The sequence below is a fragment of the Vombatus ursinus genome, unplaced genomic scaffold (genome assembly GCF_900497805.2).
Source record: "Vombatus ursinus unplaced genomic scaffold, bare-nosed wombat genome assembly UNPS02014830.1, whole genome shotgun sequence".
Classification (NCBI taxonomy): domain Eukaryota; kingdom Metazoa; phylum Chordata; class Mammalia; order Diprotodontia; family Vombatidae; genus Vombatus; species Vombatus ursinus.
The window spans coordinates 1476588-1615220 of NW_020954608.1; the positions used below are offsets into that span (position 1 = coordinate 1476588).

The 138633-nt window shown below is 36.3% G+C and overlaps 1 protein-coding gene across 1 annotated transcript; it reads left to right on the forward strand.

The window, feature by feature from the left end:
• Positions 1-50983: 50983 nt before the first annotated feature.
• On the forward strand, positions 50984-110533 carry PPP1R3A (protein phosphatase 1 regulatory subunit 3A). Its single transcript, XM_027838547.1, has 4 exons — positions 50984-51774; positions 105665-105720; positions 105826-105950; positions 107867-110533. The coding sequence occupies exons 1-4, from the start codon at positions 50984-50986 to the stop codon at positions 110531-110533; spliced, it is 3639 nt and encodes a 1212-aa protein (XP_027694348.1).
• Positions 110534-138633: the final 28100 nt, after the last annotated feature.

Below are 138633 nucleotides of genomic sequence, written 5' to 3' on the forward strand. Positions count from 1 at the left end.
TAGGAGCAATATGTAGAACTTGCAGAGAGAAAAATTTAGGCTTTAATATAATAGAGAACTTCCTAGCAATTAGAACTGTCCCCAAATAGAATGTGATTCCTTAGGCAGTAGTAGGCTCCCTGTTATTACAGAGGTACTTCAGTTTAAGGGTTTTCCTTTCAGCTGAGATGGTTATAATAATTTATCTGATGAAAGACAGCAAGGTGACACACTGGATAGGGTTTTGGATTTGAGAGTCAGGAACATTGGAGTTCAAATCCTACTTTTAGACATTTACTATTGTGTGACTCTGGGCAAGTCACTTAACCTCTGCCTAGTTCCTCATCTGTAATAAGGGGATAATAATAATAATAATAACACTTCTCAGTATTGATATAAGGATAAAATCAGTTAATATTTGTAAAGTACTTCACAAATCTAAATGCTAGCTATTATCTTAATGAAAATATTTCTAGGCCCCAGCCTATGAACCATAGTAATAGTGTTTTCACAATCTTAAAACAATAGAGATTTATATGCCACTATAATAATAACAACACTAGTAATAGGGAGCATTTACATAATAACATTAAGGAATTCAAAGTGCTTTATGAAAAATTCTTCATAATTTATTCTCCAACCTTCCTTTCTCCTCATCCCAGATAATAGACCTGGCTAAAGTAGGGAAAAGACTACATTTTCCAGAACGTGTGGGCCAAAAAAATAAAAAACAAACAAACCAAAAAACCAAGCCACTGGGAAAACAAGGGCTCTGATTCCTATGAGACTGCCTATAGCATAAGTGGGGACTGGTGCTATAAGTTGGAAGATGGAAGTGTCTGTGGGGTTGTGTGATCATGTAAATAAACTTAAGGTGTTTCTAGGACTGCAACGGTAATATGTGTGACCTTTAGACTCTCAGGGAAACTCTGAGCAACAAGAGTAGCTATCAGTACTATGACAGAGTTTCCAAGGCCAGCTGCCAATCCCAGTAGAGAGAGAAGCACTGCACATATGATTATGTCCTATCTATCCCTCATTTTTGCTAGAGAGAGATGTTCTTATAACTTGCTCTGTTGGAACCTTTGGCTATTTGGTAGAGATCATTTTTGAAAACTGCTCTTGTAACAAAGGAAGGAGAAAGAAACTGTACTTACTCAGAATCTGATTGAGATGGTTTTCAATTTTCTTGTTTTTGTGGAGATATTAATGTGGTGAGTCATTGAATACTTAGGTCTGTATTAGATTCAATGTGGTCAGTTTTAAACTTGATGGGGCAAATGAAACAGGAAGAATAAGATGATATTAAAAAATTCCCACATTTTGTACCTAATCTGAGAGGGTTAAGAACTAAGAAAGACCCAATCATCTTTTATGAGCTTGTCTATGTTCTACTTTGATATTCATACTACTCCAATTGGCAGTAGCAATTTACTAAAGGTAGACTCTGCTAGCAAATCAAGCAAACTTGGTTTTAGGAACCACCATATAATTAGGTGCCAGACTTGACGAGCCACATCACTACCCAATTTTTGATGAACTAGTACTCATTAATTGGTACAGACACTCATTAAAGACTGCTGATTTGGAGGAGATGATGGACTCTGATTAAACTGTCATTGAAAAAACATTACATATGACTTTGGACACTTGTAGATGGAGGGATTTATTTATTTAGAAGCATTTATTTTTAAGCAAATTTCAATTAAAAACACTGGGAAATGTATTCATAAAAGAAAACAAAAATGTTGCTTTTTGTGAGTTACTTGAAATAAGAGGGCTTTTCCATATCGTCAAAGAGACACCTGGTTAAGAAGGTAGTTGTGCCTGTGACTTGCTGAACAAGGTGAGCTCCAATCATTGAGAAGGAAGATCGATGATGAACAGGGTGAATACTGAATCATATTAAGGGATGAAACTCTTTTCTTTGAGCAGTCATCACGGCCAACAAAACCATAAGCTCAGATTGTGGGGCATGTTGTCATTCAAATATTATAGCTGGGTGGGGGAACCTTCCATTTAAAAATGAAATTTGTTCCCAGGGGGCATAGCTAATTACCTGGAGTGGAAGCCTTTGATACTTGGTTAGAACATGGTAGAAATGTGATACAAGAGTGGCATAAGATTGATTCAAGCAATTACAAGAGAGCCTTAGGGGGGCCAATCTTGACATTATACATACATTGAAGATGCAAAGCCTGAAGATCATGACACTGGAATATTTGTGAATGATGTGTATCCAATTTCAGGAGTGCTTAGAGCACCAAGAACACTTACATGAAATCACTATCTACCCTTAACTAAGAAAGAAAAAAGACTTACAGCTTTGTACCAAGATTAGAAAATCCTCTATGGAGTGTGGTGATCAGAGGGGTAATGACTACAGATAGATAGTAAGCACAAGATCATGGCCTGAATGGGAAGGATTGGGGTCAAGAGATGAATGAAAGTGGAGTTTTATATTTGTACACTCCTGGAGATTGGGGAAGTCTGCCAAAGCTGTTTCAGCCTGAGGAAAACTAGTTTGGGAGTGTCAGGAGAAAGAGGGTCACATCCAGAAGCCAGTTTTTTCCTGCATGACATTCAAGTAATGGAAGTCTCAAAAGAACGGATGCCGTTTATGAGATTTGATTCTTTGGGGTTTGGAGACATTATGAATCATTTAGCCCGGGCCTTCCACAGACTCAAAAATGGGACAGTATGTCAATGGGTCTGAGGATACAGAACCACTCAAAGGAGTAGCAGAGCTTGGGCAGTGGAGAAATGACACGAGGCAGTCATAAAAGCATAAGGACTATATGGCCAGTGACCATAATGACAAAGACTTTAATATACAAGAGCATAAACTGTATGAGCATGTGAATTTGTGTTCTAAATTCAACTCTAATATGAATATTGGGTACAATGAACTTCCAAGTGACCTATGAATCTGGGATAATTTGCCTGTAAGTACTCTATGTGTTCAATTCAATAGCCCAGGCTTCAGTTAATCCAAGAACATTAATTATTTAATGGATTACTTAATGAGTATCATGGGTACATACAGACTAAATATATGAACTTGGTATAGTCTGCAGTGACTGTAAATATTTTAGGGGGAAGAGATTTATTTGGTATGACTAACATATGAAATGGACTGCATCTCTTAGAATTCCAGTACCTGAATCGCAAACACTCATTGGAAAAAAACAAAACAAAACAGGGACTCCATTTTCCATGAGGCTGGCTATTTATGAGGCAGCTTGGCATTGGCATGAAAGAACTTCTGGGAATATGGAGGTTCAATGGACAACTCTGATGGTAGTTGTGACCACAAGACCAGACGAAAAGGTGTCAGAAATTGTAGTGTTGGTATACAGCAATCCAGGAGTTCTGGGGTGTCCTTAAAATCTCATGTAGCAAAGAGAAAATACATCTATGCTGCAGTGGGGTTTTCAAGCCTGGCTAATGATCCCAATAGGGATTCAGGTGTTGTGTTGGTGAAATTTCCTACCCCTAATTCCAGCTACAGAAAGACCCTGTCCATTTCTATGTCTTATTGAAGATATATGTTGTGGAAGAAATTGTTTCCCAAACTACTCTGAGGGGCAGAGGAAGGGAAATATATTATACAATGAGAAATGCACATGAAATTGTTTTCAACTATCTTTCTTTTTGTTTCTTGATTAGAATTTTTCTGTTGTAATGCCTTCTCTTGCCTGGATCTGGTACTATGGTGACTCATTGAATACCTAGCTCTGAGTTTCCTTCTGATGTTCCCAGTCTTTTAGCTGAGAAAAGTAAACTTCAGCTCAAGGACCACTTTCTTTATAAAGCTTTTCCTGATACTCACATCTGCTAGTTTTTACAGTCATCCTCTAACTAGCTCAGGTTTGTACCCAGAATTCTGTTTTGAGAAAACCAATCCATTATGATGATCTTTGCTGATAGGAAACTTAGTGATAGAGGGATGGGAGGTATGGTGAATTGGGAGGAAGGTAGAAGAAAGGAAATGATTTCTTCAGCAGAATCTCTTTGTTTTTGGTGTATGGATGCAATACAGCCTTAGAGGTAATAGCCCTGGCATGCTGAGAATGCACTATTTGACAATAATCATTACATTGAAATGACAATGTAATGGAAACATCTCTGTGGAAATACTGATGATAGATTTCACTCCTATTTTAAACCTGGAAAGCATAATCGTACTAGGGCCTCGTAGAAGAAATCAATCTGAGAAAGCCTGAAGCACATTGAAGTGGTTTCAGCAACTGTGAAACACCAGCAATTGTTTCACAGTGTATTTACTTTGGTCTTTTTTTGTACTTTGATCCTGTAAAAGCCTTAATGTTCTGTTGGTGGAGGAAAAGTCCATGAGAACATAAGTAAAGAATGGCTAATTCAAAGCTGTCAGTCAGTCTATAGATTAAGAGCTGGAGGAGAACCTAGAGCTGTTTCAGAATCATAGGTTTAGAGCTTGAAGCAACTTCTTAAGTCAACTAGTCCAACCCTCTCATTGTATAAATAAGGAAAATTAGCCCTAGGAAAGTAAAATGACTTGTTCAAGGTCACAGAAGTAGTAAAATCAGAGTCGGGATCTAAACCCAAGGCCTCTGGCTCCAGAGCTAGTGCTTTTTCTATTATACCCTGTTGCCGCCCAATTTTTTATTTTAGAGATAAGTAAAATGAGACCCAGAGGGGTAAAACAACTTACTCAAGACTACACAGGAAGACATGGGATTTGAACCCGGATCTTTTGGCTCCAAATCTGGTTCTCTCTCCAGAGTAGCAGGTTGCTCTCTTGTTGTATTAAAGAAATTTGCCAAACTCAGAAAGCACACAGTAAGTAGCACCATGAGGAAAAAGTCATGCATTGATAGGTATGTTCAAAATGCAAATATTCACAAAATAACCTCAGGCAAACTGAAGCCAAGGTAGAGGAGGACTCCCCCTCCAACCCAATTTTTGGGTGGATTTGTCATCCTTGACGTGCGAGGAAACTGTTCTTCTCTTTCCAGCTGACACTGAAGAAAATGTCAGTCAGGTAGGTTCATGCTCTGAAACTAACCACCATCCAACTGACTTCACCTCTATATTATCACCAATTATGTAGTTAAAACTCTGCCACTGACTTGTGTCTCCAAAGTACAATGGAGTTATAATAGAAGTTTCCAGGGCTGACAAGTTACCCAGCACTGGTCCTGTACACAGGAACACCTACAAATCTTGGACTGAGAAATAATTTGAGTAATGAAATCTAGAACTACAAAATGCAGTTTCTTGATACCGTAACAATAAGACAAATTAGAATGTTTCTCAATCTTTCATATTTCATTTCTTCTACTTAAACAAAGAGGGTTGCCATTATTTGTTAGCACATCCAGAAAACATTCTTTGGGATATTGTGGAAATGTCAAGTAACAGTACCCCACAGTTGCTGAGTAGCTACAGCTATGTGTCAGTTCTTATGACTGTTACATGAGATGTCAGTGAGCAAAAGGGCAAGGTGGTGAGGTTGAGGAAGCAGCTGGGCTTCCATCCCAAACCTGCCCTTTTGAAGAAGAGAATTTATATTCTGAAGTTATGAAATGTAAGACATTATGAGTTAGAGTTGATGACGACATTGTCAGTGATATGCACCAAATAAGATATGTCCAGCAGAGGTGTGGCTGGCCCCAGACAAAATTTATTTTTAACCGCTCTCCAATTATCTTTTTTTTTCTCTGCTGTCTATTCCCTTTTTTCAGCCACCTCCCTTCTCCCAGAAGCCATAATCCATCTGGTTTTTCACATTCACTCACTTCTATTATGGCACTTGGGTCTAATCTGTTGGTCAGCTGCCCATACACTGAACTCTTTCTGATCCTCTCTTTCCCATCTTAACATATCTATTCTTTTTTCAATGTAAGTAAATCGTTACTTACATCCCTAACCCATGGAAGGAAATGACTGACTCATCTGAAAAACTAATGTGAGTGCACTAATTTTGGCTCATAGCTTAATGTAATTTTCCCACGTATAATTTACCCTTGAACAGAGGCCTTCAGTACCCTAAACCAAAAATAGAAAATAATGTGAAAATACCTAATTTGTAAAATGTAATTGGTGGTCATCCTATTTACAGTAAATCTTAAAGGAATGATTTTATTCCATCTCACAGTAAACAGGAAGATTTTCCTTGCTAAGTATCACTAAACCAAAGGGATTTATTTATTCCTATGAGTAGTTAATTGTCTTTAAATTGAGTAATGCTGCAAGTTGACAAAGGAGGAAAGAAAGGCATGTTGGCATATTACTCTTTTCTTCACAACATGAGTTTATTCTCTTAATCTTCTGTCTAATTTGTATAACACTTTTCTTATGATACTAATAATTTTTCTAAGAAAATATCTTAATTATTATAACTGAATTTTATTCAATAAGATTAATGCCTATGACTTAGTTAAATTAATGAATGATAAGGCATTTGATAGAGCTTACTATGTGCTGAACACTATACCAAATGCTGGGGATACAAACAGAAAAGTGAGATAGTCTCTGGTCTTACAGAGCTCACGTTCTAATTGAGGAGATGACCCATAGGAAAGGATTATAATTGATTACTCCCTGCTTATTCAAATCCATGAATGGTCTTTATTCTCTAAAAAGACTAGAAAAGAAAGATTGTGGATTTCAGAATTTCTTCTTGGTGTCAGTTTTTTTTTAACTTGTTGACTTTAGCAAATAATTCTCCCATTATTTCATAACACAGTAAGTAGAGAAGTAATTAGGGAAAATCTAGGGTTGCCTTATATATATGACTGTTGCAGGTTTTAAATTTTGATGAGCACTATATTTTTTTCCATGGGAATTGTGAAATTCTTCCTGTCCCAAATATTAATTTTTTATATGAGAACTTGAAATGTTTGTGGAAAATATTAAAGTGTAGTATGGTTATTATTTTAATAGTTTAATTTGGGTCTATAAACAAATATATTTGCTCATATCTTGAGAACCTTGTAATGATGAAATGTGGTTTAATTTCTCTTTAGTTTTCCAGATGATATTCATCATTGTAAAAAAGTCACTTGAGGCATGACTTCTAGGTATGTAGGAAACTAATTTTGCTTGGATTTATGAGATCAGTAATTATTACATTTAGTCTACTGACTGTGGCTCTAGTATCTTTTAATTGATAGTCATTAACAAAATTCCCACATAACTTTATGTTGTGATAGGGCTTAGTAGAAGAAATGTAATTTTTCAACACAATGATTGCTAGTACTTTTGTTTGTTAAGGGGGAGAAAGAACGTTTGCATCCTTCTTCTCCATCCTCCCCATTCCATTTTGTCCTGCTTAATCAGTATTGATTGAGTAACTAAGGGAAATGGTTAAGTTGTGGGTGTGTGAGAGATTGAGAAGGGTGCTTTGAGTGGGAATGTGTTGCGGTTGCCAGAACGGGTCTAATTTTAGCAAGGTGAAGCAAACATATAGAAGCTGGGGGTAGGGAATATGTATCAGGAACTGGAGTGTCTCAGGAATTGTGAAAATGGAAGCCTAGAAATCAAGCTTGTGAGACAGTCAAGATGCTGTTTGTAGGTATCCAAAGAGATGGCCTTTACATGCGGGGTCAGCAGGAATAATTCTGTTATTTATAGGGACCTGGGCTACATAAACAATCAGTGCAGTATAACTAAGTGAAGAACTAGGGAGTTCGACTGCAATATCAGTGCTTTAGTTCCAGGCACCCAGAAACACAATAGATTTTCTTCTTTTCTTTCCATTACTTGTGGTGATGACTTCATTAAGATTGTAAATAGGGCAAAGGGCTATAAAACCAAGAATAGCTTTTGACTTAGCCATACTACTACTAGGTCTGTATCCAAAAAGGGATTAAAAAAAGGAAAAAACCTATATGTGCAAAATATTTATAGTAGCTTATTTCTGGGGACAAAGAATTAGAAAGTAAGGAGATGCCCACCAATTGGAGAATGGCTGAACAAGTTATGGCATGTGATTATGATGAAATTCTACTGTACTATATAAGAAATGATGAGCAGGATGCTCTCAGAAAAACTTGGAAAGACTTGCATGAGCTGATGCAAAGCGAAATATACTGGGTATAAAGTAATAGCAATATTGTAAGATGATCAGCTATGAATGACTCAGCTATTCTCAGCAATACAACGATCCAAGACAACTCTGAAGGACTTATGATTATAAATGCTATCCATCCCCAATGAAAGAACTGATGGTATCTGAATACAGACTGAAGCATACTGTTTTTTAGCTTTTTTTAACTTTTTAACTTTAACTTTCTTTTTAACCTTAACTAACATTTTAACTTTTTCAAGCTTTCTTTTTAACTTAACTAACTTTTAACTTTCTTTAACTTAACTTTTTTTTTGTCTTTGTTTTCTTAAGCAACATGACTATTATGGATGTGTTTGCATGACAACACATGTACAACTTAAATCAAACTATTTGCCTTCTCAATGGGAGGTGGGGTGGGGAGGGCAGAAGGGAGAGAATTTGGAACTCAGAGTTTTAAAAATGAATGTTAAAAATTGTTTTACATGTAACTGGGGAAAATTTTTAAAAATTTAAAAAAAATACTGTCAGCAGGGCAAGAGGAGAAATAGTATAAGAGGGTCACAGAATTACAGAATTTTGAAAGAAACTTCAATGACCATTTAGTCCAACCAATATCCAAAAAGAATCACCACCATACCTTATAGGATAAAAGTTCATCAATTTTTTGCTTGACGACCTCCAATGAGGGAGAATCCTTAGATATCCAAGCCAACTCATTCCTTTTTTGGACTTTTGTTAGGAAGTTTTGTGTTTTTTTTTTTTTGACATAAAATCTATATTTTCTCCTTCGCAACTTCTACCAATTCTTAGTCCTGCTCTCTGGGGCACCAAAGTGCAAATTTAGTCCCACTTCTACCTGCCAAACCCCTCAGATTCTTGACCACAGCCACCAGTGTTACTTTAGAGTCTCTGCTGCTCTAGGCTAATCTCCTTTCTTTGAAACATTCCTCACATAACATGGACTCAAGGTCCATGCCCTCTTCTGGATGCTCTCCAGCTTATTAATGTCTCCCCTAAACTATAGTACTCAGATCAGAACACAACACTCTAGATGTGGTTTGATCTAGAAAGAGAATGATGGACCTGTGACCTCCTTGCTCCTGGAAACTCTGATCTCTTAGCGTAGCCCAAGGTAGATTAGCTTTACTGGTTGTCACATCACATTGTTGACTCATCTTGAGTTTTCAGTCCTCTAAAGCACTGGGATCTTTTTCAGACAAACTAGTTTAATTTTGGGCTTAAGCTACTTTGTCAACAAGCCTTTAGTATATGCTTACTATGTTCCAAGCACCATGCAAAATAGTAGGGGACACCAAAAATAAATAAATAAAAGCATAAACAACATCCCCGGTCTCAGGGAGCATGTATTTTAATTACAGAGACAACATGGAAAATAGTATGCATATAGGTGAGTAGGCGGGTGAGTGGGCACTGGAAAAAGCCTCTTGAAGAAGAAAATTTGAGCTGAGTTTTGAAGGAATCCAGGGAAGCCAGGAAGTGGAGGTGAGGGGAGAGCATTCTAGCTATGGAGGACAGACAATAAAAAGCCACGGAGTTGAGAGATGGAGTGTTATGTGTGAGGAACAGCGAGGATTCTGTCATGGGACTAGATTGTAGAGTGTGTTGAGGGTGGTAACATGTAAGAAGAAAGGAAAAGTAGGAAGGGACCATGCTGTATAGGATTGAAAATACCTTGAAATAATAGTGAGGCACTAGAGTTTACTGAACAGAAGGGTGACATGGTCAGAACTGCAGGAAAATTATTTTGGCAGCTGAGTGGAGGATGAACTGCAGTGGGGAGAGACTTGAGGCAGGGAGAACAACCAGAAAGCTATTGAAATAGCCCAGGGATGAGCTCCTTTTCTATCATGGTTCATATTCCAGTACTCCACATGAGCCAATATTAAGGCCCCTAAAAGTGCAACTGCAACACATATGCATATATACATATATACATGCATATTGCATACACACATACCTATACCTACATACATGTATAATACATATCACACACATATATATGTATTGTGTAGGCAATATAACCAACATGTGACCCCAAAAGCATTTAAAGTGCATGTAAGAGAGTATACTTCCCTAGTGTTTAACATTGTGACTCTCTTATAGCAGGCTAAGATTGTAGTAGGTGTTTTGGATGTCATATTACACTGTTGGCTCATATTGAGCTTCCAGTCCATGAAAATACCTAGATCTTTTCAAATGAATTGCATTCTATCATTGTGAATTTGGTCAGAAAGATGTTGGGACTTCATCTGGTGTTTCCATGAACAGAAAAAAAATTGCAATAACTAATAGATGTATTTTTGTATTCAGTGTGACCACAAAAGAACATAATATGTATGTGTGTATGGCAGAGTATGCTTCCCTGCTCCTGCACTCTATGACTTTGTTCTCATTGTTGTTGTTGTTGAGTTGTTTCAGTCATGTCTGACTCTTCATGACACCATTTGGGGTTTTCTTGGCAAAGATACTGGAATAGTTTGCCATTTCCTTCTCCAGCCCATTTTACAGATGAGGAAACTGAGATGAACATGGTTAAGTGACTTACCCAGGGACACACAGCTAGTAATTGTCTGAGGCCAAATCTGAATTCAGCTCTTCCTGACCCCAGGTCTGACACTATGTACTGCACCACCTAGCTGCCCATGGCTCTCTTAAAGTACCTCTGACAGTTAGGTGGAACAGTGGGTAGAATGCTGGATCTAGAGTCAGGAAGGCCCGAGTTCATGTCCAGCACCACACAAACTTATTAGCAGTGGTTCTATGCTTAAGGAAAGTTATTTTGGCATCCTTAAAACTTGCAAAAAATAATGGGAAATTTTTGAAGTGAAATCACTCCTCATTGGCAAAGTCTAAAATTACATAGCATAAAGTACATGGTGCATGAGAAACCCATCATAAATGTAAGTGTTGATGTAACCACCGAAACAAGGGCAGATATCAAAATGTGTTTGAAACAATAATTTAAGTTGAAGCATTCTAGAACCATAGGTTGTGAAAAACAAAACAATTTTGCATGATCACAATATTCCTGTGAAGACCATTGATAAAGGTGGAGAATTAAATATTCAAGTATTTAGAACTAGTATCTTCTTTATTTCTAAGATTTTGTCATTTTCTGACTTGGCTGAAAAACAAAACAGCAGAGCAATCATAGAGAAGTCAATCTGCATGTCTGTAAATTTATGATTTTAAGGAATAAGGAAAATGAAAAGTGACTGAGAAACACTAGTATGTGGAAAGCTTTGGTATTACACAGAGTCCTCTGATATACTTGACCCCTTTTAGCTTGTTTTTAGTTCCATGATTTAGAAAAGCAGCCACAGAGACCCTCCAAGTACCCTCTGTGTTGAGTTCAATGGTCTGCTGTGATCCTAGGGATTCTTCCTGATACTTTTATAGGTGTTACCTAGGAGCCCATATTCTTTCTACATGATGAAAGTCACCTTGGAGACACAGGAATAACACTGATTTTTCCATTTATAATGCCCCTTGGTACAATGCAGCTTTTATTATTTTAGGTGCAAGCCAGAGCTAACATCATTTATTCCCATAAGAGTAAGTTATATCTCTCTTGCTTGAAATATTGCAGACTTGTAATGATTCTGGTGAGAGAAAAAGCATTTTTGATATATGGAAGCCCCAAGTTATATTCCTCAAAAAGTCCAAAAATAATTTTGCAACCTAGTGTATTTCTTCAATAGCTTATGGAATACCATTATTAGTAGTAAGGATTTTACACAGGTCAGGTATGGAACTAAATTTTGATTGTGGGTATAATGGTGACAATCATGGATTCTTATTTAGAGGCCAGATATTAACAGTATCCCTACTTTGTGAATCCTTTTTCATCAAATATGAAGTTACTGTGCATACTTAGAAAGCATTTATTATTAATTCCATTCCATTCCATTCCCCTTTCTCCCAACCCCCATTTCCTAGTAACTCTCTAAACATGTAGATAATGGCTGAAAAGCAGCTTGACGCAGATCCCCGTGCTTTTGCTGCACAGGGTCCTCATCAAGTTGACTGCTGAATTATTTCATGATAAGATAATTTACCTTCCAAACTTGATACTGTACAGGTCACATGTTCTGGCGATATTCAGAAGGGAATTGTCACTTTCAGACGTCTAATATCAGTCACTCTTCTATCTATATTTGGTTTATAGATTCAGGGAAGTGTGATAGCAGTTATTAGCTGCTCTTGGGAAACCCACTTGTGAGAACGATTTGTTTCCTGATTAATGATAGAGATGATCCAAATGTTAATTTCAATTTTTGAGAACAACAACTTGATGTTAATATCATTCTGGCTTTGTCTTTTAAAATTACTTTGCTTATTTTAATTATTCTAAACCATTATTTAATTTTTATTTCCACACTAATTGTAATCAGGGCTAACCTGCCATTTCAGACTAAATTTGAGAGTATGTGGTTGCATTGCAATTAACAAAAGATCTAGTTAGTATTTAAAAGATCAGTAAGTATTTATTAAGCTCTTACTACATGCCAGGAACTTGGTAGATACAAGTACAAAGAATGACAGAATCTCTACTTGCAATTAGCTTATATTCTAATGAAGGAAATCACAAGAACATATATGGCATCTTTACAAAGCATGAATATTAAATTAATAAATACAAAGTAGTTAAAAACAAGGTAGTTTGGGATAGGGTAAGGGGTACTAGCAGTTGAGGGAATGAGGAAAGGCTTCACATAGAAGATGGTGCTTGAGCTGCATCTTAAAGGAAGAGAGAGAATCTATAGCCAGAAGTAAGATCATTCCAGGCTTGGGATACTGCTGGTGCTAAAGTATCTAAACGGGAGAGGGAATGGTGTATATGAAGAAAAGAGCAGGCCAGATTGGCTGGCTCACAAAATGTAGGAGGGAGAAAAATGTCAAAGAAGGCTCGGAAGATATGCTAGGGTCAGGTTGTCAAAGGCTCTGAACTCTAAACAGAGAAATTTATAGGTAAGTTCATTGAGTCACATTTTCAAGTACGTGCTCAGGAAAATTACTTTGGCAGTACTGTGCAGGATGACGTGGAGTGGTGAGAGATAAGGCTGGGAGATGAATTAAGAAGCTGTTGCAATAATCTACATAAGAGGTGATTAGGGATTGAGCTAAGATGGCAGCTGAGGGAGAGGAGAAAAGGTGTTCGATACGAGAAATACTGTTGTTGGTCCTTTGTTTTTGAATGGGACCGATGACATCACGGGGATGATGTCTTGACTTGCAGGTGAATTGGAGTGAAGTGAGGCAGAATTGCACAAAATCGTCAGCCTCATTTCTCTTCCAGAGTCATCGGAGTCCACGGCAGGATAAAAGTCAAGACAACTGGCAGTAGCCCAGGAGGCAGTGGTTGACTTTGGGGTCTTAGATGTCTGAACAAGCTCCAAGTGCTCCATAGTGCCTGCTTCAGCTGTCTTCATGGCTGTTAAAACAAATTATTCTCATCTTCCCATTCCCTTGGGGAAGTCTCCACAGGCTTGGGGTAGACATCCCCCCAGCTCACCAACAGGTTTGAGGCCTCTCAGTTACACTCAACTTAATTTAGCCCATCTACCAGAGGTTTTACTAGAGTGTGGCCACTGCACATGCTATAGCTTCTTGGAACCACAGGTTGGGTGACAGGTGGACACCAAAGAGGAATAAGTAACCCTAAGAAGGGCTTGGCAGCCCTCACACCAGAGGGGCTAGTCCTCCCTGAACCCTGTACAAAACAAAAGATAATATCACAAGATTTGGCGACTGGCTTGATATATACGGTGAGAGATAGTGAAGAGTCCAGGATAATGTTGAGATTACAAACCTGAGACACGGGAAGGATGGGATTGCCTTCAATAGAAATAGGAAGTTTAGAAGTGGGGAAGGTTTAGAGAGAAAGACAAGGAATTCAGTTTAGATATACTGAATACGGGAAATGATGAGAGAGGTATCTCTACAACATCCAGTTGGAAATTTATAATAGGTAATTAGTGAAGTAGAATGGAAGCTCAAGGGAGATCCCGGGGCCAGATATATAGATCTTGGAATTATTTGCATAGTTCATAATTAAGCTAATGGAATTTGATGAAGAAGATGAAGAATGAGGAGGAGGAGGAGAAGAAGAAGGAGAAAAAGAAGGAAAAGAAGAAAAAAGGAGGAGGAGGAGAGACACAGAGGGAGACAGAGAAAGAGAGAGAGAGAATATAAAGGAAGAAGTATTTGGATAGAACCTTGGGTAACATTTACAGTTAGGCAATGATATGGATAATGAATCACAGAGGAGACTGAGGAGGAACAGTCAGATGGGTAGGAGGTGAATGAGAAGAGAGAGTAGTCATTAAAACCCAGAGAGGAGACAGTATCCAGAAGGAGATTTTAACAGTATCAAAAGCAGCAGAGTCTATGCAAATATGGTCTTTCAGGGGAATTTATCTTATTGCATTTCATAATTATTCTTTTATTTGGCATTTGACATCCTGAAATTTCATGTACTGCAGGAGTTTCTCCAGGAATTCATCACACTGTTTGATATTGCTCTTTCTGTTAAGCACAGTGCTTAGACTATAGTGTGTACTTAATAAATACTTGTTTATTGATTGATACAGCATTGGCTACCATAATTACTAAGAATAAGAACTCTTAATTGTGTCTTCAAGAGGATGCTTTTCAGTTATCTGTCCAATGGGAAAATTAGCCTCAAAACTCTTACTTTTTATAGTTACGATTCAATTCAACTCAATTCAATTCAATCAGCATTTAGGTGTCCAATATGTATCAAGCACTGTAGTAGATGACACAAAGATCAAAACAAATGTAGTCCCTGCCTTAAAGAGTTTATATTCAAGTTAAGTGATGAAATATTTCATCATAAATGCCAAAATATCACTGGCTTTTCAATCTTTATAACTGTCCCAGTATTCAAAATTTCACATATGTAAATAATTAGAGAGCACTATGTTAAGATTTTGCATTCTTTTCCAGGTTACATAAAAACATCCTATAATTTTTTTTCACACATGTTTATACCATTGAACTAACTGTCTTGTAAGGTCATGCATTTATAAATTGATTTTAAGATTTAATTTCATTATAGCTTACATTTTTCAATCCACACATTTATTTATTCATTAAAAATATACTCATTGAATACTACTGTTTTCTGGGCTAGGTGCTATGCTACTAGCAATTTTCTTTAGTAGTAGCATATCATAGACTCCTTTCATACAAAATTTCTCTTTTTTTATATAACTGGGAGAGAGAGAGAGAGAGAGAGAATGAAGCAATGTGGTGGAGCAGATACAGGGAGCAGCCTCAGATTGAGGAAGACCTGGGTTCAAATCCTGCATCTGACATATACTAGCTAGTCTCTCATCATTCCCAAAAACTCTCCAATATTTGTGGAATAATTGCGTATTTTCATTGATTTAGGCGTTTTTTCTCCCTGAAAATTTCCTATGATTACTGATTAAATCATAGGTCTAAAACATAAAAATCATGCCTGCCTCTTTTGGAAGGCAGTACAGTGTAATGGAATGAGGATGCCCAGAGCATGAGCCAAAGAGAAATCATGCGAGAAGCTTCCAAAATTGGACCCAATCGGTGTAAATTTAGACCTTCAGATTCTAGGCCATGGTTTAAGTGTGCATTATGAAAACATAAATTGTGAAGTCATAAAAGGTTAATTAATTTTAATTTTATTCTTTTTTTCTGAGGGTTGATGGAATTTTTATTTTTCCTCTTCTTGCAAGGAAGGAGAGGAAGGGACTGAAAGGGCATAAGAGAAGTGGAATAAAATATAACAAAGGAAACTGAATCTGAGAATCATAAAATGTTTTCTCCATGTTGAAGTTCATAAAGGGATTAGAACACGCCATAAAAATGCCAGAGGATGATGATTATTTTAAGTAATTGGAAGCAGAAATTTGTCTGAGAAAAAAAATCTACATGGTATGGAAAGGGTAATATAGTGATTCCTTTCCATCTTCAAGATTTATTGGAATCTAATTCAATGGATTGAAACAGTCCATTTCAATGCACAATAGTCATTTTTAGGAAAGTCAAAAATCTATCTCTGTCATAGTCTCCTCATTGGTGAATATGGAGACTGTTGCCCCATTACATACTTTAACTCTCTAAACTTGAAATTAATACTTTCTCCTTTCAATAGTACACGATTTTGTGGGGTTTAAAAATTGTGTCCCACATTATGTGGAATTGTTTTGAAATGAAAACTCTCATTTCAAGGACATTATAATTCTCATCCTTATATCTGCTTACCTGAAGCAAAGAACAAGATTAGGAAGCACATAGTATTTAGATATGTGTACAGGGAACATGATAGGGAATTGATGGTTTGAGGACATTTCTGCAAGGTAACAAATATGACATTAATAGTTATCACATATGTCAATCAATGGTGCCAGAATTAGTGGATGTCTAACTCTGAATTAATGTAGGTGGGTGTGGGCAGTTCTTTCTTATGGAATCTGGTACCCCCACTGGTCTATCGAAAAGCTCTGTTTCTGAATTATTTCCCCCTCTACTCACATAGATTGAAGGGTGTTTTCCACTCAAACTTGTCAGTAAGTAACTACTGACCAGGTTAACAATCTGCTTTATCTTTATTTTATTTTCTATTTTTAAACAGACCGACGATGAAGAAGAGAAAAATGTAATTCAGTATCTTTGTAAAAATGCTTATGGAATGCTAGAAATACCATCAGATTCATCAGTGATTTTAATCTTTAATGGCTTCAAAAAGCAATCTGGAAAAAAATATCCATGGCCTCATTGAATTGATATTCAATTGATTGAATTAGAAGTATAAATTCTAGGATCACTTCTCTGAGATGGATTAAAGAAGCATGTTACCTTGCCTTCCAACAAGACGACCTCTGTTGTTGTTTTCAGTCATGTCTGACACTTTGTGATCCGTTTTGGGGTTTTCTTATCAAAGATACTGAATGGTTTGCCTTTTCTTTCCCCAGCTCTGAGGCAAATAGGGTTCAATGACTTCCCCAAGGTCACACAGCTACTAAGTACCTGAGGCCAGATTTGAACTCAGGAAGATGAGTCTTCCTAACTCCAGGCCCAGCACTCTATCTACTGCACTACCTAGGTGCTTTATACCAACAAGACAAACTGTAAACCACCCCAAATGTAATAAATAATAATAATGCCTTCCAGAGCAGTTATTTCTAAAGTGTGGATTCAAAGGGTGTGTATTTCATGGGTGGGATGGAGCATGTAGCACAGGATGAGGAGACAAGGATGAGTTTTGATCTTTATCACAAATCTATACCCCCAAGTCACTCCTTTTCTGAACTTTTTCATTACTATTGGAGTCACTCCCATTTTTTCAGGTACTCAGGTTTACAACGTTATTATTATCCTTGTCTTCTCACTCTCTCTTACCCCACTTAAACAATCACTTGACAAATCTTTTCATTCAAACTTGTTCAAAAATCTTTCTTGATCTTTGAAATTATTATCATTTTAAACTCATTCTCGGGGGCAGCTAGGTGGCGCAATGGATAAGCTGTGTGACCCTGGGCAAGTCACTAAACCCTGACTGCCTCACCAAAAAGGCAAAAAAAAAAAACCCAAAAAACCCCCAAAACCTCATTCTCCTTTCTCTCTTATTCTTACCCAATAGGTCCTACTTCTGACCCTCTCTCATATTAAATTTGCTTCACATTTTTTTAAACTTATGTAGCCCAGGTGTCATGTTCTCTACTCATATCTTATGCAGACTTCAGCATAATATACACATCTCCCCTGCATAGGCACAAAATGCAATTGAGAAGTTCTTTTTGTATGAGTGCTATGTTGATGATTCAAGTTGTTCAAAAACATTTGTTTACCTTTCTTCACCCATCACTTGCTTAGCTTTGCTTCCCTGACTTTCCATGTGCCTTCAGCTAGAAATGTCTAGTTGTCTTCAGTTTAAACTTTGGGGAGAAATGACGTCTAACATTAGAAACTAGAAAATGATTGCTGTGGGCCCAGTGGACTAATCGCTCGTGAAAAGGCCTCTTCCTCCATTTTCTTAGTCCAGATTTCTCACCAATATGAAAAATTACCTACTCAGAGAAGTTTTCAGGATCAGTCTTATATTACTGTTCAATCCTAATTCTCTCAGCATCTGTTGGATTTAGGGGTGGGAAGATTTCCATTTAAATCCTGACTCAGATCCTTACTACCTTAAGTGACCACGTCTCAGTCACATAACTTCTCAGTCTCAATTGTCTCGTCTGAGAAGTGGAGGTAATGATACCTTTAGTGCCTTGTGTTTTTTTAAAAATGTATTTTCCACTTCTTTAGGTAGCTCAAGTATAAAGGGACTTCTTTACCACCTAGTTTGTAAACTCCTTCTGGATAGGAATTGTGTGTACTAACTCTTTCTCCTAGCACAATATGGTGCTTGGAACTAAAAAAAAAAAAAAAAGCTGCTAATGGACCAACTAATCCATGACAGTTATTCCCCAAATTCTACTGCTATTATCTGAAGTTGAAGCTGACTAGACATAAATGTACATTTCCAGATCTTGGTGGGCTGATACTGAGATAGGTGAGGAAGCTCTCTTCAAAAAACTAAGGAGAAAGAAATGTTTAAGTTCATGAATGCATAACAGAGAGGCCCATAAGTTGATGCAAAGGAATTAAAATCTGCGTTTTCTACTTAAAGTTCAGTTCTGTATTTAGAGGGCAGATTCTTTATGAGGGTGGGGAGAACACACATATATCACAAAAGCAGTTGTCATAATTTTCTGGGGATACCGTGATTTCCAGAGTAGATACACCGTGTCATTAGTGAAGTCATGGTAAAAGAAAAGAGGCAATTTGTGGTGTTAGTTGATAAGAGGCCACATGAACTTAGCCCTGGCTATTTACATCTGTCACACACAAGCTGTGGCATTTCATCTGGCAACTCCTGAAGTATGCCTGTGATTTCAAGATGACTCTTCTAATTTATAGGTGAAACAGAGGCAGGGTTTCCTCATCTTTTGCTCTCTTATTTTCACCAGGCTCAATAAAGTAGCTCACTTATTAAAAAAACAAAAACAAAAACAAAAAACAATGCTTGTCAGGAAGCAAGTTTTAAATATTGTGTAACTGACCATAAAATTTGTGATTTTTCAGTAAGATAGCTGTGGCTTCCTAAAGTTGCTTTAAAATAATCAGTAATCTGCCTGGCATTTTGTGTGTGTAATTAGCTTAGTTTTGTAGTTTTTAGTGACTTCATCAACTTTGTGTGATAAGAAAATAATCTCCCTGCTAAACATTTTATTCTCCCTAATTGAAGTTCAAATGACCATCATATGAAATGCCTTATGCTTCCCCATTTCAAGTATTGTTGACTTTTTACCCTTTTGAAAAATTAACTGGCTCACAGAAAGTATCTGGCATAAGCTAATTCATTTCAGGGTACAAATTTAGGATTGTTTATGGTATACTGTGGACATTCTAAAGAAATAATATAGTAACTATACTGTGTACTGACTTATCTGACCAATCACACATTAAGAGACTTTGAAAATAGTGGTACAGAAGGTGATGCAAACAAATAGAACAATTGTATCATTTGTTAAATTTAATTTATACTTAAAAATTGCATTTAACAGAAGTTCACATTTGGTTATACAATCTCTTTCTTTGCATATTAAAATGTTTGTTGATGATTGCTACATTCATAATAAAAAGAAAAATCTAAAATACAATACAAAAATTGGTAAAAATAAACACATTTTGAAAAATTGCATTCAAAGATTTAGAAAAATACTTAATTTTAACATCAAAATGAAAATCATTAAAAAGTTTAATTGATTATTTCCTATACCAATATTTTATCAACCTAATTTATTTGTTTTAAAGAACCAAATAATCAAAGATTTTATCTCTCAAAGCTGATATGTAAGCACACAGTAGAAAAAAGATAAAATAATAAAATGATTCTAACCTAAAACATATATTTACTGTAATTCATAGTCCATGTCAAAACAATTTTAGATTTTAAAAATATTCAACATGAGAGAAAGAATAAAAATCAGCATTTACTACTAATAAAATTAAATATATTTGTCCTATTTGAAAGTTCACCAATGAATATTATTGCCTCATCTCTTATCGTAGGATATTAGAGCAAAATAAGACTTTTCAAAGAATTATACATTTTATAGATCTCTATAAAACACATGTAGGGCTTTAAGGGATATTTTGCTGGTACTCACAAGCAGTCAAATTGACATTGAATGATCAAAGTTCTTACTAATTATGGAATAAAGAAATGAGCATTGCACTGGATATTTTGAAAAAAATATTTGGTAGTGCCACCAAAGATGAGCATGATTCATAGCACCAGTCTGAATAATTCCTCTTTGGCTTATTATTCTGTGCCAGTGAAAGTAACTTTGTTCCAAGAAGACTACAGTTGCTTTCCATTTGGATATTTGTTTTCAAAATCTCCTCCTTCTAAGTGCACAATCAACATAAAACACTTTCCACACAGGCTACAGAAAACATGGATGCATTTGAAGAAGTAAATATGTCACTGAGAAATAAGGAAAATTTTTCCCCATGGTTTGAGGTAACCTTTTTGAAGAAACTTCTCAAGGTCCCTCTGTCTTCCTTGCTTTTAGGATTTTCCATGTTGTCTGAAATCCCCTTGGAGAAAATCACTTTGTTCCAATAATTCCCTTCACATCTTCACATCTTCCCATTTTGATGAAATAGCTATTCAAGGAGAGGTTGTCTTATACTATTTCTCCATTCCTGGCCTTGGGTTGTGTAGAAATGAAAGTTGTTTCAGTATATTTGTAGACAGAAGCTAAATTCCACTTATTTGAAGGTGAGGAGAGAATGGCCTTTGCAATTAAGGCAATGTAAGATGAAGATGGCTTTTCCAAAAGTCTTTCTTCATTTGTGCTGTTGTATAGGTATTTGCCTGCACAGAAGTTAGAAACGGCATCTTTATATGGGACACCAGGAACCATTTGGAATTCTTTTTCATGATAGTTGGTTGTCTTTTCATACTTTATAGAAACATTTTCAGTCATTGTAATAGTCAGTAGCTCCCCGGTTTTGTTGAACTTGCCAATACTATTTTATAGGTGGCTTATGTAAATGATTGAACGACTCTATGATTCAGTAGAATTGAATATTTAGAATCAAAAGACCTACTTAATAATTCATATTCTTCTTTTATGGGTGAGTTGAATCACTGGACTAGTTCAGCTAGGTGGTGCAATGGATAGAGTGCCAGGCATGGAGTCAGGCAGACACATCTACATGATTTCAAATCTGGCCTCAGACACTTACTATCTGTCACTTAACCCTGTTTGCCTCCATTTCTCACCTGTAAAATGGGCTAGAGAAGGAAATGGCAAATCACTTTAATATCTTTGTCAAGAAAACCCCAAACGGGTTCAAGAAGACCTGGCCATGACTGAAAAACGACTGAACAACTGAGTCCCTGGACTCAACAAATGAAATAATGCCGCTATATTTATAGGAACCAGAATACCGATTAGCCACAAGAAAAAAATAAATTATAATAAACTAAAGTATGAAGATAAACAGACCTTTATGTCGGTCTTTCAGTTTGTCATAACCTTGGAAAACACCTTTCAGAGTTCCTCACTGAAATCTAATGATTAGTACAAAAATGATTGTGGTTAGATAACATTGTGAAAGGATTAAACCCTTCACTGATATGAAGAACAAATTGAAATTAGCATCTTAGTTTCTGTGTGCTGTATTTAGTCAAACATCTTGTATTTAGTACAATAAATGTTTACTTTGAACACCTAAGGAAAACAATGATGAAAATGAAAGACACTATAATTGTAAATTACTGGTGAAGCATGATAGAATCATTTGTAAGTTTTATTCTTAAAGAAGGTAAATGAAGGGGCCCATTTAAAAGACCAAACTACTGATCCTTTAAAAAAATTCTAGATTTTTATTTTATTTTTTATTTTTGTAAATGGAACAAACATCAGCATTTCATTAAAACAATGACAAGAGGATTATCCATAAAACTATGAACTTCTGTTACTTTTTAAAAAGTGTACATTAAATTTAATTTGTAGTAGCAAAACTACCTTGCTCTTCTATATCTCCTTCTGAACTTCCTTCTGCTATCTCCAGTATATTTGTTTTTAATGGTTCTTTGAACTCTTTCTTTTCTTTTTTTATTTCTTAATCTCTATTACTACTCATCAACTTCCTCCTCTCCCCAAATAGAAACTTTCCATTAAAAAATAAGTACAGTCAAGCAAAATAAAAGAACACGTTGACTCCATCTACAAGTGCATGTTTTGTTCTGCACCTGGAGTTTATCAACTCTCTGACATTTCTCATGGTGTAATAATATTTCATTGCCTTCATATAACATAATTTGTTCAGTCATTCTCTAGTAGGAGAACAACAAAAAGGTCCCTGAGTACCTACCATCCACCCTCCTAAAGGGTGAAAACACATATAAATGTGAGTACACTTTTTTTTACAACAAACTTTATCATCTATCCAATTTTACAACAAACTCTATCATCTATCCAAATTGCTTTGTATTTGAATTTGGATGAAATTACCTAGAAATTTCATTTGTTGAGATTCAGATGACCCAGGGCTTACACATAGACATCTTGCAGTGAATTACCAATCACAAGGAAAATCTATGAACCCTGTAGTGGAGGGAGAGAGTTATTATGCATACTCTTCATCTCCTTTCTTCTTCCACTTTCTAGCACCTGCCATTTAAAAAAAAATTTTTTTTTATAAATTATTTGAGAGTTTAGATCTTTTGCACTTGGAACAAAAAATCTTAAAGTGTACATGGGACAAGCAACTGACAGGAGTAGGCAGAGGGAAAAGTTCTCCTACCACCTTCCCATTTGAAAAGTTATTCTTATTAAGATAAGTGGCATGGTATAGTGACTAGAGAGCTAGTCTCAAAGTCAGTAACTCCTGGGTTCATTCTTCACCTCTGACATATATTAGTTATGTAATACTGGGTAAGCTGATTCACCTCTTGGTTCTCTAGGTAATGTTAAGACTAAAAGTTTGGAGAAAAGGTGCTGTCCTGTAATGATAGAAGTTTCCTCACCAGGAGCTCCATATACCAAATGAAATCACAAATCTAGTCCTTTTCCCTACACCTTTTCTTGCTAACCAGGTGATAAGCTCACTTGTTTCTAGCTGTAAGAACTTCCAGTGCCCTCTAAATTCAGTGCCCTAGGGTCAAGCTTCAATCACCTCACTCTAGTTATAGTTCCAAATCTACTTTATGTTGTTGGAACATTAGAAGTGGAGATAATTATAACTTAATCTCCCTGAAACTCAATTTCTTCACTTATTAAAATGGCCTCTTCAAGCTTTACATCCCAAAATCATATTTGTGAATTAATACTTGTGTCAGGACAAAATAAGTAGAAAGAACCCAGCAAAAACTAGCTCAGCCCAACAACAACGATGACAACAACAACAACATACAATCAAACTTGTATGTTGTAGGGAAGGAGCACAATAAAGAAGAAAGAGTACAATGTTTGGAGTCAGTGAGAGACCAGGCAGTGCTTTGGGACCACTTAAGTTTATCTATATGAAACTTATGCCAAGAGGGTGTAACCAGAGTTTGACTATGACTATGCTGAACTTATATGCTTAAAGGAGCTATTTTGCTCAGCCTGGTGGGAAGGTGGGAAATATGCCTTGCAGTTACATTCACATATAATATGGGGGCTCAGGGAATTTAATTAAGTTGTAGAAACCATCTGACAGGGAAATGTCCTCTGCTATACCAATTTCTCTGCTGTCCATTTTTGATAATAACTCTTTTTATGAGAGGGGGTCATAGGTTTTACATACTCCACCCCACTAACAATTTCTTTGTTACATACTTTGTATATATTTCAAATTTACTTGCCTTTGTACATATTGGGTTCTCTCCTTAAGTTGTAAGTAAAATTCCACTTTTTTCCTGTCATTAATTTTAGTGACTTTCCTCTGTTAATTATTTCCTAATTGTCTTGTTTGTATATATTTGTTTGCTGTCTCCACCATTAGATTATGAGCTCCTTGAGGGCAGGGGCTATCTTTTGTCTCTTTTTTATATCCCCAGGCCTTAACACAATGCCCCACACATAGTAGGCACTTAATAAATATTTGTTAACTGATCAATTGATTTTCTCAATAATCTCCTTGAGGACAAGACTTCTCCAATTTCAATTTTTATCCTTAGAGCTTAGAACCTGTCACATAGCAAATGCTTAAGAAATACTTGTTAAATGAACAAATGAATGAAAAAAAAAGCCCAGTAACATTACGTGATTTGGTAAAATACAAATTCCCATTGAATGTTACCCCAGTGAAGGGATTCCCTGTATTCTTGCTCAGAGTCCAGAGGAAATTCCTGATCAGGCAATTTCAAGGCTTGGGGGTTTATTTGTTAGTTTGGGAGACTTTAAAAGATCATTGATAATAGTACCGTATGAAAATGTAGCTCTTTGAATGCTCCTTAATGCTCCTTGAGAGAAGGGATCGTGCTTCATATAAACTTTGCATCATCCTCTCTTCATTGTCCTAGCCAAATGATCTATGTCTAGTAAATGCTGAACAAAAAATTGTTTAATTAACCTAGAAATGCAAATAAAATTTAGAGAGAATAGTAGTGAATTATTGCTGATGTTAATGTCCACAAAAGATGGAAACAATCTTATCCTGCAAAATGCTACCTTTCCCTTTCTTGAAAAGCAAAGAAAATCTAACACAAAAAGTCCTGGTTACTGTTCTAACTTAACCAGAATGGATGCCCCCACCACATTATGGAGACCAAGTACCAATTGTGAAGTAGAACTGGGAGAAGAATAGGGCAGAGAGGAAAGGGTTCAGGCAGAAGGTTAGGATTGGGAGGACAAATCTAGTGTAGGCATCCAGGTATGGTTAGTTGTACTTAGATGCTATTTTAAATGATGTCAATTGACACTATACTCATGTAGTTATTGAGAAGTGACATTTAATTAATGAGTGACAAGTAGAAAATAGCAAGGTGACATGGAACCGCTTAATAATGATGCCGTCAGCATGAAGTGTTTTCTTGCAGTTCATACTTGCAGAGTTTTGCATTGTCCTTTATTAAACCTTCACATTATTCCTGAGATAAAGGGATAACAAAAACCAGCTATTCTTTTTTTCACCATGGAACGAGGGAAGGAAATGTGTTTAAATAGTAGCAAAATGAAGACAACATGAATAAAAGGCCATGCCTACACTGAAAGTATTTTCTAAGTATTATAAAGATTTTGGCAAAAAGTTGTTTTAGTTTTTGGGTCTTTTCTTTGCTACACGTTAAGCACCAACATGTTCAGTGCTGACCTTTTCCTAGTCCTAAGACAAAATTTACACATTGGCAAAATTAGCATGGCCTATCCCATATAATCTGTGGGAAGACAATAAGTTTCTTAATCAAAAGTGTATTCCTATCATAGGACTGTCACTTTGGGTGAAATTTCAAAATTAGTCACCTTTGGGTTAAGGCATTAACCTATTAAATCACAAATGTTTTCAGGCAAGGAAAATACATTATAATGTTATGAGCTATGAGCAGCTTAGTTTAAATTAGTTTTTTTTTTTTAGATTGGTAATAATAACTCACAGCATAGGACAGAGAGCACTGGATTTGAAAAGGATCTGGGTTCAAATCCTAACTCTGTTATTTACTACTTCTCTGACCTTTGGCAAGTCATGTAACTTTCTTTGATCTCAGTTTTCTCATCTGTAAAATGAGGGAATTAGAACAAATGGACTTTGAGGTTCTTTGTGGCTTTAAATCTACAACTCTGACATTTATCTAAGAAATCTGAAGTTCACAAAATGCTTTATACTTTTTTTTATTTGAGCCTCATACCAACCCCATGACTTCAACACTATGGGTTTTATTACCCCCATTTTAAAACAGAGAAGTGAACTGATTTGCTCAGTCATACAGATAGCAAAGATCAGGTACAGGATTAGACCCTAGGTATTCTCAATTCGAGATCTAGCACTCTAACAACCATGCCATGCTCCCCCAGTTGACTATCCAGTCACCTGAGACTTGATGGAAAGGAACACAGGACAGATAAGTTTTGATAAGGAAAATGGAATCAAGGGAAGTCTGATGATGGGGACACTACTTGGAGCGAAGATCTCGGAGGAGTTCTCCAATAAGTGTTCTTTGATTTCAAAGTGCTGGGCATCAAAATGAGAAAAAGGGAATGCGGCAACTCAGGACAGTGAAAACAAACTACCTACTTCATAATTTTATCTCTAGCTAGTTCCTGTAAAGACCCTTTGAAGCACAAACCTTTAAGCAGTTTATGAAGTCCTGAGTTGTTTATGAACACTGAGTTCAAGGAAATTAAATGTAACATGTAGCCACATAACTGGTAATGGTCATAGCCCTAGGTCTTCCTGACTTCAAGTCCAGAGTGTTTTCCACATCAGTGCTTTACGTCTTGTGGCTTAACTGTCCTGATTCGCGGATGATTGAAAACTCTCTTAGTCAGCTATATCTAGACAGTCTAAGACCATGCTTCGCATCCAATCTAGATATGAACCAGAAAGACAAGGTTTATCCAGGCTTCTGCCCCTCTGCTCTCATTCTGCCAATTAATTTCCTCCCCACTACTTTTCACCTTTTTCTCTTGCTCAAGGTCTGAAGTCAACTATCCTATGGCTCTACTCATAATCCCTGTGACTTCCCAGACCAAAACCCCTTTCTTTATTTCTTGCCTATGTGTTGCCTCACCTTATTCAAACGTAAGTCATTTGAGCTCAGGGACTTTCTCAGCTTTGCATTTGTTTCCCCAGAACCTACAATAGTACCTGGCACATAGAAAATGCTTAGTAAATGTTTTTTCCTTTCTTCATTTACCACATTGCTTTGCATAGTTTCTTAATATACAATATTTCCTCATTACCCTTTAAAAAAATCAGCTTCCCTATCACATAGTAGCTTTTTATGCTTAGGTTATTTTTTGTTGCTGTTTGCTCTTCTCATCTCTTGTGGGTATAACTGGCCTGTTTCTATCTTTTATATCCTTCTGCTGCTTTCACAGCTCAGTCTTGGAGGCCTGTAAATTTTCAGTGCTTCTGTGATCTGAGGAGAAGTCTGTTCACTGGCCTCCTGATCTGTGCTCTACTCCTTCCATAGGTAGGCATTACTGCAGCCTTGACTACCATGCTACTCTGTCCTGGAACTGTGACCAAGTAATGGGTGACAGAGATGTCAAATGCCACTCAGTCATCTGCCCAATGCTAGTACACGGGTCTCACAACTTCTCTTTTTGCCCAAGTTTTCAGTCTTTTTACTGTCCCTGGGCTCTGTGTTGTTCCTCACAACTGCTGTCTCTGCTGAAGTCAGCTGCTGCTTCTACCTCTTGACACGCTACTACTGCTTTGCTGTGCTTCTGACTATCTCCAGACCAGCGTCTGCAGATCTTTCTTTCTGTCGTCCTAATATGCCCTGGGTTGGAAAAATTACTCACTGTGACTTGGTGCATTTCTTGAATTTTCTGTTCAGAATTGATTTTGGTGCATTTTGGGGGCTGTTGTAGAAGAGGTTTGGGGGTAGCTTTAGCAGTTATGACTGCTCACCCTTCCATCTTGGCTCTTCCCCCTAGCCCTGAGCTTTATTCTTACTTCTATTTTTAGATACTACTTCTGAGAATTACTAGATTTCTCTGATAATTTTCTTCCTATGTTGTACCTGCCATTCTTTATATCTGACTTTTCAGATATGTGTGGGCAGTCTTCTCCTTCTTTCATTTTCTGTTTCAAACTCTTTTGATCATATTTTTAAGACACTAAGCAAATATATATTTCACTAGACTTAATGTGTACACTTTACCCAAGGCCAAGAGTCCATCATTTTTATGTTTTATGTCTTGTGAGCAATCCAAATCCTGTTCCCTGTCACCATCTTAAATAATTTTCACTTTTGAAATCTCCCTTCCTCTTCTGAAACCCCTGAACAAAACCTACCATCTATGTCCTTAAGGTCTTCTGTTTTCACCCATTACTTTGTAAACCCTTTGTAAACTGCTTTCTTAGATCCCTCTGGTATTATCATTTGCACCTACATGAGTTACTAGGGGGAATGATGGTCACTAGGTTTGACCCCTAGTTTTGGTTTAAAAAATTTATGGTGGGGGAAGAAGGTTGCTGAAAGAAAAAGGCAGGAGATGAAAGCTGCAATCCAAGAGCTTCTACTTTAAAAAAAAGAATAACTAAAATATATAGATAAAATCTGGTTTTTTTTTAGCATTTATTTAAAAAAGATCTGAGTTCCAAATTCTTTCTTCCCTCTCTTCCACCCCTCTCCTACCCCTTGAGAAAGCAAGCTATATCATATCAATTATATATGTGAAGTCATGTAAAACATATTTTCATATTAGCCATGTTGCAAAAATAATAAAAAGCAAGAAACATAAAGAAAATGAAAAAAGTGTGCTTCAATCAGCACTCAGTCTTTATCAGTTCTCTCATTGGAAGTGGATAGCTTTTTTCATTGTGGGTCCTTTAGAATTATCTTGGATCATTGTCTTGATCAGAGTAGTCTTTCACTTGTGATCATCATTACAATATTTCGTGTGCAGAAAAAAAGAAAAGAAAATAAAAGAAAGTATCTTTAAAACAGCTTGGAGGGGTCTAATGATGACCATCATTATGGATAGAAATAGTTTTGAAATGGTTCCATAATGCCAGGTCAACAAACATTTATTAAGTACTTAGATATGTGCCAGGCACTGTATTAAGTACTTGGGGTACAAAGGCAAATATTATACAGTCTCTGTCCATTAAGAGATCATATGGGTAAGGATAGAATATATAGTGAATATATATAGCATACATGTGGATGGAATATATATATGTATATATATATATAGAGAGAGAGAGAGAGAGAGAGGATAGAAATAATTACAAAAGACAAAAACGGATAACTAAAAAATTAATGCACCTTGCTTAAGAAAAGAATCAGTTGAATGGGAAAAAAAGGTCTTTGTATAAAAATGCAACAAATATTTGTTAATCAACAACAAAAATAGAGCTTGAGTGACTTGCCCAGACTTACATAACAAGTAGGTATCTGGGGTTTAATTTTAACTTGTTTTCTTGACCTTAGGCCTAGGATTCTATCCATTGTGCCACCTAGTTGCGTTATTATAAATAAGATTTCCTTTGCCAGGAAACAAAAATAATGCTTGATCCCTATCCTCATGGAGTTTACATGCAATATTTGTTTTCCCAAGTAAATTGTAAATTTGAGGATGTTCTTATTCTCATTCTTGTTCTTCTTTATGTTATTCTTATAGCTCTTGCTCTCATTCTCATTCTTATTTTTCTACACATAGATAGGACCTAAATGTATAGTGCCAATTAAGAACAGAGCTGAATGGAAATATTTTGAGTTTTTGATGCCTAACTGTGCTTTCTCTGTTAGTTGATGGTGGACTCACTTTTAAAATCTCACCAAAGTCAAAGGGATCTTTGATTTTGTAGAATTTAACAACTAATTGACTGGCATGAACTTAGACTCAAGCAATTTAATCACATACAGTATCTGTAATTGGTATGAGACTATTAACATCCAACTTAGGTCTGTTACTTGTCTAGGAGCCATTATTATACCATATGTAGTATCTTTTTGTATTTTATAAGAATGGATTTGGCATAATATATTAGCATTATAACTTTCCTGAAAGGAAAAGAGACAAAGAAAATGGGCTGAGATGAGGGTCTTTATTACAAGGAATGTAACTTACAATGTCATAGGTTTCACATACTTCTTGGAGCTCTAAGAAAGTCATTGGTTATGTACCTTGAACTATATTTTGTGCAAAAGGTAAAAACACAAAATATCTTGATAAATATAATTTGAATAACAATATTTTAGGGGGTAAGAAATCCTTTGCTAATTTTATATTCCTTTGGGGCAGCTAGGTGGTACAGTGGATAGAACACTGGCCCTGAAGTCAGGAGGACCTGAGTTCAAATCTGGCCTCAGACCGAACACTTGACACTCACAAGCTGTGTGATCCTGGACAAGTCACTTAACCCCAATTGCCTAAAAATAAAAAAAAAATTATATTCCTTCTACACGCTATTTTGAACACATAATTAGGAATTGGTTGGAATCTTTCCTCAGAACGGAATGTAGACATGTTGCTTTCTATGAAACCGCTTTGACTTTCTAGCTAGAAGGAATGCTAATACAAGGATTAGCCCTAATATTGCCACAGCATGTCCAACTTTTAGAATTTGGGTAAAATACTTCAAACTCTGTCATGTGATTGTGAAACCACCCTCTGTTTTCTAAAACCTCTTGGTATACTATTCTAAGTGTGATATTGTAAGCATATTAACTTGAGAAAATTTTCCTATTGGCAAAGTCAAGTAGCTATAATATCTTGAAATGTGATGTGACACAATATATGATCTCAAGGTTGGCAGTCTTCCAATGAGGTAATAATGTTCCCAGTATTGAAGGGACTCTAGGCTGTGCATTATCATTTTTATCTGTGACCGAATACAGAGTAATTATCATCACTCTCCAAGGACAAGAATTTATACTTGTATTCTATCACATCTATGCCCTGAGATAACAAGCCATAGTGGATAGAGTGCTGGACTTGGAGTCAGGGAGACCTAGGTTCAAATCCTACCTCTGACACTAACTTTAAGATCAGGTGCAAGACACTTAAAACTTTCTATTGTATCAGGTAATTTTCTAAAACTGCAAGTGGTAGATGGATTGTTATTTGTGTTGGTGGAGGGAGTTCCTAAAATATGTGGACAAAAAAAATTACAGGTCTTTGATGTATTATTACTGATATCTCATTGTATTTTTGGGTTCAAAAAAAAGATATTGCAGACAAGCAGGGGGCTTGAAGTCAGGAAGATCTAGGTTTACATCTACTAGTTATGGGACTCTGGGTAAATCACTTAACTACTTTCAGGAAAGCAAGTGCTTCAGTTTTCTTCAACTGCAAATTGAGGAGGTGGTGGAGGGAAAAGAAGGGATTTAGACTCATTAAATCTCTAATATTCTTTCCAAGTTTGAATCCTATGAATTCTTGAAGGCTAAGCAGACAAAGTGTAAGCTAAAGTCTGCTCTTCCAATCTGGAAAAACATTGATCTCTGGTTCAGCAGAAGTTTGTGTGTTAGATTCAGTGAGGTTTATAACCACAGGATTATCCACAAGGAAATAATTTTTTTTCATCCCACATAATTCATAAAGATTGTCTACTTGAAATGTGGAGAGGTGGTCATCTATGTTGGTGAAGGGGTTATCGACCTTAAGTCAAATTATAGATCATTGAAGACTGAAATAACTTTATTTGAAACATTAAGGTGATAGAGCCCTTCTGATTTCTCATTCCTAATCACCCAATATAGGACTTATATCCAATAAAGCAATCTTCCTAGTACTATCTGCTCTCAAGCACTCACCTTTATTTAGAATAGTCCTTTCACTTTCCAGGTCCACTCTAGTCCCTTAGATACTGGAGAAGGGTCTCTTATATGAGTGATAGATTAGAAGGGGATAACCAATTCATTTCCTTCCAATTCTAGAATTCTAAGAATCTAGGAGAGAAAAAGGTCTTGCTATAACTTTCTTGGGATATAAGGTCATAGCATTTTAAGATTTAGCATAAGAATAAACCGCTGAGGTCACTTGATCTATCCTAGTCATTTTACAAACAGTTAACGGAGGTCAGAAGGTCACACAGGTAGCAAGTACTAAAGCCTTTGATTACATCCAGGTATCCTGACTTCAAATCAATGGAAATGGAAGGTAGGCAAGAAAATTAATATAGGTGGACATGTCTAGGGTACAGTTTCCATTGTCTTTTTGGGGAATGTGATTCCTTATTCGATTCATAGAACCATGGAGAGTATTTCCCTAGTCTTTAGTTGTCCTTCTCTCACGTTATAGGGAACTGTGGAAATCAAGGCCCCCAGGAATCCAGACTGTCGCAGCCAACCAAGTAATCAACCAAGCAGCTAGGACCTGAGGAGGTTCAGTCCTAGACTCTAGCCTAGCGGAAACCATACCTCTGGCTTTGGACTTGAACTTGGTGGGACTATTGTTATATAGGAACTGAACTAAGCTATGAGTCTAATCCTCCCACTTCCATTTTCTAGAGACCTAAGTGGTACAGAGAGAATTATGCCCCTAAGATGTTGGGGGTAATGTTTGCTCTTCCTATATCTTTCATATATTATCCCTTTGAAAACAGCTAATGAGACACTAAGTGGTTAAATAGAAGTGGGTTTCTAGTTACTAGGCCCCTAAAGAAAAGGAGGAACAAAACTAGAAAGCAGTTGGCAGACATTAGGTGTAGACCAACACCTTACACCATCTACCAAGATAAGATCAAAATGGGTACATGATTTAAAGGATGATACTATAAGCAAATTAGGGGAGCATAGAATAGTTTACCTGTCAGATCTATGGATAAGGGAAGAATTTATTACCAAACAACAGATAAAGAATATTACAAAATATAAAATGGATAATTATGAATACATTAAATTAAAAATATTTATCACAAATAAAATCAATATAGCCAAGATTATAAGGAAAGGAGAAAACTGGGGGGAAATTTTTTACAGCAAATTTCTCTGATAAAGGTCTCATTTCTCAAATATATAGTGAACTGAGCCAAATTAATATGAATATAAGTCATTCCCCCATTGATAAATAGTCAAAGCATATGAACAGGCAATTTTCAGATCAGGAAATCAAAACTATCTAGAGCCATATGAAAAAGTGCTCTAAATGACTATTGATTAGAGTAACACATTTTAAAACAACTCTGAGGGGCAGCTAGGTGGTTCAGTGGATAGAGCACCAGCCTTGGAGTCAGGAGGACCTGAGTTCAAATTTGGCTTCAGACACTTGTCACTTACTAGCTGTGTGACCCTGGGCAAGTCACTTAACCCCATTGCCTAGCTAAAACAAACGAACGAAGAACAAAAAACAAACAAACAAACAAACAAAAAAACAACTCTGAGGTACCTCCTTACATCTATCAGATTGGCTAATATGACAGAAAAAGAAAATGAAAAATGTTGGAGGAGATGTGGGAAAATTGGGACGATAATGAATTGCTGGTGGAGTTGTGAACTGATCCAACTATTCTGGAGAACAATTTGGAACTATGCTCAAAGGGCTATAAAACTGTATATACCCTATGATCCTGGAATACCTCTTCTAGGTCTGTACCCCAAAGAGATCTAAGAAAAAGAAGAAAGACTTTTATGCACAAAAATATTTATAGCCCCTCTTTTTTGGTGGAAAGAGTTGGAAATTGAGGGGATGCACATCAACTGGGGAATGGCTGAACCAGTTGTGGTATATGATTGTGATGGAATACTATTGTCCTATAAAAAATTATGAGCAAGATGGTTTCAGAAAAATCTGGAAAGACTTACATGAACTGATGCAAAGTGAAATGACCAGAACCTGGAGAACATTGACATAATAATAGCAATATTGTACAATAATCAAGGTTGAATGATTTAGCTATTCTCAGCATTATTAAGATCCAAGACAATTCTGAAGGACCTATGATGAAATATGCTATCCACCCCCAGAGAAAAAAACTGATGGAATCTGAATGCAGACTGAAGCATGCTTTTTTTTTTTTAAACTTTATTTTCTCTGGGTGTTTTTTGTCCATGTTTTCTTTCACAACATGACTAACATGGAAGTAGGTTTACTATGACTGTACAAGTATAACCTTGATCAAATTGCTTGCGTTCTCAATGAAAAACAAGGGGAAGCAGGGTGAGAGAGAATTTGGAAGTCAAAATTATAAAAATGTTAAAATTGTTTTTACATATGCTTGGAAAAATATAATTTTAAAATAAATAAAAAAAAGAAAAGGGACAACACAGTTGTTGGGGCTTTGAGCTGATCATAGAGGAAGAAGACATCCTTTGCTTCTTTTAGGGTACCAGAGAATCCTGAGGTAACTATAAAACATTCCTGGCCATGAGACAGTAAGGCCAGAACAACCACATTATACATAAATGTCTTATTTTACAAAGGATAGATACAACTAATAATATCATTTAAAGATACATATTCAGAAATAAAAATGAAAACCATCAGATTTTTTATGTACAACCAGCCAAAAGAAAGTTTTCACTTAATAAACTTCAAAATACTTTTATTGGCAAATATTTTCTCTTCATCTAAAGTCATTGACAAATTCCTCTATTTGTCAATTAAAAATGTCAATCAATAATAATTCTTCTGTTTCAACCTCCTCCATGTAAAATGAATGATTACATTTAAATTAAACATTTATTGAGGTTAAAAAATACAGTCAAGCTCGAAAAGGGCTGAAATGGAATCAATGACTACTGTATTGAAGGCCAAGATCTTGCTTTTTGCTCTGCTATATTTTTGATGAAGGAAGGAAACATTATCTTGTGACAACATTTCAGTCTGTGGCCCTGATCTCTTAATTAAATGTGAAATATTCCTATTAAATTAAATGCTTACTTCTGTACAGACTACCCAAAGACTGCCAACCTACTTACAAATGATAAATCCTTCAGTTAAGAAATCTGAAGTCTTCTGCATTTTTCTCAGTACATAGAAATAGTGTTGGATTGTTCTAACATAAGACAGCTTAAGTAAAAAAAAAAAGATTGACTGGTAAGAGTTCTGTTCAGTTCTTTTTTATACATTGAAAAGGAGAATATTTTTATATAGAAATATATTTTATACAGAGAGAAATGGAAGAAATTACTTTAAGGACATGTATTTCCTGGAGTGTCTGTAAAGTTGTCTAAGAGCTTTCTACTGTCTCTATCAATCCAAAATTGATACCACCGTTTACTAGATTAAAGCAATTTTCAATGGTGTGATGAAAATGCCATAATTTGCAAATGAAACTATTTGAACTATAGCTCAAAGTTCAAACAACTATGAAATAAATTCTAATAAGAATGATCCTCTCTCTCTCCACAAGACAACAAATAATAGTATTTATACACAGGCAACTTTATGCCTTAAGCCAAGAAATCACCAGAACACTTAGGCATCAATAGACAAGCAATTCACTTCTTTATTAAAATGTCAGTAAACCTGTTCTCCCACTTCCTCCCAGAAAAGGAATTTAGAACAATAACACGTGTGATAGTAGCATGTAACTTCTCAGCATTTTGTCCCTTCAACTATAAAAAGAAATTACCAATTTGCAAAACCTAACAAAGCCTCTATGTTGGGACATCTGGAGAAACCATATAAAAACCTTGAGTTTATCTTGTAATCTATAGGTATTTGTTACAAAGCCCTCTTATGATCTCCCAGGATTTGCCCCCCTTCCCTGAAAAAAGAAGTCCAGTTTTTAAACTTGGGGATCTTTTAAAACTGAGTATCTGCTATGCCTTTGTAGATTGCTCCTCACTTAGGCATAGATTTTTCTTGAATATAAGGGCATATACTTGTGAACAAATAGGATATAAATTCATGTTTATTATGCTAAGAAAAAATTAGCCTAACAAACAGAACATTAAATTAAATTAAAGAACATTCAAGAGGTGGAACCAAGATGGCAGAGTAAAGGCAGGGAATCACCTGAGCTCTCTCCTAAACCCATCCAAATGCCTTTAAATGATGACTCTAAACAACTTCTAGAGTGGCAGAATCCACAAAAAGATGGAGTGAAACAATTTTCCAGCCCAAGACAGCTTAGAAGGTTCCCAGGAAAGGTCTGTTACACCAGGATGAGAGAGGAGTGCAGTCCAGCACAGGACACACCAGCACAGACCAAGCCCCAGCAAACCAGGAGCAGGCCTCATGGTAACTGAATCAGTGACAGCAGGGGAGAATTCCAGATCTCTCAGCCTACAGACAGTAAGGGGATCAGACAATAGGTCAGGAAGTTTACAGGGGTTCCTTTGTTGGCACCTGGGGGAAGATTCTGTTGCATTGCCTCTATTTGGGTCTGGGTCACGGTCCTGGGTCTTAGTCCCAGTGTGAGGAGGAACATTAGAACAGCAAAGTTTGCAGCTGTAGGGCAGCAGAGGCCCTGGTCACAGTTCTAGGGCTGAAAAGAGTGCATATGGTGGCTCACAAACCCGCGCATATTACAGGATAGTAGTAAACACATCTCCCTAAGATCATAGCATTTTGGAATAGCCAAAAACTTACAGGTCCCAATAATTACCTTTGAAAAGATCTGCACAAAAATTCTGAAGCTTGGGACAGTATCCCCTCCATTTGGGAAGCAGAGCCCCACTTTAGCATAGAGTTAAAAGTCAAGAAAAAGACTGAAAAGTGAGCAAATAACAGAAAAAACTCTGACCATAGAAAGTTATTATGGTGACAAGGATGATCAAAACGCACTCTCAGAAGAAGACAACATAGTCAAAATTCCTACATCCGAAGCCTCAAAGAAAATTATGAATTGGTTTCAGGTCATGGAAGAGCTCAAAAAGAATTTTAAAAATCAAGTAAGAGAGGTAGAGGAAAAATTGGGAAGAGAAATGAGAGTGATGTGAGAAAATCATGAACAAAGAGTCAACAGCTTGGTAAAGGAGGCACAAAAAATACTGAAGAAAATAACACCTTAAAAAACAGAATAGGCCAAATGGTAAAAGAGGCATAAAAATCCAATGAAGAGAAGGATGCCTTGAAAAGTAGAATTGGTCAAATGGAAAAAGATATACAAAAATTCACTGAAGAGAAAAACTCCTTAAAAAGTATAATTGGCTAAATGGAAAAGGACGTACAAAAGCTCACTGAAGAAAATAATTCCTTAAAAGTTAGAATTGGACAAGTGGAAGCTAATGACTTTATGAGGCATCAAGAAACAATAAAACAAAGTCAAAATGGGGGAAATAGAACAAAATGTGAAATATCTCATTTGAAAAAACAACTAATCAGGAAAATAAATCCAGGAGAAATAAGAATTATTGGACTACCTGAAAGTCATGATCAAAGAAGAGCCTAGACATCATCTTTCAAGAAATTATCAAGGAAAACTGCCCTGATATTCTAGAACCAAAAGGTAAAATAGAAATGGAAAGAATCCACCAATCACCTCCTGAAAGAGATCCCAAAATGAAAACTCCCAGAAAAATATTATTACCAAATTCCAGACCTCCTAGATGAAGGAGAAATACTGCAAGCAGCCAAAAAGAAACAATTCAAATACCATGGAGCCACAATCAAGATAACACAAGATTTAGCAGCTTCTACATTAAAGAATTGGGGGGCGTGGAATATGATATTCTGGAGGGCAAAGGATCTAGCCTTACAACCAAGAATCACCTACCCAGCAAAACCGAGTATAATTTTTCACGGGGAGAAAATGGGTATTCAATGAAAAAGAGGAGCTTTCAGCATTCTTGATGAAAAGACCAGAACTGAATAGAAAATTTGACTTTCAGATATAAGACTCAAAAAAACCTAAGAAGGTAGACAGGAAAGGGAAATCATAAGGGACGTAGTGAGGTTAAACTGTTTACATTCATATGTGGGAAGATGATACTTGTAAATCATAATAACTCTCTCATTACTAGGGCAGTTAGAATAGACAGAAAATAGAGGTGTGAGTTGAATGTGATGATATGATTAAAGAAATAAAATTAAGGGATGAGAAAGAGAAAGGAGAAGGAGAAAGGGAGAGGTGGAATGGGATAAATTATCTAATATAAAAGTGGCCTGAAAGAGATTTTATACTGAAGGTGAAAATGGGGGAAGCAGGGAGAGGAGCACATGAACCTTACTCTATTCAGAATTGGTTCAAAGTAAGAATATACATACTCAGTTGGGTGTAGAAATCTATCTTACCATTCAGGAAAGTAGGAGGGGAATGGGATAAGAGAAGGGGAGGGGAGCTGATAGAAAGGAGGGAAGTTTGGGGGAAGTAAAGGTCAGAAGCAAAACACTTGAGAATGGACAGAGTAAAAGAGAGAGAGTAGGAAAAATGGGGAAATTAGAAGGGAGGAAAATGTATAGCTGGCAATTATTACTGTGAAAAAAAAATTACAGTGAGTTTCTCTGATAAAGACTTCATTTCTTTAACATATAGAAAATGGAGTCAAATTTATAGAAATAAGAGCCATTCCTCAATTGATAAATGGTCAAAGGATATGAACAGGCAGTTTTCAGACAAAGTGATCAAAGCTATCTATAATCATATTAAAAAATATTCTAAATCACTATTGATAAAAATCCAAATTAAAATAATTCTGACCTACTACCTGACACCTGTCAGATTAGCTAGTATGACAAAATAGGAAAATGACAAATGTTGGAAGGGATGTGAGAAAATTAAAAAAAAACACTAATGCACAATTGGTGAAGTCATATACTGATTCAACTATTCTGGAGAGCAATTTGGAACTATGCCCAAACAGCTATAAAAACATGTGTACCCTTTGACTAAGCAATACCACTACTAGGTCTGTATGCCAAAATGATAAAAAAAAAAGCAAAGAGGAAAAGGACCTATGTGTACAAAAATATTTATAGTAACTCTTTTAGTGGTGGCAGAGAATTGGAAATTGAGAAGATATCCATGAATTGGGGAATGACTAAACAAGTTGTTGCATATGATTGTGATGAAATACTATTGTGCTTTAAGAAATGATTAACAGGATGCTCTCAAAAGAACATGGAAAGACTTACACAAACTGATGCAAACTGAAATGAGCAGAACCAGAAGAACTTCATAGACAGTAACAGCAATATTGTGTGATGATCTACTGTGAATAACAGCTCTTCTCAGCAATACAATGAACCAAGACAATTCTGTAGGACTTATGAATAAAGTTGCTATCCATCTCCAGAGAAAGAACCGGCAGAGCCTGAATGCAGATCAAAGATACTTTTTCTTTATTTTCTTTATTTTTCTTTTTTCTTTTTTTTTGGTCTGTGTTTTCTTTCACAGAGTAACTTACATGAAAATATATTCTATATGACTACACATGCAAAACTTATGTCAAATTGCTTCCTTCTCAATGAGGGAGGAGAGGAAGAATTGAGAGAATTTGGAACTCAAAGTTTGAAAAAAAAAGAATGTTAAAATTGTTTTATATGCAATTGGGAAAATAGAATATTAAATAAGATTTTAAAAATAAAAAGAACATTCAAGTAATGAAATTATACATGTACATTATATATATGTATATGTATATATATATAAATGTGTGTGTCTGTGGGTATATATATAAACACTATTAGCTAGCGTTTAGATATCACTTTAAGATTTGCAAAGTGCTTTACAAATATTATCTTACTTTATCCTCACAACAACCCTGGGACATGGGTGCTATTACTATTCCCATTTTAGAGATGCAGAAATGGAGGCAGAGGTCAAGTGACTTGCCCAGGGTCACACATCTAATAAATATCTGAGGCTAGATTTGAACTTAGGTCCTCCTGACTTCTTTTTGTCTCAGTCTACACTCTGAACACATCACCCTTCTATCAGGAGATGGGTAGAATGTTTCATCATGAGTCTTCTGGCATCATGATTGGCATTTGAGATGATCAGTTCTTAGCTCTTTCAAAGAACTATCTTGAGGTCGCTGTTTACCTTTTGTAGTACAGACAGAAACTTTTGTGAAAGTATGAAAAAGTGTGTGAGTATGCAGTCAGAGACCATTATCAGATGTGATGTCCTCAAGAGTAAATAATTCTGGCAAGTCCACACATGGCAGGCTCATTGTTCCCTGCCCTCTTGGAACATTCTCTGGGTACTAGATTTTGAGGTCACTTCTTGATCTACCTAGATTTAACATACTTCACAATTTCTCAGGAATAGCTGATTTTGGTTTTGTTTCTGGCAACACTCTTTAGTCATTTACATTCTCTAGCTTATTCTACTGGCATTTTCTTGTGCCTAGGATCCTTTTGAAGATGATTCCAAATTAACCCCTGTAGACTTCTTCAACTTGCCTGTGAATCATTGTGGGCTTTAGACACTGGGCTTAGAGGTCCAACAGGGCCTGAGGAATCAAGCTATACATGAGGTTTAAGAGACTCATGATCACTCAGGATCAAAGATTTAAAGTGGGAAAGGACATTATTAGCCATTCAGTTCAATGTCTTTATTTTACAGAATTGGAAACTCATGCATTAAAAAATTAAATTAATTAATAATTAACTTATCCAGGGTCACACAACTAATATCTGAGGCAAACTAAAGTCTTCCCCAGGTTGAGCATTCTATCCACTACACCCAACATTTCGTAAGTACTAAGTGACAGAGACCTAGCTCCTTTGACTCCCAAACCTTTGCTGTTTTCACACTGGAAAAAAAAGGGTTAGAAAAACTGAATCCTCAGCTTCTAAAAGTGCTGCCCTCAGTAAGAATGGGCAACCTTATTCTCAAACACACGGAAGAACCTCCAGGCCAAATCTATAGCTCACTAGGAATCAATTTGTTGTTGTTGCTGAATAATTTCTATGCCAGTCTCCAAACAACGTGAAGAAATGAATGTTTTCAAGGGAGCTTCCTCAGATGAAAAATCCATTATCTGTGAAGTGTGCTGCCAGAGAATGAAGGTTCCACTTCCCTGCTAGTACTTCAAGAGCCACCATTCAGAAGGATTATTTCTGTTCTGTTTTGCTCCAGAAGGTAGAACCAAGAGCAAAAGGTATAGGTTTTAGTGTGGAAAATGTATGTTTAACATCAGGATTCCCAAGCAATTAGAGCTGTTAAAATTGGAATGAGCTACCTTGGCTGGTATTCAGCTCCCCATCATTGGATCTCTTCAGATGGAGGCTATATAACCCCTAATTGGGTATGTGGTAGTAGGGATCCTTTTCCAGACAGGCGTTGTATTAGCTAGCTGCTAAAGACTTTTATAATTTGTAAATTCTATTATTCTACAGTTTGGACTTTTCTACCAACTTTTGGTCTAGCAAGGTTACATTCATGGATGCCAGATTATGGCCTAGCTTTTTGTCTTCTGTCTTGCAGTGACACTACAGGTTTGTAGAACGATAAGTAGATATGGATGAAACATCTTTTTTTAAAAATTTTTTTCACCATTATTTCATGTCCCTTCTCCATGGATTACTGTTCTCAAGCTTTAACTTCAGAATGGGACATGTACTTGAAGTCTTTGTTTCTACTTCAGTATTACCACCTCATGGAAAAAGCCTTGATGAGATCACACAAAAACTTCACCAATGCAGTTTGTAGTTTCTGTCCCTACTTCAGTTTTTCCAATTAGAATTGGTGGTTGTAATGTATTCTTTTATGGAAAAATCCCAGATGAGATCAGAGAAAACCTTCTCAATTTTCCATCTATAATTATTTGTTTAACCCAATCACACTGCCTGAGTTCCTTTATCCTGAAACTTTCATTTTATATATGTTTAAACCTATCAGCACCATGTTCAGCAGCTGGATGTAAATAAATATTGTCAAGTAGTTCATTCATGGCCATATCAGAGTTCTAGGAGTCATTTAGCATGTATGTTCTATTCAGGGACTCCTTTTGAGGTCAACAGAACAATGCATATGGAAGGGGAGATACATCATGAGTGTGAGAGAGTGGAGCTAAAATCAAGATCTCTCTATCTCTGTTTCTATCATCTCTATTACCTATGTCTATCTCTGTCTCAGATCATAGGATTCCAGAACCTCAGTGATATGGTCCTCACATTTTTCTCTGCCTCAGGTCTTGCTTTTTGCCCCACTCCCAAGTCTCAGATCTCTCTCCACTTATTATCTATCTCTCTTTCCACGTGTAGAGTTACTGTTGACCTCACAGGGAGACCAGGCATAGAGCATGCATGCTACATGCTGGGAGGACAGAACGCATTGTAATTATCTCCATTTTCTAACAGATGAAACTGAGATGCAGAAAGGTTAAGCCATTTCTGCAAAACCACATATAAGTAAGCATTCTTTGAGATGGAGATAGAAACCTTTAATCAAGAAGAGGTTAAAATGTCATGATTCCAAATCAGAAATAGATGGCCTGAAATGGCAGATTCTTAAGAGAGAATAATTAAAGGAGTTGATGCCTCATTGTCTTTAACGATATTCCTTGCTGTTCCATCAAACCACTGAATAGATAAGAGGTGAGCAATAAGTCTCAAGCTGATCTTTTGTGTAGCCAGACAATTTAGACAAAGGCTCAGAGGGATTTGGTGGAAAGTGATTTCACCCACCTGGCTTCCAAACCCCAGAACCCTGAGCAGCAGATGACTGAGTTTGGACAAGAAGTTTTTTGGAGCAGAGCAAAATGACTCAATGGATTTCAGAAAATGTTTTTGAATTTGAGGAATCTGAGTACTGCCTATGCCAGCTGCAATAAGAGTAGTAGTAGGGAACTTGCAAAAGGAGACTGTTCAGAAACAATTGGGCCAATGCATTCTATTCATTTCCTGCTTTTATTCATCATAGAGTCTGCAGAATTTATAATTACACAGAGCAAGATTATTAATCACTGCTCTTCAGTGCAGTCATTATTATTTTCAGAGCTTAAATGCTTCACAAAAATGTCACCTCCCAGCCAGTCAAGGGAAAATTTTCTACTATATTCTCCCTGTGCCCACCTAAAAAAAAAAAGTACCAGATTTTAAATCCTATCGGACACCTTTCCCAGTTTATACCCTGATTAGTCTTCTGGGGAAAGGGAATAGTCCATTCCTAAATTTAAAATCTTTACAACCAGTTGGTAATAGTGACAGTATCTATTTATCATATCTCCTCTAAAGACTCTAATTCCCTAATATCTATTTTTAATGGGTTATTTCTTTCACATCTTCATTTTTTTACATAGAGCTGATTTTACAGAAATGATTTTACAGTAGTCTAAGCATTCTTGGATTACCAGTTCATCCACAACCTATAATTTTTTGTTAAGATGATTATTGTTATTTTTGGTGGCAGGGAGGTATCCAAACAGTAGATTACAAGTTGTGCCATGACATTAGGAAAATAAATATAGCAAGAATCTTCATAAACCATGGCACCTTATGGAAGTCTCTGAATATAGTTCAGTAAATGGTGTCTGGTTGACTCATCAGGAACTCTTAAGTCTCACTACTGAGAGGTCCCTAGTGTGACTGGAGAGTGCAGTGGAGGGAATCACTCATTTATAGCAATGAATGTGTGTTCTCTTGCCACTGAAGATGTGACAGGAGTGCCTTATCATGTGTGGAACCAGTTTCAAGTTCTCTATCAGCATTGGATCATCCTATGTTTGCAGGGGTAAAGAAGACTAATACCTTTTTCCTTTCATGACCTCACTTATCCGAAGTCTGACTCTGTGATTTGGGAGGGATGGAGAGTTAGGATCATTGATATAGCTCTGGGAGGGACCTCAGAGGCTATTAAAGTCAAGTTCACTCAGCTGTATCTTTTATGTATACTCTCTGGTGCCAATGCAACCACTTATAAACAACATTTCTATAATTAATAATAATAGGTAGCATTTACAGAGCACTTTAAGGATTGGAAAGTGTTTTACTTATCTCATATGATTAATTAATTTATTAATTAGTTAATTAATCAATCATTCATTTGGCAAATATTTATTAAATGCCAACTATATACAAGTGATTGTGTTGGTACCTTGAAAGGGATAAAGAGATATATAATGGGATTCTTGCCTATCAGTTAATTCCAATCTATATGGTCACTCATTTTATCACAAATGAGAGAGAGAGAGAGTGAGAGAGAGAGAGAGAGAGAGAGAGAGAGAGAGAGAGACAGAGAGAGAGACAGAGAGAGAGAGAGACAGAGAGAGACAGAGAGGGAGAAACAGAGACAGAGAGAGAGAAACACTGTAATTTTGCTATAGGTTTATATGCCATAGCACTATAATTCTGAGTAATGTGGATTCAATCTTGTCCCTTGAAATTTTTTCACAGGAAAGATTAAAAGGCTTTATTGTATTTCACTGTTGTATATCATGTAGTCTAGCAAAATGGATCTGAAGATGGACTACCCTTTAGCCATGATGACCATGAAGTGGCCAACTTCATTAAAAGAGTACAATGGATAGAAAGCCGTAGCATATAGAAAATTATAAACCATAGACAGAAAATCCACTGGAAGCAATTAATTCTTACTTCTCCCACTTGTTTTCTCTTAAGAATGACACCCCTGTAGCAACCCTCTTCAGTGATGTTTATTTCACTCTTCCTGACTCATAGCCGAGAAGAAGGAAATGGTATGTTCTCTTGTTCCCTAGTGAAGTTTCTAGACCTTCACTCTCACCATCAGTCAATTACTTTCCATATTTAGGAAGATAGCACAAACCATCTGATTATACCATCCCTTCCTCCTTTATATTATTGCTGTTATCTGCCAAAATCCAGGGCATTCTGACCTTCCTAAATTGTTTTAATGATTGGTTCAGAGCTTTTCTCTCCATCTTGGAAGACCTGCGTGGCACTCGTGATTTTTCTGATCTTCTGAACTCAGAGTTCCATATCGTCATGTCTTCATTAACTCTTACATTCCCCATCTTAACTATACTTTTATCTTCCCACCAGAATAGCCAAACTTCAGGCCTTAGTTTCCATCCCCCAAATCTTGACCTCTAATGTTTTCTTCTCTTACCACTATGTCTTTTTGATTCATCTCTCTTACCCTTTCAAAAGACAATATTTTGGATTTAATTAATTTTAGAGTTGAGAAGATTAGAGGTCATATAGCACACTACTGTCTCTTTCTCTCCCTAGGCCCTGCTCCCTCCCTTTAAAAAAAAAAAAGGATGAAGAAACTGAAACTTGAATAATTAAGTAACTTGCCTGTGATTATAGTTCAAAAATGTATTACAATTAGTAAAAGGATTCAAACCTAGGTCTTCTGACTCCAAATCTGGCACTCTTTCCATTAGAATTCCTCCTTCCTCTTTTTCCTTCATTCTGGCTTCAAGATCTTCCCAATTCTCTTTTTGTTTTGTCTTCAAAACCTTTGTTTTGTCTTCATTTGCCTTGTTACACTACTTTGAACACTGTGGTTTAGGCATTTCATAGAATCATAAAATCATCCATTTTAGAAGGGACATTGGATATCACTGAGTCCTACACCCTCACTTTACAGATGAGGAAACTTGGGCTTAGAGAGGTTAGGGGACTTTGCCAGAGTCACTCAGCTAGCAAAGGTGAGGTTTGAATCTTAGTCTTCCTGACTTTGGGTCCGCTGCTCTATCTACTATGCCACAGTGCATCATTTCAACTGTGCATTTGTCTTTAACCTTGAATCCTTTGCCCCTTTAACTTTCAAAACCATTTCTTTCTTGCTAGTTCCCAACTCTGAGTTATCCTGACCATCTGCTTTCCATATAACAAAGCCACAAAATGCTGTTGGATTGTTACAAAACTGTGATAATTGAGCAGAATAAAAATTCATGTTATCCAAAATTAGCTGGTTCTTTGATGTTACATGGTAATGCTATTTTTTTTTACAAACTTTAATTGATTACCTATTGAACCTTCAGTTTTACCTTGAACCTTTTTTTAGTATTTTAAATAATTTTATTTTATTTATAATAATTATTTTAATTAAATATTAAAATAATATTTATTTTACATAAAATTTGTATTTCACTTATTTTGTATTTCACTTAATTTGTTGAATTACTCATTTCCCTTGCTCTCAGCAGATGACATCCTACCTTGCTGAAGAGATCAAGGCACTATGAGCTCCCTCAGCTGCCCGTTCTATGCCCCAAAACCTTTGCCTGTGTTTAAGTATCTTTTCCTCCCTCCATTTAATCTTCAAAAATTAGGTAGTCCTTCTAAAGGTAACTTCTCCATCTGCAAAGCCTTCTCTGACACTTTGCTTCATCAATCCTCACAGATTCATCTTAGAATCCCTAGCTCAGCATAAGTACCATCTCCTACATAAAGCCTCTCCTCATCTCTGCAAAATTGACAGTGCCTCCCTTCCCCAAATTAACATTGTATTGACGTTATAGATAATATATATTATACAATACATAAATAATATGAATATAATAAATAATATAACAAATATAATATAACACACATAAATATAATGATATAATATAAAAACAAATGATAATAAATATAACAATATATACAAATAAATACAATATATATAAATAACATTATGTTAACCTTATAAATATTTTGTACCAACTTATGTGTGTACATGACGTTTTCCCCATAAGAGGCAAACTCCCTGAGGGCAGGGACTGGTTTTTGCTTGTTGTTTTTATCTTCATATTCCTAGTGCCTAACATATTGCTTGGAATGGTAGTTGGTTGAACTTCGTGCTCAAAGAGGACCAAAATGACATCACTATGTCGAGGTCAAAGTATAGTGTGTCTGACTATGGCTGATTAGATCAATATGAACTCAGAAGACTCTACCAACAGGCCGGGCATAAATAGTCCATATGAACATTTGGAGTGGAGATGTCTCTAAATTTGGGCGTCTTATTTCTTTTGAGCTACTGAAATTCCGCTTTGTTCATAGAGCAGAGTGCCTTCTTTGATGAGGACACACCACGCTGGGTGGTTCTGTGCCAGTGTCTCCCATGTCTCATCATCAATTCCAAAATTCCTCAGAGACCTGTAGAGTGTCCTTGTATCACTTCATTCGACTTCTATGCGAGTGCTTGCCTCGTGTGAGTTTTCTGTAGTCTTTTAAGCAAATGTACTTTTGGCATTGAACACTGCGACCAGCCTATTGGAGGTGCACTCTGTGCAGTAGAGTTGGAATACTTGGCAAGACCTCAGTGTCTGGTCCCTTATCTTGCCAGATTTTCAGCATCTTCCTAAGACAATTCAAATGGAAGTGATAGAGCTTCCTGGCACTGGTATATTGCATAGGTTTAAAAGGCATAAAACAGTGAAGTCAGCACAATGGCTATGTAGACCTTCAGTTTGGTATGGAATCCAATACCTCTTCTCTCCTACTTTTTTTCTTTGGAGCCTCCCAAACACTGAGGTAGTAGTAGTAGGGGGAGGAGGAGGAGGAGGAGGAGGAGGAGGAGGAGGAGGAAGCACTTAATAAATGCTTAACTGACTTATTGATTATCTGTTCTTTCTCTGGAATGTTTATCTATTTTCACTAACTCCTTCCCTTCCACCTACAAACATGATAAGATTTTCTCTATCCTTACCTTTTCTTTTCTTACCTTAGAATTTCTCCCCTCAAATCTGTTACCCTGTGACTCCAAAAGTCAAATTACATGACATGTAATGGTGAGTTTAATATAAACAGCTAATAATGGCTGTTGGTACATGAGATAATAAGGTGATTTATTTTAACTTATATACATGCCTAATGAGAACAGGAAGGCACTTACTAGATATATGACCTTGCACAAGCAACAACCTTTTTGGGTCCCAGTTTTCTCATGGAAATGAAACTATTGTCTTTCTAGCTTAAAAATGCTTTGACACTGTATTTTTAAATAATATCTTTTTTTTCAAAAGCTCTCAGAGTATTTTCAAACACCATATGATTAATCCTCAATATGAATGTGACATAAGTGGGTGGAGATATTTCATACATTAAGTGACTAAAAGTCCCTAATGCTTGAAAATAATCATTCCAATTGGTTTAAAGCTAAACAACATAATTTAGGAACACTGACTTTTTAAGGGAACTTTTAACCTGTAAAATCTCTTCCAATTTCAAAATTTTATGATTTCACGATTAAGGACAAAAAAGGAAAGATCTCTTTCTTAGCTGATAAATTCAGTCCTACCCAGGGTTTCAGTTGGTACATACTCGACTGATTTTAGTTCTTATAATTAAAAAAAAATGGTGAGCCTATGGAATGAAGGGGTTAGAGAAATTTATCTGTCATTTACAAGTAAGTATTTCTAGACATACATATGTAGGTAATATGTACTTGTACATTCATATGAGTATATATTTTATATTTAAATATTAAATCTTTTGTTTCATATGTTCCTTTGTATGAACCTTTAAGGGCCTCTGACTATTTCAAAAGATTTTTAAAAAACTGAATAGAATAAAACAAGGTGAGATTTAATCTCATAAAGTGGTTGACAATATAATGCAATATGTTAGTTGAAAAGGAAAAACCTAGGAAGGAATCATGTTTTGTTTTGTTTTGTTTTTAAAGCAGATGTGATAGTAGATACAAAGAAAAAATTGGATGTTATTCTCTTCTCTGTTGCTGAAAAGAAACAAGACAATGTGAATTTGGATGGCTCACAGAAAAACACCATGTCATGGGGCTGCGGATTGATCGTGCTTCTCTCCACAACCCCAGAGAGACTTATTCTATAATATTGCATTCATCTGCGGGCGCCTCATTAACAGAAAAAATATAGGCAAACTGGAAGGAGTTCAGAGAGGAGCAACAAAATGATAAAAAGCGCTGGAGGGATTGACGTGTGAGAAAAGATTAAAAAAGATGAAATCTCTGTGCTTTTGCTAAGTGGTGACTAAGGAGGAACATGACAACTGTCTACAATCAAGTGAAGGTTATAAACTCCAAAGAGAGACAGTGATTACCATGAATCAAGGGAGTGCTACTTTGTAAAGAGATAAAATTAAGAACAGAAAGTTTAGGGCAAATAGCAGGTGCATTTTTGAATGTTGAGATGTATTATGTTCTTTGTGGCAGCACTTTTATCCTTTGAAATGTTTAAAATGGAACAAATTGGAAGTGCTTATAAAGTACTGAGGTATGCCTTCAACAGTATGGCTCAGAGTGGACTCAGTGACCTAAGCAGACAGATTTCTCCAGCAGTCCTCATTATTTTATAATTTGTGAGCCATGAGAGTTGTAATCAATTGCTTCTGGACATTCTTTTCTAATTCCTTTACCTTCCTTCTATCACTATATACTTCAGATACCTTGGATAATAGCTGGTCATAGGCACTAAGGTTTCAGGAGAATGCCTCTCTATGGTGTGTTACATGTACGAGGTAGGGAGGAAATAAGCATTTGTATGGCACCATGACAACCTCTCGTCTAGTATTTTATTGGGTCACACAGAGTAATATCCCTAGTCTTGTGTGGGGGATACATGATACAGAACAGACGCTGCCTTCATGGAGTTTATATTCTACTGGGAGATACATCATTTGCACAAATAAATGAGATATTTTGAAGAAGAAAGAGTATTAACCACAAGAGTGATCAGAAAAGACTTCCGGTAGAAGGTGGCACCAGAATTGAGTCTTGAAAGACATTAAATATCTTAGGAAGCAGATGTAAGGAAGTAGTGCAATCTAGGCACAGAGATGGCAAGTTGCATGCTGAGTTCAGGGAATAACAACTAGATCGATTTGACCGGAATGTAGAGTAGTACGAGAGGAGTGTAATAAGAGAAGTAATGTAAAAGAAGCCTGGAAAGGCTGAAACCAGATTTCAGAGGGCTTTAAATGCCAAACTGAGGAGTTGGTATTTCTTCCATAGGCAGTTGGGAGCCATTGAAGATTATTTAACAGGGAGAGTGACACAGACCTACGCTGAAGGATGATTATTTTTTTTTCATGGCAGATGTGTGGAAGACAGAGTGGATGAAGGAGAAAATGGAAGTAGGGAAACCAGTTAAGAGGTAGTTGCCATAATTCAGATGTAAAGTGATGAGGGTTTGAATCAGAGTGGTGGCTGTGTTACTGGAGAGAAGAGGATGAGTACTAATGATGTAGCAGAGTTGGCATTGACAAGAGTTTTACTACTGACTGGACACTAAGAGTGAGAACAGAGAATGAAGGATTGAGGATGACTCTGGATGACTCTGGATGACTGGCAAGATGGCTGTGCAATCAGAAATCAGCTGAACATTTTGTATTCTTGATCCCTTTTGGGGTCAGGTTCATTTTACACACGAACTTCTTTAATATGTTGAAGCCAAGTAGTTTACGGCATTTTTTGTGCATTTTCCTACAGATTAATTAAAAGAAACCAAATAATTTCAAAAACAAAAAAAAAAGTAACAGATTCAAGCAGATTCTCCTCAGGCACAAGGTAGATATTCCCTGTTGAAAAATGCACTACTCTGCAAACTGCAGTGGCCCTTAGTAACTAACAATACCTATGTGTGTACCCCAAAAGACTTAATAGTAACTTCCAAATGTGGAAAGCCTTTTCTGACTCCCTTTCTTGTTAGTGTGCTTTCACTCCTCACGTATGTTCTTATTTGCATATCGCATTCTTTCAGTAAAATATAAGCTCTTTGAAAGAAGAGTCTTGGTACAGTGGAAAGAACACGGGGACTTGGTGTTCACGTACCACCTCTGATGCTTATTCCCTGTGTGACCTTGGGAAAATCTCTCTACTTTCCAGGGCCTCAGTTTCCATATCTATAAAATGAAGTATTTGGATTAGATGACTTTGGAGCTCCATTCAGCTCTAAATGGATAATCCTATGACTTTTTAAAAAATGTATTTGTAGCCCCAGTGCCTTGCGCATAACAGCAATTTAATAAAAGCTTATTGAATTGGTTTAGATTGGTGCCTAACTTACAGCAGGGTGTAGCAGAGGAAGGGGATCATCTGGCCCCTATGTATGCCAAAAAGGTGCACTGATTTCATCCAAGACACGAATGAGTATAGTAAGGAACAAAACTAAACATCAACAAACATGAAAAGCTTCATCTCTAATGGAAATTGGTTCAACTGACACATTTTCAAGCTTCTGACAAAGCAGACTCAGATTTCAAAATGCCACTTTGGGGGTTCGCCCATGGATGAATATATAATTTTTTAAAGTGAGGATTAAATGTGAAACTTACCCTGGACAGAGTAACATTGATGTGATCAAATTAAAGGCCTTTGGAAAGCTGGCCAGCATAGTTTACACGCCAGTGCTTCTATATTTAGGTCTGACTCCCTTCTGCAATGTCAACTGTAACATTATCCTTGTTTTAAATCTCAGTATCTCAAATATCAGTTGCTACTAGTTGTCCAGTTCTCCCTTGGTTTATATCAGAGAGCCCAATGGAGCCTTCTGAAGAAACTGTACAGATTAACCAGGATAACTTTTTAGAAGTTCCTACTTTATCTGATTCTCTTTCTGAAGATGAAGAAATTAAAGATGCCATCAAGCCCCCCTTCTCCCCTCTCCCAAGGCGACGAGGCTCTGATTCTTCTGGATCAGATTATCCATACCTGGATACTCCTTCAGGTTCGCGAAGAGTTTCATTTGCTGATACCTTTGGATTCAATCTTGTATCTGTTAAAGAATTTGACAGTTGGGAGTTACCAGGAGCATCATCACATTTTGACTTAAGGGATGATGTTTTCCACACAGAGGAATATATTTTATCTCCACTGTTTGATTTGCCTTCCTCAAAAGAAGTGCTGATGCAGGAGTTGCAGGTTCAGAAGGCAATCCTGGAGTCGATGGAGTTCCTCACTGGGGCTACAACTATGAAGGGCATTATCCGAGTTTTGAATGTTTCTTTTGAGAAGTTAGTATATGTTAGAATGTCCTTAGATAACTGGCAGTCACATTATGACATTTTAGCCAAGTATGTCCCTAATTCTTGTGATGGGGAAACTGATCAATTCTCCTTTAAGATTTCACTGGTTCCTCCTTATCAAAAAGATGGCACTAGGATTGAATTTTGTATACGCTATGAAACTTCTATTGGCACATTTTGGTCAAACAACAATGGCGAAAACTATACGTTGGTCTGTCAAAAGAAGGAAAGGGAGGAAGAGCCTGAAAAATCATGGGAAGTAATAACTAACAGACAGCTAAGAGGCTGCTTAAAGGTAAAATCAAGGTGAGGTTACATCTTATAGTTTTTAGTCTTGAGAAGCTTGAATATTTCATGTCATACCTATTTTGCTTGTAAAAAGAAATAGTCATTGTACTTGACACTGTACTGTATGATATGTATTTAAAACCCTACTTGACTTTAATGAGATTCATTTTATTTAAACAGTCTTGTTACTTTGTATACCTCTTCTAAATCATAGGGAAAAGTATATAGGTATATGATAGAGGATGGGCAGGAAGTTGAGCATGTGCACTGTTTGTTAATTGATACAGTTTTTTGAAGTAGTCTAAAGCAAGATAGAGCAGCAGATATTTTTAATCCCTTAACATCTCACAGTGCCACCAGTGACTAATTCAATGTAGACTGGGAAATTGTAGGTGCTCCCCTCTGCTCTCTAATACAAAGCTTAACTCCTTCACATGTAAAAATGATGGATGAAGTTATTAAGTCCGTTGATTTCCAGTCAATGTGCCTGAAAGTGTACTCTGAAACTTAAATGAATGAGAAAAGACTGCTTCAAAAAGTGAATATTACTTGATTTTCTAACTGGAAAAAAATTCTATTATTACCTCCTATGATCTTATAATATAGCTTATAATACTTGAAACTGATAAATTTTCTGACTGACTTTTTTTAGTTCATTTATAAGGAACTTTTGAGTGATGTCCCTGATTAATCATATTGTGAGAGCTAAGATTACAATAATAAAATGATAAAGACACAATGAGGTGATGAGTAGAAGTATCTAAGAATTTTGACTGTGATCAAGCAAGTCATTATAGTACTTACATACTAAAATGAAATGGATTATCATGGTAATTACATCCTTAAAGAAATTGTAAACAATGAGCTATGCATGGTAAAAAAAAAAAAATTTAACAGAGACCAAGCAATTCAGATATACTGGTCTATGTTTGGGAGCTGTTAACATCTTTGGTAGACTTGAAAACCCATTTATAATTTTAATAAAGAATGTTTGGTTTTTATTACCTCCATACCACAAATGAATTAAATTCTCATGGTATCAGGCTACCAGATCATCTTTTTTAAAGGCAAGGTTAGTCTACTGCCACTCCTCCTCAGTGCCTGCTAGAAAAGCCCCCACATAAAAAATAAAACTATTGTTCCATAAATCACTGCTCTGATTGTTTTCTGGGGTTGTCCATTCTGCCAGTTCCTAATGGGGGACAGGCAGAGGGGAGAGGAGAATGCCTTCAAACCATGCTGAAAATTGTGCTATGGAAAAAAGCATTGTACTTGGTTAAAAAAAATACAGGCTCCAGTTCCAGCTCTGTTACTAACATTGTGTTAACAGTGATGAATCACAACCTCTCTGTCATCTAGTTTTCCAGTTTTTGAAGATCCATTCACATAATGAAAGTGACACACTAAAAAGCAGAAAGTGCTATATGTATATATAATTCATTGCTATTAATTTTTACAAATTAATGGTCTATTATTTTAAAATAGCTGCAACAGTGAAGTATTAGTGTTTTCTCCCTTAAGTTTGTTAGGGCTTGCACTTTGTGCTCAGCTGTGTTGAGTCTGAATATAGTTCCCTGAAATCTGCATTGTAAAGTTATCTGTAAATATAAAAGTAGAGTTGTAACATCTATGTATGCTAAGATGATTATTTGTCTATTTGCCATAAGATTTGATTACCCACCCACTTAAGAAATCTTTGTTTATGGAATTCTTAGAATATAGATAATATCATTATTAAAAATTTATAATACATATCTTCAGCATTATAATTTTGCATATATTTGAGACAATGAGATTCTCATTGATTGATATTTATTTAGCATTTCACAGCTTTCTAATTTTCAGAAAAACAGGACTTTGGAAACAGTTCTGATGGCTAAAAACAAAGTACTATTTTACCAAGTGGATTATTATGTAAGATTAAAATGTAGTTTTGAAAGTGTATGCATTATATGCTGTAACCTGGTACAGATAGAAAATTCCCTATGCTCACCAAACTTGATGCCAAAAACAAAGAAAAGCCATGTCAGATTTAGCCTATTTATATTTTTTTCAATGAAGAAAAATATATAGTAATGGTACTAATTGAAGTTTTGCCTAAGAAATGAATAAGCATGCCTAGGATAAAAATAAATGCATGCACACACATACGTACATACACATAACACACACATGAATATATACATATGCATAAACATTCAGACATATATACATATGCATTTATATATGCATGTTGAGAGAGAGAGAAAGAAAGAGAGCAAGAGAAATTTTTCAGAAGAGCCATCACTGAATTATAGCAGACACCATTCAAGTCCTAATATCACTTTAGGGAAAAACCTGAGTCCTAAACCACAAAATGGTCTGAAGGCCTGTAAAGTTTCCTAATGAGTTATAAAAATGGGGAAAAAAAGCCCTTCCCCTCAAACCCACGAATACATTTTCTGCAGTTCTATAACTTAAAAATGACCAATATAATTCAAACCACATTTTGAAAAAAGCATTTGCCTCTGGAGGAGGCTTTCTGTGCTAAGTTTCAGTCCAACATGAATTTTTACATCTGATTTATATACCACTCAAAATGGAGTGTATAAAGGAAATCCTGACAGATCCTTAGAACAGCATGTGCCATAATAGAATATTTATACAGCTTTTCCATAATATAATTTATATGCAATGGGTTTCAAATATTCTTAAAACTCACACAAGAGAGCACTATCAAATTTCAAAATGAATATTATAGTTGCTTTCCAATGCAAGGGGCTTTGTCAGGAAAAAAAAAAGTCATTTTACCTTATTAGTGTGATATCACAAAACATAATATAGTTTCCTAAAATAAGGATGAGCTTGGACTTCTTTGATCAAATGAATTATTGTTTTTGACACATGGTTGTCGTTGTACTAGTGAATGTGACTTTACTGTTGTACTATGAAAGGCAGTCTGTTATTGTAGACAGAGTGCTGGTCTAGGAGTCAGGAAGATCTGAGTTCAGGTTTTCCCTCTGTTATATGGTTTGTTTGTTTTTTTGAGGCAATCAGGGTTAAGTAACTTGCCCAGGGTCAAACAGCTAGTAAGTATTTGAGGCTGAATTTAAATTCAGATTCTCCTGACTCCAAGGTTAGTGCTCTATCCACTGTACCATCTAGCTGCCTCTCTTACACACTTTCTATGTCACTTAAACTCTTAATGCCCAAGGGAACTCTGCACAACTATATGTTACTGATGAGTTACTGATCTGTGTCTGTGGAGTTCAATTTCCGCACTGGGAATTCTCTACACTGATGAAATTATGGATCCAGACCAAAACAAATAAATGATATATTTATGTAACACCTAAAGAGATCAATTTATTGGTCACTTCCTTCTAGAGGAGAAAAAAAGCACGTGAGATTTTCTTCCTGCATACATGTATGCATGGAGGCAAATAATCGATACTCTAGTCTAGAAACAGTAGCTGAAATCAAAATGAGGGGGCCCTGCCACAGGCAGTAATATCTGTTTGGATTCTAAAAGGAATGTCAATTCTTTTTAAACCAAAGTTATTTCCTTCTCTTCCTTTCTCTCAGATTGCACCTCATGAAAGTGTCAATAATCTCTACTTGCAACTATATAGTGAACTGGGACAACACATTGAGAAGAGTCTCTGTCATTCCAGTCACTCCCCTATGCACTATATTTCTTTTTATTTTTTTTAAATTTAATTTTATTTTTAATTTATGAAATTAAACAAGCATTTCCATAACACAGTAGAAAGAAAGGATGATTGTACATGAAACTCCAAATATATTATGTACAAATGTAGATTTTCTCAGGCCAAAACTTACACATCTCCACTTTGGCATGGATGGTCTTTATTTTTTAGAGCTTATTTTATTTCTGCTGTCCATCTACTTTGGATTGACTAAAAAATGCAAAAGGACAGGAAAATGCAGTTATTAAATCCTAGGCATGCTATAGGTAATTAATCAAGGATATTTAATTGCATTGAAATTAAATTGAATGTTTTTTTGCCTTTCTTTGTATCTCCAGAACTCAGAAGAGAATCTGGCACATAGTAAGTGCTTAATAAATGCTAACTGATAACTGGCATATATGTCATGAGCCAATTGAATACCTTCATAGACAGGGCTGTGCTAAATGAACAAGTCAAACAGACTTAGATGATGCTTTCAGGAAGTAGATACAAAAATATGTTATGAATTCAGATGTAAATAAAATGTATACAAACATACATGACAATCTGGAGGAGGCAGTGTGGTACAGTGAAAATAGAATTAGCTTTGGAGTCAGAGGACCTGGGTTCAAGTCCTGTCTCTGATACTCATTCGTGTGCAAATGACTCAAACTCACCATACCTCAATTCCAGTCCATAAAATCAACAGACTGAATTAGATTATTGCTGAGGTCACTTCCAACTTTAGGTTTATGATCCTATGATCTTTAAAAACAGGTTAAGTGTAATATTACCCATATGAGGGATGAAAACACCCCAAAAGACTCTACTCTGCTTCAAATATGTCACCCTTTGCTTTCCACAATGCCTATAGTGTCTCCAATTAAAGCTAACATTCCTTTTGGGCCTTGAAGGGCTTCTCATTCTTCAAGAGCCCTCTATTAAAATGCAAATATCCCTGAGAAGAGTAACACCTGAAGCAATTATGGGTAAAGCCATAGTAAAGAATTTAATTCATTGGAGCATTTCCAAATATGGTAGATAATTGAGAACAAAGCCCATTGGAAATGAAACTTGGCTTAGTTACTTGGGGGAAATTGGAGTCACAAAAAGGCATAGAGGAAAAGAAAAAATGCCAAAGAAAACTTCACCTATTTCAAGGTTGGCCTTGCTGATTTACAATGGAAATGAAGGAAGCTATTACAGACATAAAATAAATAAATTTAGAAGAAATATGTGTGTTACATTTTCTTTTAGTCAAGGCAGGTGTCATGGAATGCATTGTTATCAGTGGATTCGGACTTGGAGGGTGATCCAGGACAAGACATCACTTCAGCTAGGTGCCAAAAGCTTGCTTGTTCAAGTTCAGCCACCATGTTTTTTTTTTCTTAAGTGAACCAAATATAGAAATTTTCAAAGTAGAGAAATAATGTAGTATGAATACTCAGTAGGGTGTGATAGCATGGACAGAGAGAAATAAAGAAATCCTTGAGTGATACAGATGTCAAAGATAATGATCAGCATAAATCTGCAAAGCAGGGCATAGAAACAAGCAAAGTCAATGATAAAAAGAGAAAAAAATCTAACATAAAAACTATAGTTTTCCTACGTGGAGTGGTAAAATCACAACGAAACTGGAAAATGGAAGCAAAAGCATGTGGTCAAGCAGTATATTCTAATTATTGACTGGATTTAGTTACTGGGGATTTCTAAATACTCTGAGATTCCTATTGATGAGATTCCTATCCAAGGAGGTGTAGATAGGTAGACTCAAGGATTCATTCACTTTGGGATCAGACTATCCTAGTCTGAAGATTTATTTAAAGGGAAGAATAATTCCATCAGTCCATCAGCAAGCATTTATCAACCTTTTACTATGTGCCATGCACTGTGCTAAGTTCTGGGGATACAAAAAAAGGGGGACAGAAAACAATTCTCTATGAGAATGCGCTTAACGAGATTAAATTCTACTGGGAGACAATAAGTAAGGATTTAGAGTATGTGAAGGTGATCTTAGAGGGGGAGACACTGGTAACTGGGTGGGGGAGGGGTGACCTTTTGCAGAGGCTGGGATTTGATCTGAGTTTTTGTTGAAGCCAGGGAAACTAGGAAGAGAGATAAGGGGCAGAGCATTCCAGGCAAGTAGTAATACTCCACAAAAATTTAAGGATAATATCTTTGGTAGATATTTCCATGCCAAAAACTCAGAATCTCCAAGATATATGTAACAGAAAGTTTTCAAAATATAGAGACCCAGCAGAAGAGATCAGAAGCATGTGGAAAGAAGATGAGATTCCCACTAATCTCAATTGTCCTTTCTGCTATTGAGGTTGTATTCAGGATATTTTCAAAGAGTCTGCATAGGATGAACTTACATCTTGACACTTTCTCAATTACAAAAAGCAATTATTTTACCCACATTTGTAATAGTCTATATGACATTAAATATAAGTGAATAGTATCACAATTTTGCTTGGTTCATCAGGGGAGGTCTTTGTCCCAGGACTGTTTTTGACTGAATACTGCATGAGAACAAGATGATGATGATAATGATGATGATGATAGCTAATATTTATATAGCATTAAAAGACTTACAAAGTGTTTTACATACATTTTTCTCATTTGATTCCTAAAGTCCTGTGATCAAGTGCTACGGGTATTATTATTCCCATTTTATAGGTGCAGAAACTGACAGTGATAGTGTTTAAATGATTAGTCCATGTCCAATGATTATTAAGTATCAGAGGCAGGATAAGGAACCTAGATTTCTTCTGAATGCAACTCTGGCCGTTACACCTGAAAGTCACATTAGGCAGTAGAACAGAAAACAAGGTTGCAGAGAACGTGGCAATGGCAGGTGTCTTACTTGGGAGCTTCCAGCTGGCAGGCAAGGGATGGACCCATCCGTGGTGCTGAGGTGGCTGCCCACGAGTTTCTATTTTGATAGGGACCCATGAGTGCCCTAATACATTTCTGCTCACAGCTGGTCCACTCCAGATCTATAAACATTGGTATTCTCTTAAAGTTGATTAGAAACCCTAGAGGGAGAGAAGAGCCAAGAACAACTCCCCACTCTACTTTCCAAACTTCTAGCAACCATTAGCTTAAACTCTTTCATTCTGGGAGCAAAAAACTAAAGTCATTTCTGGGATCATACTCCCTAGAGTCTATGAAACTGATTTGGGATCTTGGGTCAGGACAATTCCAAGGAGAGAAATAAGCAAATTCATGAAGAAGTTATGTTTTGGGCATTTTTCTGCCTCCTTTCTATGCTGCCTTTTCCCTTCCTGCTCCCATCCCCAGGAACCTATTGTCTTCATGCTGCCTATTTTGGAATCCCACTCAAGCCTGTTCTTCCCCATAACCCACCCCCCCCACTCCTTTATCAAACCTAATTTCAGCTATTTGCCATGTGGCAGAATCTAATAAGCTAATGTATATTAAGGAGTTAATGACCGATAAAGTATTAATGTTACTAGTGGACAATGCTTTACCATAAATAAGTGAAACTCTAATGGTGGAATATCAGAGTCAGCTAGTAGTATACACACACACACACACACACACACACAAATACACACATTTATATATACATATGTACATCTATTTGTACATGCACACACATGCATGCATATCAACACACATACTCATATATATTAACATATTTATACACACGTGTATGTAGACACACACAGATATATGAAAACAGGGGTGCTTTTTTAGATTCTCACAAATTATCCAAAATAATTCTTAACCTAAGTGTGAATTCCATCTACATCAATACCTGCCTCTGTTTGCATCCAGCTATGGGGAATTCACTATCCTCCAAGGCAGTCTGTCCTATTTTGGGATAGCTCTAATTGTTAAGAAATTTTCCTTATTTTGAGCTAAAATGTTTCCTCATATAATTTCCTAGTTCTGACCTTTGGAGTTAAAGAGAACAAATCTCTTCCATATGACAATCCCTTAGATATCTGAATATAGCTATTATGTTCTACTTAAGTCTTGTCTTGTTCAGGTTAAATGGTATTAGAGATTCTCATAACAAGGTTTTGAGTTACTTTACTATCCTACTTGCTATGCTCTGGAGACTTAGTAGATTATCAACATTTCTAACATGTCTCTGAGAATGTGGCACAGAAAATTGGACAAAATTTTTTGGATGTGGTCTGTTTTAGGAAAAGTAAAGTGGGAACCCTCATTCTAGAGGAAGGGTTCTTAACTTGAGGTTTATGGACTTGTTTTAAAAAAAATTTGGTAATTATTTTTAATAGAATCTGCTTCCTTTGTAATCATATATGTGTGTGTGTGTATCTGTTTTATTTTCTACATTTAAAAACATTATTCTGAGAAGGGATAGTTCCAAATTGCTCTCCATAATGGGTGGATCAGTTCACAACTCCACCAACAGTGCATGTGTCCCCATTTTTCCATATCCCTTCAACATTTGTCATTTCACTTTTCTGCCATACTAACCAATCTGATAGGTGCGAGGTGATACTTCAGAGTTATTTTAATGTGCATTTCTCTTACCAATAGTGATTTAGAGCATTTTTATTTGACTCTAGATAGCTTTGATCTCTTCTGAAAACTGCCTGTTCATATCCTGAGACCATTTATCAATTGGAGAATGACTCATATTCTTATAAATTTGGCTCAGTTCTCTATATATGTGAGAAATGAGGCCTTTATTAGAGAAACTTGCTGTAAATTCCATCTTTCCCTCCCAAGTTTCTTGCTTCCCTTCTAATCTTGGCTGCATTGGTTTTGTTTGTGAAAAACCTTTTTAATTTGGTGTAATCAGAATTATCCATTTTACATCCTGTAATGCTTTCTCTTATTTGATCATAATATATATATATATATATCTGGAAACTGTCTTTTTGTTAATGATTTCCTTGGGTGTATGTCTAGCAGTGGGATCCCTGGACCAAAGGGAATATGTTATTTCAAATTGCTTTCCCAAATGTGGTACCAATCAAGAACTCTACCAATAATACATTAATGTCCTTGTATTTCTACAACACTCTTATGTTGACCATTCTCATCTTTTATCATCAATGGGACTTTTCTGAATGTGAGGTGAAAACTCATGGCTGTGATGATTTGCATTTCCCTTTATTATTAGTGATTTGGAACATTCTTTCATATGATTGTTAATAGTGTGCATTTTTCTTTTCAGAACTTTTTGTTTATATCCTTTGACCATGTATGCATTGGGAAATGTCTTTTGATGTTATATATTTATTAGTTGCATATATATTTTGGATACCCCAAATATTTTTTAAAATGTCATTTTTATGTGTTCAGCAATCACATTCATTAGCCTTGAGACAGAGTTTATCTGAGTCAGGGGATTTAAATTCATTTCAGGCAGCTAAATGATCTTGTACCATTTCACTTTGGTGGGGAGGGCCACAATTCATGGAATAATAGGTTCATATAAATTAGAGCTTGAAGAAAACTTAAAGAACATCTAGTCTTTCCCATGAAACACTTTTGTTTTATCATCCTCAGTCTAGAGACCATTTTCCTTGGATAGGAAAAAAACAGACATAAAATAAAAGTTATGGAATTCCTTTTTGTTCCTCAGTAATCATTTATTTCTTCCCCATTCATCCCAAGGAGGAAGTGTTATCCATTGCAATCCTCCTCTCTTTCCCAAAAGAGCTTTAAAAGAATGGACAACAACAAAAGACCTGTTTTCTTTAGTATTTATGAATTGCAAACATAAATTCTTTTAAATACACTCTTTTAAAGTATAAGAGGGAAGTGAGATTATGCCTAATGTGAGATCACCAAAAGTAATGGCAGGGTTTTGGAGTTAAGAGAAAGATTGCAAGCTAGTCTTCCTTCAGGAAGGTGGGATGATGACCTTGATAAGACTGGAGACAGGATGAAGCAATGACCTTATCTCAATAGCACAATAATTTAGATAATGTCACTGTGTGGGAATTTATTTTTTGAGCCCTCTGATTATTTACATTGTAGTTAATTTAAGATTCTAGATTTTCTACTTTGTGCTTTCTACTACCTTTTTTTCTCCTTAGTTACTCATCTGGAGGAGAGGTAAAATTAAAAGGAAAATATAGGGATTGGGATAGGGACTAGACCAGTAATTTTAATGATGTACAGAGCTCCCAATAAGGAACTTCATTTACCAGTGCATGGTGGCACATTCTCTGAAACTATTTGGCTCCTTATTAATGAACAATGCTGGTGAAATAAAAATGGAAAAATAAAGAAGTCCCAAGTTGAGGTTTCTAGGTTTCTTGTGGATTTCAATTGATCAGATTCAATTTCATTTTACATGGATACTTGAGATGTGGCTGCATATAATTTGATTGTAGTTATGCTTTTACTGGATTGAATTTATCCTTGAATTTAGGGTAAAGGAGTTGTGATTTCAGCAGTGTAGGGGGTGCCCACTGTGAGAACTCACTCCACTAACACATTTTAAAATTAGTCTTTGACTTAGTAAATGTTTCCTACGAAGTTGCCAGACTTGTCAGTTTCAGAAGTGGGATTTGAACCCAGGAAGAAGACTCTAGGTCTAGTATTTTATCCACCGTGTAACACTGCTTCTTGTTGAATTTAGATACAGAAAACAAACTCAGTTTTTTAAAAGCCTATATTGTTCTATCTAAATGCTGTCACATTCTGGTAATATTTTCAGTCTTCTTTGTTTAATGACTATATGAAGAAAAAAATCCTTAGGACGGAGTTCTCTAAGCCCTACCATTTTCGATTTCTTTGCTGCCACTCTAAAAGAATCACCCTGTTTAACAGACATAGTGGTGTTATTATCTATTATATAAATAATAACCAGTTTTGAAGCCTTAATCATGCCATCTTGCTGCTTAAAGATTTTATGACAAATAGAAATAAATTGCTAAATTGGACTTTTACACCCCATTGTTTAGTGACAGAGACCAATTGTACATTAAACAAACCTGTCATAGAGAATTTTAACATCCTCTTCCCACCACCCCCCTCCAGGTGATTCTGGAAATGGTCTGTCTGCGTGACACACCAGGGCTATTCAAATCACAATAAATAGAAATAGAATTCTAACAATAAAAGTGCTGTGACTGGCATATGTGCAGCTGTGGCTGTGATATTTTGATCCTTTTTCAAATTTTCACTAATACTAATGAACTAAAGGACCTCTTTCTTCCTTCTACTCTCAATGATCTACATGGCATGCATCTGTAATAATGAAACACTGTGCCTGAGCGTTATGTGGGACTCATTTCATTAGTAGATTTTATGCCAATAACATCCTGGGTGATTTTTTTTCTGATGATAAATCAGGCCACGATCCAAAAATAACCTTTTGACCCCGAAGTTTAAAAAAAAAAGCAGATTTGCATTGCTACAGAATTTTTGTTGGCATCCTGACCCAGTGGAACCCTCATAGAGCATTGCTTATCTATATCTTGGCATCATAATACGTAAGTTATCAGAACTGAAAATAGGTGAAATGTCCACATTTCACTCATTTCATTGTGTTGTAGTGGGAAGAGCACCACAGTTGGAGTCATTATTAGGTTCAGATCCCAAGTCAGCTTACTATGTGACCTTGCACAAATCATTTAGCCCTTGGGCCTTAGTTTTCTGATTGATAAGACGAGCAGGTTGTAGGTGACCTTTAAAGACCTTTCCAACTCATTATGTTTTCCAGTGATCTTCTGAAGATTAGGTCTAGTAGTTAGGACCATACTTGTGATTTTATTGATACAGGAATCTTTGGATAAGGAATTCCCTCCAATAATGCAAGTTGGCACTTTCTTTGAAATTTAATGCCTGAAGCACTGAGATGTTAAGTGACTTACTCAGAATCATATAGCCAGTACTTGTCAGAATTAGGCCTTAAATCCTCCTCCTAGTCTCAAGACCACTTGCTATATTCCCTTTGAAAAAAAATCTATAAAAAAATGCTACAAATATTTGTTGCTCTAATTTCATTAATAAATTCAATTAATTAATTTAATTAATTCAGCTTCAAGGGATTTGAATGTTGGATATACAGAATTTTTTTCTCATGTTCTGCCATAGGGAAAATAATCATGCTTTTGATTTAATATCCAGTGTAATTTCCTAAGATTTTGTTTTCTGGTTTAAATAAAGCTACAATAGTTAATATTGATATCAATAGAGTGCTTCATAATTTCTAAGAAATTTGCATTGAATTATATTGCCGGCTTTTAAGGGGCCATTGAATCACATGTTTGGAATCAAGCAGAATTATTGTTGAACTCATCCCAAAAGATTTTTTGTGTCCTTTTCAAATCCCTGGGAAGGCGAAATCCTTCCGAATTTGTTCCAGATTCTGATAACAGCTTCTATGAAGACATTATATCTTCCTGACTATTAACGTCTAACTCCTCTTGTAACTTAAATCCGTTTACTCTTTGGCTGTCACTGGAGATGGAGAATACAGGATCATCATCTTTATACTTGGATGCTTGCTGATAATTATGCTGTCTTCCTGAAGGATATCTGTTTTCCTGTGTTCGAGAATCCTCCACCCACTCAACCACATGACCTACATGCCAATCATTTAGATAAAACACTGTGCCTAAGAGTCATCCTTGCATATCCCCTTTGCTAAACTTTGAGATATCTTGACTAAATTCTTTTTGAAGCTTGCCATATTCTTCCCTCCATTCTTAAACTATGAAACCTCACTTGGAAGATAGAATTTCTAGGCTGGCAGCAAATATTGTTGTTGTTATTTAGTTGTTTTCAGTCATATTTGACCTGAGATGTGGTTACATATAATTTAATTGTAGCTATGCTGTCCTACTCTTCATGATCTCTTTTGGGGTTTTCTTGACAAAGAAATGGTTTGTCATTTCCTTCTGCAGCTCATTTTATAGATGATGAAACTGAGGCTAATGGGGTTGAGTAACTTGCCCAGGGTCAAAAAGCCAGAGGTCACAGTTGAACTCAGGACTTCTGACTCCAGGCCTGGTGCTCTATCTACCATGCCACCTACCTGTGAGTGGTAATTCTAGAATCTAGAATGCTCTAATTCTCCCTTTTCTCAGAAAGCAAACTTCATTTACAAGTCTGGCTCAGCTTGAGGTCTCTGAATATAGCCTTTTGGGGGATCAGATTTGAGCTGAGCCAAAGATCTCCATTGAACAAGTGGTAAATCTGGAGTCAGGAGACTTGGGTTCAAATCCTCACTCTGACGCGTATTAATTGTGTGAACTTATTCACCTCACTTCACTCTTCTAAGGTCCAATTTCCTCATTTGTAATTTTATTTAATTGTATCTATGAAGTGACTACTATGAGGACCTCAGAGGCAACTGAAGAGGAATAAAAAATGATGCACTTCATGATTTCAAGGAGTTTATATTCTATCAATATAACAATTACCCAGATAATAATAATATGGTTAAGAATGGGATGAGTTAAAGAAGAGATTTACATAGAGTACTCTAAGAGTTAAAGTTAAGTTAAAGAGTTAAGGAAGAGATTTATATAGACTTCTCTAAGTACTATTAACCTCATTTCACAGACAAGATGACTGAAGCTTAAATAAGTCAAGGAACTTGCTCATAGTCATGCAGCTAAGAATGTTAGAGGCAGGGGTAGAGGTCAGGTCTTTCTGAATCCAGGTCCAGTTCTCTATCCACTAAAAGGATGAGTAATGTGAAATCTATACACAATTCCCTTTTCCCTTTGGACACAATCATCCATAGAATCAATTCATGACTCTCTTTTTGAAGCAAGATGTCACACACTGTCCGAATATCCCTTCACTTAAGGGGTGAATGAGTCAGGATTAGTCACCTCTTTGGGTAGTAAAATGCTTTAGAATAAAAAGACAGGAACTACCCCTCACCCCCTTACTACACAAGTCAAAGAAGTGCAAGAGAATAGAATGATCAGACAAAAATAGATCCCAGGATGTCAGTTTATTCTCTCCTCTAACCACAGACCAGTATTCAAAACATGCTGGAAAGACAGCACGTTAATTAAATTAAGTAAATTTCTTTTGATTAATAAATGAGATTTAATTAATCTTAATTAAAAATTAAGAAATTTTCTCTTAGATGTCTAGGTCCAATAGCATAATTAATACACTAAACTATCCTGATCCTTGTTTGCTTTGTATTTGTGAAATTTGACCAAACAACTTAAATATCCTAGACAAGTGGAAATTGATATAATTTTACTCCCCTCTTTCTTCCATTTGAGCACATGGTAGGCATGATGATGCCACAATATTTTACAAAAGACAGCTTTAGTGTTTGGGAAATGAAATAAAAGACCTTCTCAAAGACATATAGGACCAGAAAAGGATTAGACCAGTCATGCAGTAAAAATGAAAGCTTGAATATGACGTGTATTGACAGAAAAAGAACAAGATGGAGGTCCACACTGCCATAGACTGATTCTTTAATTGAAGAGTTATGAGAAAACACAGACAAAAATTTCAGAGAATAAGACATAAAGAAATTGCAATCTGCCTTGTTGGAAGGAGTACACATAGAAATGGAATTAACAATGGAAGTACCAATTGAATAAATTGAATACTGTACTATACCAATATTCCTATCAAATTTTTAACATAGTTGCTATGGCTAGATTATACAATTTTTCTCAAAGAAAAGGGTATGATTTCCATTGCCTAGGTCTAGTGCCATTACTTCATAACAAAAGATATAAACTATTACATTAGGAATTTCTCTTCTCTAGAACAACTTTTTGGTCTGTAGAACGGAGAGAAAAGTTACTCTATTTTATTTTCCTGTAGTATAGATTCTCACTGCTAATGAGACACTACGTCTAATAAGAATTCATAATATAACTTCATAGCCTTCCCAAGCCCCATCGAGGGACTATTTTCCCAGAACTATATTCTTTTTAATTAAACTTTGGGAATCATTATATTTTAATGGTTTGTTTTTATTCCTTTGTGAAAACTGTAATAAGAAAGAATTTATTGCGAGCTACTTTTGGCTTACACCTTCCCACTGCAATTTCGGCTCTTTTCAGAGTAGGAATGTAAGTTGGTTGCTGGACTGTTTTTTTAATAGGCATGAAAATATATTTTAATGACCACAACCAAACTGTTACAGAGATGAAACATCTATCATTAATTCAAGTGATGATTAATATTTTCCTAATCACTGCCATCTTTACATAGGATCATAGATTTAGAGGTAGAAATCATCAAGTCAAAGCCCATCATTTTACAAATGAGAATGGTGGATACTGATGTTTAGACTCTCATTTACCTCCTCATAGAGCATTAGTTTTGTCCTGGACATAAAAAAATTTGAAGTGCTTGAAGTGTTAAATAGTATTATGGTCACTAGCTTTGGAGTCAGCATTGTCCTGGATTTGAATTCAAGCTCTAATGCTTATTAGTTGTATGCCACTAGCAAGCCATTTAACATCTCTAAGCCTCAATTTCCTTTTCAATTCTTGAATATGAAAGGATCACGGTGGAAGCTTGGCGTGAAAATACCCAATACCAACAAGAGATCAAATAGACCAATTAATTGTATTTGTCTTTCTGTTTCAGTGGCTCCTCCATCCTTTTCCTGACCTCTTAATATACTGCTGTTCAGTTGGTTTTCAGTCATGCCCAATTCATTGTGGACATGTGGAAAACCCATTTGAGGTTTTCTTGGCAAAGATACAGGAGTGGTTTGCCATTTCCTTCTCCAGCTCATTTTACAGATGAGGAAATTGAGGAAAACAGGGTTAAGTGACTTGCCCAAAGACACACAACTGGTAAGTGTCTGAGGATGAATTTGAACTCAGGAAGATGGGTCTTCCTGCTGTACCAACTAGTTGCTCAACTTCTTAATGAGTATTCTCCAAACTGAAAATTCTTTCCTCTCGCTAACTCATTCCCAAGGTTTCAGCAACTATCTCTATGCTTATGATTCCAAAATCTGTCTGTCTCCAGGTCCGATCTCTTTTCTGATGGCTCTAGACCTGTATGCCCATCTCCAAATAGGTATTCCTTTATCATCCTCAAACTCACTATGTCCTAAACTAAGCATATTAACTTTCCCCTATGTGGCTGCTGTCTCTGGCACCACTATTTATCCTGTTTTCTATATTTGCAACGTTGATGTTATCTTTAACTATTTCCTTTCTATGACCCTTTATCGTCAGTTACTGGGTGAGACCTTTTTATTACACCTCTGTGACATCTCCTATGTTTTCCCTTCTCTCTATTCCCATAGCCACAACTGTACTAAAAGTCTTCATTACCACTTGTCTTCCTGCCTCCAGTATCTCCAATCCATCTTTCATTCTGCTGTCAAAAATAGTATTTTCTTATATACATATCTGGCTATATAAATATTCTGATGGAAAAATTTTAGTGGCTTCCACACCCACTCATTTCTTTGGCATTCAAGGCCCTCCGTAATCTGATATAACCTTTCCTTTCCAAACTTATCTCATGTTACTCTTCATCATGGACTCTATGTTCTAGCCAAACTGGAATTTTCTGTGCTCTCTGAACATAGCCTGCACCATCACTTCCATCACTTTGCTTATGTTGTATCTTATGCCCGAAATTTTCTCCCTCCTCTTTTTTGGTTGTTTTATTCCTTTTAAAACCAAACTCAGATGCTACCTCCTCTCTAATGTCCCCTGTTAGTGATGACCTGTCTCCTTGAATGACCCATGCACTTTGTCTTGCAACTTCCTAATGCATTTATCATGTAATGTTGTGTGTTATGGTTATCTATGTGTATTATCCTTATTCTAGATTTCCAGTACTGTGAAGACCATATCTTATCTCAGCTTTGAACTTCTCTCAAGTAGCTAGGATTAGAGTATCACAAATTCAAGCCTAGAAGGGATCTGAGAGGCCATCTCGTCTATCCCCGTCACACCATCCCGTTCTATATGTAACTCCATTTCTTGCCCCCTCAAGCCTGTGGTGGTTTCTTGAAAGACAGCTCTGTGGTGTTGTGTGCTGCATATTCAGAGGTGGTAGGATGATGTGACTCCCTGGTAGCTGCAAGAAGACTGAGCCTATAACACTACATGCCTGCATAAGTGGAGAAGAGACTTCTTTAAATTCAGAGCAACAGAGAAAAGTAGAGTAGTTTGAGAAAGAACAAAGAGAGAGAGAAGGTGAACTTTTGAATGACAGATGAGAGATCTCTTTGGGGCTGAACACATGAAGGGAAACTGACCCTCAATATGTCTTCTGACTTCTAGTGCTTACAGTCCTAGAGACTGATAAGATCAGACCCAGCCGAGGAAGATTGTTTTTCTTCCTTGGTTGACCTGAGATACTGTCTTGTTCTCAAAGAGGTCATTTGCTCTTGTGAATTCATTTATCTTAGTTAATCTATATAACTTCTCTGATTTTAGTTTTCTATTTACTTTGACAACTAGTGGAGTTGTGATTGGAAAATGGTGAGAATATACTTCCCTTTAGAGTGACAATGGAAAATCTTTTCTTTCCTAACCCCTAAAAGAGAAAATATCATGTCCCTAGGGAGACAACAAATATTTGTAGTGTGGTAGATAGGAATAATTCTGGCCCAATACCCCTTTTGGAGGCAGGAGAGGGAAGGAATGTTTGCTTCATTATGTTTGGTCCAGATCCTGTTTGCCCCACCAGCTCAAGGCTACTGGTGGTATAGCCATGGCCTGCCTACTCTCCTCAAAGAAATCTTGATCTCCCTTTGGAGATATGGGATGGGGCTCCCCAGATCTCAGATTGGATTTCTAGCTATATCACACTCAGGTAAGGTGTTTATGTTGGATGTATCCATATCTATGTTATTACATGTTAGTTAGGAGAGTAAGACCAAACAGATTACATTCAGATAAGGAAACTGAGGCCCAGTGAAGCTAACATGTCATAGAGATAGTAACAGAATTGGGATTTAACCCAGGTCCTCCAAATTCAATTCTAATATTCTTTCCTCTCCGCTATTACCTCTTTAGCATAGAGTTCTATATACAGTAGGCACTTAACAAATATGTGCCAAATAAATGAATTAATTATTTGATGTATGTAGTTTAAGTATTATTTTCTCCTATTTGTCAATGAAGAAACTGAGGTTCAAGAGTTCAAATACACAAGAGTTAGGTTTTAAATGCTGAGCTTTTCATTCCAAGCCCAGTGCTCTTTCCACTACTACATGATACCCCCTCTCTCACTACTTAAAAATTCACATAATTTAGATAAATTAAAAGTCTAAAAGTTTGAGGCTTTGTATATACAACTGCAAAACGATGAAATTGACTGGTAGAAAATCGTCAATCAGGTGGTTATTCTATTAATGCAAAACCCACAAATCTGTTCAATGACATTTAAAAAATAGAATTAGTCAAATGGATTGGCTGCTTTGGCATCACACAGATACATCCTAAATTTAGACAGCTGGCTTCAGTTCCCAAGATAGAGGGACAAAGGTCAGCTTGAGTAAGAAACTGACAGTTGGTAAAATATATTATAAGCCCTTCAAACTACCAAACGATTTTTAATACCATTCTTGTTACCCCTACTAAACTGATCTCTTTCCTCACTGAGATTTTTGCTTTGTACAGACCTTTGATTTCAGTGGTGTGGGAAGTTTTTAGTGAAGAAATTTCCTCGACAAATGAAGATCAGCAATTTTTCTGCAACTTATAGTTGCAGATAGCTCCTGAGTCACTAGGATGTTAAGTGATTTGTCCAGGGTCAGAAAGGGAAGATATGTCAGAGAATGTACTGACTAGAACCCAGGGCTTCTTGCATTCAAGGTCATCTCTCTGTCCATCGGACAATGCTTCCTCTTAAAAATACTTTTCATGAATTAAGAGTTAATCATTATTTCACTGACCCAGTCAGAAACATGATTCATCTGCAAGTCTCTGACTTGGCTATGCTCAGTCTCTGTAAGTTGATGGAAGCCTATCTTGCGGACACAACATAAAAAAGACAGAGGGTATAACTTCTGTCCTTCGATATGAGTGTATAAATCTTGCTGGCTTATGCCATTTTTGCTCTTTAGACTATAACCCTCACTTAGTGCTGGGGCACCATTTTGCTGTACTCTGCTTTAGCTAATCACCCTGAATTTTGGCTCCTTATGTTCTATAACTTAGACTTCATCAGCTTTTCTGAGTGTTTGCTAATAGTTATCTCTTTAATTATCCCTATTCCACTGCCCGGGCAGCTAGGTGGCAAAGTGAATAGAGCACTGAGTCTAGAATCAGGAAGACCTGAGTTCAAATCTGGCCTCACACACTCACTAGCTGTGTGACCCCGGGAAGTCACTTAACTCTATCTGACTCTGTTTCTGTCTGAGTTGGAGAAGAAAAGGGCAAACCACTCTAGTATCTTTGCCAAGAAAACCGCAAAAGAGGTCTTGAAGAGTAAGACACAACTGAAAATGACTAAAACAATTCCACTGCCTCCATTTCTTGCTGTGAAGATTAGTCTAATCTATGTGAAAGCAAAATAACCCACTGAAAAGTGAAAAAAAAACCCAGTAGATGAACTAATATACTTGTCTTTCATGAAACTTCTTTCTTCAGGTTCTCCTCCTGTTTCACCACTGCTTATTCTCCTCTACTGTTTTCCACTAGTTCTCTCACCCCTTAAGCATAAGCTCTCATGAAGTCTCTATCCTAGTCTTTCTCTATACCTTCTCTTTTGAGGATATCTTTGATTCCCAGCTATACAGATTACTTTAATTTTAATCTCATATTTTTCAATTTCTTTATGGGCATTTTCTCTGGCTATTATCCATGCCTGGAATGCGCTCCCTCCTTGTCTTCCCCTACTGGATTCCCAATTTTCTTTAAGTCTCAACTAAAATCCTATTTTCTACAGGAAGACTTTACTAACCCTTCTTAATTCTAGGGCCCTCCTTCTTTTAATTGTTTCCTATTTAGCCAGCATATGCTTATTTGTACATATTTGTTTACTTCTTATCTCTCTCATTAGATTGTGAGCTCCTTGAGGGCAGGGACTGCCTTTGCCCCTTTTGTATCCACAGCATTTTACATGGTGCCTAGTACATAGTAGACACTTTTCAGTTGTTGTTCAGTTGTTTTTCAGTCGCGTTTGACTCTTTGTAACCCCATTTGGGGTTTTCTTGGCAAAGATATAGTAGTGGTTTGCCATTTCCTTCTCCAGCTCATTTTACAGATGAAGAAACTGAGGCAAACAAGGTTAAGTGACTTGCCTAGGGTCACACAGCTGGTAAGTGTCTGAGGCTGGATGTGAACTCAGGTTCTCTGGTACTTTATCCACCATGCCACCTAGCTGCCCCCAGTAGGCACTTAATAAATGTTAATTGACCATCTCTATCTGGTTATTATGCTGACACCTCAAACTCAGCATGTCTAAATTTGAGCTCACCAGGCTCTGTCTGCTGTCTTCTTCTCTTTACTCTGTACTAACTTGACCTTAGTACCTCCATGAGTTCAATACTACCTCTATGTAGATTATTTACAGCTCAATAAATCTAACCCTAATCTCTCTTGAGGCTCAGTCTCCCATCAAGAACTGTTTACTAGATATTTAGTCCTGGATGTCCTGTAAGCTTATATATGTACATATTAATTCCCCTATTTGAATGCAAGCTCCTTGAGGGTAGAAACTATTTCAAATTTGTTTTTGGGACCACAGCCCTTAGCTTAGTGAGTAGCACATAGTAAATGCTTGTTGATGAATTGAACCTTAAACTTATCCCTGATCAAAATTTCCCCATTTATGTTGATGCGACTACCTGTCTCCTTACTACTGAGATTCAAAATCTCAGTCATCCTAGACTCTTCTCTTTTCTGGCTTCCCAAGTCCCAAAGCCCATTGGAATGAGCCTCTCTTTTCATTAGTGGAGAACAATGCCCCATACCTGATCAAGAGACAGGATGGAGGTGGTGAGAGCAGCTCTAATCTCTTCAGTTTTCTTCAAGCACTTTGGGCTCCACAGTTACTTTGGGCACTTCTACATTCCAGCTTTGAGAGAGAAGATGGATAATGTCAAACCCACTTCAGATTGCTGAAGGGAAAACATGACTCTAGAAGAAGTGACATGAAAGGAGCTGGCTGTCTCTATCATGTCCCTAGCCCCAGCCTTTTACTCTAGAGGCTTTAGGGAATTTACCCTTGGGTAAGATATGAGATTTTGGGGATACCTTATATACAAAACCATCAAAGTGAAAAGCTGTTCTAAGACTTGGTGGGGGGGTCATCCTGTATGTATATGTTGTCTCCCTTCATAAAAGTATATTGCCTGAGAGGAGGGATTTTTCGTTTTTGTCTTTGTACCCCAAGTACCTAGGAGAGACTGGTACACAGTAGGCACTTAATAAACATTTATTGATTTATTCACTGCTTTCATAACCCTTGAGAACCCATGATCACTTCCATACCATAATAGGGCATTGTAGTAAGATTTCATTGTAGAACTTCATTGGATTCAGTACTTAGAGATGATTTTGCTATCTTGTGGATACAAGTATTCCCTCCAATAGTTCTGATCTCAAACTATCCACACTTTCTAATTTTATGAGACTTTTGTCTATGTCCTCTCATAAACCTATACAGGGGATCCATTCTAGTTACTGGGGACTTATTTGTTATACTGTAGAAGTACCAATGGAATACACAGGCTGTCCATAAGTTATTCCTAACTTTCCTGACATAATTGTAACTTCTTTTTCTAGTTATATATATATATATATGTATACATACATAGGAATAGCATCAGGGAGATATATATATATGTGTGTGTGTGTGTGTATATGTGTGTATATATATCTATATCTATATATATATCTATATCTATATATCTCCCTGATGCTATTCCTATGTACCACTGTTCCTTTACAGTTCTTTGTTGGTCCTATGTTCTAGTTTACTCACATCTATTCATGTCCTCCCTTGAAATATCTTGAGAATGAATTCCTCAATGCCCTTAAAATTATGTTCTTTCCAGCATGGGCTTCCTTTGCGTACACTTAGTATACTACAGCTTTTCTCCCGTCCTTGTTTTCTTTGGTGCCAGCTCTATTTCCTCTTGCAGAGCATTAGAGATTATGGTGTTAGAGTCCAACTATGGTATCCCCACAGTCATGTAGGAAAAAATTGTTATAAATATCTTACACCAATGTATCATGAACACTTCTTACAAGAAAAGAATTGGGAGAATTTGATTATATTTTAATGGATAGGAAATGACTTGTTAATGATTGTATGCATTCTTGAATTAGCTGTCTGTGCATATAGTCAGATACACAAATTTGTTAGAATAAAGAATAAAATAAATTTTACATTACAAGATACCCGGGACCTAGGCTACTCAGTTAGCTGTAACACATTTCAAGGAAGACAAAGAAATAGGTTCTGTCCCATGTTAGGACTGAGAAGGAGCAAAGAAGTTATGTGCTACTGTTGAGGAAGCATTGTGTATAAGTCACTGTGTGGGGCACCAAGGATATAAATATAAAATTAAAAACAGCCCTGGCCCTCAATTAGCTTGCATTCTGCTGGATGGAGGGGCAGACAGTATACAACATGAAAATAGGTAAGTATGTAGATGATGATTTGAGGAGGAAGAGAATATTAAGAAGTGGTGAGTTGAGGAGGGAACAGAAAGCATTTTTGGAACAAAGGGCATTTGAGGTAAGCAATCAGGCCTGGAGAAAACACCCATTGTGGTTAGGGCTTTAGGTAACCAAAGGCTAGCATGTGGGTGATCAGAAGAAAAAGGCTAAGGACAAACTTCATCTATTTTTAAATTTTCTTGAAATCAATTTATCTCCTTCCCTTCCTTCTAGACACCAGTTAAAAAAAATATTTCTTCCCAAAGAACCAACTGGAAAGTTAAATGGTACAATGTATAGAGCACTGGGCTTGGAATCTGGAAAACTCATTTTCATGAATTCAAATTTGGCCTCAAATACATACTAGCTGTGAGACCCTGGACAAGTCACTTAACCCTATTTTCCTCAGTTGGAAAAAAAAAAAAGAACCAACCCCAGAGAACTACCCACCCCGTTATATTAGCCTGGAAAGGCTCTGATGGCATTGAAAAATGAAAAGGACAATGTGGTTTCCACCTTATTCTACAGACCCAGGAATGAGTATCCTCCATGAAACCTTAAACCTTAATCCAGAGAGATCCTTCTCTTCTGAATGCTCACAACCTTCTAACTCTTCAGCACTATATCAACTAACGTATTGTACTATTTATTAATTTTTCATGTATCAATATCTATATCCCTATACATCACTTCTTATCTCTTGTCTAGGACTAATTTTTTTTGGAGAGGCAATTGTGGTGCAGTGACTTGCCCAGAGTCACACAGCTGGCAAGTGTTATGTATCTGAGGTAAGATTTGAACTCAGGTCCTCCTGACTCCAGGGCCGGTGCTCTATCGACTGGGGCAGCTAGGTGTCACAGTTATCTGTTTCTCTAGGACATAGCCCTGAAAAGTAATCACTAGCCAAATCACCCCTATCTGAAGTAGGAGTTATTTTTAGGTTGGACTATCAATATAGAAGATCTTACCTTTAAACTATTATCTAGACTTGGTGTGTTGCCTTTAGAGTTTTTTGTCCATATAACATGATTTTCTGCTTATGACCCATGATCATTAGCTCAATCACAGTTTCTTGTATATGCCTCTTTTTAAAAATTCTTTCTGTATTAAACCATTTGGGTTTATTGATGATTGTCAAGTTAACAGTAAAAAAAAGAAAATTAAAATAATTTGCAAGAACATTGATCATAACTAAGAAACAGTCCAGAAGATTATCCTAATTTGCTTTACATGTAAGATCAGTCATCAAAAGTTGTGTCTGTATAATGATATCTATCATTTTGATCTAGAGTTTTTCCCCTTCTGTCATCAGCTGCAGGTACCAGCAGGATATATTTCAAGGCCAAGAAAATGTATTTAAAAAAAGTTGTTAATTGTTTTTGGACAAACCCCATCCCATCTAAATATTGAAAATGTCTAACCAGTAGCATTGCCTCCCTGCACTCTGATAGTGGTGAACTTTACCCAACAAACCCATATTTAAAAAGTAATATTAGTATCAGGATCTCAAGTTTAGGAAAGGACATAAGTCATGATAAAGGAAGCTAGATGGTGAAATGGATAGTGCTGGGCCTGGAGTCAGGAAGACTCATCTTCCCAAGTTTGAATCTGGCCTCAGATACCCTGGGCAAGTCACTTACCTCTATTTGTCTCGGTTTCCTCGTGTATAAAATGAGCTAGAGAAGGAAATGGCAAACTGCTCCAGGATCTTTGCCAAGAAAACTCCAAATGAGGTCACAGAGAGTCAAGCATGACCAAAAACAACAAAAATGATAGGTCATCAAATTCAATCCTAGGCCAGGTGTATCAGTCCTCTTTAAAACAGGCTTGACAAGCAGTGAAATGAATCTTATTGGAAGAGGTCTATAAACTGTTTTTGGGGAATTGATTCTGAGACTCCTCTGGGGGTAAGCTACATGTCAGTAAGATATTGGCTAGTCCATCTGGAATTTGGGTACTCAGAGTTTGACTTTCTGGAGTTGGAACCTCTGAGTTGATGAGATAAATTCCTCATTTATCAATGTGCCTATGGTGAGACATTCAGGATATATTCAAAGGAGTTAGGTCCAAACTCAAACAGACATAATTGGTTGTTTTTGCAGCCAATGCCAGTATCAGTGAGTTGGCAGAAATAATTAAATGTAAAACTGAACAAATTGGGTATCTTCCAATATTTAATAATTTTATTTACCATTATTTATAGTCAAAATATGCTAAGGCTATTGTATAGTCAGAGATTGAGACTATGCTTTTAGATAAACATTTAATAATATATTTGAAGTTACCTGCATTGATGTTACTTATTAAACACCATTCTCCTTTATATGTTGTTTACCCCCATTGGAATATAGTTCTTTAAGGGCAGAAATTGTCTTGCTTTTGTAAGTTCTTGGTCCATAGTAAGTGTTTAATGACTGTTTTTCATTGATTCATTCGTATTTACATCAGAAGAAAATATTTTATTAAAACAGCATCAACTATATTCATGCACATATGTGTATGCCTATGTTTATACATACACGATCCATGTGGATTAGAATATATGATAGTGTATATTATACATATGTGTGTATATTTGTGGAGGGGAAAGAGCACTAGATATAGAGTGAAAGCGTCTGAGTTACGCTACTTACTACTTGTGTGACTCTGGACAAATCACTTAATTTTGGAGTAGCCTCAGTTTCCTCATCTGTAAAATTAGGGTGTTGGAATATAGTTTTTGACCAGGATCTCACTATGTCAGTGACACTATAAGTCCAGTCTCTATTTCCTATCACTATATTTAATCACGTTAGTGGTTCAAAAAAAAATAAGCGATTATTCAAAACATTGTCTATCTTGAATGTATTTTTGTAATTCCCTTCACTTGTTCATCAAATTTCAGAGAAAGACAAAAGCAAGCATAGCAGTAGTATTTTATATGAAATATATTCTCACACATGATAAACTCTAAACACATTAAACTATCAGCATTATCCACAAACCTGCATTTAAAGCATTAAATTGCACGTTCTGCCTTTTCAATAACTGTCACCTCATCTCTATTATTTTCACCTCAAGACTCTAATTGTTTCTTTTATGGGAGCTAACCTACTAGTGTCCTTGGCAGTACACTTTATGGCTCATGCATTTGCTGTAATTGTTTGGGCAATTTGCCATAGAATATAACAACTGGAAAACATTTTGCCAGCACAGGTCCAAATCTTCACAAACACTATCAGTTTGTATTATAAGCTGTATCATTGTGAAACATAAAAATGATGTATGTTACTTATAAGGAGCAAAGGGCATGTTGGATTTCTTTTGCTCAAAGGAAAACAAGTGTAAAGCCCTCCAAAGTATGGAAAAATAATCCCTATGTCAACTGAGAATTAATTCATTTAGAGGGATAACAAGAACATCAGTGCACTGGATAGAAAATATGCCTACCTAAATTAGTGCCAGGTAACTACTTGTGTTTCTACTATTACATATATAAAGGCCAGAATCCAGCTAAACAAAACCTTGAATCAAACCAATTCTTGAAAAGAGTTCATTTTCATACTAACTCTAAAGCCACATAATGAAGGACAACATAGTTTCCTGAAATAAATTAAAAACATGAACTCAAGCTCTTCGAGTTTTCATTTTGGGAACACCATAAATGCATTTTAAGAAATCATTTAATCTGCTTCAATACCCACGAAAAGGCCATTTGTCACATTTATGCCTCATGAGATTTTGAGTGATGAGTCAATACAAGTGTAATAACAGTACACAAATAATAGTCTGAAGGAGGCAGCTAGGTGATGCTATGGATAGAACGTTGGGTGCAGCATCAGGAAGACCCAGTTCAAAATTTATTTTAGACACTTACTAGCTGTGTGACTCTGGTCAGATTATTTAACCTCTGTCTGCTTCCATTTCCTTATCTTTAAAGTGGGGATAATAATTGCACCTGTGTCCTAGAGTTGTTGCAAGGATCAAATGAGATAATATTTATAGTGTTTAGCATAGTGCCTGCACTTAGTAGGTGCTTAATAAATGCTTATATCTCTCTGAGTAAGGGTACTGAAAGCCTGGCGGATATGATTATTGAGTTACCATAAGTGATATTTGACAGACCATGAAAAATGGGAGAGATATCAAGGAACTCAAAAAAGGGCAAATATTTTTCCAGTTGTCAAAAAAGTATAAAGGATAGAGTCTCCACACCATAAGTCAATGAGTATGACTTCAATTCTGGGGAAAATTCTAGGACAGATTAAAAAAGACATGGTTAATGAACAACTGAAAAAAAGAAGTGTATATATATGTATATATATATATATATATGTACCAGATTAACCTTATTCCTTTTTTTTAATGGTGTTACTAAACTGGTAGATAGAAGAAATACCACAAAATATAATTTACCTAGATTTTAGCAAAGTGCTTGCTATTCATGTGGGCTATAGTCAGGGGTGTGCTGGTAAATGTTTAGCAACTAGCATTTTCCCCTCCCCGCCCCCAATGTACACACAATACACTTTAGGTTTAATTTACATTATTAACATTTTCTCTATCACTTTCTCAAAATCTAGACAATCAACAAAGTAATAAGCCAAGCCCTGATTTGTGATTTTTGTCAATTTTTAAGGTGTATATGTTCACAGTGAAAATTTAACAATTGACTCTCTCACCCTGGCATACTACACTTAGATGGATTCAGCACTGGATGAATTGACAGATACAAAGTGTATTCATTAATTATTTGCCGTTAGCTTGAAAAGAAGTATTCATTGGAATGCCTCAAGGATCTCAACATGGGCCTATTCTGCTTATCTTTTTTGTTTTTTTTTTTGTTAATGTCTTGGATAAAGGCATGTTTATCAAATTTGTGGATGACAAGAACACTGAGCAAAGTTTGTTAAGGATTAAGTATAAAGTCTTATACTTGGATCCAAAAAGTCAACCTCACAAATATAGGCTGGGAGAAGTGGTAGGGAGGGGCAAGGTATGGTTAGACAGTCTGCATAATACCTGGAGATTTGAGAGCTTGTCTTAACTGTGTACTACAGCAGTCCAAAGAAAGCTAATGTGATCTTGTCCTTTATTAATATATTGCTCAATTCAGTAAAATGTTTATGTACTGCTACTATGTACTATGTACCTACCATGACCAGGCTCCTAGTATGTACCAAGCACTGTGCTAAGAACTAGGGATACAAAAAAAAGGTAAAAGACAGTCCCTGACCTCAGGAAGCTTACAGTCTAATGGGACAGATAACATGTAAATAAATACATATCTCTATCTCTATCTATCTATACATACATACATAGGTATATATGTATAAAAAATAGGAAATAATTAACAGAGGGAGGGCATTAGAATTAAGATGGATTGGGAAAGGCTTCCTGTAAAAGACGGGATTTTAGTTATGACTTGAAGGAAGCCAGGTAAGTCAGTAGGTAGAGCTAAGGAGGGGAGAGCATTACAGGCTTGGGGAACAGCCAAAAAAAATGCTTAGAGCTGAGGGATAGAGTGTTTTGTTCAGGGGATGGCTAGTGTCATTGGATTGCAGGAGTACATGCTGCAGAATAAGGTACAAGAAGACTGGAAAGGTGGAGGGGGTGGCAGGTCATTGAAAGGACTGTGAATGCCAAACAGAGGGTTTTGTATTTGATCCTGGAGGCTGTAAGGAGCCATTAAAGTTTATTGAGCAGGAGAGTGATATGGTTGGACCTATGCTATAACATAATCACTTTGGTGGCTGAATGGAGGTTGGAACAGATTGGGGAGATACTCAGGAAGGCAGACCCACTAGTAGGCTATTGCAGTAATCAAGGCATGAGGTGATGAAGGCTTGCACAAGAGTGATGGCAGCATCAGAGGAGAAAAGGGAATGCATTTGGAAGATGTTGCAAAGGTGAAATTGACAAGCCTCGGCGACTGCTTGGATATGAGAGGTAAGAAGTAATAAGACATAAAATAGACATAGTTGCCAGGAATGAGTTGATATGGTACTCTGCTCCGGTCTGGGTACCACAGTTTAGGAAGGATATTAAAAAGCCAGAGTAGCTAAAGTACCACCCAGGATGATGACAGGCCTTGAGTTTATGCCATATTAGGATGAATTGAAGGAACAGAGGATGTTTAGCCTGGAGAAGAGATTTGATGGTGGTCTGAGGTGGGGGTGAGGTGGGTAGAGTGGATCGGAGAGGAGGACTTCAGAGTTTCCAGCATATGAAAAGCTGTGGCAAGGAAAAGGAATTGGACATGTTCTCTTTGGCCCCAGAGCAATAGGTGGAAGTTGAAAAGAGACAAATGTAGGCTTGACATCAGAAACAACCTCCTCACCATAGGTGGTTTACAAAAGTGGAAGAGAACATTTGGGTAGTAGATTCTCCTTCATCAGACATCCTCAAACAGAGGCATGATGGCCACTCATCCACCTATTAGGTATGTTGTGGAGTGGCAGTGGATAGTTACTTGGGTATTGTTTGGGCTATGTGGCTGCTGAGCTCCCTTTCAAGTCTCAATGTCAGAAATCCCTCCATGAGCGCAGAAAACATCCCATTAGTGACTAAGTAGATAAGTCTTAAAAGAAGGTGCCTGGGGCAGAGAGATGTTAAGCCACTTGTCCAGGGTCACATAGCTAGTAAGTGTCAAAGGCAGAATTTGAACCCAGGTCTTCCTGATACCAACTTCAGCACTTTATTCGACATATGTTGATGGTCCTCCAAATAGGCTTCTCTTGCAAACACGAAGATATTATAAAAATTCTTTCCTTCAAGAGAGATTGTTAGGCATTTGCAATAATTTCTTGCTATTTTGGATTAGTGAAATGTGTTGGAGTTGTGAAATAATCTTCTGCTCCTTTTCTTCCACCTTCTTCCCTTCTTTAAATATACTTGTTAAGGATAAATTGAGGGCAGTCTTATGAAGATTGGGGATAGCTTTTCAAGGTCCCTTCTAGTTCTGCCATTGGGTCTTCTCTTAACATATGACAGAAAAAGATATGGTGTTATCAGTAGAAATGACCCTAAAGAAGATGGATTACCATCTGTTCTGCTACTCTACCCTAAGGACCTATGCGCCTTTCCATTTGACTTGCAACTGAAACCTCCCATATGTGTTATCTACTCCTTTAGAATGTGAGATTTGATAAGGATTATTTTATTTTTCCAGAGCTTATCTACTATGTGTTTTGTGCCTAGCAAGTGTTTAATAATTTTTTAAAATTCATAAATGCTTTTTCTTTCATCTATTAGAGGTCACAAAAGGAAGGCCATTTATTTCAAGTGTAAACAGTTTAATTTTTCATTGACCACAAAACTGAAAATATAGTCTCCTCTATATGTACTATCTGAACCAGGATGTAAGGTTAATGTAGAACATGAACCATTTTTGAATACCAATAACAACCACATAGACTCAAAAATGCTACTATAAAAGCTTTATTTTAAATAGCTTTTAATGAAAAAATATTCCAAAGATCTTTAAGTAGCCTTATAAGCAAAACACTGGTATTTCTAACAAGCAAAGTTAAGAAATCATTACAATTTTTAGAGAAATAAAATACAAATTTTGGAGCCTTATAAGCAAAACACTGGTATTTCTAACAAGCAAAATTGAGAAATCGTTATAATTTTTATGAATTCATACTTCCTACTCCAAGAAGCAAATGAAGGTCAACAGTTGTAAGCACCTTTACCTCTGTCTATCCCTGACATCCTGTACAGAGTAATTTGGAGTTTTTAAGTAAAGAACCACGGTGATGTTTCTTCACAAGTTAGCAACAGTTCTGCTATATACGTTAGCTTCCCCATTAAAATGTAATTTCTTTGAGGGCAGGAGCTTTTTTGCTTTTTCTTTGTATCTCCAATGCTTGGCACGTTATAAGTTCACAATAAATGCTTGTTGATTGATTGACTGATTGGTAATAAATACTCTTATTATATTGTAGTCTATGCTAGAATAATAAAGTAATATGAACAGGAATAATTAAAGTAAGCAGTTAATAGTTGGTACACCAGTCAGTAAGTCAATCAGTGAATAAACATTTAAGTGCTTACTATGCACCAGGCACTGTGCTAAGCACTGAGCATATAAAGAAAGGGAAAAGACAGTCCCTGCTCTCATGGAGCTCACTGTCCAACAAGGGAGATAATGTGCAAACAACTAACTACAAAAAAGCTATATATGCATATCCTTGTATATGTACACATACATATATGTATACACACATACATACCAATACATATGTGTACATAGTTCATATATATATATATATATATAAACTTTTTGTACCTAGTTGTTTGTTTGTGTGTGTGTGTGTGTGTGTGAAATAATAAATACAGGAAAGGCACTAGAATCAAGGGGGATTAAGCAAGGTTTCCTGTAGAAGGTGATATTTTAGCTGGGACTTATAGAAAACCAAGAAGTCTGGAAGTCTGAGATGAAGAGGGAGAGCATTCCAGGGGAATTCTTCACAGACCCATTCCAACCTATTTCCCCCTTCTTCATGGCAGCCTCCTCAGCAATTGCCTTAAGGTATCTTTGGGTCTCTGTCTCCTCATAGGGTGGCACCCCACTCCTCCCTCAAACGAATTGCCCTAAGCCCCATAATTGCTAATTATGGTTCTGAATATGGGTTTGATAATGGACTATGAGTAAAAGGAACAGTTTCTGAGTTTGGAGAGAATAATCATCATCATTTGGCGATTTTTTTTTGGTGGGGGGTGGGGAGGAGGATAGAACACAGCAACTCATAAAGATTTTCTACTAAGGTGTGGAAGGGGAGTGATTGGTGTAAATGGACAGTTCTCACATCGACAAAGTCGTGGATCTTCAGAAATATTTAAGTACAATTCCACTGCAGGAAACAAACAAAAAAGGGATCTTCATCTCTGTCCCTATTATGGAAACTCAAAGTGTGAGTATCATTTGATCACTCTTATGTGAAACTAGTTTCTTCAAATGCCAAACCTCTTGCTGATTCTATGGGGGATCAAATCATTACCCGAATCCTATGCCAAGCACAAAACATGAACCTCAGCATTATCTTTTCTCTAAACTTTCCCCTATTCTATTTGTTCAATTATATCCTTTTTTTAAAAAAAAAAATAGCTTCTCTCTAAAGTGTCTTTCTGTATCTTCTTTATAAATAATAGTTAGCATTTATGTAACAATTTCAGATTTAGGAAGCGCTTTACAAATATTATCTCATTTTATTCTCACAACAACTCTGAGAGGTGGGCACTATTATTATCTCCAGTTTACAGATAAGGAAATTGAGACAAACAGAAATTAAATGATGTGCTTAGGGTCACACAGTTAATATGTATTTGATGCTGAATCTGAACTTCGGTCTTTCTCACTCCAGGTCCAGGACTTTCAGTTGCACCACTTAGTTCCCTATCTCAATCAATCAATTAACATTTATTGTGCTGCTCTATGCTAGACACTATGCTAAGTGATAGTGATAGAAAAAGAGGCAGAAGAGAGTTCCTGCCCTCAAGGAGCTTATAAGCAGAGACAATATGTGAAAAAAATATATATAAAGCAAGCTATATGTAGGATAAGTAGAAAGCAATTAACATAGGGAAGGTACTAGAATTAAGAGGGAATGGGAAAGGCCTTCAGTAAAAGAAGGGATTTTAGATGGGGCTTAAATGAAGCTAGGCAGGTCAATAGAGCAGAGCTGTGGAGGGAGAGCATTCTAAGCATCAAGGAAAACCAGAGAGAAAGCACAGTGCTGAGACATGGAGCATCTTGCTCATTATACACACAGGGGGCCAATGTCATTGGATCAGAGAGTACATGTTGGAGAGTAAGGTGTAAATAGACTGGAAAGACAGGAAGGGGCTGGGTTATGAAGGGCTTTGAATGGCAAATAGAGCATTTTGTATTTGATCCAATGGGCAACATTGGGAGCTACTAGGGGTGGGGGATGACATGGTTAGATCTGTGGTTTAGGAAAATTGCTTTGGAGGCTGGGTGGGGGAGAGACTTGAGGCAGGCAGACCCAGCAGTGGGCTATTACATTAATCAAGACATGAGGTGATGGGGGGCCTGCATTAGAGTAGTACATTCTCAAGGGGCTTGTATTCTACTAGAGGACACAACATTGATAGGGAAATGAATGGTGACCGAGGAAGGAGTTTCGGTCGGAGTTATAGGAATATGAGTGAGTGAAGCCATTGTACAGCCTATTGTTATACTTTTCCTGAAGCAATAGTGATATTGATTTAATTGTGATTCCCAGGCTAAAGGTCAGACTATGTGGGGATGAGGCAGAGCACAAAAGTTGAAGTGACTCATGTGTATAGAAAGAACTTAAGCCTACTGGCTGACTTGGAGGAAAAGGTTTTATGTGAAATCTGCACCAGCCTGGAACTCATTTCCTGGTATTTGGTGACAGCAAGAGAGAAAAAGGAATATTTCAGAGGTATGGGTGAGGGGGCGGATGAGAGAATGTTCTGCAAAATGTGGACAATTTGAGAGCTATGCTTTAGTCTGTTGTGTTAATAATATGCATATTAAAAAGTCACGAATCTACACGTTAATGAATTCTTAACTAGTCTCTGACACAATAGACTGATATGTCCCTGGAGGAGTCATTATGGCCTATCATGTCAATGATCTGCATATTAATGAATCTCTTACATACTCTTCAACAGGTAGTCACATAGACTTCCATTGAGTTCTTTTTCATTTGATTTTTAAATGTGTTTCCTCCCAAACCCCCTTTCTCTTTTGTAATACTATTGTGAAGAAAAGACAAAAAGGTGCATTAGGATGATTTTAATATGTGACGTAAGTTCACAAAAGCATCAAATTTAGAGATAATGCTTTAAGATTTACTGGAGCTACTGCCTGGAAAACTTTGCAGCAGATTTTCTACAGAGCCAAGCTGAGACTTATTGGGATTTAGTACAAGGCCATCCATTTTTTTTTTCAAAATAACATCTTTTATTTTTCCAGATACACCCACGTAGGACTTGATTACAACCAACTAGAAGAACTGCTTTTGAAATCTGCTTATGTAGCTACATTATTTTAAAATGAAAATTCTTCACTGTAACTCTCAAAATCATGTTTTAGCTAAAACATGTATTTAAAAAATAACTTTGAAAAAAGAGTAATTGCTAGTAGAATAAAACTTTGAAAAGTATAAAAGATACACCAGCCATGTCTTTGATTGCATAGTGAATGGAAAAATGCACCATACCTCTTCAAAATGACTTTCTCACATATACTCCTTTTTACTTAGACACAGCCCCAGGAGGACTTTTAGCACCTTAACATTTCCACCTTCACTCCACATGCTTTGACTTTTGTTGGATCCAATTAGGACATGTAAGAAACTCAATGCACTTTGAAACATGGTTCTTTGGTCAGGAATACAAGCAGTGTCTTCTTTGTGTGAGGATGCAGAAGATTACACTTCCTGCATTTTTCTTGAATTACTCTTCAAAGATGAGAGGCACCTTTTCCCTGAATTGTTCTCTAGATTCTGGAAGGACTATTGATCAAGGATCTCAATCTAGCAGATGACCAGAATGCAAAGTTCCTTCCCAACAGAGATGCTCTTGGCCCCTGCTGGCACCCCTCAAAGGATGTTAAACTAGCATCATTCTGCCTGAGAGATTATAAGTGATATTGATGAAGTGCCTTCATGCTCATTGTGCTGTATTATAAAGCACAAGGGTTTTGATAAATACTTACTTTCTGGGAGGCAGGAGGACCAAAAGAGGGTCATCACTGCAATCAATATAAAGGGCAATGAGTACACATTAATTAATAGAAGCATGGTGTAATGAAAAGAATAGTGAACTAGAAATGAAGAGACCTGAGTTCTAATGCCAGCTCTACTACTTATATTCTGTGTGACCATGAGCAAATCCTTTAGCCTTTTTGAGCCTCAGGTCCTTAGTCTGTTAAATGGGAATGATCATATTTCCTTTGCTAGACTTACAGGGTTGGTATGAGAATCAAATGAGAGGAAGATCACAGGGTTCCAGGATTTAGATCTAGAAGGAACCTTAGAGATTCTTTAGTTAGTCCCCATTTTTTTTTTTTTTTGCAGAAGAGGTAATCAAAGATACAATTATGCTATATAAAGGAAATAATGGTGCAGTGGAAGAAATAGGAATTGAAACAGGACCTGTGATTTCATTTGGCATAGCGAACTTCCTGGTGAGAAAAGTCACTTTACCAAAGCAGGTTAGCACTTTCTCTTAGAGTTTAGGGAGGTGCCGAGAATACTGACACATCAAGTGACTTGCCCTGGGTCACACAGGCAGTATCTGTTAGAGATAGGACTTTAATCTGGGTCTCTCTGTGTCTGAGGACAGTTCTCCAGGGCACACCGCCTTTCAGTGGAGGGAAAAGAGCAGAATTTGAAATCGGAGGACCTTGGTTTGAATCCAAGACCTGGTACATGTTATCATTGTAATCTTCAGCAAGTTATTAATCTCTCTGTCTCACCATTTTCCTCTGTATAATGAATAAAGAAGTCAGTTCTCTTGTTTTAAATCTATGATCAAACTAATTCAACAAGCATTTCTTAAGTGCCTAATCTGTTCCAAGCAGTGTGCTTGGAGGGGGAGAGGAAGAAAGGCAAAAATAGTCCCTGTCCTCAAGATGCTTACAATTTTAATGGAGGAGACAACATGCAAACAACGGTGTGTGAGCAAGATATAGGCAGGATAAATTGGAGAGAATCATAGAGAGGAGGCACTCGCATTAAGTAGGACTGAATAAGGTGGAATTCATCTGATACTTAAAGTAATCTGGGTAAGCCAGGAGATGGAGAGGAGGAGGGAGAGCATTTCAAACGTGTGGAACAGCCAGTGAAAATGCATGCAAACGGATGATGGAGTGTCTTATCCGAGGAAAAGCAAGGAAGAAAGTGCTGTTGGATCAGACAGTGTGTGGTAGGGAATAAGTCATAAGAAGATAGTTTCAATGTAATATTTATTAAGCAACATTTATATACAGGTCGCTGGGCTTACAGCTACAAAGATAATATATCTGCCTCCAAAGAGGCTACAATCTAATAAGGGAATAACACACTAGCAAAGATAGCCGTAACACACAATATTACACAAATGTATTAGAGAGTTACAAAGTACTTTGTGTGGTATGAAAGAGGTCATTACCAAATTTTCTTAAGCAAGTGGCATTAGAGTTTTTGTTTTAAGGGATGGATCAGTAGGCAAAGATTAGGAACGAAGGCATTTCAGGTATAGAGAATAGCCTGATAAAGACACAACTAGAAAGCATGTACATCTGTGGGAAAAGATGGGAAAAGAATAGTTCATTTTGGTTAGTATGTGAAGTAAATGGAGAATAACCCAAAATAATGTGTGTTTGGTGGGGATATGCACATTGTGGAGGATCATGAATGCCACGCAGAGGAGTTTAAAATTTACTTGATAGCCAATAATAAAGATCTTTGAGCAAGAGAGTGATGTGATCAGATCTATTTGTAAGGAAGATTATTCTAACGTGGTGTGAAGGATGAATTGATTAGGGAGAGAATGGAGACAGGAGTGTCCAGCATTTAACGCAGGGCCTGGCACATAGTAGGCATTTAATAAATGTTAAATTGACTGACTGACTGATTGATATAAGGAGGATATTTTGATAGTATATAGTATCTAGGTGTTGATATATGGACCTTTCCTAAGGTGGTAACCGAAAAATAAAAAAAAGGGGATGGACTCAAGTGATGTATTGGAAGTTAGAATGGATAGGACCTGTGGACTGACTGAATATAAAATTGGAGTAGATGAAAAAATCAAAGACAAGCCTAAATCATGACAATGGGAGACTAAATGGTGTTACAGATAAAATAGTGAAGTAAGGAGGTATAAGTGGAAAGATAATGTGCTCTATTTGTGACATGTTGAGTTTGAAGTGCCAGAGGAATAGTGGCGGGTTTTCTATAATGAACTAGAAATTCAGTCTTGAGTTCAGAAAATATCAGGACTGGAGACATTAATTTGGGAGTCATTTGCATAGAGGCATTAATTGAAGCTGCTGAAATGTGTTCAAATCCCACCATCAAAACTTACTAGTTGTGTGACTCTGGGCAAGTCACAAAGTTTCTGTGCATCTCAGGTAACTTACTTGACCTTGAAACCTAAGTCAAATATGGGTTATGATCAGCAACGGGAAAGGCAATTCTCACACCAAAAATTCCCCATACTGACAAAAATTGGTACTTTTGTGGAAAATATTATTGTTTTGTGACTTTAAAAACACAGAAGTGGTTTAGGTACAGTATCAGCAAATTTGTAAAGTTTGGTCAGTCATGAATGATTGGCCTAGGAGAAAGAAAGTAGAGAATAATTCTGTAGAGTTTGGGTATTTTTTGGTTCTAAAAAAGTGCTTTCTTTTAGGAACTTAGATAATAAAATAACTTCATGCAAGTTATACATTCTCAGTTTTTTAACCCAGTATCTCAATGCATTCCTATTGTTTCACAGTTCCAATATCATACCTGCATAGCCATCATTTGGGGAGGCAGCTCCTGTGGAGAAGGAGCTCGCCATCACCAGTGACTGTCAAACAACTCACACACACTGAGCAGTCAATCCAACCTAGCTGAATTAGTAAGGCACCCTGAGGGAAAGACAAGAGGTATCATGTGCCAGGCAAGTCAAACCACTCCACCACCTTGACTGCCATCTTCCCTTAGATGCAAATGTAGACAGCCCAGGACCCCAAACATAAAAGTCTTGGGATTATAACAATGCTTCCAGACCAATGCCCTTAAACATCCTTCTCAAAAACAAACTCTATGGAGATGGAGCTTGGCATTTGCTTCTGCAGATGCTACAGCCACAGATACTGAAGACCTAGAAAGGAAAGTTCTTATCACCAAAATCTTTGGCACTGTCAAATAATTCATCAGGATTATGATTCAATCATATTTTATGAAAGAAAATGACATTAAAGAAGTATTAACATCCACTTTGCAGCTGTACCCCAAGGACATGAGACTTTTCTATCTGACTTGCTGCTGAAGCCTTCCAAATGTGTCTCCCCATTAGAATGTGAGCTTCTTAAGACCACAAACCATCTTACTTTTCTGTTTGTATCCCTAGCTTTTTGATGAGGCAGCTGGGATTAAGTGACTTGCCCAAGGTCACACAGCTGGTAAGTATTAAGTGTCTGAGGCCAGATTTGAACTCAGATCCTCCTGACTCCAGGGCCTGTAATCTAGCTACTGCACCACCTAGCTGCTCCCAAATTAACTTTTAAAAATGTTTCCATCAATGTTATTTTATTCATTTAGTAAAAAGTATAAATCATACATATACCAGTAAAGAAGAAGATATAGATGAATTGAGATCATCCTGGCTAATGCGATGGTGCACATAGGGAAATCATGAATTCACCAAAATATGAGTAGAATTTTAAAGTAGGACAATGTTTTAGAGCAAAAATTTCTTCCAAAATACGTATTTAAAGCTAACAGAAATAACGTTAACAAGACACCAGTTTGGAAAGGTCAACAATGGTTTCTCTATAGATGCTACTTTCAGACTCTGAAAGATCTGTGATCTCTTTGATGTGTTTATTAATGCTAATGACAGAACATAACCCACCTATGCAGATTGACATCTGCACAATTCTCATTTGTATCCTCTGTAAGTCTTCCACAAGATTATACCCAGTCTGGTGGAGGCCTTCCTCCAGACCTCTTGAGATTACTCAGATATGAGTGGAGCATGTGATGTAGGCTACCCATCAGTTCTTCTCTACTCTTGCTCCATGATCGACCCATCTCTTTTTCCATCCATCCCTTTTTTGATGCTATCCTTTATGCTATTTCTTCCATGTGATTCTTGATTGGTAATGCACTGTAGCCTACTCATGGCCCCATTATACCTCTCCATTGGCCTTTAGGTGACCTATAATTTCCATTCTTCAGAGATTAAGATACTTCATCACTTACACATAAATAGCGTTACTGGAAGAACACTTTAGTAAAAACATAGGCTTGTATTTTATGGAGAAATATCGAGTCATTAAGAGCATTGTGCAGTCTTCTAAGGGCAAATCGGTCTGCCCTTCTCTACGTATTCAATTCTGGCCCTAGTTCATTATTCATCCATAGGGTCTATTCAAAAGCTATGTACAGAAGCAGCCTGGTGGCATAGTGGATAGAACGCTGGACCTGAAGTCATGAAGACCTGAATTCAAATTCTGCCTTAGACACTTACCAGCTATATGACCCTTGGCAAGTCACTTAACCTCTGTCTGTCTCAGTTTTATCCACTGTAAAATGGAGAAAATGAAAGCATCTGCCTCCCCAGATTGTTAAAAAAGATAAGAGGAGATAATATTTATTAAATGCTTTGTGAACTTTAACGCACTAAATCCTAGCTACTACTATTGGACCATATCTAGGGGTTGCCAATTCAACTATATATCATAGTCTATGTTAGAGATATGAAACACATAGCCACATGGAGTTTACAACACTCCCAAGCATAGCCCAAAATAGATTAAATGTGATGTGAAATATTTAAGAAAATAACTAAAAATATAACAAAACATAAAAAGCATTACATTTTACAACTAATCAGTATGCAACCCAGAGGGATCCTTATGTATGGATTAATTGCACCTGTTTCTATTTGAGTTTGATACCACTTCTCTATATAATAAGCGTCTTTCATCCATTTGATTTTTCCAGGGTGGATAGTTACATTGAACTCCTTGGGATTCTAAATAAATAATAATCAATGATAGTGATAATAAAAAAAAGATTTAATGGGGGAAATAGTTCATTCTTTGTATAATTACAACTACTATTCGCCCTTTGTTGACATTACTTAACAATAGGCTTTGAATGATTTCCTTGATAAAACTCTCAATTGACCAATTGCTAAGGGATATCATCAAAGAAATGTATGATTGAAAAAGATGAGCTGGATATATGGTGAGGTGAGGGGATAACAAATAGATATCTCAAGTATTCTGCTGTCCTTGCAACATCAGGAGAAAGCAAGGAAGACTGCCAGCATATTAGGCAGACAGTCTATGGTGAATTTGGGGGAGAACATATATAGGAATCATAAATTATGGGTAATCATGGATGGGTTGTGAAAGAAAATTTCAGTATTGCTACTTATTTCAATCCCTACTTAATAATGTAAAACTCCGTGACAAGTTCTCCCCTTTCATGGCTTCTCCATTAAAAGTCCAGACATCTTTACAAATCATACCCCAGAAATGCACCTAGATTTTAGTGTTTTTTAATCTACCATAGCAGTCTTTAAAGAACGTTTCCCTGTTGCCATTGACCCTTATAAGAGGAGCTATAAACTCCACTTCACTGGCATCAACAGGTCATTTAGTATAGTCGATATAGTTCTGGTCTTGGCACCAGGGAGACCTGGGTTTGAATCCCTCCTTTGTTATTAGGTGACCTTGAGTAAATTGCTTATCTGCTCTGAACCTCAATTTCCTCACCTGAAAAATAGGTTTGATAATATTATAGCGTCTACCTCACAGTATTATTGTAGGGGACTATATATATATATATATATATATATATACACATATACACACACACACACACATACATATATATATACACACACACATACATATATATACACACATACATATATATACACATACATATATATACACACACACATACACATATATGTATATGTATTTGTGTGAGTGTGTGTGTATACATCTATGTATATATTTTTAAAACATAAAGTTATATCTATATGTAACTTCAAAAATTTATTGATGTGTTTTTTTATAAGTGAAGATTACTCCTGGTTTGTGAGAGGTCTCTTGTGACAAAGTAAAACAATTAAGTAAAAAGTAATCATAGTGACTTTATTTTAAAGTACCTGTGGCATTCTTCATCTGTAGCACTTTTAACTCTTTACAAATAAGTAAATATAGATACCACATATACACACACACAACAGAAATCTATTTTATCTCCTCACTTCATACCCCACTAAAAAAAAAGAAAAGAAAAACAAGTTTAATGTAATACATATGTACAGTCAAGTAAAACAACTTCCCTCCCTCAGTCTCTGTGTGTATATACACATGCATGTGTATGTGCATATGTGTATATATGTATGTATATGTTATATACACATTATATAACATACATGTATGTCAAACATATATTTTTCTGCACCCAAAAATTTATCATGGATAACATGTTTCATCACAAGACCTTTGGAGTCATGGGTGGTCATTGTATTGATCATAATTCTTACAGTCTTCAAAGTTGTTTGTTTTTACAGTATTATTTTTATGTAAATTATTCTCCTGATCCTGCTCACTTCATTCTTAATCAGTTTACAAAAGTCTTCAAAGTTGTTCATTTTTATAATGTTGAGTTTATAGTAAAAATTGTTTTTTTTTTTAATTTGGCTCACTTTCCTCTGCATCAGTTCATGTAAGTCCAAAACTTTTAAAATTCGTCCATGTCTTCATTTGTTATAGCATAATAATACTTCAGCACATTTATATCAATTTATTTAGCTATTCTAAAATTGATGGGCATCCTTTAAGTTTCCAGATTTTTGTTTTTGCTACCACAAAATGAACTGCTACAAATGTTTTTGTATGAATAAGCTCTTTTCTTCTTTCTCAGATCTCTTCTGGGTATAGGCTTACCAGTGGTATAGCTAGGTCAAAGGGCACGTACTTTTAGTAACTTTTTGCACATAATTCCAAACTCCTTTCAGTTTGCAATATCCTTTACATGTGAAATATGGCATTATTATTCTAACATTTCTAACAAAGAGGTCAAAGCCGAATCTGGAAAAAAAAAGTCATACTGGTGTGGTAGATAAAAATGCTGCTCCTGGAATCAAGAGAGCACTGAGTTCAAATGTACTTTTGACACTTATTAGCTGTGTGACTATTAGCAAGTCACTTAGCCTTCTAAGCCTTAGTCTTATCATCTGTTAAAAGGACATAATTTTACCTGTAGTACTTACCTAAAAAGGTAATTGTAAAGATTAAATAATATATTATATGGACTATATATAATTATATATATATAACAAATATGTTATGAGCTATAAATTAATACATTAGATATTATTATACCATATGTAAAGAGCTGTGCAAAACTTTAAGAGATATGTAAATTTTAATTATCTACCATTAGTAAAACTTCATTTCATGAATGAAAAAGATTCATATAACTGTATTCCACAAAAAAGTCTTTTCAACATAACTTTAAATAGGCTCTTATAACATAGTTTCACAACCAAGTTAAATTATATTGTTCTTAAATTTTGTTCATGTCTAAAATGACCTTCATTTTATTTTGGTCTTTAGTGGGAAAAATTAGATGAGATCACAAGGCTTGGAGACAGTTGATTGGACTCAACTTCTCGAAATGTTTAACATGTAGTTATTCACTGTTTTCATGGAGCATGAGTGCTTTGCCAAACAACTCTGCGTTTTGTTCTGTTCGGGCTGTGCTAAGTGCTCTCAAGATTAGTTTTAAAGAAACACAAACACAACATTCATGAATCATTTGGAAATAATCCTTTTTATGCCAAATTCCTTATTCTGCTTGGGATAGAGTTGTGCTTTTGCTGCCTAAAATCTAAGCCTGTCATCCACCTTGACTGAAACAGATTTAGATAATTCCATCACATCAGATTTGGGTGCTTTTTGCATATGCATCTGTAGAGTAAGCTTATTTTTTATCTTGAGGGAGAAGAGAACTAGAGAGGTCTCAGTGCAGCACAGGACAGTATAGGAGCTATATGAAAGAAACCTACTATGTGACCAACAGGCTGTTTGCTTTTCATTCAATAAGTATTGACTGATAGCGCTGTGTGAGTCTATTCTAATGGTAAAAATTACTTTTGATTGGAACCGAAACAGACTATATAATTATTGGCAGAAATGATAGAAAATACTTTATTATTAATATAGTATAGTAGAATATGTGTGTTATCTAAATATAGAGATGCAGCTTATAGATAGCATGGATAACTATGATCTGAAGTCTGACCCACCTTTGTGGAAAATAAGAGGAGGGCTTTGCCTGCACTGCATGTTTTCTGGCTGCAGGAAGGGTTCAGTAAGGTCAAGACCCCCAAGACTAGGAGATTTCTCCTCTAGTTTTTAAGAAGGGTTTTAGAGTAGAATTCTTACTGCCACCCCTCTAATATCTCAAGTCATGGATATAGGTCTAGGTTCAGAAGGAAATCAGCTTCTCTGATCACTCTTAAGAGGGAAGGTAGCCCTTAGCTCATACTTACCAACTTATACTTACCCTATTCACTAAACATTAGTTAGACAGAAGACCATCAAAAATATCAAGTAAGCATACGTATCCAAGCAAAATAGCAAACAACAGATTGGAATCCTATTGCTTTAAACATATTAACAAATATACAATAATATCTGAGCCCTTCACTTGAGTGATATAAGAGCTCAGCTGAGGGAATGACATCAGGCGAGGGAATGATGTCACCCTAGGGAGGTCCCCTCTCAACAGTCTCTAGAATTGTGAGCTTTGGACATCAATATATGGCTCTCATACATGGTATGGCTCCAAGGGCTCAAATCCAGAATTCAAAACTTCATTTCTTTTGGCTCTTTCCTTGGAGTTCCTCTGCCCACAGATCAATCAGTTAATAAACCTTTGTTAGGTATCTACTATGTGCCAAGCACTATGTCTCTAAAGTCTCTGCTATACACTTAAACTAAGCTCTCAGCATCCTCTCAGATAATACGGAAGACACGTCTTCCTCTACACTGTAGCACACGATACATGGCTTTCACACCACAGAAACAACCCATGCTTGGAGGAAAGCAGGGTTACACAGCCATATCTTCATGAAGAATAGTCATCATCATCATCACATCAATCAATAAACATTTATTGAGCACCAATTCTGTGTCAGGTACTGTGGTTGACACTGGAAATAAGGAGAGTGATTAGACCTGTGACTTTATTGGTATAGAGGAAGTCCCATGTAATAAATTGTCTTTATCAATGCTGGTCAGCACCTCTTCTGAAATTTATAATCTTAGAGAGTTGCCCAGAGCACTGGAAGATTAAATGACTCATCCAATGACAAATAGTCAGTATATTTCAGAAGTGGGACTTGAACTCAGGTTTTCTTAGCTTCAAGTTTATTTCTCTATTCACTACATAATATTATTTTTCAATGAGCAATAAAATTTACCAGTCACCTTCTTTGCTTAAATGCCACCCGTTTTGTGATTGATTTGTATAGTACAGTTCTACGCACAAAGAAGAATTCAATAACTACTTGTTGATAAGTTATATGGGAACTTTCCCAATTTCCTCAGTTGTTAACACTCTCTCCCTTCTGAAATTACTTTTTCTATACTTGCATTTATTTACTAATGTTCGTGTTGGATTCTGTCTGGTTCAAGGTAAACTCCTTGAGGGCAGGGATTGTTTTGTTTGTGTCTCTGTATTCCCAGAGCCTGGTACAGTAAATGGCTGTGCAGACCATCAGTGCTTAATAAATTTTTGTTATTGAAGTGAATTCAGCAATGCACTATTGAGTAGCTGTATGGATATCTGGATGTATCATGCAAGAAAAAATGTGAATGTGTAAATGGACTGCTTTAGAAATATTGTTGTTGGTGATTCAGTTTTGACAATAATTTATCTTTTTGGTTTTTTGTTTGTTTTGTTTACTTTTGGTTAGGGGATGGGGTTAAGTGACTTGCTCAGAGTCACACAGTTAATGAGTATCATGTGTTGGGGGCTGGATTTGAACTCAGATCCTCCTGACTTTAGGACCGGTGCTCTATCTACTGTGCCATCTAGCTGCCCCCTGACAATAATGTGTCATAACTGTTAGCAAGGAAACTTTAGGAAGCAGGTTATGACATTCATGATAGGACCAAGTCTTATGTCCAAGAGGAAGACAGGATATAAGTTGTTCAACAGATCTTTAGTTTAATTTGAAGTCTAATATCATGTTGCAGCCATATTCTATCTGCAAGCTTCCTAAAAGATATACTGACCTTTAGGGTTCCATTTTCTACTTCTCTTTCTATCACTGTACCATTGTTTAAAAGTATATCTTTGTCTGGCACAAAGCCTTCCACAAAGTAGGTGCTTAATAAGTGCTTGGTTTTTTTTAATTATTATCAGGATATAGACTCTACTGTGTTTGAATTCACCAAAAATAATTACAGAAGAAAGTCAGAGCTGCTCAATTTTTATTTATTTTGTTTCTGTTTTCTCTGCCAAGGAGAATGACACTTGGATTCCAAAGGACAGAACAAAAATGACTATTAAGGAAGTGATACCCAAAGTAAATGGGAAGATAGTCAGATAGCACCAATCTGTCCTTGTTGCATTCAAAACCCTAGGCTAAGATGAACTGCATTCCTAAGGTACTGAAAGAAGTGTTAGATATGTTTTTTGAATCACTTTCAGTGACCTAGGAAAGATCTTGGAGAATGTAAAAGGTACCATAGTACTGGAGAAGTAAAATCAAATGTCTAATTTTCAAAAAGAGTAAGAGAAAAGAATGTGCAGACTATAAGCCAGTGAAGTTGATGTTGATTTCTAGAAAAAAAAAACCACTGGACTATATTATTAAGGGGATGAGAGGCAATATGAATAATAGAAATAATGTTGGTTCTGAAATCAGAAATTCTGGATCTGAATTCTGAACTGTTACTTACTATATAACTTGAATTTAAGTCCTCTGACTCTGGAGCCAGTGCTTTTTTCACTGTACCAAGCTGCTTCCCAATAGAAGTAGTACATTGGGCAGAAAACAAAATTGGGTCTCTGGTGTAGAAAATGAGAATTCTACCACTGAACCACTAATGCCAAGGAAGATGAGGAAAATGAGGCAAAGAGGGTAGGTGACTTGGCCAAGGTCAAATAGCTACTAAATGTATGACTCTGGATTTGAACCCAGGTCTCCTTAATTCTTGAAATGAGCAACCTGTCCACTATATTCCACTACCATTCAGTATAAAGACTGTCTTGCCCAGGGTAGAGTATTGTGGCTGTTCACAGGAACACTACCATTACTTATCAGCAGGGAAAATTTTGAGTTCTCCTTGACTAATGGTCTTTAAGAAATGACTGAGTGACTATTTATTTGGTATCTTATGGAGTGAGGAGAGAGGTTATTTTTCCTTTATTGGTTAGATTAGATAATAGGTGAAGTCCTTCTAACTCTAAGATTCTGTGATTTTGAGATTATACAAAAATAATTCATTTCTAAATTGCTAAAGGATATACCTGATGATGGAGTGTACTGCTTTCAGACTTCTTTAGGCTTACTGTTCTGATTTGTGGATTCGTAAGTGCTTCAAAATCAGAAAAGGAACTGTGACAGCAAAAAGAGTACTAGATTGAGATTATAATCCTAGATTGGCTACTTATTACTGACGTGACCTTGTTGTAGTTCTTATTCAGTCATTTCAGTCAGGGCCAACTCTTCATGACTCCATTTGAGATTTTCTTGGCAAAGATACTGGAAGGGTTTGCCATTTCCTTCTCCAATTCATTTTACAGATAAGGCACTGATGCAAGCAGAGTCAAGTGACTTGCCCAGGGTCACACAGCTAGTAAGTATCTGAAGCCATATTTGAACTCACAAAGAGGAGTCTTCCTAACTTCAGGACTGGCACTCTATCCACTGTGCCACCTGACCATAGGCAACATTTAATTCTCTGAGTCTTGCCTCTTTTTTAATTGAAGGCATTCAACTGTGTAATTTCTGAGGTTCCCTCCAGCTCTAAATCTATGGTATTAAATATGGGGGTTAGTGTGGAAGAGGGTCCAAAGTGGGGTAGTCATCGACATTTAGAACTAAGAATGATTGCCTTATTAGAATTTTGTTCTTGAAGTCTCTTTCTCTTCAGTTGAAGCTATCTCTCTGAGGTCTGGTGGTTAAATAATGTCTTCCAGGACTTTCATTGCATGCCTGAAAAATCTTGAGTTGTAACTCACAATTTTGGCACCTGGGGAAATTCAATGGAGAAGAGGAGAAATCTCAGGGCATTGTAAGAATACTGGAAGAACTCACCTAGGATGTAGCTGAAAGCTAAGAATAAGCATGACATCTGTTAGCTTCCTATTTTTACCGCACATTCCCACCATATATATATATATATATATATATATATATATATATATATATATATATTTCTTGTAAGTAACTAACTCTTCATTATTGCTTTATAGGAGTCAGTCTGTATATTTTAGTATGAACCTACCAGGATTACATGACCATGTTACTTGTATTTGTATTTTTAACACATAGCATGGTATCTGTCACATTGTACATACAAAATAAATACTTGTGGATTGATTTCTTTGCCCTATAATAGGCAAGATGTCACTTTTGTGTCATCTTAGTTGGTTTAATTTTTGGCATTATGAAGCTGAAACCTCATCCAACTGATTTTCATCCTAAGTTTTTGTCTTCCATAGAAGATGGCAATACTGAGAATCACTAGTGGTGCATGTTCTTTGAGTTATTTTCCCAGTATGGTGATAGACTCTTCACCCAATCCCATTTGTGATCAAAACCGCCTATTTTTGGAGGGAGTCAGGTTATAGGTACATGTATGGCCATGATGTTAGATGCCTGACAAGCTGATAAAATCCATAGCTTTAGCATTCATTAAGTGCTTACTATTTGCCAGGAACTGTGCTAAGCATTAGGGAGCTCACACTCTAATGGGGGAGACAATATGCAAACAATTAGATAGACATATAATATTCAGCATATACTTATATAGTTACATATTTAACATAACTACACATATATATCCATATCTATATACACATATATGTATATATGCATCTATATAAACATACATACATACAAAATAAACACAAGGGAAATAGAGGTAATTTCAGAGGGAAAGCTCTAGCACTAAGGGGAACTGGAAAAGATTTGTTGCAGAAAATGAGATTTACCTGAGACTTGAAAGATGCTAGGAAAGCCAGGAGGTGGGAGTGAGAAGGGAAAGCATTCTAGGCAAAGGGGACAGCCAATAAAAGTGTATGAATTGGGAGATGGGAGTATCTTCCACAAGGCCAATGTGCTTTAAAAGCCAAATGGAGGATGTCTTATTTGACCCTTAAGGGAATATGAAGCCACTAGAGTTTATTAACCAGGGTGGGGAGGAACAGAGTGACATGGTCAGATTTGCTTTTTAGGGAGATCATTTTGACAATTGTGTCAAGAATAGACTGGAGTGGGGAGAGGCATGTGGCACAAAGACAAATCAGAAGGCTATCGCAATAGTTCAGGTATAAGGTGATGAGGGACTTCACTAGGTTACTGGTGGAGTCAGAGGAGAAAAGGGAGATCCATGAGAGGTTTTATGACATAGAATCAACAAGACTTGGCAACAGATTGGATATGGGGAATGAGAAAGTGTTGAGGATGGCACCTAGGTTGCCAGCTTAGGTGATTAGGGGGATTATGGTACTCTCAACAATAACAGAGAGGGTTTGGGGAGAAAGATAATTAGTTCAGTTTCAGACTTTTGTCATTAATAGAATTGTATTCAAGTAGAATTGTACTCAAGTAGAGAGGGTTCATGGTTCATGGTTAAGTACAAGCCCTTTTTTGGAAAATTTCATGTTCAGTGACTTCAGAGGGATGGACTATAGGTGATTTGGATATAACAAATAATAATAATAACAATGATAATAGCAACATTTACATACCATTGTAAGGTTTGCAAAGTCCTTCCTGATTGTTACCTAGGTTTATCCTGACAACAACCCTGCAAGGTTGGTGATATTATTATCCCCATTTTAGAAATGAGGAAATTGAGGCAAACATTAAATGGCTTGCCCAAAGTCTCACAGCTAGTTAAGTAACTAAGGCTATATTTAAACTCGTGTCTTTCTGAATCCAGGCCCAAGTCTCTGTCCACTGTACCCCTCAGCTATCTAATAGCAAATAACTCAATAAGTATGATTTTCACAAAATGCTACAGATACCCTTACTGTAAGATATTTGGTCAATATATAAGACAAGTTCTTCTTTTTTAGCCTTCAAAGTGGTAAGTCATTCAAGTTATGAATTCTTGCCCATTTGGGTTAGTGAAAAACAAGCTTCCTTGAGACACTTATCTGGCAGAATTTTAATCTATAGGATTTGATTTGGTACTATTTTCTTTCCATTTAGTTAGTATTTTACTCTTGTCTTTGATTCCTTTCCCTTTCCATATTTATAATAATTCAATACTTCAAAATTTCCTTTTAATTTTTATTGATCTTCCCTCTTCCAATGTAAAGCACAACTCCTCCATGCTTCAATATATGGTCTTAGGGATCTCAAAAAATTGATGGTTATAGTTGTCCCTAAAAAGTTGGTAGTGTTATTTGTCCCTAAAAATCATCACCATAGACCCACCTTCTGGTAATGAGCTTTTCCTCACTTGTCATGGTTCCTCCTTTTTCAACAAACATCACGAGGCTTAGAACTGAATCATTTCCAATTTGGTAGGATCTGCAGGAGCATACGCTTTTCTGTTAAAAGATAGGTAACCTTTGAGAAGTAACATCACAACGAGACTTCAAATTAATAATCATAATAGCTAGTATTTGTACAGTGCTTTAAGGTTCAAAGTGATATATATTAATGTGTATGTATACATGTAGATAATTCTAAGATTAATAAGATATATGTATATGTGCGTGTGCATATATGTAAACATACATGTATACATATATACATACATATACATAAAATCTCATTTGATCTTCACAACAACCCTGTGAAATAGGTGCTATTATTATCACTATTTTAAAGAAGAGAAAACAGACTTAAATTAAATGACTTGACCAACTTTACACAGCACCTAAGAATCCGAGGCAGGACTCAAACTTAGGTCTTCTTGTCTCCAATCTAGCACTTCATCCAGTATGCCGACTAGTTGCAGAGGTTTTGTTGGTGGTCCCCTTCCATGGAAAAGCAATGAACAAATCTTAACTGTTGGAATATAAGGAGCTGGTACAAGCAAAAGGCCAAAGAGTCAGATCCTAGGCTGCCAAAGTTTTGCTTCTCACTCCCATTCTTGGTGTTCATACCTTATTGCAACCAATAATACATCATTGTTCCAAACATTGACCATAAGAGGAATCCTTTCTCAGAAATGCTGAATCTGCATTCCAATGGTTGTTTTATTCTTCAAAGACCAAAATCTGTGTGGTTAGCAAAGAAAAAAGTAGGAGAGAAGAGATATGTGTTCTAGTCTTAGGTTTATCAGTAACTAACTGCATGATCCTCGGCAATTTTGTTCAACTAAATTCCATTTGATAAACATATAAGAAGAGTCTACTATGTGTGATGAATTGGGTTTTTTAATGTTTTACTGATACTCTTTTAAAAAAAACAGTCATTTCCATCAATAGAACACTGTCCTGCTTTAAAAAAAAGTATAGTCAATCAAAACCAACAAGTTGGTAATGTCTATCTTCACATACAATCCATGACTAGAAGATTTACTTCACCCTTAGTCCTATAAAGTAGTGATCAGATGCTGTGCTGACCAGAGTTCAGCAGTCTCTCAAAGTTATTTTCCTTTCTATAACTATGGTTATTGTATAAATTGTATTTATGGTTCTACTCACTTTTCTTTGTATCATCAGTTTATAAATTCTTCCCAACTTTCTCTGAATTCTTCACATTTGTTATTTTTCTAAACCATGGAATAAAATTCATTTATATACCATAATTTGTTTCACTGTTCCCTATTCAATAAGCAGCCAATAATACTGGGTCAAAGGGCATATATAGTTTTGTGACTTTTTTTCAGTATAATTCTAAATTGTTTTCTGGAATGGTTGGACAAATTCATAGCTCCACCAATAGTGCATTAGTATGCCCTTCTTTCTAGAATTCTTCCAACTTTTGTCACGGTATGAGGTAGAACCTCAGAGTTGTTTACAATGCAGTTTGCAAACACTAAAATATTACATGTGTTAATTTATTACTCCATAACTTTGTATTATTATTATTATTGTTGCTGTTATATTATTGAGAGAAAGTATCAAGGGTGTGCTAGAGTTGAGGCTGCCTATTAAATTTTCAGTGTGAGCATTTACAGCTTGAAAATCAGCAAATATTACAAATTAGGGTTTGATTTATTGTTTCATTTATTGTCTAGGCTTAAGAGAATGGTGGAGAAAATGTTAATATTGCAAGGCAAAATTAGTAAGTGTCAACTGCATACATTTTTCCCCTAGTTGTTATATACTTACCAGTACAGTCTAGAGTATGATACGACGTACAAACATCTGGCCTTAGAATTAGGAACACCCGGATTAAAGTGCTGTCTCTGACATTGGCTATGACCAATTGGGCAAGACTCAACCTCTTATTGCCTTAGGATGATCTTCATTTCTAAGGGGAATCTTTTTTTTTTTTTACCAGATATTCCCTACAGCAATGAAATCACAAGCCCACTCCAAAAATTGTATTATTATTATTATTATTACTTTAGAACTCAAATGCTGATTTGAAATAGGGGTCCACATAATGCTCGTAATGTTAGCACAATGATCATTTAACACTTTCTGGTATTAGTTTTCAAGTTTGTTGATCTTTTCTCATCTAGTGTGCATATTCATAATTTCTCTCAAAACCACCCCCTTTCTCTATGTTGTTTCTTTATCCTGGCCCTGGTCTATCTATCTATCTATCTATCTATCTATCTATCTATCTATCTATCTATCTATCTATCTATCTATCTGTCTGTCTATCTGTCTATCTACATATGTATGTGCATATATACATATACATATATACATATCTTTAATTATCATCAGCCTTGTATAAAGGAGTACTTATTGTGGTGTGATTGCAGAGGCATCATGAAGACCTCCCCTGAATGTCACCACCACTGACTCACTTATTCCTGAAATTCCACTACTGGTCCTTTGTTCCTTCAGCTTAAGATTTATCCCTTTATAAAATACAACTATCCCTGGGAAGAGCAGCTCTTTAATCTTCAATAGTCATTTAAACCTTCATATGAATACTTTCATACACTCATATAGCTGATCACTAATCTAATCATTTTACAGATGAGAAAAATGAGGCTCAGAGAGGTAGAAGGACTAGTTTAATATCACAGAAACTAGTAGATGGTAAAACTGGAATTCAAATCAAGGTCTTCTACCTTCAAATCCAGCACCCTTTCCTGTACAGTGGATGGCCTCCCTATATAGGAGGTATAAATGGAATGAGATATGGGGAGATAATACTGTTCCTGAGGGGGATGGAAGCAATAAGGGGTGCTAATGGGGGGGAAGTTAAGAGTCTTAGAGGTAAATATTGCCTACTTCATTTTGCACAGGATTGCCCCTGCCTTTAGCTACCTTTTTGTTGTGTCATTTTCAGTCATGGTATAGTCTTTGTGACCCCATTTGGGATTTTCTTGGCAAAGATAATGGAGTGGCTTGCCATTTCTTTCTCTAGCTCATTTTACATATGATGAAACTGAGGAAAACAGGATTGAGTGACTTGCCCAGGGTCTCATAGGTAATTAGTGTCTGAGGCTGGATTTGAACTCACAAAAATGAGTCTTCCTGACTCCAGTCCTGGTGCTCTATCCAGGGCACCACCTAGCTGTCTATTATTTATTTAGCTTCCTATTATTGCCAAATAATAGCCTTTTTCCCCTAGACTTTTCTAAGGTCGTGTCAACTGTTTAGATTGAATTGAGCAAACCACTCAATCAAAAACATCAATGAAACTTGGGCTTTACATTCCCAAATGATCAAATGTATTGGGTAAGCAGGTAGATTATCTTCTAACTCTAAGCTGCATTATAAAGTGCTTTTGTTTTTACTCTCTATCATTTGGATTCCTTTGCCTGCTTTCCAATGTATGCTTTATGTATTTTATTTAATTTCTGGTATTCCTGTGTATATTTGTTGTTATGTCTTCAAGTTTTTTTTTACACTACATATATGTATACATCAACATTGTCTGTTTTAAATTGTAATCTTATAGAGCAGAAGCATTGTGACTGCTTAAAGTTATTAGTATTATAACCAGTAGAGAACAATGCACAGGTGGGTACCTAATAAATGTTTTCCAAAAATGAGCTAAAAGGAAGCTCTATTCCATTTGATTTGAATGCTTTTCAAAAGCAGAAAATTTTAGAGACCTGAGAAAAATGATTGATAACATTTTGGTTTTAGAAACAGTGAAAGGAATCTTTGAAATGCTATTGTTTTTCTACTACAAATGGAATTGTGAGTTTTGTTAAGGAAATGAAGAGGAAGCTGGAGCTATTAAAAGATGCTTAATAGGTCACATTTTGAAAAGAGTAGAACTCATGTATGTGAATGAGTTTGGAGTTACATTTGCAAAACTGAGACTTTTTACCTAGTTGCTGTCTTTATTTTTTTTTAAATATAGCAGATTTAATGCTCCAATAGGGCAACCATTATTTTTCTTTGTCAAAATGCTTAATAAAGCATTCCCATTTCCTTTTCTGTGACCATTAGATGTAGTCAATTCTTCACTTCAAGCTAAAAGCTAAATACCACATAACTATCTGAGTACTATAAAAAGGTTAGTCTAGCATAAACGTAAGCAAAAGGGAAAGTTGAACAGTTCTCTTATAATTTGAGGCACTATAAGTGACCCACATGATTCCAGGGCCAAAAATTTGACATTGAAGATAAAGCCATCCAACTTGTTTGTCTACACTGGACAAATCAATCAGCCAACTCTCCCGTCTCTTTGCTTTGCTTTGATTGGCAGATGTGGTCTTGTATGAATGTAGAATTTTTTCACTGGGAAAAAACCACCAGAATAGGAATTCAGCTATAACTGTACAAAGAAAACTCTTTATGCAATCCTATATTTCTTATGGATTTACTAAAGGTACTGCTACACATAAGCCCATGAGACTTAATTTACTAGATTTACTAAAATTTTCTGACTGGGTGTGATTTTGAGACTTTAAAAAAAAATCACCCTGCAAATATACCGAGGGAAGGTTAAGTTTAAACCAAAAAGGAGATGTGTGTATTTTAAGTCCAGATCTAGAATGAGAAGGGGAAGGAAGTATATCTAGAATAATCCTTTACATAAGAAAATGTAAACTTGCATATGAGAGGTCTGAAATCTCAGTTTTAAAATTAGCCTATGGCAATACATATATAAATTCTTTCAAATGAATATATATTTGGCTACCTCCTTCAGTTTTTAGTTAGCTTTTTTTTTTCAACAGAGTTAATGTAACATTGAGTCAAATGGAAAAGAAAAAAAAATTAACAATTGAAATGTTAGAAAACTATTTCTACAACCACAAATGGACTGGCAATTCATAAACCTTTATTATTAAAACCTAGAGAAAAATGGTCTTACTTGTGAAGATTAAATCTATGAATGATAAGATGATTTACATCACTTTTTTTATCATGATTATATAAGTTTTAAAATAAAGCATCCTCATTTGTAAATGTTGCATTGTGATATTTTTTCTTTCATTGTTTTTGTACCTGTTACTACATTACTACATAATTTTAAAAGATTAATCTGATTTTGAAAAAATATTTAAAAGAGTACAGTGAAACGTGTAAGATTGCACAGTATTTATATAGTTTTTTGTGATTTATAACTCTCACTTAGTAAATATATTTCTTAGAAGACTGAATTTTGGAATAATACCTAACAGTTTTTTCTTTAATTTAACAGCAAAGAGGAATCAGAAATATTAGAGGAGAATAACTGTAATAATTCAAAGACTACAGGTACTGTTTCTCTTTAATTTCTAACAAAAAAAATGTGTTTCTTATGGTTATAACCTATAGCAGGGGGAAAAGTCTTACACAGGTATAATTATAATCACTTTTCAGATATATCTCTCCCAATAATCATTTGTTCTCATGAGGATAAGGAAGACATGGAAGCCAGTAGTCAAAATGTAAAAGATGTAAACAAGGAATATGATGAACACAGCGAAAAAGAATTAGAGCTGATGGTAAGTATTCTGGTTGCCACAGTGTTAGAGGATATGAAATCATTTATGCTTCAAAAATGGCAAAATGTCTCCTTTTCATTAGCATCTACTAATATAATTTACAAATGTGAAAACATGGTCTGTGCTATCATTGCATCTCTATCTTGATCAAAAAGGAATTTTGATTTCAGTAGGTTGCTTTCAGTCTCTGTAGTCTTAAATTAATGACTTTCATTTCTTATCTCTTTACCTCCTAAATAATAGTTTTTAGGAATTACAGGAGAGGTAACTCAATATTGATGCCTATTCCTAATCTTCTTGACAAGTATAAACTCTTCTCTTTTAAAAATGAAGGAATTGGATGAGATACTCTCTAGGATCCCTTCCAGCTCTAACAATCTAGAATTCTTTCAGTTTCATAGTATTCCTTTATTTACTTTTTTCCTCATGAGACTGCCAATGGTTTACATTGCTGTAAAGTATTGAATTGCCCAGCAGGAACAAGAGAGCCTTTTGCTATAATTTTTAAATAAGAAAAAATTCTATAGCATCCAATTTAGTATTAAATTTGTTATCATAAATTTCACAGCTGGTGAACATTCAATCCATTTAGATTTTTTTTTTGATGGTTTAACTTACATTTTTCATCACAAAGGGAGAAATAGCAGTAAATGAGTCACATAATGCAATTTATCCTTACCGGTGTCTAGTTTGAGCTTAGAGAATTGGAATACATGGATTCATAATAATCTAAGATTAAAATGACTTTTGCTTCTTCAAGTGTCAGTGCTGAAGCAGGAAAGAAATAGTACTCATCTCTTCCCCCTTCTCCCGCCAAAGCACCACCTTTTCTAGAGTGATGTGGAGGATGCATCACAAAAGTATGCAATTTACTTTGCTCCAACTTTAAGTAACTACAAAGTTGTCACCCATTCTGAGAATTCTCCCCAACTGAAAGTTAACATTGCCATTTTTTTCAAACCACAGAATATAATGAAAGGACCCTGAAAAATCACATACTCCACCGATGCACCTCATTACAATGAGCAGGCTGAAATATAAAAGTTTGTTTAGAAGTCACTGAGATTGTACGTCCAATAAATGAACAGGGAATGGTAATTTAGATGCTAATTTGCACCATGCCGATGTTAATGCATAAAACAATGAAGCTCTATAATAGATGGAAATACAACCAAATCTGTGAAACCCACAGGCATTGGCTTGCAAGACAGCTGTGCAGTTGACAAGTAACATGAGCCTTATGTGAGAAGAAGGGGAAATCGTAAGATTTGCATATAATTATTGAGATCATGCAAATGTCAGTTATGAGGAGAAAAAAAAAACACAGGCATCTCACTGTTAAATCCTGACAGTTGGCATCACTGAAGAGCTCAAATACATTTGAGTACCAGTTGGCAGAGGGTCATTAAAACAGAATTTGCAGAGACATTAACTCCCTCACTTTTCTTTGAGTGACGTTTTGCTATTAATAGTTTGCAGAGGCTTTGCAGAAAACATATTAATAAGAGAAACTGTAATGGGGGCACCTACAGCAAGTGTAAATGTAGCAAGGGGCACCCAGGAAGCTACTCTCTAATTGATTAGCATGGAGCTATCAATGTATATATCCTAAGTGAGGAGAGAGGGCAATGACAAGCAAGAACAGTTGAATAATATAATGTGATATTTGGAGGCTGGGAAGGAGAGTGATTAGTTTTTGGCCTTTTCCTTAGTAATCTCATTCCCAAATCATACTTTAGCAAGATCCCCTCCCCCCCAAAAAAATCCTGCTTTGAAGACTGTAAAAAACCCATAAGTGAAATGAGGTAATGGGACTATGCCTGGGACTTCCTAGCTGGGCAAATGAAATTTACTTAATTCATTCTGCATATTTAAAAAATCTCTTTTGGTCATTGTTTTCTTTTTCTCCCCCAAAGCTAAATCAGTACTCAGTAAGAACTAGAAGTTCTACCAGAGATGAAAGCTCATTTGCAACAGAGCCAGTTACTTTTCCAAATACAGCTGAACAGTTTGAGAATCGGCGAACCCTTGGTGAGATAAGTGGAGACTTGTTCAGGAGGCCTTTGTCTCCCAGTTCATCAGCAGAAAATCCCTCAAGGGGAGGATCGTACAGCAACCCAAAGCATGCCTTGAGAAATGAAGTTAGTCACCAATTGGCAGAGGAACTTACTTCGGATCTAGCAAACAGCCGCAAACCATCATTGAGATACACTGATAGCGGTGAGACCTCTCCTTTACTTGGAAGTCTCCTTGCAAGGCAACAGGATGAACATTCTCATTTTCTGGATGAATCAGAAAGGCAAGGAATAAAAAGGGTGGATATTTCAAAAAGTAAAACAGATGGTGCAATGAGAAATGAGATGGTGGATAGATCATTTACCAGCCAGGGGAATGCTCATAGCTACAAAAAGAACCATGAAATGACATTGGAAACAGTTTTTTCAGAGGATGACAAATTAGTGCCATTAGGCACCAGTGGCATGGAAGTACTGGATGATAATGCCAATCCAGCAGGAGAGGGTCAGAAAATACAAGCATCTTGTCCAACTGCATATTTGCCCTTGGCAGGCAATGCTGATCAAGACAAAGAAGGAGAAAGAACCAAGAAAATTGAAGTCAAAGACTGGGAATGTCCAACAAGAGAGTCTCTTGCCTATATACCTGCCCATATGAATGCTTCCAAAGAACGCCCAGTTACAGAAAAGAGAACGTCTAGAAAAGGGTGTAGGAATGGTAAAGAAAAGGAGGAACAAAGAATCAAGTTTAGCATTAGTGAAAGGCAAAATGAAAGTGTACCATCAATCTCAACTGACAACCATGGGAGAAAAGGGCATCCTGAAATAAGTGTTAACGTGAGTCAAGCTAGTAATAGATACTTATGTGACCCTCAGAGCAAAGTAAATGAAATCTCTGCTAGCTCCTGTGACTTGGCACCCAAAGTTGATAGATCACATTCTCTCAGAACTGATTTAGCTAGCCCCAACCATGTGTTTACAAGCCAAAGGAGTGGTCTAGTGAATTCAGAAGGCACCACTCCAGAAAGAATGCATGGCCAAGTTTGCTCATCAGAAAATGTAAATGTCTTGCAAACAGATCTGTATCCTTCCCAGGTTCAAAGAGAGAAATCAGATAGGAATATTCCTGACAATCAGAATAAGATTGCATGTGGAAATCAAAGTTGGAATGTTCTGGAAAGTCAGGTAGTTTTAAAAGAGAGTAAGACGAATAGAACAGAACAGATCAAGGAGCAAGCAGATGGTGAAGACATGTGGGAAATAAGAGATAATACAAGGAACCTGAATGTTACTCCTACAGAAGAATTGTTTACCTGCCAAGAAACAGTGAGATGTGAACTGTCTTCTGTAGCTGATCATGGTATTACCGAGAAAGCAGAAGCAGGTACAGCTTATATAATTAAGACAACATCAGAAAGTACTCTAGAAAGCATGTCTGCTAGAGAAAAAGCAATAATTGCTAAGCTACCTCAAGAGACTTCTCTAAGTGACAGGCCCACTGAGGAAAAGGAAACAGCGTTTGATTCACATGAAGGGAGAAATGATGATTCACATTATATCCTTTGTCATAGAGATTCAGTGGATGTAATCCATGACACTGACTTTGAAAAGAAATCACATTTAGGTATTTATAATGTACACATAGATGAAACACAAAAGGAAGAAACTATGTCTCAGTGCAATTCTGGGGAAATACTTGACAGGGTAGAGCATGGCATTAGAAATATTGCAACTGTAGGAGAATCTCTGCAGGTCACTCCTGAGAGTGGAAAAGGAAGCTCAGAACTGGATTTCTACTCAACACAATTACCTACTGTCCCTAAAATTTTGAAGAAAAATATATGCCACACAGATACCCAAGGACTCCCTCAGAAGAATGCTGATTTGGTTACTCTCACTCATCAAAGTTTCGATTCTGAAAGAAGCATATGTCCTCAAAATGGCACTCCTGTTTCCACTTGTCCTAATAAAACTCAATCCAATGAGGAAGTATTCTCTACAGAGCATCCAATGGCTGCCATGCCATTCAAGTCTATTTCTACCACATCAGAGTGCAAATGTGATCCCCACAGTGAAGCCCAGCGTACTGAGAAAAACCAGCATCCTGGGTCTGTACCTCAAGAATATGACAAGAGTTCAGTCAAATTGACTTCCAGTGATGGGAGAGAAAGGTTCATAGCTGAAAGTTTCCAACAAGCAGAAAATAACATGGAGAAGTCTTTAGGGCCAATGATTTTAATCAGTGAACCTATCGAGGAGGTAGAAGAGACAAGTTGTGAAACTGCTGAGTTAATAAGCTATGGACACGAATTCGCCTCCCCAGGCTTCAAGTCAGGTAACGAGTCTGACTCCTCCAGTCTCCCTGCCCAGGACAATCAAATTCTGGCCAGTGAGTCTCTGCTTTCAAAATATATCAACTCGAAAATACCATATTTCCTCTTGTTCATTCTGTTTCTCCTAACAACCTACTATTATGACTTAATGATTGGCTTGGCATTCTACCTTTTTTCATTGTACTGGTTATCTTGGGAAGGAGGGCGACCCCAAGAACCTGTCAAAAAGAAGTAATCATAGGTTTTATTATTCATTTAAAATTTAAGATATTATGCCCCAAACATTTTGATTGTTAAAAGGGAATATTCATTGTTCAAAGAACCAGTGCAGTTTTTCTCTTGAAGGATCGTTTAAAAAGGAATGCGTATGAAGTTCACTCCTTCATATAAGTAATTATTCTATATAGGACCATTATGTTTGGATCATTAAATACCTATATGAATATGAGATCTGAAGCACGTCAAGTTAAAATTAGGTACAGCTGTTGCTCCTTAGCAGGCTATGAAGATGCAATGCTTCACGTCTCTTCACTACTTAAAGTGCCATTTTCTTGCATTCATTTCTTTTACAATAAAGCTTCAACCCCACCCCCACCCCCACTCAAGGTTTTACAAAACAGTTTAAGAAATATTTAAAACATAGCCAATGGTATGACAACTTTTATGAAAGTCGTCTAGTACTGGCCATACAATTTTTGTATTTCCCATTTGTGTTGGTATTATTTCCCAGAATAGTCTGGGAGAGCAAATAGTTCTTTCCATTTCTATTTCATTGTTTAACGACATTTTCTGCATATTGGGAAAAACAGAGGTCAAGCACCATAAATAGAACAAGTTTGTAGATGTCAGATTTTGGCAAGATAGGTGCTTCCATACCACAAAGCTAATAAAGATTAGAACAACCTTACCATTCAATTGTACAAAACTTTTTTGGGTGAGTGTTTTTCATATTTTTTAAATATTCTAAATAGATTGTGTAGCACAACTGAACAATTTCATTGACAAGTATCATTTGAGATAGAAAATTTGAATTCATTTTTTCACAAGCATTGCTTTGGAAAGCATTTATACCTATGAAGCATAAAGCATTAAATAACAATAATATCAAAATGAACTTATGGTACTTGGTACATTTATAAGTGACTTATCTTTTCTTAAACAAAAAAAGGCACAACTAATATTTTAATTCATTTTCATTTTAAAACATTATAAGTCTCCAGAAGGAAATAGACATCTTTCTATGCATAAAAACACAAAAGTTAGGCACTAGTCACAATCATAACTTCTAATCTATTAGTTTACTAAGGTGATGAAATTGATTTTAAAGTTGGTAATAAGCAGTTGCAAGAATGTATGCAGCAGGAAATAAACCTCTGATATAGAGGTAACTGGCAGTACATATGGATAATTTTATAGAACAGTGGAATAGATCACTTTATCAACCAGAGATAACATTAAAATTTTGATGCCATTATTTTACTTTGGACACCCTTTGGAGCCCCTTTTCAAGTGGTGAACTTTGGCATATTTGAGTTTGTTTAGTCACTTTTAGAGATCATGAGAAAGACTCCCTACAAGTCACTCTTTCTGTAGGACTTTTTTCATCTCTTTATCTCAGAGAAGGGGATAGAGCTCCTAATTCATCCTCAGAGATAACAGCAGCATACCTTATTTCATGAAAAGGATAAACCAAAAGATCATAAGTTATACATAAAACCACATGCATCTAAGAAATATTTCTTAAACTTTATTTTCTATATCATAATTACAATACATTTTATTTTAGCTGATCCTCATGCAATAGGAGAATGTATCTTTCTCTCTTCATATTAGACAATTTCAGAAACCTTACTTGTTTCAGACTATATGATTCCATTCATCCTTCAAATGCCGTTCAGACTAAATAACTGACATTAGCTTTTTAGACTAACATATATAAACATCCTGAGGTAGAACTTGGGGCAAATGTTTGATTGTTTGAGCTAGCATATTTTCATTTAAATACAAGTAGAATACTGTAGGCAATATCTAGAATATTATCTCTAAAACTGCTGGGTTGATAATTTTGTTGACAGGTCTATACAAAGTTTGGAGAAACAGTGTAGTTAATGTTAGCACCTCTTCAGGTCTTAATGGTATGATTTTTGCATTCTACCTTTAAGGGCTTTAGTCAATATGTCATATCTTATTATTGCAAAACAAAACACTATATTGTTTTATTGAGCATAGGTGCCTGGACTACAATTATGAATTTAAAAGAACAAAGTGACCCATTTTACTGCCTGTATTTGATTTTTGATAACATTTACTTTCAAAATTATCTCAATAGTTATTTGTAGTTTGATATCAGTAACCTCCTTAGGATGGAAAAATATTCAGTTGTATATTTATCTGAGTGCAGTGAAAAAATGGTCCCTGGTTTAGGCACCAACTTTTCCACTACTACTCATGGAGCAATTTTCAGATAAAGAATGAAATAAAATGATAAAGCACTTGGGGAAATCTTGATAAGCAAGTAGAAAGATAGATTTAGGCAAGTCTGTTTTGGTCATATCACTATGTTGTATAGGAAAAATGGCATGCAGTGAATACTAGCAGATCTCCACTTATCCAAGATCTATCCCTGAATTAACATGGCAGGTATAATCTTTACAAGTATCACTGCCATCAACATCCATCCCTAAGCATTTGTTGAATGCTCAAAGGGTGTGTGGCACTGTAGTAAGCAAAGTGAGGTGAATCACATGTCTACTGTCTGAATTGTGTAAGAAATGTGAATTGTTAAACCTTCATATTCCATCTTGCCCAGTCTGCTGGCTATACGTCAGGAAGAAAATTCTAAAAATTAACTAGCAGCATCAGATATGCCACTAGTAAAAATAATTGGTTTAGAAATTCAAATATGTATAAGCCATACCAATCCTTCTCAGTAGGCTCCTTATTGTAAAAGAAAGCAAGTCCACTAAGATTGTTCCCATCTATCAGAATTTAATAGCACAGAGAAAGGACAACCTCATCTCCTCCTTGTTTAGAAGCACTTTTAAGAAATCTCAGGAAAGCATAAGAAGGCATCCCTCTTTTCTGAGAGAGTACCATGACCTCAATTGCACAATTTCATCTCTCTCAAGATGACAGACGGATTGCTCTACAAATTCTCCACCCCCCCCTTTTTTTTAAAGAAATCAAGACCCAGTATGGCAAATCCATTTTTGTAACCACGTTGCATATTTTTACCTCCTTCCCAGCTATCAGACTGGCTGGTTATTTCATAATTCTCACTCTTAAAGAAATAAAAAATGACTGGAACCAAGAGTCAACTATTACCTCAAGGACCAACCCCCTCATCTGTTTCACACAACACTTTACTATTTCACTAAATGCTTTACTACAGATCAACATGGTCAATTAAAACTGATTCATCATGAGTTTTCCTGACTATAGGAATCTGTCTCCTATAAAATTACTTGTGAAATCATCCATTGTGGACACTGATTTGGTGTGTTGAAGGAATTCTGTCTCTCATATTTAAAGACTGAGCATAAGACCTTGGTGCTTGTTTTTACACATGGTTCTTAGAGGACAAAAGCGGATGTGATTAGCATACTCCACCTTCTCGGGATGGACTTCTGCTAAGTGCTAATATGAATATATTTACAGAAAGGCTTTTGTTATTGTTGTTATTGTTTTTTTAATGTCATCCTGTTCTGTTACTTTGAGACCATATTCTAGTTTTTCCCTATGATTCCAAAGGAAGGAGATACTGACCTACTATTACTTACAACCTCTCCAGCCAGAGAAGAGCAAAATGAAAGAGTCAATTTAGGTGAAGTGGTGGAGTAGATAGAGGGCCAAATTTGGAATCAGAAAGACTGGATTCAAGTCATGCCTCTGAAACATACTAGCCGTGTGCCTATTGGAGAAGTAACTTAATGTTTCAGGTCTCCAGGAAGCTCTCTAAGACTAAAAGTTACTGAGAAGGTTACAGATATCCAGCATTGACATAATGAGTGTCCACACCAGGAGATCCCTAACTGAAGAAATCACAGGCCCATTTTCCTAATGTATTATTAATACATGCTAGAAGGACAGTTTCTCCTCATCTATTTAATACTGGTTTGATTAATTGTCCACTATTTCCCTATGACTATCCTGAAACTCCTTTCTATTAGTTTATGGTTTTATTTTGGGGGAGATAAATGCTTTTAAGTGTCACAAGATAGGCAATTATTGAAACTGTTAAAAATCTTAAAAGGCCCATCATCCTAAGTTCAGCATTTTACTTGAATGCTTCATTTTGTTTTTCAAAGTAGAAAAAAAATAGAATATATGACAGTTCAACAATGAAAAATTCCCAAGTTCCTTTCAATATATTCAACTTATCAGTCATACTAATGGAAGGAATCAGTGGCATAGATAAATCCAAAAGAGTAGACAATTAAAAAATTATTTGTATTTGACTTTGGTATCCATGACCTAATTGGTTTTGGCAGAAGATTTAGACTTCTAATGGTGTTTAATTAGGCTATTGTTTACATTAATTTGCCCTTACAATCTTGCCCAGCTGCATTTACCTGCCTAACCTGCACTCCCCTTACTCCCTAACTGACACCCTCTAGCAAAAAAAAGCCCAACAGATTACCTTGTTCTTAGAACAATCCCAGTTTAATTCTTCCTTAGTTCTCTTTTTCATGCTGTCCCTTTTATCTGAAAACTTATCTATTTTCTATCTAAATTTTAGTCATTTTTCAATGTTAATTCTAACACCTCTGTCACAAAACCTTCCCTAAGACTACTCTAACCCACACTGATTTCTCCCTTCTATAAAATCTTATAGTTGTTGCTGTTTGAAATAATTACTTGGAAACAATCATATACTTCTTTGTGTGGTTATTGTTCTTGTATCTAATTTTCCCCAGTAGACTGGAAATTCCTAAAGAGCTCCCAAAGGAGGCACAGTGTTGGGTACATATGTAACAGTTACTCAATAAAATATTTGTTAAAACTAATTAGCAGGAATATAATTGGTAATATGGATAATAGTATAAGAATCACAATAAATGAGGGCCTCTAAAAGTTAGACGATCCTTGACAGCCTAAGAGCACAAAAGAACACCTTTCTAAGAAGAGAAACCTTGTAGATGTGAGGGGAAAATGCTTTGGGAACTTAAATTTTTTTAAATCATTGCATAAAATTGACCAAAAATCATTGAGTATTTTAGGAAAATATTACTTAGAAGGTAAGAAGAGAGAGATAGGTATAGGAACTAGACCTGTAATTTAATTTGAAAAGGAACCACCTCCCCCGCCCCTCTGGTGAAGAAACATCCTTTACCAGTACAGATTCATTTCTTCACTACAATTTACAATCTTAGTTTGCTGCCTAGAGCCCTAAGAAGGTAAGTGACTTGTCCAGGGTCACACAGCCACCATGTGTCAGTGGCAGGAATTTATGGGTTCTAGGATACCTTTCTATGCACTATCCTCCCTTCCCTTTCTTCTCCCCAATCATTTTTTTGGAGGAAGGTGGCCAAAGTAAAAGCAAAAAGATAATTGGGATATATGAATAAAAGTGCCCTGGGCTACTGGATGTAGGGAAAAGGGAAAGGATTCATTCCTTCTGTTCCTCTTCAATATTAAGCAGCTTTTCTTTCTCTTCAACATTCCCAAAGCAGCCACATCCCCCTCATATGCTACAACACACAGATTGCAAATTAGAAGAACAATTCCTTAATTTGGTAGTTAATGTGGAAGTTGATGGTACAAGGAAATGTTTATTAGGCGAAGTAACTCATTAGCTTTAAAAGCATCAACCATCACAAGGTTTAAAGTGTAAGAAATTCAATCCTAGCAACTGCTGTTATGACCTTTGAGACCAGCTGATCTGGTCAATTTTACACCTGTGCTGTATGTCAACTTTTAAAGCAAGCAAATAGAGCCACAAACAGGGGAAGTGAACTGAATTTCATTTACACTGATTATCACACTCAGTGTCCACTTTGACCAGAAATCATTAAATACAACATGCTAAATGATATAATTAATGCCAATTAAGTAATTAAAAAGACAGCTGATTAATACAAGTATGAAATACATTCAATACTGTGTTTAATATGTAAAAGGTGTTTTTGTTTTAATAGCCTTATTCTAACAGGTTTTGATTCTGTAGCTATTTAATCTGTGATATTTCAAAAGTATTAAATATCCATTTACTAATAAAATTAGTCTTTCTTCCCATCTGATTCTACAAAAAAGTGAAATGATTTCTTTTTTACCTATCTGATGCAACTTTCAAGAAGAAATGGTTCAATGACAAGAAATGCAATGTGCTTCAGAAAACGCCAAGTATATCTAACACTGGTCTCTTATGGTTGTACTACATGTCTTCTTCACTATGATATTCATTAATATGGTATATTGGTTAACTTGGTTCTGGGTAGAAATAAATTTAAAATTTCCTCAAGACATACTTTATAAGGGAGATCATTGAACAACAGAAAGAGGCAAATGCTGAGGGAAAAGATAGGTTTGTTTCTTTATGATGCTATACAACCCCTTTTCTTTTTCAATCAGTCAACCAATAACAAACACTTATTAAGTACTTAGTACATGCCATTCACTGTACTGGAGATACAAAGAAAGACCAAAATAATGTCCCTTCTCTCAAGGAGCTCACATTCTAATGAGGGAGACAGCATGTAAATAACTGTATACATACAAGAGATATGCAAAGTAGATGGAAGGCAATCTCTAAGCAAAGGCACTTTTTCTTCACTGCTATTCATTTTCCTGGGATGCTTCCCCTGTTTTTTTCCCCTACAAGTCACAATGTTGTTTAGGGATTGATATTCTGTGCTCAAAAAACTGAAGATTCCTACTGTGTTTCCTAACTACTCCTGCCATTAGCCTCCCTTGCTCTACCACTTGTCTTTCGCCACCAGATACAGAAACCAAAGATATTGGTTCTTCTTTAAACTTGAAGAAAAAAAAAAACACCATCAGGTTAGGGTCAGGAGATCTAGGTTCTATCCCTTGCTTAGTAGCTCCCTCATTGGCTTTATTGACTGAATCACTTCAGCCAAACTCATCAATCCTCAGTTTCTCCATATTTAAAATGGAAAGTGAGTAATCTGGTAAGATTAGTGCTGAACAAGATAGGTCATGGTTTTGATGTCTCCTTCAGTCAGTTGGCTAGCTTTGTAAAGAGTAGAAGTTGTTTTTCATGACCCTTCATGGAAAGTGGCAGGGGGTTGGGGGAGAGCTGGATTAGAGAATTTCTAAGGTCCAAATAATGTGGTGGAAGAAACTCTAGATTTATAATCAGAGGACCTGGGCCTAAGACCTGACTCTGGTATTTAACACTCTGATAATCTTGGAAAAGGCACTTAATTTCTCTTGGCCTTAGTTTCTTCATTTTTAAAATAAGGGGAGTTTGACTAGACAATCTCTAAGGTCCTTTTCTGTTCTAAACTCTATAAGAAAGCACTTGGTATTCATTGTGATAGGTTGAAAATCCCAGCTCTTATGCACTTAAATCATCCAGCAATTTTACTTATGATGATTTTATAAAAGTGTTTGTAAAAATATTTCTTTTAGTTAATCAAGGAGTACTTGTGAAAATATCACAAAACAAAATCCTGTTTTGTAATTATCTAATAAAATTAAATTGCTGCATGATTTAGCATGGCTTTTATGCAGTAAACACCACTTCTCATACAATTAAAAAAAACTACTTTTGTGAATTTAATTCAAGAAATGCCTTTTCCTTTTCACCATTTATGTGAGACTTTGTCATTTTATAAAGTGAAACTAGCTTCTACTTGCTGACTAAAAAAAAAAGTTAAGGAGAAGATATTCACAAGAATATCAAGTTTTCTGAGTTCATACCCAGAGCAGGAAATATTTGAGATAATTCTTTCCAAGTTGGAAAGGCAGCTAGGATCCTTAAAATAAGGGAATGAAAACCACCTTCACATTCCAAACTAATTTTCACAAAGTAGTTCACTGGAACTCCTTAGAAAGTCTCCTAATCAGAGGGTGAGTGGCTTGGGGAGCACTTAAACCAGATCGCCCTCGTCCTGGGCCTTAGGTTTCACTTATCCAACTCCAATTCATAGGTTACCCCAAAGTTCACACCCCACAAACCCTGTTTTTACAGGCTCCTCTTCTGTCAGCTCCTTGACCCTTCTACCCTTCTCCCTCCCTTTCAGATATCATTCAATTCTTGTTCACTGGTCCACCTGTCACACTGTATGAAATAAGACTGACAGTCTGACCTTTCAAAAGCAAGGCATCTAGTTTCAGCCCAAGTCTTTTGGAATTAGGCGAAATTATCAACAACTACTTCTGACGTGATGTATGTGTTTGTGAGAAGGGGTGGAGATTGAGGAAGGAGGCAGAAGGAAAGATGACAAACTGGAGGGGTGAAATACATACAGTTCAATCCTTAATTTTAAAATATTTCTCTGTGTGTGTCCCTGCACTTAGTATCATTCTTGACACATATTAGGCACTGGATAAAAGTGCATGTTACATAGTAGTATATATTTTAATATCCTTATATAAAAATATATTATATAAAAAATAAGAACTCACATTTATATAGGATCATAGATTTAGAGCTGGAAGGGATCTTAGAGGTCACCTAGTTCAATTATTCATTATTCAAATGAGGAAACAGAGGTCTCTCGCCCACGGTCACAGATAGGTAGCAAATGGACTTGAACCTAGATTTAAACTCCAGATCCATCACTTTCCCTACTGTACCATTTTCTAAAGTGCTTTCCTTTTTCCTTACTTTCTCAGTCTGTATTTGAACCAAGGTCCTCTAACTGAAAATCCAGGGCTCACCTCAACCATATTTACCATTGCTTCGAGGAACAGGGATTTCTTGGGCATGGACATATATCACATATACCTCTCTACCTTCTTAGCTGACATCCTTCTGGCTGACAATTTTCATCTGTGGATGAAAAAAAAATATATCACCTGATAGCCAACCTTTTAGTGATGATACTCTAAAATTAAGTAGTGGATGCCCATAGAGCACATTATCAGAGTTATCCTCAAAGTCTTTCTGGCTTGGTAGGACATGTTTCCTTTGAAACAATTTGTTGGCAATATCTAATAGCCAGCTCATACCTACCACGTACTCCACCATTAACTTTTTAATGGCTCTCAATTCTATTTTTACAGAGACTCTAATATTCCATAGTACTCCATGAATCACAACCATACAGAATAATGTATTTAAAGGAGAAAGGTCCCTAAGTGGGCAACAATAGATTTTAGATTAATATTTTCACTTAGAAGGATTATCATTTATCAGCTTAAGACCCTGGCCTTCAAGTAGGTTTCTATAGAAAAACAGAGACTACATTTCTAGAAAGCACAGAAACTACATTTCTACGAAATACAGAAACTGTGTTTTTATAAAAATACAGAAGGCGGACCATGGCTAGGAAATCCTAGGCTGTAAAATAGGCACCTGCCTGTGGAATTCACATATATTCTCTCTTACTCTCAGTGACTCATAGTAAGAGTGAATTTTAAACTTAAGGGGACCTCAGTTACATTAACAAATGGTCTTAATTGACAACAAGTTAATTAATTTTTTTTTTTGGTTAGGCAATGGGGTTAAGTGACATGCCCAGGGTCACCCAGCTAGTAAGTGTCAAGTGTCTGAGGTCAGATTTGAATTCAGGTCCTCCTGACTCCAGGGCTGGTGCCCTATCCACTCGCCACCTAGCTGCCCCTATTAATTAATTTTCTAATTCTCTCTGTTTACTGGCATTAGTCCAAGTTCCTCTGTGAGGACAATATTCTTTATTTTTACTTTATAAACTTCATATAATATAGAGTTTGATTCTATCAATAAGAATCAAGTAAATAGATTGTTGTTTTTTTTTTTCTGAGGTTGCTGGGACAATGCTCATTATTTTTTTTCAGTATTATGATTCCACAGTGACCTGAAAAGGTAACTGTACCACTTACTGACAGACTCAAAGCCTATGATGCCATAATTACCAGGAATGTCCTTTTGGAGTGGTTGCTATCATTTCCCTGATGCTAATATGAGAGAAAATGTATGTTAATAATACGGTATAATAATAAGTAGCAAAACAAACCTGGGGGAAACCAAAAAGAGAATCTAGGATTTCTGAATCTGATACCAATATCTCTTCCCCTGAACTATGCCTCCTCCTCATAGCCACACTTTTTTTGAGACATTCTGAGGCTTTCTAAAATTGAAAACTAAATTCGAATACCTCATAATTTTATAAGACTAGGCCAAAACAGAATTTAGATCCCCCGGAAGATGTGAGTACACATAACAGAACAGAAGGAGTTTAAATTCTAATATTATGGAGCTTATTAAATTGTTTTAATTGACTCTCATCCTAAAACTTATAAGGCAAAATCTTATTCTGATAACTCATTACAAGGTGGATGTAACCCCAGGCTCTCAAAAGCTATGCCAGTGGAGCACATATTCTGACAAGCCCTATGCAGCTAGAAAGGCTGTGAGGATGAGACCAATGATGTAATAAATGTCTGTTATCTAAGGACCAACAGAGCTAAGTTTGAAGAATCTCATCCCTAGGTTTATAGCAGGGTAATTTTTTTTTGGACAAAGCAACTCTCCAAATACACATATTGATGCACAATGAAATCACAGATCCTTAAAGTACTAAAATATAGCTATATATAAAAATGTATGTCTATATTTGTATATACACACATATAGAGCTGAGGTGCTATATATGTACACACACACACACACACACACACACACACACTCACACACATGAGAGAGAAAGAGAATGCACCTAGGAATTCTTAATGATTTTTATGTCATTGGTCCCTATGGCAGTCTGGTGAAGCACTTGGACTCTTTTGCAAAAGATGTTTTTAAATAATTGAAGGTATTGCTAAATTTTAACTAGTTAGGGAAAATAAATAGGTTTTTTCTCCTTTCAAATTCATGTACCCCCTGTGTTCTAACTATAAACTCTTTGGGTGTTCTTGGATCCCAAGTTAAGAATGCCTAATCATTATGTACCTGTTTAAAACATGTAGATATCATTCATCTTCCCCTAAAGTCTTACTCCAATGTTTCATCATGGCATGTGACTTTAGTAACCTTAGTTTTTTTAAGACCTTGCAGTAGAAGGCAAACTTGGGCTGATGCAACCAAGTCAGAAAAGCTTTGATTACAGACTGAATTAGTCCATCCAAAGACCAGTCTTTTTTTGGGGGGGGGGAAGAGAGGAGGGGAGGGAGAAAGGCACAGGAAGTTATTAAATTACTTACTAAGGCATTGAGGCATGTAATCTAGGTTGTAGGCAGTTAGGTTGCCATGAGAGGTTTAGGTTCCCCGCCTTGGAGATCTTTAAGTAGAAACTAAATGATCACCTCTCTGGTATGTTATAGTGAGGATTCCTTTGTGGAAAGAATGACTTAGATGTAATTGTTGAGAGACTTCAGGGTGAAGTGACTAGAAAAGCAATCTTGGAGTCAAAAAGATCTGATTTCAGGTTCTGCCTCTGAGGTATATGGGTATATATACATACATACATATACACATATGTACGTACGGTCGTACGTACGTACATACATACATACATACATAACAGTCCAAAACAAATATGTAATTTATGTACACATGTCTAAACATGTTTATTTCTTTTTGTCCAGAATCTCATATAGTGTTACCCAGGAATCAGTTCTGATTCATGTTCATATTTTTCTTTTCAAAATTACTGATTTGTATGTGACATGGTACAAAATTCCATACAAAGAGAAATTTTGAAAAAACAGGGAAAAAATTTTCCTTTTAGAGGCTTACAGACTGAAATCAACATAGATAAATAAGTGAATAAAAATAAAGAAGATGCCATCCTAAAGAAAAAGAGGATGAAGTTACTTTAGACAATAACATCACTTATCATTGAACATTTGACTGATCTACATTACAATTTAGATTCTTCAAAAACATGATTAATGTATTGAAAAGGCAAGTCGTCTTACAACAATCTCTTATAGTTACTTGTGTTACACCTCTGAGTCACACCTTTTGCATGACTAACCTAACCAGGGCAACCAGATTCTGACAGGTATAGGAAAATCCTTTTGATCCATGCCTAGGGAAAATGCTTAGGATATATTTACTTTTAATTATAGGAAAAGTCATCTTTATGGATTGCCTCATCAAAGCATGCTTGAAAAATATATCCCAGGAAATTGACTATGATTCCTCAGCTACCAAAACAATTCCTATACAGGAATGGGTTGAGTTAAATTGAGATTTCTTCAGCATACTGAATAAACATTGCATCGGACCATAGATTCAGAGCTAGGAGGGATCTTACAGGTCATTTAGTTCAACCTCCTTATTTTATAGACCTAGATCTGAAGCCTAAAGGGGTAAAGTCACTTACCCAGTCTTCAAGACATTAACTCGACATAGGGATTTTTTTTTTCATTGCAAATTTGGATTCTACTGTAGGTGTGACAGAAGACAGGTAAATGATTAGGCACTAGCTACAAGCTATATCTTCAAGAGCAAAAGAGAGTGTTTCACCTCCATCCTTTTTACTGACTTTCAGACAAATACCATCTTTCACTCTGAGAACATTTGTAGTTAAGGAAGGTGGGAATCCAGGGAGACTTCGCTTTAGAAACTAGTGGCTTAGAATTTAATTCAACAAACGTTTATTAATCGTTTAGTATGTACAAAGTGTTGTGCTACGCATTGAAGACACGAAGTTAAAAATGAACCGTTCTTGCCCTCATGGAGCTTATAGTCTACTAGAGTGTGAGAAGGAGATTCAAAAAGAACACAAAGAATTGAACACAGGATAATTATAGGGAAGGAGAGAACACTTACAATCAGAAGAATCAGAGAAGACTTTGTACAAGAGACTGCACATGAAATGAGTTAAGGAGAAAGAACAAGTGCTTCTGGTCAGGCCGAATTCAGTCAGGAGCAATAGATTGTTATAAGGATTTATAAAGGTAAAGATGAGGAAAGAGTGTTTTTTTCCCAAATAAGAAAGGCGGCTGAAATGAATGTATGAAAGCAGAAGATAGGGTATCTAGTTCCAGGATCGTGTGCATCAGTTTGGTCTAGTGGATAGAGTGTTAGAATCAGAAAGACAAGGATTTCAATCCTGCTTTGGCTATTTGCTAGCTATGTGGATCTGAAATAAAGAGTGAAATGAGACCAGAAAAGTAGAATAAGCAGATTGTAGTGGGCCTTAGGTAGTTAAAAATCTATATACATACATATATGCACACACATATATAGTTAATGTTCACACAGCACATACATGTGTATGTATATATAACATATATACAGACATGTGCATGTATATATAACATATACACATACATGTATATGTATATATAATGTATATACATACATGTGTATATATACAATATATACACACATTTATACATGCATATACCTGTAGCTAGCTTATAGATATACACATACATATACACACATCTATCTATCTATCTACACACATAAACACATTGGGAATTGATGAATTCACATGGCCATCTGGCCACCATCCTCATTTAGGTCCCCAGTAGAAGATCTTTAAGCAAAAGGTAGATGATCTGTCATTGAATATGTAAATTTTTCCAGGAACAAGTTAGACCAAACAGCCTCAAAAGTCTCTTTCAACTTTGAAATTGTATAATCCTGTCAGATCATTTAAGGAAGAAATATAGAAAGAGAAGCAAAGAGAAGTGAAGGAAGGAGAAGAGAGGAGAGGAGAAGAGGGGAGAAGAGAGTAGAAGAGAGGAGAAGAGAAGAAATATAGAAAGAGAAGCAAAGAGAAGTGAAGGAAAGAGAAGAGAAGAAAGGAGAAGAGAGGAGTGAAAGAAAAGGGAGGGGAGAAAAAGGAAAGGGAGGGTAAGTCAGTAGAAAAGTTAGTGCTAGAGGTAAGTGAACATTGTAACTTTGAAAGATAAGTTTCAGCAGAGTGGGAGAAACCACAAGAATGAAGAAACAAAACAAAACAACAAAAGAAAAGGAGAGCAAATAACATGCTTTCATCTGCATTCAGACTCCATAGTTATTTCTCTGGATGTGGATTAGCATTTTTTATCATGAGTCTTCTGGAGTTGTCTTAGGTCCTTGCATTGCTGGGAAGAGTTAAGTCCATCAAAGACAGTCATCATACAATGTGGCTGTTACTGTGTATAATGTTCTCCTGGTTCTGCTCATTTCACTTGGCATCAGTTCATGTAAGCCTTTCCAGGTTTTTCTGAAGTCTGCCTGTTCATCATTTCTTAAAGCACAATAGTATTCCATTACATTCATATACCACAACTTATTTAGCCATTCCCCAATTGATGGGCATCCCCTCAATTTCCATTTCTTTGCCACTACAAAAAGAGCTGCCATAAATATTTTTGTATATGTGTATCCTTTCCCCATTTTTATTATCTCTTTAGGATACAGATCTAGAAGTGGTATTGCTGGGTCAAAGGGTATACACAATTTTTTGGCCCTTAGGGCATAGTTCCAAATTGCCCTCCAGAATGGTTGGATCAGTTCACAACTCCACTAACAATGTATTAGTGTTCCAATTTTCCCACATCTTCTCCAATATTTATCATTTTCCTGTTTTGTCAATTTAGCCAATCTGCTAGGTGTGATGTGTTACCTCAGAATCATTTTGATTTGCATTTTTCTAATCAAGAGTATTTGTTTTCAAATGGCTACTGTTAGCTTGGATTTCTTCCTCCAAAATACTGTTCATACCCTTTGATCATATATCAGTTGGGTAACAGCTGTTATTCTTATGGATTTGAATCAATCATTCAATCAATAAACATTTATGAAGGGATTACTGTGTGTCAGTCACTATGCTAATTGTTGAATGAGTTCCCTGCATATCTTAGAAATGATACCCTTATCAAAGAAATTTGCTAAAATATTTTCCCTCTTTACCTTTTTCTCTTTTGCTTTTAGTTGCATTGGTTTTATTTATGGAAAAATCTCTTTATTTTATGTAATAAATTTTTGCAAATTATAAAAAATTTTAAATTTTTTATAAATTGTAAAAAAAAATAAAATTTAAATAAATTAATGTTATGTAATCAACATTATCTGCTTTCCTTTATGTCATCCTCTGTAGCTCCTGTTTAGTTAGGACCTCTTCCCATATCCATAGATCTGTCAGATAATTTTTCCCTTGCTCCTCTAATTTGTTTATGATGTCACCTTTTCGATCTAAGTCTTGTACAGCTTTGGAGCTTATTTTGGTATATGGTGTGAGATACAGCTTTTTACTGAGTTTCTGCCAAGCTGCTTTCTATTTTTCCCCAGTTTTTGTCAAATAACAAGCTATTGTGCCAATACATGGGATCTTTAGATTTATCAAATATTAGGTCACTATGCTCCTTTGTTTCTGCCTACTTTGTACCTACTCTGTTCCATTGATCCAACTTCTCTATTTCATATCCAATAACAAATCAACAAAACAAATTTTGGTGTTGACTACTTTGTAGTATAGTTTGAAAACTGACAGGCCCTCTTCTTTACCACTTTTCTTTCAGTAATTCCCCTAGGATTCTTGACTTTTTTTCCTCTGGATGAATTACAGTGTTTTAAAAGAATGGAGAAGATTTAGGCATGTTTGTATGACAATGGGAAGGATCCACTAGGTAAGTAGGAAAAGCAAAAACCAAATACTGGATAGCCAGGAAAAATTCAATCAATCCAATAAACATTTATTAAACACCTGAGTTCAAATCCAGCCTCAGAAACTCACTACTTCTGTGACCCTGGGCAAGTCACTTAACCTCCGTTTGCCTTAATCCAGTGGAGAAGGAAATGGCAAACTACTTCATTATCTTTACCAAGAAAACCCCGTATGGAGGTATGAACAGTTGAACACAACTGAACCACACCATCAACAATGTGCCAGGCATTGTGCAAAGTGCTAGGGATACCATTAATAAAAAGACAATCCCTGCTCTCAAGGAGCTGACAATTTAATGGGGGGAGATAACACATAAAAGGAAGAAGGAATGAGGTAGGAGGGGACCTAGCTGGGGATACCTGGCACTGAGGATCTTGTTCTATGGGGTTGGAATCAGGTAGAGCAGCAGATGCAAAGTGGAATGAGCTGAATCAAGTTCATTTTCTGCTGTTTATAAAGAAAGGCATTTGGAGGAGTTTGGTACTTCTCCTTCTAATTCTCCAGTCCAAGGGGAGAGGAGAATGAGGGAGATGGTATCAATAGAGGCCTGGCAGCATGGTGATGAGATTTGAAGTGATGGTTTGACCTGAAAGGGGCATCTCATTCCACGGAGTTGAAGCTAGGCAAAACAGCAGATGAAAAGTGGAAAAAACTGAGTTTTGCTGAGCACAAGAAGATGGAAATAATAATAATAGCTAATACTCATATACTGCTTTAAGGTTTGCAATTACTTTACAAATATTATTTCATTTGATCTTCACAACCATCCTTGGAAGTAGGTATTATTATTATACCCATTGTACAGAAGAGGGAACTGAGGCAGACAATGGCTAAGTGACTTATCTAGGGTCACACAGCTAGAATTTGAGGACATATACTCAGAAGAGTATAGAACTCAGGTCTTTTTGACTACAAGTTCAGCACTCTATCCATTGCACCATTTAAGCTTCATAGTGTGGAATGAAGAAATGGGAAATGGTGATTTAGGAGAGGTAGGACTGAGTTGAATGTGAAGAGAGTATAAGACAAGAAAAAAAAAGAAAGTATAAGAACAGGTAGCAGTAGCAGGGGAAAGTGGTTTTCATCGCTGTAAATGATGACTCAATCATAGGGATTAAGGGGAGCAGGAGGTGGGGTTTTGTTACATTTACATTTACGTCTAATACTGATGGCACAAAAGGAAGAGAAAAGGAAATGGTCAGAAGTAAATAAGGCCAAGAAGTCAGAGGGGAGAAAGTGGGGCAGTTTCACTAGACAAGAGCTAGGACATCCATCTCTGATACCTGGACCTATCTTCTTCCAGGACTAGTATACTCAACACACACACACACACATACACAACAATGCTAAAAATAATTCAGTTTCTTGTTGGGTAAATGAACAGTTAATTCAATATAATTAATTGAAAATAACAATTTATTATTAGTATGAATGAATGAATGAATGAATGAAAAAGCATTAAGCGCTTACTATGTACCAAGTGCTGGGGATACAAATACAAAGCAAAAATAGCCTCTGCCCTCAAGGAGTTTACATTCTAATGGGGGAGGCAACACACATGGTGGAGTATAATTGCTGGGGGATGAAACTATCCACTCACTGTTCTTCTTGAAAGGAATAATGGATTATCAAAGGAAAAGAGGGAGGGCAGGAAAGATTCCAGTGGGACTGAGGTGGCTCAATAGCTGTGGTCTGGGGTCTTTCTCTAGTGATACGCCTTTCTCGTAGGTTCAGAGGTCTATGCTAGCATGTTAGGTAGAGTGGGTAGACAATGGGTAGAATGAATGGCCTTTGTGCTATCCCTGTGAAATTCTCCCTGCCCAGGCTGGTACAGTCCAAGAAGTGTTTCTGAGGAGCATCTACATCCAAGTTCAGTAGACACAGCACACCTATTAAGCTTCGTCAGAGACAACCCTTATTGTGAGGGTGTGGATGGCAGAGGCTAACAGCCTCGGGTAGAAGCTAGCATAAACTCTGCTATATGACATTCTTTTAACCAGAATTGGCATTTCTGCATATCTACTGTCTAATGATCACTGATATTTTTAATAATGACCCTGAGGCACTGCAAGACCCTGAAGGGTCTTCTGAATCATCCAAATAAACCAAATTATATTCAGTATATTTTTATTAAGTGTATTTTATTGTAGCCTGTCTTGTTGAAAATTAGGATGAGTAGCATGTATGTACATATGGTAATTCTCTGATTAACTGGAACACTGCATTCCAATGATTCCATTTGATAACTGGGAGTTTATTATAGTTGACAAAAGATCAAGACTTGCAATGTAATACAGATAGAGCTCAGGCCATCTTCTCTATAAAATCACTGGAAAAAGAATGCAAACCCAGGTTTTGTTGCCCATCATTATTCTGTCAATACTAAGCATCAGGATTAAACCTCTATGGCTTGAATTTGAAGGGACCTTAAAGTTCATCTAGTCCAACTTGTACCTAAAGCCTGAATTATCCCCATAACATTCTTGACAACTCACTACCCAGCCTCTGCTTACAATTCTCTATTGGTGGAAAACTTCCTGTCTCTTGGAGCAGCCCATTCCAATTTTTTTTTTTTGGAACAGTTGTAATGGAAGTGTTTCCATTATAGTAAGCTAAAATCTGCCTACCTATCACTTCCACCCATTGTTTCTACTTCTGCTCTCTGGGGCCAAGCAGAAAAAGTGTAATTCCTCTTTCACACGACAATTTTTCAAATCAAATTTGAAGACAGTGATCTTGTTGCCTGAAAGTCTTCTTGAGGCTATACACACGCTGTTCCTTTTAAGGAACCTTCCTATGGCACGGTTTCGAGCCCCCTTATCATCCTGGTCACCCTCCTCTGAATATACTCTGGCTCATCTTTCCTAAGAAGGGCTGACTTTGTTGTTGTTTAGTCATTTTCAGTCATGGTCTGACTCTTCACAACCCCACTTTGGTATTTTCTTGGCAAAGATACTGGAGTCGTTTGCCATTTCCTTCTTTGGTTCATTTCACAGATGAGGAGACTGAGGCGGAGTTAAGTGATTTGCCCAGGATCACACAGCAAGTAAGTGTGTGAGGCTATATTTGAACCTAGGTCTTCCTTACTCCAAGCCTGGTGCTTTATCCATTGTGTCACCAAGCTGCCCCTGGGCTTCCTGTAATAAAATGCAATGCTCTAGATGACCAGTGCTAGTTACACTCTCTTCATTTGGACAATATTCTGCTAGGAATGTTGTGAGTTAGCTTTCTTTGCTGCAGCTTCGTAAAGGTAACTCATGCTGACCCCAGCCTGGTCTTTTACAAAGAACCTGCTTTCTAGTCAAATCTTCCCCATCCTATACATACTTTATTTTAAAATTCAAGTGCAGGACCTAACACTCGAGACTGTGGAAAAGTGTGCTAAACCCACTTCACAAATCTAAAACCTAAGCCCACAGTACTATGCTTTTTACACAAAGTCCAGAAAAATAATCATGCCTGGATTTTTGCATAAACTTTCATATTAAAAAAGTAACAAGTCACTGACCTTGATAAAGAGTTAGTAAAATGTGCTATTTCTTTAAATGTTTGCAAAAAGTGACAGAGGAGGCTCATGTTTCATTCAAGATATGATAAATTCTTCCCACAAACCAGACCTACTATCCCTCAGTAGTGGGATACAACATAAAGAGTTACTTAAAAATCTTAAATATTCATTTTCATAACAGTCAAGAGGATAATTGTTCAAGGATCAATTAAAAATCTTATCAAAAGGCAAAAACAGCTAGACAGGATAGATGGTTAGAGATATAAATAGAGAGATGATAGACAAACAGGTATATATGTATATAGATAGATATGCATACAAGTATCTATCTATCTATCTATCTACCTACCTACCTACCTATCTACCTACCTACCTACCTACCTGTCATAACTCTTCCAAATAATGAAGAAGGCTTCTTTCAAGTTTAATGGGTATTATTTGGGAATCTTTTGTTATGACTTTCATATCATATTTTCACAATGCTATCAGCACTAAGGGGAGAATAAATCAATTGATGTTTTGAATCTGAATGTCCCCTAGACACAAAAAGATATTACCTTATATCAAACAAGTATTGTAGATCTGAGTAACCATTAGGAGTAAATCTCAAAACTAATTATGGTTCTTCAAGTTGAGTTTCTTCAAGAGCCACCTTCCCGTTTCTGTCAAACATTTGCAGTTCTAGTACAAATACATTTATTTTTTTTCAGAATTAATTCACTTGTATTTAAACTTCAAAGCAGTGTTTGCTTTTCATTGTGAAATAAAGAAAGGTTATGAAGAAATTTCTAAGGCATTTTAGAAAATTTAACTCTTTAGATCCCTGCATTGTTTTGCTAAAATGCTATCAGACTGATCACAACAAGCAAAAAGCAACAAAATTGTCCAATGAACTTAGGACAGATTAAGTCTGGCTAATCAATGATTTCAGGGTTTTAGGTAACAGCAGTTTTAAAATGAACTCCCTGAATTGATTAGGAGATGTGACAAATGGAATGGGCTGGTATCAGTGCAGAGGGAAGAGCATTAGATTTGGAGTCAAAGGACCGGGGTTCAAATCCTAGCTCTGTCACTTGCTACTTGTGAGACCTTGGGTAAGTCACTTAACCTCTTTGGGACTCATTTTACCCCTCTGCAAAATGAGTTAAGTCTAGATGACTTCTAAGGTTCTTTCCATACCCATTACTGACATACTTCTATAATCCTATGAACTAAAAAAAAAGTCTCCCTTCTTTGGTAATGCTAATTATCTTCCTATCCCTCTAGTCATCTGTCCAGTAAATTATTAGCAGTGCTGACTTTTCTATACTGTTCAGTGGCCAAAGGATGCACAGTTGGCCAGGCAAGCTCAAGTATAGTAATGCCTTCTCTCCTTAAGTTATAAAATTTACAAGTCAAATTTCAATTAGATATAACCCCCCCAAAAAAGAAAGAGGGGAGAGGTGAGGAGAGAAGGAGAAAGGGCCTTGTGATTTTATTGGCATTGCTCTTTGACAAAATGATTTAGAGAATCACTTCAGTCCCTGTAAATTTTAAGACAGTCAGGATCACACAAGGACAAGATTTGAACCCAGATCTTATTAGGGCATCCTGCAGTTACCATCTGGGATGGAGGATTTATGTAATTTATCACCTCTTTCCCACCTCAAGGCTCTAGCCTACAGGAGAGAATAAAACTCAACTCTTCTTCCAATAACTTTTCTTCTTTTTCTAAATAAGAGAAATCTCATTTTATTTTTCATATTTATCAACAGCTAATAGCCAATAAATGAATACATAAACATCATTTCTATGCATGTGTGTGCATACACACATATACACAGACACACACACACAGACACACTGGATTTATACTTCTAGACTGCTATAGAAACTTTGTTTATTGGCACCATGAAGTAATTCCCCAAAAGGTGACTTATAATCTTTGTTTATATTCATCTTCTGCATGGAAATGGAGGGTATTATTTAGAATTTTCTTGCAAATTCAGTAAAATGTATAAAGTGAGTAGTGCTAATGGAGTTTATATAACACATTCCTCTTATGACACTCAAGAGTATATCAGTTTAATAAAATTAAAATGAGTGATTTAGTCCCCTTCTGGTTCTGTGTTATTTGACTACATCCAATAGCTCAGTCAAGAGAATGAGAAAAAAAAAAGTTTGTGCAAACTATTATCTACCAGCAAACACAGTGAATCAACTTCCACACAAAAAGATCAACATTAAACGTTCCCAAAGGCATATACCAGGTTCATATCATTATATTGCACAATATGCTAATGAATTCCTTGATGAATAGTAAATCCTAAGAGTATATTATATTATTCCTATGACATACTACCTGTCAACAGGTAAATTTTCCTTCAAAACCTAAACAGAGAAATGGAATGCCCTGTGATACCAGTGACCCCTACTGGTACATAGATAAGGAATAAAATGAATTGGACACAATTTTGAATTTGCAATTGGCTTTATGCCCTGCTATTCTAGAATGCTTCTTAGCACTTACTACTATCATAGCATTTTATATTTATCAGTTAGACCTTTAAGATCAGTCATTATATTTCTATTGGACAAGTGAGAGTGCTATAACTCAGTTTTCTTAGTCAGGACATCATAAAATAAAATGGGGATGCATTTTCTGTGTATGTTGGGTTATTAAGCTTTTGCTAAACACATTTACTTGTGCATATAAACTGCAGTGGTCAGAGAAAACTACCCATGAATAAGGATGTATTTTTTTTTAGTTTATTTGGTGACATTAGATCATGAATCTCCAAAAAAGTTATTTTTCACCAGTCTTCTTTAAGTTCTAGAGCCTAGACTATAACTAAACTAATTCCAGGTAAATAAGCATCTATATCCATCAACTAAGTTTTATATATATATGGCTATATATATATAAATATATGTATATATATATACACATACATATATAGGTATGTGTATACATACACATCCTCAAAAGATGAGCAAATTAATAACTTATGCTTATGTTCATATTTTATTTTCTAACCCTTATAATCTTTTTTATCTAATGGTCCCTCTTGTAGTCTCTAGAGGCAGCATTTTATGGTAGGGAGCATGCTATGCTTAGAGTCAGGAAGGCCTGGGTTTAATTTTTGCCTTTAACATTTTCTAGCTGGGTGATCTCCTAGGGATTCAGGCAACTCCCTAGGGCTTACTTACTAAACCAGAAATGGGTTGTATTTGTTGAGGGACTTTCCACGTGGGGAGTTCCCCAGACGTTAAGAAATCATAGGTCTTTCTGATATTCTATAGTCTAAACTCCTAGAATATGAGGATGGTGGTGAAATCTGCCCATAATTATCCTGCGACTTACCATTACCGGAAGCTTACCATATTATTGCTGAATTTTGTGTAAACACCAAATCAACTTAGCCCACTGCATCTCAGGATGCCCAAGTTCAAGGGATCTTCCAGCTTTAGCCTCTCCAGTAGCTGGGAGTATAAGTGTATAGCAACACACCACACAGAAACTATTAAAATATATAATTAAGTCATTTATGACTTAGATCATTTGCGTGGCTTAATCTAGAAAGAGAAGAGAAATTTTCACTTTTCAATAAGTTGTATTGGTATAGTAACATGCCATAGCACAAGCACATCTCAAGCATAGATGTTAGAATGTAATAGTTTTCCCCTCCCCCACCCAACATAGAAGTAATGCATACAATCACAAAAACAGAATGCTAGCCAATTCCAGTAGCTTCGGATAAGTCAGAACAATTAATGTTCAGCTATTTTTAATCTGTTAAATTAAAGTAGCAAATCCACTACATTCCAGCTCCCTAAGGGCAAGGCATGTTTCTTTCTTTTCTCTTTTCTTTTGCCTCTCTCCCTCCTGCCCTCCCTCTCTTCCTTCCTTTTCCTTCCTCCCTCCCTCCCCTCCCCCCTCTCTCATTTCGTTTTCTTCGTTTCCCTTACAATTAACTGGTGCCTGCACTTGGAGTTTAATATGTGTTTGTTGAGTATGTGAACAAATGAATAATGGTTCTCTGATTTTTTTTAATGAGACAAATGCTAAAACCAATTGGAAAGATGAGAAAAATCAACTTAAATTCAAAATATGACTTTAAAGAATATAGGAGGGGTCAGTCTTGCTGAGATCAGTAGTATCAAATGCAAATAGAAATGGATCTGCTAAACTATACATGAGGATCTCTACAGGCTACATATTGACTTAGGTTTAAAGTATAATATTTATATTTTATTGCATTTTAATTTATTTTGTCAAATATTTTCCAGTTACATCTTAATCTGGTACAGGCAGCACTTGGGAGTGCTGTGGGCTGCATCTGCGTATTTGACACCTTTCTTCTCGCTACACCACATCCCACTCACTGGCAATTTGGAAACTCTAGCAATCCCCAGAGTTTGGCTCCTGACCCCTTGGGATCTAGGGATATTCCTGAGGGGTTGTGGGCTATTTCTAATACCATAGCTCACGAGCCCTCACCAGTCTGCTTCCTTCCATAATCAGTTGATATCAATTAGTCAGCCAAACTTAATTAGCTTTTAGAAAGGAGTATTTAATAAGATGATATAGTAAGAACAGTTGATAGAAAAAAAATGCCCTCCAAAAGTCTCTAATACAGTTTGCAAATATATACAGAATTCAGGGGAAAAGTGGGTTTAAGCTTGAGGAACACATGTGGCAAAAACATTATTCATAGCTCCTGGGAGTCCTTTGAAAGGACTTAAGCTATTCCCCTTAGGTATAATATAGTTTTTCTACTGGGCTCCTTACTTTTCTTGATTATGTTCAGTCTATCCTTGTATTTTGATGCAGATGTCATTAGATAATGCTGTCCTGGGAACAAGAGTTAGTGGCTGATGAAAAGCCCAAATCTTTTGTTCCTCCAAAATTCACAAGGTCCTCCTCCAAGGAGAGGTGGGGTTGAGGGTGGAGACTAAGATCAAAACCAAGGTTGGTACTCTTCTTCTCCCCCCAAGCAATTCCCTCTTAGTGGCTTGTCTGGAAGACTTCCATTCTACCAGGAACTCAAATTCCTGGGTTCCAAAATGGCTTACTATTTTATAGATGACCCACAGGGCAAGACAAAATGTTGTCAATAAATCCAAACATACTTGCTGTGCAATATCACACTGTTTCACCCACGAGCTTTCAAGGACATCTAAATTGATTAGGGAATTTTTTTACTTAGTCTAATTTCTATGATTAATTCAAATGAGAAATGTTCTTACCTGATTAAATTAACAGGGTGTAGAATCTTGTCATTTATTTAAGTGGAGTGAAGTAATTGACTGACTTAGTTGACCCCCACCTTACACTGGTATAAGTTTCTTCCTCTTTTTCTTTTAATGAGCAAAAGAGGGATTTTTTTTCTCATTTGGAAATACTAGATACTTTCTTTTTGATAACTTGAAATAGAATAGAACCAAGAATTTAACCACGTGGCTACATAACCTTGTATTCTTCAAACAAAATTTGCTTCCTTACTAAACCTAAGGAAAGACAAAACCTATGAGAATTAGGAGCAGAACACAGTAACATTTTATCTTTAACCTTGAATAACTTAAATTTGGGTTTGATCATTGGCATGACAGCCAAAAATAAGCCAATAAATGAACATAGTGTTTGTTACTAAAACTATCTTTTTTCTCCTCTTCCTCTGACTCATACATGCCCAGTTTAGTGACACAAACAAATTTTTATTACTGTCAGCTTTACTGCTCTGGTATAGCTGTAGACAAGAAAGCTATATCCCATCTCCCTCATGCATCTTTAACAATCGTGCCAACTAAGGATGAATGCCAAAAATCTTCTTTATTGATAATGACGTACAAGACTTATACAACACAACCTGATATTTTTCCCAGAGATATATGAAGTCAAACTTACAGTGCTCTAAGTCAGAAAAAAAAATCTTGTTTTCAGGAGTTGTGAACTGAATAGAACTTTTTGAATGCATTTATATGCATGGTATTAAAATAACTTGTATGTGCCTGAAATTCTAGATACCAAAAATAGCCCATGGGGGGAGGGGGAGAGCACTGGATTTGTATGACCTTTGCTTTCTGTTTCTGTGGCCAGTAGAGTTTTCTCAATGCTGTCCTTCCTGCATATTCTCATTTACTATCCATTTTAACCAAAAAACTAAAGCAGAGAGCCAGATGAGATATGCAACTATACTCTCTATCATTCACTTTTCTATGTCACTGTCAAAATCAATAAATACTCATTCAAAGAGGCTGGGGTTAAGCTACTCATTAATCTGCCTGTTCATTGTTTCCAAAATATGGGTGGCTTGTTATGTGCTTTCTAAAAATCCACAATGCAAAGCAAGCTTCATGAACATTGTCAAAGGAGTGAGCAATAGATAGAGTTGCTACTTAAATAGGGTGAGGAAAACACCAGTGATACTTAAACTGGATCTGTAAGTGTTCCAGGGTTTACCCAGAAACATCTCTCTTCTTTATTCAGGAATTGTGTTACCTTTGTCTTTAGAATATCCTACAAGTCTGGTATTACCTCATTGTAAAAATTTGTCCTTGAAGATACATAACAGTCTGGAAACTTCATTTTTTTTTTAAAAAAAACCCAACACTTTTCAAAAGCACAAAGGGAAAGAAAGAGTAAGTTCTTCAAAAATTAAAGGAATGAAAAATGACTTCTTGGAGTGAATACTGAAGAAGAAGCTGAATAGTCTATGCCAGAAATTCATCTGAAGAATGTGAAAATCAACACTATATAAATTCATTTATAATAGTAGGGGTTAATAGAAAGTCATACAATTGAAGACTCTGAAAGAATCTATGTGCTTGGGTCTCTCTCATTCCTCAACCTCAAAATTAGATCTGTTATAACATGGCTTACTCTTCCTAGCCTTTTGTTGCCTCAAGTTTGGGAGTTTTTATTATTATTCCTGATGAATTTTCTAACTCAAAGAACAGCAATATGAAAAACAACATCAGCCTGATCTCAGTAACCTCATTTTTTTTTTTAGTTTGACTTGGCTAAAAGCCATTAGAGCTGCTGTTTATTATTTCAAAACACCATTAATACTTACTATGTGATTCATTTCCATGTAAATTCTCCTTCTAGAGAGCTTTGATTTAGGGCAATATATGCATTAGGATGAAAACATCATATAATTATTTACTCAAAAAACAAGAGAGGAGGTGGGTTGTAAGAGAGCATATCCCATGAGATTTAAGACTGACAGATTAGTAGCAGAAAACCTTTTGTCTGGAAAGCAAGAAAATGATCCTAGAACTAAGCACAATATACCTCTCAACTTGTCAAAGCCACAGAAGGTGCTTTATGTGTGTGAATAGCCCATCCCCAAGTCTCACATACAGATATCTGGGTTGGGAATCTTGCCCTTTATTTTCATTTGGAAAACTGGGAAAGGAAATCTACAGTCAGGATTTCAGAGTTTAATAAGCAAAATATGAAATGAGCTTGAACTTTAAAAATCCTTGCCCTGCTTTTACAATTCCAAATATATGTTCTAATATTATATCTAATTGATAGGGTATAGATAAAAGTACAATACCTATAAACTGTAGTTTAAACTAAAGCACAATATACTATACTCCAGGGGCAGTTGGATGTCCCTCAATGTTTATATAGATAGAGAAGTGTTAGGAAGGGCATTCTTGGCAGGAGGAATGAATTGATCATATGTGGTGACAGTGTGGGAAGAACTCAGTCATTGCACAAAGGATAAAGATTACGGGGAGGGAGTGTGGGCAGCTAGGTGGTGCAGTGGATAGAGCTCTGGCCTTGGAGTCAGGAGGACCTGAGTTCAAATCCAGCCTCAGACATTTGACACTTACTAGCTGTGTGACCCCGGGCAAGTCACTTAACCCCAATTGCTTCACCAAAAAGAAAAATTAAAAAAAATATATATTATAGTAGGAGTCAGAAGAAGATGGGTGACTATAGTAAGCCCAATCTGTAAATCCACTTGAAAGCTACAAGAAAGGACAAGAGATTAGGCTTGATCAGATGGGAAATGGACAGACTGCAAGGGTTCAACAGGAGATGGTGAAAGGAAAGTAGTGCTTTAGGAGAATTAATCTGAAACACTTAACTAGCTGTGACTCTCCTGAGGGCAGGGACCATATCTTAGAAGCAAAATGAATAGGTTGTCTTATAAAATAGACTGCACCACTGAATGTGTTTAATTAGAAATACATTGAAGATATTATAGGCAGGACATTTGCATTAGGCAGGACATTGAACAACTAGATGGATTTCTCAATGCTGTCCTTCCTGCATATTCTCATTTACTATCCATTTTAACCAACAAACTAAACAAACAATTATACTATCTGCTTCACAGAATTGCTACAAAAATCATTTGAGAAAATGTATGAAAAGCAGTTTTGCGAATCTTAAAGTGCTACATAAATGTGAGATATTATTAATTCTAAGGTTCTACAATGATAAGTCCTACTTGCTCAATGAAGCCTTCCTATGAATTTAGACACAATTATTTTGTTTTGCATTCAATTTTGTGCTATTTTACATTATTTACTAATCATCTTGAATCATTATTTCATGTTTGTAAATCATTTCTCCCCACCAAGCATTAGCTTTTTTGAGGGTTGAAATAATGCCATCCTTTTTTTTTTTTTTTTTTTGGAGCCTTGTAGCAGCTGGTATCAGTAAATACTTGTTGAATGATAGTCCAACATTACAGGGGATATATGATCCCATACAGATCATAATCTGTCCATGTCTCCTCCCCCACCCCTCCACCAATATGCTTTGGGTCTTCCTTGAGTTTTCTCTCTCTCTCCCTCTCTCTCTGTGTCTCTCTCTCTGTCTCCCTGTCTCTGTCTCTGTCTCTCCTTTGTTGGGAGGCAATCTGGGTTAATTGAGATCACACTCTAGTAAGCCAGTAAGTGTCTGAGACTGGAATTACCTCAGGTCCTTCTGACTCCAGGTCTGGTGCTCTATCCACTGCACCACCTAGCTGTCCTTGAATACTCTTGATAGTGTGTGGATATCAACAGAACACACAAGCTAACTGTCCATCAGTGGTCCTCTGCTCTGTAATCAGGCCATTCTTCTTTCCTGGTCATATATTTCTTTGATAACACCCTTTATAC

Excerpts from the sequence above, each read along its gene's own strand:
- PPP1R3A (XM_027838547.1), top strand. The coding sequence starts at position 50,984 with ATGGAGCCTTCTGAAGAAACTGTACAGATTAACCAGGATAACTTTTTA. Across the intron at positions 51,775-105,664 it reads TGCTTAAAGGTAAAATCAAG|CAAAGAGGAATCAGAAATAT; the intron begins GTGAGGTTACAT and ends TTAATTTAACAG. Across the intron at positions 105,721-105,825 it reads TAATAATTCAAAGACTACAG|ATATATCTCTCCCAATAATC; the intron begins GTACTGTTTCTC and ends ATCACTTTTCAG.